Source organism: Sciurus vulgaris (genome assembly GCF_902686455.1).
Source record: "Sciurus vulgaris genome assembly, chromosome: 6".
In the NCBI taxonomy this organism is placed as follows: Eukaryota; Metazoa; Chordata; class Mammalia; order Rodentia; family Sciuridae; genus Sciurus; species Sciurus vulgaris.
The window spans coordinates 53,628,500-53,772,678 of record NC_136466.1 but is presented as its reverse complement, the minus strand read 5'-3'; the positions used below and the strand labels follow the sequence as shown (position 1 = coordinate 53,772,678).

The window sequence follows — 144,179 nt, the reverse complement described above, 5'->3', positions numbered from 1 at the left end:
GATTTATGAGCATTGATCTTGTAACCTGCTACTTTACTGAATTCACTTATGAGTTCTAAGAGTTTTCTGGTGGAATGTCCAGGTTCCTCTAAATATATAATCATGTCATCAGCGAACAGGGATAGTTTGAGTTCTTCTTTTCCAATTCGTATCCCTTTAATTTCTTTGGTTTGTCTAATTGCTCTAGCCAGAGTCTCAAGAACGATGTTGAATAGAAGTGGTGAAAGAGGGCATCCCTGCCTTGTTCCAGTTTTTAGGGGGAATGCTTTCAGTTTTTCACCATTTAGAATGATATTAGCCATGGGCTTAGCATAAATGGCCTTTACAATGTTAAGGAATGTTCCCACTATCCCTATTTTTTCTAGTGTTTTGAGCATGAAAAGGTGCTGTATTTTATCAAATGCTTTTTCTGCATCTATTGAAATAATCATGTGATTCTTAACTTTTAGTCTGTTGATATGGTGAATTACGTTTATTGATTTCCTGATGTTGAACCAACCTTGCATCCCTGGGATGAAACCCACTTGATCATGGTGCACTATCTTTTTAATATGTTTTTGTATGCGATTTGCTAAAATTTTGTTGAGAATTTTTGCGTCGATGTTCATTAAGGATATTGGTCTGAAATTTTCTTTCCTTGATGAGTCTCTGTCTGGTTTAGGTATCAGTGTGATATTGGCTTCATAGAATGAGTTTGGGAGGGTTCCCTCCTCTTCTATTTTATGGAATACTTTGAGAAGTATTGGAATGAGCTCTTCTTTAAAGGTTTTGTAGAACTCGGCTGAGAACCCATCTGGTCCCGGACTTTTCTTTGTTGGTAGGTTTTTGATGACTTCTTCTGTTTCAGTACTTGAAATTGGTCTATTTAAATTGTTTATGTCCTCCTCGTTCAGTTTAGGCAATTCATATGTCTCTAGAAACCTGTTGATGTCTTCAAAATTTTCTATTTTGTTGGAGTATAGATTTTCAAAACAGTTTCTAATTATATTTTGTATTTCAATCCTGTCTGTTGTGATATTTCCTTGTTCATTCCGAATTTTGGTGATTTGGGTTTTCTCTCGTCTTCTCTTTGTTAGTGTGGCTAAAGGTTTATCAATTTTGTTTATTTTTTCGAAGAACCAGCTATTTATTTTGTCAATTTTTTGTATTGTTTCTTTTGTTTCAATTTCATTGATTTCAGCTCTGAGTTTAACTATTTCCTGTTTTCTACTACTTTTGGTGCTGTTCTGTTCTTCTTTTTCTAGGGCTTTGAGCTGTAGTGTTAGGTCATTTATTTGTTGAGTTTTACTTCTTTTATTAAATGCGCTCCATGAAATAAATTTCCCTCTAAGTACTGCTTTCATAGTATCCCAGAGATTTTGATATGATGTTTCTTTGTTCTCATTTACCTCTAAGAATTTTTTAATTTCCTTCCTAATATCTTCTGTTATCCATTCATCATATAATAGCATATTGTTTAATCTCCAGATGTTGGAATAGTTTCTGTGTTTTACTCTTTCATTTATTTCTATCTTCAATCCATTATGATCTGATAGAATACATGGTAGTGTCTCTATCTTCTTGTATTTGCTAACATTAGCTTTGTGGCATAATATATGGTCTATTTTAGAGAAGGATCCATGTGCTGCTGAGAAGAAAGTGTATTCGCTCTTGGTTGGATGGTATATTCTATAAATGTCCGTTAAGTCTAAATTATTGATTTTGTATTGAGATCTATTGTTTCTTTGTTCAATTTTTGTCTGGAAGATCTGTCCAGTGGTGAGAGAGGCGTGTTAAAATCTCCTAGTATTATTGTGTTATGGTCTATTTGGTTTCTGAAATTGAGAAGGATTTGTTTGACATACATGGATGAGCCACTGTTTGGGGCATAGATGTTTATGATTGTTATATCTTGCTGATTTATGCTTCCCTTAAGCAGTATGAAATGACCTTCTTTATCCCTTCTGACTAACTTTGGCTTGAAGTCCACATTATCGGAAATGAGGATGGATACTCCAGCTTTTTTGCTGAGTCCATGTGCATGGTATGTTTTTCCCCATCCTTTCACCTTTAGTCTATGGGTATCTTTTTCTATGAGGTGAGTCTCTTGCAGGCAACATATTGTTGGATCTTTCTTTTTAATCCAATCTGCCAGTCTATGTCTTTTGATTGATGAATTCAGGCCATTAACATTCAGGGTTATTATAGAGATGTGATTTGGTTTCCCGTCATTTGGTTCATTTTTTAAATTTTATTTATTTATTTGTTTGACACACCTTGTTTCCTCCTTTATTTGACAATTCCTTTAGGATAATTCCTCCCTTTGCTGATTTGCTTCTTTGTTTTTCATCTCTTCCTCATGGAATATTTTGCTGAGAATGTTCTGTAATGCTGGCTTTCTTTTTGTAAATTCTTTTAGCTTTTGTTTATCATGGAAGGATTTTATTTCATCGTCAAATTTGAAGGTAAGTTTTGCTGGGTATAAGATTCTTGGTTGGCATCCATTTTCTTTCAGGGCTTGAAAAATGTTGTTCCAGGCCCTTCTAGCTTTTAGGGTCTGGATTGAAAAATCTGCTGATATGCGTATTGGTTTCCCCCTGAATGTAATTTGTTTCCTTCATGTCAAGGATTTCTGTTTGGTTTTTTTTCAATATCTCTAACTCTTTATTGAAATGATCTTTTGCTTCCTGTATTTGCTCTTTTCACTGTCGATTGGTGCGATCAATCAATGCTTGCATTTGCTCTTTCATCTCATCGTTTGCTTCTCTGATCATTTTAATTATGTACATTCTGAACTCCTTTTCTGTCATTTCTTCTGCCATGCTGTCACTGGGTTTTATTGATGTAACATCTAGATTTGTTTGCAGCATTTTCTTTCCTTGTTTTCTCATATTGTTCAGGTATCAGAGGACCGCTGAGATATTGCAGATTTCCTCTATTGACTTACAATGTCCCTGAAGATTTCTCTATATATCCCCCCTTAGCCTTCAGTAGGCTGAAGTCTTGGAGGAAGTTGATAATGCGGTGCTCCACAAGGAAGCTGCCTCTCTAGGATTGGTGGCCTTCAGGTGGGGTATAATCCCTGCTAGTGGGCAGAGGTGCCTCCACTTGTTGACCAATGGTCATCCAAAGGGGACCTAGGCTGCGGGCTGAGGCAAGGCCTGTTTGGGCCTGAGTGTCTGGTTTTACCGTCCTTGTGGGGAAACCTCACCCAGCAGGGAAGACTCACCCGGTGGGGAGGTCTCGCTGGTCAGTTCCCTCCTAGAGGTTCCCCTCAATTTACAGCTACCGCCTGGGCTGGGCTGCCTTCCTCTGCAAAGTTCCCAGGGGCCCGGCCCTACCTCCTGGGCCTGGGAGCCTCACCCTTCGCAGATGAATCTCCTTAGGCTGCCCCTCCTCAGAGAATCTGCCCACAGGCCTGGAACCTTCACTCCGCCCTAAGCCTGTCTCTGTGTGGCTCTTCCACCAAGAAGCCTCCTAGATCCTGGGACCCTGCTCTGCACCTAATCGCCTGGCTATGTGGCCCCCCCTCTGAGCAGCCACCTGGGGCCCCGTACAATCGCTCTGAGTCCCAGAGACCCGCCACACGCCTCTTCCTCCAGACAGCCGCCCAGTATTCCAGTGCGGTCACTAGGAGTCCAAGAAACTCACTGCGTTCCTCCTCCTCCCACCAACCACCCGTAGCCCTGGGCAATCAATCACTCCGAGTCGAAGTCACCCTCCCCGTTCCTCCTCCTTCTCCAGATAACCCACCGGGTGTTCAGGAGCGGTCGCTCTGAGTGGCTCTGAATCCATGTGACCCGCTGCACGGGTCCTCTGGGCAACCGCCCGGAGCTCTGGTGCGGCCACTCAAGACCAAGTGACCCACCACGCTTCTCCTCCAGGCAGCCCCCCTGTGTTCAGGAGCTGTCACTTTAAGTCCAAACAACTCACCACTCGCCTTCTCCTCTGAGCAGCCGCCTGGAGCGCTAATGCAGTCACTGCGAGTCCAACGACCCGCCGCACTCCTCCTCCTCCTCCTCGTACTCCTCCAGGCAGGCGCCGGTGTTCAGAAGTGGTCTGAGTCCAAACAGCTCGCCACGCAGCCCCTCCTCTGGCAATCGCCTGTAGCTCTGGTGTAGTCACTCTGAATCCAAGCGGCCGCGCTCCTCTTCCTCCTCCTCAGGGCATGCCCTGGTGTTCTGAGTCCACACAGCTCTCCTTGCCGCTCCTCCCCTGGGCAGCCACCAGAGCCCCAGTGGTTGCTCCGAGTCCCAGCGCTGTGCTGAGCGGCCTCCTCTCCGACGCTCCCAGTTGTCCGAGTTCACTGCTCCAGGGGGAGGGGCGTCTCACCAGCAGCTCTACTTCACAAAGTTTCCTGCGTTCCGGGACCACCGTCCCATCCGGGACACCTTCCCAATGGGTGAGAGTCACCCGGCTGCTTTGAGTTGGCCCCAAGTGTCTCAATATCTCCTCTTTTGAATCCTGAGTCCTGGAGCAACATGAAATGCAGCCACCCTCTAGGCCGCCATCTTGAATCCCTCCTTTATTTGGTTTATTGTCTCCTTCATTTCAAGGATTTCCATTTGATTTTTTTGAGAATCTCTATCTCTTTGTTGAAATGATCTTTTGCTTCCTGCAGGTGCTCTTTCAGCTTATTGGTATTATCATTCATTGCCTGCATTTGCTCTCTTATCTCATCCTTTGCTTCGTGAATCATCTTAATCATGTATAATCTGAAGTCCTTTTCTGACATTTCTTCTAACATACTGTCATTGGATTCTATTACTATAGAATCTAGATTTGTTTGGATCATTTTCTTCCCTTGTTTTTTCATGTTGTTCATGTATCTTCCCCTCTAGCGCTGCAGATCTGGGGTATTGCAGATGTCCCCCTATAGGCTTATAGTGGCCCTATAGGTTTCCAAAACCCTTTCTTTCAGGGGAGATCAATATTAGCAGTACCCAAATCAGACATTATGCAATCCTAGACCAAATAGCCCCTATGGGGACAATAACATCATGTAAATAAGGGAGAAAGCGACTCTGAGGGAACAGGTAAACAGAAGGAAAAGAAAGCAAGAAACATAAAGAAATAAAAACTTAAATATTTTTTTAAAAAAGGAGAAAAAAGAAAATCTACTGTATAATAGTCATATACTAATGAAACCTCCCAGTGTTCAGTAGGCTGATGTATGAGAGGTACCTGAGAATGAGCTTCAAGCCTCCAGCAGGCATCTCAGGATGGGATTTGCCCCACCTAAAGATTGGAGCTACGGCTTCCAGGATTATCCAAGTTGGCTGCTCTGGCTTCCAAATGTGTTGGCAAATGGGGAGCTGCAGCTCAGGGGTGTACGTGGTCAGCTGGAGGTCCTGGAGACAGGATGCAGTTGGTCCGGCAGTGGTCCTGGAGGTCGGGTGTGTTTGGTGTGGTTGTGGGATCCAGGAGGCCGGGTGCAATCAGTTGGTCTGGGTCCCCAGTGATAGGGCACAGTCAGTTGGTCTGGGGGTCCTGGCGGCAGGGAGCAGTCAGTCGATGTGAGGGCCCCAGAGGCAGGGAGTGATCAGTTGGGCTGAGGGATCCTGGAGACGGGACTCAGTCAGTCCAGACAGGGGTCCTACGGGGCCTGGCTGTTGTCTCAAAATGGCGGCAGACATGTGTAATCATACCTGCAGGTACCGTAACAGTGAACTTCCAGGCAGCAACAGGCAGCTGGTTCTCCACTGGCGGTCTGCGGTCAATCTGTTGGCAGCTGTCGGACGATGGGGAGGTGAACCTTGAGCGTTGGGTGATGGATAGGGTTAAGGCAGGCGATGGACAGGCGAGAGGCAGGCAAATGGCGGATGATAAACGCCTGACAGTGAGCAATCTGCTCTCAAAAAAGGCGTCGATATGCTGGCAGATTGCAGGTGATCACAGCAGACAAATGGGGTAAAGAGCAGGGGATCGATAAGCAGCAACAACTGTCTCACCGAGAAACGGATATCCTCTGCTTGAATCTGGCCTAGTGGAGCGACAAGGAACGCAGCCTCCCTCTAGTTTAGTAGACTCTTAAGAGCTGTGTATTTGCATTACTTAATAGCACCTATAATTTTACTTTTACTATTAATATTATTTCATAATGTTCAGCTTTTTAAAATGACTGATGCTCAGAATTCCCCTTTATCATTATTATTTAATTAGTTTTCATCATTTATTTCAGTGATTCTTCTAAGCAAAAGGCACTTCCACTGGTACATTATATACTGAGGTCTCAAGAGTTCTAAACTAACCTGAGTCCATCATGGAAAGATTTCAATTCCTAAAAGAATGATCTGACATGGACCAAGGGCCACTCTAAAGAAAATGTGTTCTTAGTCTCAACTCTGGAAGAGGCTGCATTCGTTGGATTTTATTGAGGTATCTATTCAGCTTTGAAGGGCAACTTTAATGTGCTGTATCTTATTTTGTTTTGGGTAGAGAGGTGCATTAACACTTTCAAGTCTCCAGAGAACCTTTGAGCACAGTATCACATTAAGAAGGAAAAAAAACCCTGTAGTGTCCTGAGAATGAAATGGCTTTTTATTTACCCATTATAGCTCCAAAATTTCAGTTTATTTTCCTTTTTATTGTACACAGAATATGGACACAATATCTTTATTTTATTTATATTTATTTATTTTTGTGTGATGCTGAGGATCAAACCCAGTGCCTAACATGTGCAAAGCACTCTCCCACTGAGCCACACCCCAGCCCTTATTTTCCTTTTTCTTATAGCTAGCTCATTATACATGCAGATATAAGGGAACATTGGCACATGTTATCCTGAGTTATTTAGGTTTGGATTTTTAAGCTTAATAATAACTTTTTTCCTTAAAAATGTGAAAAATAAAACATGACCACAAAATTAGAAAATACAAAGAAAATAATAATACGCAAAACTAAGAGTTTATATTTAACACTTGATTTCATTGTCTTGAAATTTCTTTTATCTCTGCATCTCTTTTTAGACTTTTATGATGTGTCAGTAGGTTTTTTTTTTTTTATAAATGAAATCATTTATACATACATATCATTTGGTAACTTTTGCCTAAATCGTTAACGTCTTTCTATGTTGATACACATAAATCGATATCTTTGTTTTTTATTTTTTAAAAATCTCCATGGAATTTTCTTGTGTGGATATACCATATTTTATTTATTTCTCAAATAACAGACATGAAGGATTTTTTCCAAATGTTTTACTATAATAAGTAACTCTGCCATGAACAGCTTCATATCTATGTTTTTATAATCCATTCTTTGTGATACATTTCTAGAGATGGAATTCACCCCAAGAAAATAATTTTGATACTTTTTGCTAGGCTGCACAAAGGTTTTCTGATTCACTCTCTGATTATGTGTACTGATTTCCCCATACCTTCTTTAGTACTAGGCATTATTACTCTCTTTTCTTTCTGTTGATAGACAGAAATGGATAGTAATTCTGGAATTACTTTCAAATGTGCATACATTTGATATTCTGGGAAACTTTAAGGAAAAAAAGTCCCACAAACTGGAGGCAGTGTGATAGTATCTGGGCATTGGTCAGTTTCTCCATTTCACCTGTTGCCCTGTATCTTCTGATCTTTGTTTTCTGCTTCATTGAGGCAGAAAAATATCATCTCTGACACTGAACTACAACACTAGTCCTTTTATTTCCAAATTTTGTAGTGATAATGCACATGATTTGTCATGGAGTTTTCCCTGGTTCTAATGGTCTCTATTGACTTAATCACAAAATAAAAGACTTCTCTTGAAATGTCTCTTGCAACTAGACTTCCATCAATATAGTTGAGGAAATCTTTATTCTACATGTTTCAAGGCTTAGTTTACATATTACATCCTCCTAGTCCACCACTCAGTCTCTCCCTCAAATTAAAACATACAATTTATTATTATATGTGCCAATCTTGTGACACAGTTCCCTTTGGCATAGGGAGGAATCTCTTTCAAATATAGGTATACCTAACCAAATTATAAAATTCCCGACAAAAGTTCTATTTCTTCCTTTTCTCTGCATCTTTGCAAATACATTTTTCTTTACTTACTCTCTCTCTACAGTATTAATACACAGGTATGTCCCCAATAAAATCAAACCCCCAAGGACCTCCCATATTCTTGAAGTAACCATCTTTTTCTTCTTCTTCATAGCCAGATTAGAAAGATTAATATGCTTATGATAATCCATTTCCTCTTCTCACATTTGCTCCTCAGTATAATCCAATCGGGCTTCTGCTCCACCTACTTCAACATCACCCCTCCAAATTTTGAACATTTTTTTAAATGACAGAATTCATTTTTGTTTACTTCAGTTTTGCATTTCTTTTTAAAAACAAAACAAATCAAACTACGTACTCTGTTGCTGAAAATGTTTGTTATTAGAAAAGTGGTCCAAATTCTTAGCATGATAAACAAAGATGGATCTACCCTTAACCACCTCTTATACTTGTTTTTCTGTTCTCTTAATTCATCAACCATTTCTCATTTCCATTGACATGCTAATATCCATGCTCTTGGCTCAGCCTGCCTCTCTCTCTCTCTCTCTCTCTCTCTATATATATATATATATATATATATATATATATCTTTTCCTGAACAACTCATGTTTATCTTACTTACCTAAATTTTTGCTTTAAATGTAGGTCAAGTCCCTCTGTTATTTTGTTGTACCCTGCTTTCATCCTGGCACTAATCACAAAAATAATTGACTAATGAATAATTATTTAAAGATTTCATCTCTACCAAACTATAAACCTATAAACCCTATGAGGTAAGATACTATCTATCTTTCGCTTCTTTGCATCCCTGGCCCCTAGCACAGTGCATGGCACATAGTAGACACTCAATAAATGTTTGTTGAATGGATTGCAGAAAGATGAAAGAAAGAAAGATTTGGATGCATGTGTAAATGTGTTGGTCTTAAGGTGACAAGTTGAAGAAATTGCCTTGCGTAGTTATTCTCTTTTTAGTAAAGAAGGAAAAGAGAAAATCTGAGAATCATTAAAAATTTGAAATTAAAAGAAAGCATGATGGTTAATGTTGGTTGTTGACTTGACTAGATTGTAAGACACCTAAAACACTGGTAGAGCACACTTCTGGATGTGTCTGTGAGGGGGGATTCCAGAGAAGATTAGCATATGTGTTCCCTAAGTTGGGGAATCCCCACCATGAACATGGAAAACAGCACCCAACAGGCTGGGGGCCCAGGTGGAATGAAAAAGGTGAAGAAGGGAGAAACTCCCTTGTGTGCATGCGCAACCCTTCTTGAGCAGGTTGTTTTTATTGCTGCTATTACCTGTGGGTATCAGACTCCTGATTTTTTAGCCTTTAAACAGATGTGCACTTGCAACTTTCTAGGTATCTTTCAAGCCTTCAGTCTCAGAGTGAGGCTGCATCACTGGTCTCTCTTTGTCCAGATCCTTTCCAGACTCTTGGACTGAGAAGCTACTTGTTCCCTGACTCTCTAGCCTGCAGAGAATAGTTCACTATGGGACTATTCAACTTCTAATAAATACCCTCTTATAAATATACATATATGTGTGTGTGTGTGTGTGTGTGTGTGTGTGTTTCATTTTTATTGGTGCATTATAATTATACATAATAAAGGGATTTGTGTTACATATTTGTATGTGAACATAATATAACAGTAATTTGGTCAGTTTCATTCTCCAGTATTTCCATTTTGGTTCTGTTCCTCTAGCAAACCCTGACTAATACAGATTGAATCAGATCTTAAGGATAATGAGAAACATTTTGGAACAACCATGGTGAAGAACTGGAAAGTTGGCTAAGTAACAAACATCTTTGTGGATCGTGCAAGGGTTATCATCAAGAATATATGGTAAAGGCAGACAAATAGATTCCTTTAGGGTTAGTAACATTCCAGGAGGTAGACGGATAAACACTCGGGCAAAGGATTTAGAATATTAGGAAGAGAATTGAAGTACTGGATTATAGTAACCAAGCTGTATTAAAAAGGAAGTGAAGTCAAAGTGTTACCAGATGACAGATAGAAGGTCAATGGACTAGAGAGCTTAGAGGCTTGGAGAAATTTATGAGAGTCTAGTTAAAAAGAAACGAGAAAAAGAAGATTTGGTCCCAGCACAGAATACTTAACATATTTTGAAAGTGAAATGTTTTCTATTGAATCTAAATTCCAAGGAATGACCATGGGAGTAGGTAGCTGAGGTAGGATGATAGAGATCATGAAAAATGAATGGAGCAGATGTCATGTAGACCATCAGGCTATCACATTATCTGGGATGAGAGTCTAGCTTGGGATAGAGAGGAAAAGTAAGTTCAGTGACAAAAATTTCAGAGAATGGAAGGGGACATAACTAGGATGTTAGATAGTTTGGAGGGGTTCTGTAATAGAAAGTATAAAAGTGTGTGAGACTGCCTGAGGATAGTTCATAGTAGGAGGAAATGGAAGACCACCAATATTTACAGAACAAAGGAAGAAAATCTAACCCACTAATAAAACAAAAACAAAAACAAAATAACCCAATATGTAAGAGGAAAACCAATATAAAATACCAAAAGTGAAGAAGGCGATAGCAATTAGAATGTGTCTGGAACAGTGACTTCTATAGATTTTAATTTTTTAAAAAGTCAATAAAAAAAGGGTCAAAAAAAGATGCTGATCATATTCATTGATGAATGAGTTCTCACCAACTTTCTGAGAAATTTTAGAGTCAATACAGGCATTAAATTTAGTATTTTAGTTGTATCCTTCTTCCAGACATTCTTAAAAGTATGTGATTATTGGGCATGGGATAAGAGTATATTTCTTTTTTTTTTTTTTTTTTTTGCACAATAAAACATCAGTTCCTATTATAAATTTGCATTGGTTTTAAATTTTCTTGTGAGACTTCCTCTCCTCTGGATAGGCTAGCAATTTGTTCTGTCCTAGTTCCCTACCTCCTTTTAAAACAAAGATTAGGTCATTCTCATGGGAGCATTGCAATTCAAGTGCTTTCGTAGTGAAAACTGTCACAAATTAAAAAGATGTGGTACCCTACAATAAATTTGGAAAAGTCACTAAACATTATCAATATTTAGATAAATGTTTTCTGCTAGATATACACATTTGGCTCTATTGATTTTTACTATGTGAGTGTGATCTGGCTTGGAACATGTACAATGTTGTGAAGTGTTTACTTGAAGATTTATTATTTTCCAAAGTAGAAATGGAGTAAGATATCAGTCATTGTATCACCAGAAATAATATGCTAAAATATGCATGAAAAGATTTTTATTTGAAATGCATGCTACATATACAATATAGTATGATTTGGGGAAGCAAAAATATATGTAAAATGTCATATATGTTACATATGTTTCTATGCATATAGAAGTGCATAGAAAGCAGCCATCTATCCATGACCAATATTTGCTGACTGGCTGTTATGGGCCAGACACTATACTAGGCACTTTGGGTACAGCAATGCATAAAGCAGGGGTAGTCCTGCTTACCAAAGATCATAGTCAGTAGGAAAAGAAAACATTAAACTAATATTTCAAGCATGATAACTATTACTACAAAGGTAGAAATGTCTAGTGCTATGAGGATATAAAACAGGTGATTGGAAAGAAACAATTCAAAATATTAATAGAGGCTTTTTCTGAAAATCAAGGAGGATTACAGGTGATTTTATACGTTTCCCTTATTTTTTATGTTCTAGACTTTCTGTTTAGAGCAAAAATTTTGTATTAATTAGGGTTCTTCAGAGAAATTGAATTAATAGGATGTATGGATGTATGGATGAATATATGGATAGATAGATAATAGATGGGTGATATAAATATATATATATATAATATATATATGGAGAGAGAGAGAGAGAGAGAGAGAGAGAGAGAATGAAAATTAGTTCATGTAAGTACAGAGGCAGAAAAAGTCCCATGATCTGCCACCTGCAAACTGAAGAGCCAGGAAAGCTACTAAGTAATTCAGACTAAGAACAATATTCTGAATATCAGAGGACCAATGGTGTAATCCTCAGTCAGAGGTTGAAGGCCTAAGGACCTGGGTTGAGGAGTATGGGGGTTAGTGGTTTAAGTCCCCCAGTCCAAAACCTGAGAACCTGGAGAACTTATTCTAAGGCCAGAAGATGGATGTATCATGTATCAGCTCCAGAAGAATAAGCAAATACGTACTTCCTCTACATTTTTTTTGCTCTATGTGGGCCCTCAACAACCATACGCAACCATATTGGTGAGGGTAGATCTTCTGCATTCAGTCTGATTCAAATGCCAAATTCTTCCAGATGCACCCAGAAATAATATTTTATAAACCGTCTGGATATCCTTCACCTAGCAAAATTGACACATACAACTAACCAACTAAATTTCACCACATTTCTGTTACCAGAAAAGACATAAGAGTCATTGATTCAAAAAAGTCAAGCAAAGCATTTTGGCTTTGCTTCACCTCTTGTAATTCTAATCAATGATTTTGAAATTATTAAGTTTATTTTGAAACAATAAAATCTAAATTAAAGACCATGTTTCAGGGCTGGGAGTAGAGCTCAGTGGTAGAGCAAGTGCTTAGCATGCATGAGAGAACATGGTTCAATTCTCAACACCCAAAATTTTTTAAAAAGTTGCATGTTCTTTTCTTGGATTAGTCAAGTCTTAATTCAATCATCCTGGACCTATGATAGCATTTAGATTAAAGAATAGATTTATATAGCATAAAAATAAATAATAGACTAATGGAAGAGAGTAATGAGGCCAGAAATAAGTCCATGCATATACAGATGCTCCTCATTTATGATGATGTTTGTTCCTGATAAACTCACAATACATTGAAAATATCCTAAGTAAAAGACCTAACCTAGTAAACATCATAGCTTAGCAACAGAGTACACTGAAGAGTATTGATTGTTTCTTCCTGTGATGGTGTGGCCAAATGGGAGTTGCAGCATGCTGCTGCTACCCACCACCTCAAGAAAGTATTGTACCACATAATACTAGCCCAGGAAAAGATCAAATATCAAAATTCAGTGTATGGTTTCTATTGAATGAACATGACTTTTCACCATTGTAACATCAAGAAGCCATAAATTTGAAACTTTGTAAGTCAGGAACAATGGTATAATCTTTGACAAAGGTGCCAAGAAAACACAATGGGAGAGCTGGAGTTGTAGCCCAGTGGTAGAGTGTTTGCCTAGCATGTGTGAGGCACTGGGTTGGAACCTCAGCACCACATAAAAATAAATAAGTAAAATTTATTAATTTAATTAAATCAAGGTGTTGTGTCCAGCTACAACTTAACTTAAAAAATGTGTTAAAAAAAAGAGTACAAAATGGGAAAAGAAAAGTTTCTTTAATAAGTGATGTTGGGAAAACTATAGATCCACCAGCAAAAGAATGAAATTGAACCCTGGTGTTACACTATAAACAAAAATTAACTCGAAATGGGTTGAAGGCTTAAACTGAAAGTTGGCAACCATAAAACTCTTACAAGAAAACATAGGGTTTTGGAAAGTTCATTGACAAGGGTCTTACAAGTGATTTTTTGGATATGACCCCAAAAGCACAGGAAATGGAAGCAGATATAAACAAGTGGGATCACATTAAACGAAAAAACTTTTGAACATCTAAGGGCCTTGTCAACAAAGTGAAAAGGCAACATATGGACTGCAAGAAAATATTTTCAAATCATATGTCTGATAAAGGGTTACCATCCAAAATATATAAGAAACTCACACAACTCAATAGCAAAAATACAAATAACCCAATTGAAAATGGTTAAAGACTCCACATAAATATTTCTCAAAAAAAGATATGCAAATAGCAAACAGGTATACAAAAAAAATGCTCAATGTCACTAATGACCAGGGATATCATCTCAACCTAGTTAGTATGACTATTATGAAACATATAAGAGATAGCAAGTGCTGGTGAGGGGGTGTAGAAAAAGGAAATTTTGTATATTGCTGGGAATAAAAATTGATATAACCATTATGGAAAAAGGAATGGAGGTTCCTCCAAATATTAAAAATAGTAATACCATATTCAAGGAAAATTAAATCAGTATCCTGAAGAGATATTTGCAAATCCATGATCATTTCAGCATTATTCATAATAGCCAAGATAGAGAAACACCCTAAATGTCTATCAACAGATGCATGGGTAAAGAAATTATGTTGCATATATACAATGGAATATTATTCAGTCCTAAACAAAGGAAATCCTGTTATTCACAACAACATGGATGAAGCTCAAGGGTATTACGCTAAGTGAAATAAGATAAACATAGACAAACACTGTATGATCTCACTAAATCTAAAATACCTAAAAAGGTTGACTGCATAGAAGCTGAAAATAGAATGGCGTTTGACAGGGGCTAAGGAGAGAGTACATGGGGGAAATGGAAAGACACAGGTGCAAGGATCCAAATTTTCAGTTATAAGATGAACAAGTTCTGGGAACCTAATGTGATAGCTGTGTTAATAATAAAATAGAATGATAAAAAGAATATATTTACAGAAGGTCTACTAAAATAAGTATTAATTAAGAAAACAAAAGCTTGAAGGCCAAATCCTATGATTGCTTATGCACCATCATGAACAATTTGAACCTCAGTTCCTCCAAAGGAAAAGAGCAGACTGTGATTGACCATGAGCATCTATAAGTGGGATAGAAATCTTGCTTAAAGTTAAAACAAGCAACACTCACTTTTATTGTTCCTAAACTACAGGGATAGTAAAATTTCAGGTGTAAAACTAAGTATCAGACTCTCCTAGTGATGATTGAAAAGAAATGGTTTTTCTATCTATGCATAATATTTTTTTCCTTGATTCTGAAATGACTCACTCATTCCCACGCAGAAAAAATACCTAAATGACAAAGAGCCAGGTGCCTAGAGTATGCAGCAACAACTTTGTGCACCACAGGATCGTCTGTAAAGAAAAAGAGATTAGTGACAATTGATTTATTTAAAAATAAATACTCCCCTAGTACACCAATACAACACATGCATTACATCTCAAAAGGGCTTAACAACTACATGCATTCCATACAAAACTGCATGGATTATAGTGTAATATTCAGAATTCTATAGCTTCTTCAAGTTTGTCATTCTCAACATCATTTACTGTGAATATCTGGAATTGTCAGAGAACAAAATGCTGGGTAGACAAGATTTTTTGATACATATACTAAAAATGTAAGGTCCAAGCTACAAATTAGGGTGACTCCTCCTTTTTTTTCAAGTGAGAATGAATTATCACTTCAGTTTAGCAATTGGCATGTTGTGTAAACTAGTTGATTTTTTAAAAACTTTAAATAGAATAAAGGTACATGCATGACAATACATATTTGACTTCCTTGAAGTCAAACTTCAGACTTTAAATGTGCTGAATCAAAGCACTCCTATAAATAGAGACTAGTAGACAGCATTGTATTTTGTTTGGTTTTTAAAAAGAGATCAGTGATGAATGAAGGTCGGGCAAAACAGCAAGTGTTTAAATGGAAAACTGTGTGACAGGGATTATGGCAGGGTGATGGCATTGGCAATTAGCTAATGTCAATGATACACTTAAGAAATACTGTGCAAGACAGCTAATAAATCACAGCTGGCTATCATTAATAATCCATGACAGAAGGGGAAAGAGAAAGAGAGAGGAGAGAGCACTCAGTAACAAGAGACACAGTAAAGCATGACGTGTCCTATAATTAGAATTATTTCTAGTGCCAGAGGACCTGGAAAGGCTTTGTAGTGATCAGTTCAATAAATAACTATGAGGTTGACAAGCAGGTTACAAGTTTTTCACTTATTCCATTTTATCTTAATTGTGTGTGCCTGGGTATGTGTGTGTGTGTGTGTGTGTGTGTGTGTGTGTGTGTGTGTGTACCTTTTAAAGGCATATTAGGCAGATGTACTGAGGTTAAATTTTGAGTTCCTACATGTTCCTAAGGATATTATCATTCACAATAGAAAAGGCAGCTAATATATTACCATTCTAGTCTCTGGTGGAATTCTTAACTAGACAATTTCCCTGTGACAACATATTATAAGAACAACCATTACTTTCAGATTACTCATATACAAAGAACTGAACACCCTTTCAATATCCATTTGGCTTTTCCAGCCAACATTATAATCCTTATCTTATCAGCGCTGCCAAAGTTCACAGTGAAAAGTACAGTATGCTAATTTTTAAGCACTGCTTAGGCTATTAAACTGGCAGTTACAATGTGGTGTGATAAGTTGAACGCTAGGGAAGAAGATAGTATTGTCAAGCGATGACTTTGGAGGTCAAAGAAATCTTCCTGCAGGAAGTGACATATAATATGAAACCTGAAGGATTTCAGTAGTAGTTATAGCAGCATTAAATCCTGGTGACAGATAGTGGTTGAAGGGGATGAAAAGAGGTTGGACATAGAATTGACAACAGTGTTTATATTATTGAATTACAAGTTCCTAGAGGAATTCTTGATTATTTTATACCCACATTGTGTGGCACAAAGTAAAAATTCAATAAATATTTGTCTAATGAATAATAAAATGAAACAAATTCAACCAAATTTGCTTTCCTATGAAACCTAACAAGGGAGGACTTCTCATCTTCCTTTTACCATATTGAATTTTTAACATTGATGCTGCAAGCACATGTTTTCTTCGAGCTGCCCTAACATAGAAAAGAGAAATTATATTTCCCAAACTTTTATTTTGGAAATTCTCAAAACTATGAAAAAGTTGAAAAATGGTATAATGAGTAACTAGAAGCCTACCACCTTGTTATTAATTTGCAATGTCTGTGTGTGTGTGTGTGTGTGTGTGTGTGTGTGTGTATTATTTGAAAGGTATAGAGATCATGCTTTACCACTAACTATTCAGTGGCAGTTCCTAAGAATAAGAATATTTGCATGTAAAATTATATACTATACTTTTATTTTATATATTATAATTACATATTATAAATCATTAATATATAACACTAATTCATACATATAGTAGTAATTCACCTAATATAATTATTTGTAGCTTCTCTAATTATTCCAAAATGTCTTTCATAAACTTTTTTCCAAATAAGGAACAAATCACAGTTTACAAATATGCTTGATTGTTAAGTCTCTGAAAATGAGAGTTTTCTGAGCAAAGTACAAAAGTGATAGAATTATTTAAGCCTGGACAAAAGTGTTGATGATAATTTAATATTTAGTAGACAGAACTGAGCAAGCAGGTCTATTTTCCAATAAACTAGCTATTTTCCACTAGCTGACTAGTTCAGTTGGCAAGAGCAGTGCATTTATGAGTCTTAAGTCAATAGTTCCCTCTCCATATGGGTCTTCTCTCACTCAATAGCGAATAATCTCTGTCCATACAATAATACATGTGCTCCACGCCCTGGGTAATCACTTGATAGAAGATTGGCCTTTGTCACTGGAAGGAATTGAATGAGTGTGTATAAATGGTTAGATAAAAAAAATACGTTATGCTCTTTGAGGGAGAAAAATCCTCAATAAATAAATTATTCATTCAGTGGGATTTATTCATATACAAAGTGACCCATTGGCTCAAGCACATGCTTATACCACGGAATATTTTGCAAGATGCTTTCACTTGAATCTGTGGCTGAGGACAAAGGATAGTCTAAGATAAATACCAATGAAGTTGGACATCAGTCTCTTCCATTGCACCTGTCAAGTCATCAAATCATAGAAAATATTGAGTGCAAATATCTGAGCTTACTTTAAGGGATAAAATTTTGTCCCTTCACCTCCTTTTTCCTCTTCCTCTCCTCCCTATTTAAGAGAAATGCCAGTAGAAATATGACATTGATGGACACCCTGTTTGTACCATAATGAAGTTTGCAGGTCTGCGAAGTATCTCAGTTTCTAACTGCACAAGATTTTTAAAAGATTATAATTTACCTCCTTTCTATATATTCAAATTCAGTTTGGTGTTCTAGGGTGCTAACTTTTCTAAAATTGTGAAACTTCAAGCTGTTTATTAGTTCTGTCATTTTCAGGAGATAGTAAATATTGGCTTATGCACTCTAGATCCTAGCAATGAAAAACTACTCAAAACTTCTTATAGTCACTATGACTTAAAAGAGATGACCAAAATGGAAACAGCTGTATTCTCTGAATAACTGGTATATTTGTTTTGCTTTGTTTTGTTTGTTCATTTGTTTGTTTGCTACTATGACATAATAACTGAGGTTGGTTAATTATAAGGAAAAAAGATTTTTTAGTTTTTGAGGTTGAAAGTCAAAACAGCAATATCATCAACTCTGGAAAGGGTACCCTCAGCCATATCACCTTATGGTAGATGGAACCACAATGGCAGGAGCTCATGGGAGAAGAGAGATCACATGATATGACAGGAAGCCACCGCAAGGGGGAGAGGTCAGTCTTGTGACCTCCTACTAAGCCCTACATCATAAAGGTCCTAGCACCTCTCACTTAGTCATACTGGAGACCAAGTTTTCAACTGGTAAATCCTTGGGGGTCAAAACATCCAAACCACAGCAACTGTAGCATTTCTTTATAAACCTCCTTCCTCCTCCTCCTCCTCCTCTTCCTTCTCCTCCTCCTCCTCCTCCTCCTCTTCTTCTTCTTTTAAATTAAGTATCTTTTTTAATTGAAAGTCTATCAGACTGTCTAGTTATATTTCTGCCCCCCAAAATCCACAAACTGGGTAATATCTGAGTCTCTAGGCAACATATTCAAAACTGAGATTTAAAAAACAAAAAACAAACAAACAAAAAACCCAAGTCCTTTGGTCCATTTAAATGAGCCCTGGTACATACAGGCTAATCAATCCCAGTGGTACTGATAGACTCCAGGAGACTGGAAGATATCCTAACACTCCCAACTGAAAACATTTACTTCAAGTATCCTTTTTCCAGTTTCCAACTCATGAATAAAGATAATATTTTGTTCATTCTATTTCAGAAAGATTTTTTTCAAGTTTTTTTATTTTCAATGCCAACTTTTAAAAGCTCACTAAAGTTAACTGGACAATAAACTAGGCAGAAATTGCTTTACAAAAGGAGGGAAAGCCCAAAATGCTACATTCTGCAGAGAACCCACAGTTCAGTCTTACTCAGAGTAAAGAAAAAAGAAACTTTCTTTCATACTAGTAGAAATTCAGTCATAGGTTTGGAGTCTGTACTCAAACTACACAAGCAATAAGGACAATATTATGCTAGTACAATTGATTTGCTGCTGCATTTGTCTACTGTTTGCCTAATATTAAGAATTATAAACAGAGCAGTGCAACTAGTATCTGGAACAATCCTCATAGTGTTACAGTGTCAGGTACAACATTTCACTTCTCTTCACACACAGGTTCTCTTTTACCTGGACTTCCTCCTCTTCAGTAAAGTCATTTTTGATATTGCAGGTTTGTGACCCTCCTTAGGAGTTTTCCCCTTGATCATATTGGCAACAGTCTTGCATGTAATATCAAGCAAACTTTTGATGTCTAAGTAGTTTGCAATCACAATAAGTTTAAAAAATGTTCCTTGGCCAACTTTCAGGAATTTTTGGTCCCAAACAGGGATATCATCTGTTCGCTTTTCTTTGTTCTTATCATCATCAAGAGGAGGAGGGCTGTCCTTGTGGTGAGTGCACCACTGAATGACCTTTTTTTAATATTGCTGCATTAATATTTGGTACAGGAACTGGGGTCATCATCTTCTTCATCATCCATTCCCAAATCTTCCAACATGGTCCTGATTGTCACAGAAGGTTTGGCAATTTCTACATCAACTTCAAATATCTCCCTATCAGAACTCTGCAACTTAATTCAAGGCGTGGTGTTTGGTCTCAGGAAGATGTTGGGCCGGAAGCTGATGGGAGTGAGGTGGTGTCTACACAAGGTTTCTTCTTCCTTTTAAAACTTATAAATAATATCTCTTTTCCTATATCATGCATTCTGGTTTTATGTAAAAAAAAAAAAAAAAAAAAAAAAAAAAAAAAAGACCCTGGGTTTTCTATGCAGATTACTTTTTAAATATAAACGTTTGCAGGGGGATAGTCATGAGTGCTGATAGCATGGGAGTAGTGGTTTTGAGGTTTGTAAATGAACAGTGGTCCTCTCCACCTGTGTAGATCACTTTTTGGTTTCACACTGCTTTGGCTGTCTATAGAGTCTGACCTTGGTGGTTAGCAGGTGTCTCCATTTTTTTTTTTTAACCTTTATTTTATTTTTTTTTTAATGTGGTGCTGACGATCAAACCCACGGCCTCACGCATGCTAGGCAATCGCTCTGCCACTGAGCCACAACCCAGCCCAGTTGTCTCCACTCTTAAGGTCTTTTCTTAGCCTTTGTTTCAGGCAAGCTCCCTTGTTTCCAACTGTTCCACACCAGGTTAATCCATCCCCCTTTCCTGCCATATACTTGAATGACACATTGTTAGACGTTGCTGTAATACAAATATACAAAAATTCCTATGTAAATTAAACATTCTGACAACATTCCCAGTTCATTGAAGTTAAATAAAACTGTATATTATTCAAAACAGAGATAAATAGGGTTCCAGAACCAAATTATTGCTAATACTTTGATTCCTAATCACCAGTATCTGATAGATCAATGGGAGATGAACAGAACGTTTTGCAGCTAGCCTTCAGATTTTTATGTACAACCTGTAGCTAATTGTACTTCTGCTAAGCCTATATAAACAGCAGATACACAAATTTGTGTATACAAACATTATTCATCAGAAATTCCCTGCATAAAAACAGTTTGCATTACTATTTGAAAGCCTTCAGGGGCTGGGGCTGTAGCTCAGTGGTAGAGTGCTTGCCTAACATGCATGATGCACTGGGTTTGATTCTCAGCACCGCATATTTTAAAAACAACAACAACAACAACAAAAAAACACTTCATTTTCCCCATCCCAGAGCTTAATGCACATTAATTTCTGTTTGTCATTCTCAATCTCAAAAAAAAAACCTTCTAAGTATTATAAAGTCAGTTGATTTTCTCAACTAATAAAGCATTGAATTAATAATTTTTAAATAGTTGATATGATAGAAAAATTTAACATTTTTGATGGAAAGCTTAGGAAGTCTACATACTTAGGATTGTTTTAACAGCATCACATACATCTCAGGCTTTTCCTGAAATGCTGCTAAAAATCACAAAAGCATATGGAAAGTTTTCCTTAGTTTGGAAAAAAAAATATAAATATATACATATACACTGAAAATAGCACAGGATACACAATAATCCAGAAGGGAACACTCTGAGGAACTTTTCTCCACAGATTGCTCAAAGAGGGTGGCAGAATTTTCTTAGCATTATTCTGCAGTCACATAGAGGGAATCAGCCCTGGACTGAGCCTGAGGTGAGAGTTAAGGCCATCCAAGCACTTCTGAGGAACCTCTGGGCAGGACTTCCATGAATCCCTTTGCAGGAGGATTTCTTATTGAAGAATAGGGAGATGGTAAGAGAATACAAAGGGTTTCTGCCTCAAATATCATTGTTCATAAGCCAGAGCCTCAGGTATGAAGCTTAAAGAGATAGAGTCAGTAGACATAAGGCATAAAAGTGAATTTCCTAAGGTATGAAAGTGGTAGAAGTTGCATCCAGAGGCAGGAGTGGAAGTACTCCCCTCCCTCTGGGTGGAAAAGACCTTGGCTTTGGTGCAGTGAGACTCTTGGGAATCCAGTGTTGGAAATGTCTAGAGATGCCACCCTTGTCACAGGACCAGAAGCAAGGGAGTCAAAAGGTGCCTGGAAGTAGCCTAGGTCAAAGTGAAAGAAGAGGAGTTTTTGTGATCTTGTGAGAACCATAACTGGGAAATCCCAGAAAAAAATTGGCAAGACTTGAAATGAAGCTCAATTCCTACAAAATCAGGTAGGGGAATTAACCAGTGAATATTAGCACATGGTGCAATAATAACTATAAATAACATTTCTTCTGAACATCTCACATGTCCTAAATAATCAGCCTTATGAGATAAATATTATTATTATATTTTCTTCCAGTGGGAAAACTAATGCTCAGACAAGTTAAATGACTTGCCTCCAATCACACAGTAAATAAATGTAAATCCCCAAATCATATTCGCCCAGGTAGTTTGACTCCAGATCTTACTCTTCACCCCTTTACTGCACTGGCTTGAAATCTTAAGCCAATCAATTGGTGTGTGTGTGTGTGTGTGTGTGTGTGTGTGTGATTTCTCTTTTATTTTAGGAATATTATCTAGCCCTTCTGAATCTGAGTAAAAGTCTGCTCATTTTATTATAAATTAATTAGTCTTAAAATTTAATTTCTAATGTAGTTTGATTTACAAGACAGATCACTGGGTAACTTAGAGTGGTCAATTGTATTTGTTTGCTATAATTTTCCATTAATGGCCATGATTATCTTAATATACTATGATTCTACATTTGTTATAAAAGTAGGAATTTTACAATAAAAAGATCTTACCATGCTTTGTATTCTATATTCCTACTCAAGTCAAATGACTTTCTTTATGTATATGTTTTATTCTTTTTTAGATTTTGAGCAATTTGAGGAAATATTTGATTTGTCTTTATTCTTAAGCTCCTGTCTCTCCATATAAGTATGTGACACAGATGAATGAATATGCAATCAGCTAGTGACTCATTAACAGTCACTGAGGTGATACTGTGAATAAAGCAGGACAACATTTTTTAAATATATTTTTTAGTTGTAGATGAACACAATACCTTTATTTATTTATGTGTATGTGGTGCTGAGGAGCGAACCCGTGCCTCATGTGTGCTAGGTGAGCATTCTACCACTGAGCCACAACCCCAGCACCCATGACAAAATTTTTATCAAGTAAAAAATGTAGATTCCTTAATAATTCTTGAGGAAACAAAGAATTTGGGATAATTTGTTTAAGCACTGTATCAAATGGACTCAGTTCTGATTTAATGTACTCAGAGATATATAAATTCTTTTAGGTGACCAGGGTCCCTTTTAGGTAAAACAAGCTCTATTTTACTATATAGTACCCTTGTGAACTTTAAGAATTAATGAAAAGTGCCTATTTTTTGCTTGAGGCTAACTCACTTATCAAATGAAGTCCCACCCAGAATAGACATAAATAGAACCAGTAGTTTGATCACTCCAGGGACAAGTAAGCATCTGCTCAATGTCTCGGGAGGCAAGATATTGAAAAACACGTGTGAGAGAGAAAGGTGGGCCCTAATCCTGACTGCCACCAACTAGCTGTGTCACCTCAGCTAATCTAGGCTGAACTACTGCTGGTTGTCAACCACTCACTACTAGTTTAACCACAAACACAGGTGTGATGCAGATGGCATGCCAGGGTCTTCTGAACACACTCAAAGATATTAGCATAATGGAAGAAAGCACAAAACTTCTCAAAGAAAACTTTGTATTTGAGGGATTATTGTTGCTGTAATCTGTTGTTTTTCCTGTGGATTTATACCACATAGGGGTTCAATAACCAATGGAACCAGATGATCCCTAATGTGTCTTCCACACTGAGGTTCTGAGTGTAGTAAATCGCTGAATGCTTGGAAGGAAGGAGACAAAGCTGGCCATGTGCCAGAATCTGTTCTACTTTTCAAGCCAAATCCTGTCCCTGAAAATAATGAGCTTCTGAAGAGGCTAAAACTGTTTTTATTCATACAGTGAGCCAGCCTGCTTATAATAAAAGGATAGCAGACTTCAAGTTAAGAGTGTTCCATTCTCTACAAATTTAATATCCACATCAAATGAATCTGCCATAGACAATTACAGCTGCAAAAATTAGAAATGATTTTTATAATTTTCTTATAGAGTTTAACCAGATGTGACAGGGAATTTTATCAAGGTTACCTGTTATATCTTAAATAGATAACCATTCCTTGCTCTGTGTAAAATGCTAAATCCTTTTTCAAAAATTAAACAAGATGAAATTATTTCTGCATCTCATTAGAAAACAAGACAATATGTTCCAATTAGCATAAACAGACAAAAGAGATTTTCTTTTCCAAGGCAGTCTCAGATCTCTGATAGGAGACATTATGTCTGGCACAAGTTATCAAGTAAGGATCAAAAGTATTTGTAGTATTACATAAACAAAGGCACAGAATGCAGAAGGGAAAAGAAAACTCTAACCACCATAATAATAATGAAACAACCTAACATTTTACTAACCTTTCAAAATTTCCAAGATTCAAGAATGATTCTAGATTAGTAGGTTATTTTGCAGAGATAAATCAGAATCAGAATATTTCTAACAATTCTGAGGGAGGGAAGAATAGCAACCAAATGACAATTGTGAAAACTTGTAATGATGACAAAAGCAGACATATTAAAAGAAAAAAGAAACAGTATTTGAAAGAGAGTATTTGTGTATTTCTCATGAGATATGACTTAACCACAAAGTACCCTAGATGGGGTAATAGGTTTTATCTAATTTGAATTTATATGAATAGGATCATAGAAAGATGAAATTTCTAGAAGAAAACCATTAATCAGTTAATGTTTTCAGGACTAATAACTGTTGCAATACACAGTATGCTTTTTGGGAAACAGTTCTACATGTACCTTTCACATTTCTGCACATATTGCAACTGCTCTTTGTTCTGGATAATCTCAAGGATGTTTGCTTAGTAAAGCAATGTGGGAAAACAGAGAAAGTGTTGTCCTTCAGAGGAAAGGGGCAGGTTTACTTCCAGTCCAAGAAGACACGGTATCAGTCTCTGGAGCAGTGGGCAGGCATGCTTAATATCTAGGATGACAAAGACAGTACCTTTCCCCAGAGCCATGGGCAGGCCCATCATCAAATATTCTAGCTCTCCAAGTTCAGGGTCTTTTCCTGTAATGCAACCAAGAGTGTGTTACAGCTGCCATCCAGCCCCATGTGTGTGGTCCTGTGAGAGGTGGTGCTCAGGGAGCCAGAACAAAATTTCTGACACTCTGGCTCCTGCTATTGCTGTCCTTCATCTCTGATCCAGGAGTCTTATCTTTCCTTCCAGTATCCACAAAAGTGTGGTCTAATTCTTGAGCTACCACAAATCTCAGAATCCTCACAGCCCTTGATAATACTGGCATTGGTAATTACCATGCAACATTATGGTGTCTTTTCTGAAGTTTTGGAAAATAATTTTAACAATCCGTATGTTTAAAGTGGATTATTTTTCAATATGTCTGAACAGTGGTTTCCTTGTTGTGTGCATAGGAGATAGAGGTATACGTCCAGGATCTGGTGATAACCACAATAAGCCCTTAGAAGTACCAGTACTTGCAGGTCCAGAAATGCTATATTATTTGGGTCTTTAGAGTTGACCCAACTCTAAAACAGGATGAACAAATCTTATATGATATTCATATGTATATAGTCTATAATGCTATTTTTGTTCATATATATTAAAATGTACAATCTCCAAGTAGATCATAAGTTTGCCAGAAAACACAGATAGGTGCCATTCCTATATGCAAATCGAGTATAACAAAGACATAATTATTTGTTCTCAATGGTGAGTGTCATGTTCATTACCTCTTCTGGTTATAGTCCAGGTTGACTATTCATATCAATTACTAAGAGATCTCTCTCTGGATAATGCTGAATAACCACAAATTTTACTTTGGAATATTTCCTTTTCCAGAATCTATACAAACCTGTTCCCTCTCTGAGTATTGTTTTTCTTCAGACAGAGTGAAATTCAACAGATTAGGTTTTGAATTTCCTTATTACAACTGCTCTCCAGTAATTTCATTTCATTGAAGATACAACCTTTTTACCTTGGACATACTTGGTTGTTCTTAAGACTTTTCTGTCACACATTTAGAGATAATAAAATGACCACTTTTACCAGTTTTGTTTCTATTCTCAAATTAGTTCTGAGTTGCATCACCTTATATTCTAACTATATGAAATTTGTCAGTCATATATGGTTTTCATTCTTTGTTTCTCAATGTGTGGTCCCAAGGCAACTATCATTGGCATCCCCTGGATACTTGTTAGAAATGCAACTTCTAGGCCTCCAACTCTAAGGTACTGAATCTGAGATTCTAGGGTAGGAATGCAATAATCTTTAACATGCACTCCAACTGATTCTGATACATGCCAAAAAGCCAAAATTTCATTAACCAAATGGAGTGAATTCAGAGCACTGTTAAAATTATTGGAAAGTATCTGGTTTTTCTTAATTAAAAATAAGTTAGCCATTGACTAGAGCTTGAAACATTTGTTGTATAAAAAGTCTATGTTCTTGGACTGTGGTTGTGGGTCAGTGATAGAGTGCTTGCATAGCATGTATAAGGCACTGGGTTTGATTCTCAGCATCACAAATAAATAAACAAATAAAATCAAGGTTCATCAACATCTAAAAAAATGTTTTAAAAAGTCTATGTTCTTTGTTACCATTGAGGGGAAGCTGAATCAAATATGCATGGGGTAACTCTGTACTATTTTTATAACTTGCTGTGAATCTATAATTATTTCAAAATTAAAAGTTTTAAAAAATGTTTAAAAAGTACGACTTTTGTGATTAAGGGAATTTACTTTTATATGGATGGGATAAGATGTTCCTGTGGCACATAAATGAGAAAACAAACATTGAAATCTCTCTCATACTTCTGTTCCTCCTATCAATGAGAAGAAGAGAAACACCTAACTTCCAAAGATTCAGTGTCTATTTTGGAATTGTATGACAAACCATGACCAGCCAAGTTGATATTCCCCAAACAAAAAATCATGCAAAGCATGTGATTTCATATTCACAGAAAGAATTATGCAATTCATAGATATCAGGATTAAATTTACAAAAGTAAAGGTATAAGCTTTATAGATTTTCACTGACAGGATTATACTTCCAGGATAAAAATGACTACATGTTGGAGGGTTTTTGTGTTAGTTCAGGTCCTCTAAGAAGTAGATGCCAAAAGGCGTTAGATGTGCAAGAAATATATTATGGGAAGTGGGTAAAGGGCAAAGGGGAGGAAGTACCAGTAGGCAGAGCCACCAGACCACAATGTGGGTCCAACCCTCATGGAAGGTGAGGGAAAAGGAATGAACATTGGTTAGAAGTCTCAGGTTACAGCATAGGTCTGAATAAGTTTTGGCGAGACCACAGCACAGCATTAAGCCAAAGTTGTCTCTTAGATGAGCCCTGCATCCTGCAGCAGTAGGCCCTACATCAGAAAACCCTCTGTGCTTAGTCATAGGCCTAGAGTGTCTCCAATGATGTACATCTGTCATTAACACAGTACCTCTGAAGAACCAATATTGATACATTATTATTAGCTAAAGTCCATAGGTTAAAATTGGGTTCACCTCTTTGTGTTGCACACTTCAGGGATTTTGACAAATGCATAATGACACGTATCCAACATTAAGGTTCATGTGCAATTGTTATATCATCCTGAAAAACAGTGTGTTCCACCTATTCATCCATTCCTTTCTTACCCACTCCATCCTAAGTGCCTGGAAACCATTGACCTTTTTACCATCTCCATACTTTTACCTTTTCCAACATGTCAGGCAGTTAAAATCATAATGGTATATAGCTTTCTCAGGCTCATTTAAGATCTGCATTCAAGGTTCCTCTATCTTTTCAAAACTTAATAGTTTTTTTTTTTAATCTTATATAGATGTACCACAGTTAGTTTATGCATTCATCTAGTCCATAGTGAGTAAAGCTTCTATAACCATTTATATAGAGGTTGGAGGAGTTTTTGTTTGTTTTGGTACTGGGGATTGAAACCAAGGGCACCCTACCTCTGTGCTATATCCCCAACCCTTTTAAATATTTTTAAATTTTGAGGCAGGACCTTGCTAAATTACTGAGGATCGCCTCCAACTTATGATGCTCCTACCTCAGCCTTCTGAGTTGCTGGTGTGCACCACCATGCCAGGCTCTCTGTGGCCCTTTTTAAGAGCAAATAAAGGGCTGGGGATGTAGCCAGTGGTGAGCACTTTCTGGTGTGTGCGTAGGCTGTGGGTTCAATCCCCAGCACTACAAAAATAAAACTTCCAGATACAGAGCAAATATAACACTTTTGTGAAATCTTACCAACTTCCCTGTTAGACATTCAAATATAATTCTCTCTTCATACAAAAGAGAATGGTAAAACAGAACAGGAAGTGGTTTCCTCTACTTCAGACTCAAGAGAGTCCCAAACCTTTCTTGCACAAAACAAAGCTTTAATCAAAGCAGGAATTTCTGAAAAGAACTTAATGTTTATAGCTGTTTCCACCTTAACCTCAGCTACTAATTAACATCCTTTTGGCAAGTACACATTGAAACTTTTACCTGAGTCAAAGCATGTATTTCCAAAACTTTGTGAATAGTTGTTGGTAGTTTCTAAATACGTCCACTGAAAACAGCAGAAGGTAATGCTGGATTGTAGGGAAGGTATTAATTCTCTTTTTCTAGCTTTTCAGTCAATGAGGAAATATTTTTAAATCCTTTTTCATCCCCTTAAAAATTTTTATTCTACAAAGAACAGATGGTCTATCCCGCCTAGCACACCTGTTTAACTGGTTAATCTTAGTCAGACAAAGCTTCAAATACAAAAGACTCACACTGACTTACTAAAAATACTGACTACTCATAACACATATGTTCCTCTGCAGAGTGTGAAGGAACTGAGGTGTTTTCCAATTTTTAAAAAAGAGTCCCCATTGTCATCTTAAAAAGGAGATGTTACTTCAAAAATGAAGACAGATCAATTATCTTTTGTTCTAACTGTAAAAGTAAAATGTGCTCATTATAATATTTTTAAGCAATACAGAAACATATTCACAATATTATTTTAAAAGAATGACGCAAATTTCACCACAGAAACCATCACTGCAAATATTTTGGGTAACATACTTTTAGGCATATTTCAACATATAGGTTCATAGAATTAGGATAATACTACATATGTTTTATTATAATTTGTTTTGTAACATCTGTGTTGTATTCTGTACATCTTTCCATGTCAAATACTAAACTCAATAATCATTGTGATGGCTGCATAGTATTCCACTGCATGGTTATACCATAAATAATATATGAATCCTATTCTGAGCAAAAATTAGGTTACTCTAATTTCTTGGTTTGATATGCAAATTTTATATACCTATAAAATATTCTTGAGTATTTCTGTAATCTCCTTGAGATAAATTACTGGTACTAGTGTAATTAAGTTAAAGCTTATGTATTTTTCTAAGGTTGCTATATTTTGCCAAGTTGCCCCCCAAAAGTTTTACCAATCTATACTCCTACCAACATTATGAAAGAGTGTTCATTTACCACTGGATATGTAGCTCAGAGACAGAGCATATGTCTAGTGTGTACGAGACCCTGGGTTTAATTCTTAGCATTGAAAAACAATTTTTTTTCTTTAATGAAGAGTCTGCATTCCCTAACCAACTCATCCAAACCTATATATTAAATAGATACACACAACAACAACAAAAATACTTATAGGAGAAAAATTGTACCTCAGTTTTGTATATTTTTACATTTCTTTAAATCTTAAGCATGGTAGTACAAGCTTGTAATCCCAGCAACTTGGGCTGAGGCAGGAGGATCACAAGTTCGAGGTTAGCCTCAGAAATTTAGTGAGATTCAGTCTCAAAATAAAAAATAAAGAAATAAAGGACTGGGGATGTAGCTTAGTGGTAAAGCATGGGTTCAATCCCTGGGTGGGGTGCATATATATATATGTAATATATATAGGTATATGTAAAATATATTGATACTCTAGCCTAAGTCAAAGCATGTATTTCCCAAAATTTTGCAAAGTTTATATTTATATATAAAATAGTTTATATACATATAAATCTTTAGCATATTTTCATTTGCCTGTTGGTCATTTGTATTAACTTTATCACTTGCCCATATTTATATTACATCGTGTTTTTTTCACTGACTTGAAAATCCTACTATATTATTTCTATAAATTGAAAGTACCAATTTTAAATCCTATCCCTGAATGTACTGGCAAATTACTAGAATTCTACTGAGAAAAAAAAAATATTGCTAAGACAGAACAATTCAAAACACTTTTCTTTTTATTCTCAAAAGAGATTTCAGATAAGAATTATAAAAAGGCACTTATTTTTAATAGTCATTATCTGGTAGAATTGGTTATTTGTTGTCAGTGAAAATCAAGGCAAACCAAAGAATACAAAATTAATTTCTATATGCATGTGTAGTGTTTTCAGTTTGTAGTCCCTGTGAATTCTTGCTGCTCTCTAAAATGGCAGTATATAATGTCTACTGTCTGTATCACTTACAGAAAAGAAAGGAAGTTCAAGAAGTAAATTAGCACAACAGCATGCTCCTTTGTGAAAGTGTGGAGCCACCTGTGTCCCCAGTTATATGCTCATTAAGTACTCCAAATCACTCTGGGGAGAGCAAGCCACCCTAAATTAGTGCTTTTCCATTATTTCCTGGAGAACATCATGAATTCAGACACCTACTCAACCAAATCTCCAGGTTTTGCCTTACTCCAGGGGGTTTTAAAAAATGTAATGTTCAGACAAAGAAAAGCTCTCCTAACTCTCTCAGAACCTAGAAAATAAGTCGGTTCCTCCCTCCCTTCTTTTCCAGAGTAAAAATATAGAGAGATCAACTATAACATATGTAGGTTTACTGCCATTGTATATATATTTTATTAATTTTTGTGTTGGTTTATTTCCAATACATACAATTTTTAAAAACCTTTTAATTCATTGAGGATTCAGATGTCTTATACATATAAATGGTGAATAAATATTTAGGCTCCAATTCCAGGTCATCAATAAACAGATCTACAACAGAATTTCTTAAACTTTATGATCTATAAAAAGAGCATATCTCAAGAAGAGAGGAACCATATTATATAATCTGGCTTTCTTCTCCTCCCTCAAGTAGAAGGAATGATCTCTTTACTGATTGTGAAATGTCTGTGACAACAAAGTATACACAGCTCTTAGAGGACACAGAATCCAGGTCAAGACACAGGTAATGCAAAATAAAAAAGTGTGACTTTTTCTTCCTCTTCAGATAAGATGGAGGGTGTCAAACCTTTGTATAAAATCAGAATAAAATGTGTCCTCTTTATACATTTACTCCTTGTTTCATGAGGCTATTTTTAATTGGATTGTAAACTCCTTCTGGCAGGGACTTTATCTCATATTCTGTATTCTATCACAGCATATACAATGAATATTTGTTTCTACTGCTTTGGAAGGCTTCAGGAAAAGGAGTTACAAATATCTACAAGTGTGTGACACAATTTATTCATAATAAAATGGTACCTTGAAGAAATATTATAAACTCTATTCAGGTATTCTGAGATGACTTATTTGAAAACAAAAATATGGTTGGTAGTTCTCATGAAGTGTAGTGAGTCTCCACTCAAAATAAGTGATTATATGTTTACATGTACAGTACCTGTGTCCATGTGTGGGTGTGCATTTCCTATCATGGCTGAACATAATTTTTTTTGTCCCAAATATGATAAATAATAAGAGTAGAAAGATGATACTTTGTAACAGTTTGATTCCTAGATAAAATCATGCTTTATAAAAATCATTATTTTTTCTGTAAAAATATCAATCAAAATGGGAACTTGGCTGTCATTACATGTATCTCTGGAGCTCCACTGGCACTTCAAGTTTTTTAAGGCTTCCTTTTCAATTACAACTCTTTACAATGATTCCAAAGCATCATTTGCTCCCAGGTGATTAAAAGATTTGCAGTAAGCATTTTTCCTTACAAAAGCACTTCATTAAATGCTTATATAAATCAGTAATAATTTGAAACTTTCCTTCATATTGTCATATATAACCTTTGATAATAAAGACATGGAATGCTCTGGTAAATGCACAGTGGTCTTTTCTCCTCCTCCTCCTCCTTCTCCTTCTTCTTCTTCTCCTCCTTCCTCTTCCTCTTCCTCCTCCTCATCCTTCTTATTCGTGCTGGAGATTGAGCCCAGAGGCACCCAACACTGAGCTATGTATTTTTTAGTTTGAGGCAGGGTCTCACTAAGTTGTCCAGGTTGCCCTTGAGCTTGTGATCCTCCTACCTCAGCCTCCCAAGTTTCAGGGATTTCTACTTCCAGCAAATAGTCTTCATTTGCTAATATAGTTTTAATCCTATAATAGAGAGAGAGAGTGTGTGTGTGTGTGTGTGTGTGTGTGTGTGTGTGTGTGTTGCTGGGGATCAAACCCAGAGCCTTGTGCATGTTAAGCACTCTTTCCACCACTGAGTTGCATCCTCAGCCCAAAAAGAGAACATTGTTAATAAATGTTTGGATTGGTCTACATAAAGAACTGTGAATAGATTATGCATAAAATAGGTTGACAGTATTTGAGTATTAAAATTCTAAAATTAAAAAATAGGCTGTGGATTTTATAACTACTGCAGCCTAATATCATGTGTATTTCCAGCTATGTGTTTTGGGGTCAAATTTTTTTAAAAAATGGGAATCTATATAGCATTCAGTGAAAAACATAGAAAAAGTAGTGACTTACATGATCTCCTTTTACCCAAACAGTCCATTCACTGTCAATTAAAGAATCATTCAGTTTTTCTGTTATCCTAGAGCAAATTAATATAATGATATTAATATTTAGTAGCCACTTTATGGCAGATGCTGTGCTAGTTCTTTGAATCCTTAAAGAATGCTATGAAGTTGTTATTACTAAAAACATTTTACAGTTGAGGAAACTGAGGCCTAGTAAAGTAAAGTTACTTGCCTAAGGTCACAGAGCTGGTGAGTGGTATGGCAGGGATTCAAATGTAGTTGTTCTAGTTTCAAAGCTTATGCCTTTCTCTCCTATTCATTGCTTCAAAAACGTTTTATTAATCTTATACTGTTTCATGAACCTTGCTAGATGCTGAGTAAAATGTAATCAACAATATAATTCCTGGTCTCAGTAGGACTTAGTAAGAAAGACAAACAACAAACAATTAAAAAGAAAAATGACTATCATAATTACAGATCTGTGTGAAGGGCTCTAGCCCCGACATGAACCGAGTGGATGCTTCTCCCTGTACCACTGTACCACTAGGTCATGCAGCAGCCTCTCCAAGGTTCTGTTCTGCACTATCTCAGCTCTCAAGACATTTCAAGTAACAGAGTGTAGGTAAGTCTTCGTATTACTGACAGATGTAGCAACTGGACTGTCCCTCCAACTCAAAGGAAGCTAGAGGGATATATTCGTGGAGAAATCAGATGCCATGTCAGAAGCTTGCAACTGCCTCAGGAGTCGAGCTACTCCTCAAGGTACCTGGACTGGGTCTCACTTTTCAGTTTGTACACTGGGACAGATGTCTTTCAGATGGAGACAACCCAATTAACATGTCATTTAGTGGTTAATTTTATGATTTTAACTTTATGATTTTATGGGGGCATCATTTTTTTTAATTTGTTCTAATTAGTTGTGCATGACAGTAGAATGCATTTATATATTTTGGTAGACCATACATCAATGGAGTGTAATCTTTCATTTTTCTGATTATACCTATTTTAGGATCACATTGGTCATGCAGTCATATATATATACATGAGGTAATAATGTCTGTTTCACTCCACTATCACTTCTACCCAAAGGCATCATTTTTTAATGAACATTCTGTGGCAAGGGCTGTACCTCTGAGGACATTGTCGGTAAGATTCGAGGTTTCATTTTTAACCCAGGGTTACTTCCATTATTGAAGTTCTTACATTTGTGTGTGTGTGTGTGTGTGTGTGTGTGTGTGTGTGTGTTGCTGGGGATTCAACCTGGGACCTTGTGCATGCAAGGCAAGCACTCTACCAACTGAGCTATATTCCCAGCCCTGAAGTTCCTACATTTTGATGCCAACAGAATTGCCTTTAATCACTGGTCTTGAGCAACTGCCTTCTGTATGTATTCATAGGGTGTCCCTTCACACACAATTTCCCATTAAGGGCCTTAGAAATACTCATTACTACCAAGACACCAAATCCAAACAATTTCTACAGAGGTTCTAGACTTTAGAGCCTCCATAATGTTTCAGGAACCAGGCCAAAGCAATCATACAAAACCAGTCTCTTCTGAATTTTGTTCCATGCACATGTATTAGCTAGGGCTGTCATTATAAAGTACCACAGACTGAGTGGTTTAAACAATAGAAATTAATGTTTTTACAATTCTGGAAGTTAGAGGTCCATGATCAAGGTGCCAGAGGATTGTTTTCTTCTAAGACTTCTCTTCTTGTTGACAAGAATCTACACAAACCTTCACAAACTCTTCCTTCTGTGTCTTAATCTCTTTTAAGAGCACCACACATACTGGATTAGGACTCATCCTAATGACCTCATTACCTTTTTTCAATATCTTCAAATAGTCCCAGTCTGAAGTATGGGACATTGGAATTTATTATTTTTTAAAAAAAATTTTTAGTTGTAGATGGACACAATACTTTCCTTTCTTTCTTCCTTCCTTTCTTTGTTGCTTTCTTGCTTTATTTGTTTTCTGTGGTGCTGGGGATTGAACCCTGTACTTCACACATGCTAGGCAAGTGCTCTACCACTGAGCTACAACCCCAACTCCTGGGCATTAGGATTTTGACACGAGAATTTTGAGGACACACAATCCATCCCATAACAAGAGAATTCACCAGATGTGTGAGCACAGCCCGACCAATAAAATATATCATTCAGTTATAGAATGAGGTACTCCTCAATTCCTGACTAGCTCTCCCTTTCCCTTTACATAGGGCAGCCTTTTCCAGCACAAGGTTGGCTGGTGAGGGGTGTTCACCACTGGACAGGAAGTTAGGTGATATAAATAACATTGAATCACATAGTGAAAGTGATTTAATTTCCTTGCAATTCTGAGGAAGTCCTTAGACAGACAGTCTGGGTTTGTCAGTAATGCTTTTAATACTTGCTAATTCCCCCCTCCTCCTTATCCCCCACCTTCTTTCCTTTTCTTAAACAAACAAATCAGGCTGAAGGCTTGAGTCTTTGGAAAGCAACAGTGTCTAGCCTTAACTAATTTGTTCTTATTGTTGTTCTTTATTTTTGAATTTCTGAAGTTACCTTGCATTTCCGTTTGTGATAAATGATATTGTTTTCCAATTAAAATCGTAAAGAGTATTATTTTATTTAACATGAAATATTTATGTTAAAAATGATTCAATTCAAAGAAAAATATTAATGATAGCACAAGTAGGAGACAGGTATTGCAAAATCATGAAGGTGCTTTACAAGGGATATGAAATCTAAGAAATGCTTTTCTACTGTACAAGATAAGCAGAAATACAGGTCTTGAATTGTGCACTAAGGGGCACTCTTTGGACAATGTCACTTCTTGTTCCTTCCTGAGCCACCACTCTCAGTACTGTGGTCAAGGCTTATTTCCTAGAGCCATGGTTTGCTTCCCCAGGTGACATGCCTTCTCCATTGGGAGCCCAGAGGAGGCAGAGTGGGGAAGAACTGCCTTCCTCAATTCTGAAAACTGCCACATGGAGCATCACAGCAAATATCAAACCCCAGGGCAGGACTTTACTCTCTGTATCCTTTTCCTTTGACCTCAGTTCCAACCCTAACATTAGTAAGGTCCTTATCTTAACAAAGGAGTCAACACATATAGACAAAGCAACATTTTTGCCTTGGATCTAAAAATCCAGGAAATCCTATAACTGATTCATAATTCTTCCTTATGCTGATTTCTTTGTCACATTTTTGTTTTATAATTTGGAATTTCATTCCTTTCTTCTCTGCTGGATTTCTCTTGGGCTTGGATGTCTCAGGAGATAGCCTCAGTTAGGAGGCTAGGTTCTATTTGTGTTGGATGTTCTGGTATTATACAATATTTTACCTCAAAGAGTAAAATATCTCTCAAGAGATATTGGTCAGACATCCTAGTTAGATTAACTGTGTGATGGTGTTAGAAGAACTAACAACACAAGGGGGAAATGCTAATAGTAATTTCAATGAAGAGAGTAAGTTGCAAAATAGCGTTTCTGGTAAAAACACTAATTTTTATTTTATTATTTATTTATTTATCTATTTTTGGTACTGGGGACTGAACCCAAGGGCACTTTACCACTGAGCTACATCTCCAGATCTTTTTATATTTTCTAAAAAGGTCACATAGGGCCTACTTAGGGCTTCACTAAGTTGCCGAGGCTGGCTTTGAAATTGTGAACCTCCTGCCTCAGCCTCCCAAGCCACTGGGATTACAGGTATGCGCCACTGTGCCCAGCAAAGCACTAATATTGAAAAGCATTATATAAATATACAATTGATTCATAATTGGAAGACAATGCTATCATATTATCAATGACAATGCTATCATATTAGCTAGAGGATAAAGGTTTTTAAATTTTATTCTTTATAGTTTTCTACATGTTCTTAATTTTTTACATGGGATTTATATTTTTAAAATTTGAAAAATTATTTATTTTTATGCCTTTATTTTGTTTACTTTTTTTTTTTTTAATGTGGTACTGAGGTTTGAACCCAGTGCCTCACAAAGGTGAGGCAAGTGCTCTACCACTGAGCCATGACCCCAGCCCTGAAAAATAATTTAAATGTAAAATATTTAAAATGTAAAATGTAAAATATTTCACGGTGGGGAAAAAAAAATCTATTCAAATATTTTGAGGTTGAAATCCTTACCACCTCAAAAGCAGCCAACTATAAGCCATGGCTTTTTGAGGAATTTCTTTTGCTTTCCTCTAAGGAAAAGGCAGCAGTGCTCTTGTTAGCACTGAGCTGTTCCCTACCAAAAGAAACCATCTGAGGTGTGGTTCAGGGTCAACAAAGCACAACAGGTCTGGTTGATTTCCTTAGTACCAGGTTAACTAATTTTTCTTTCTTGAAGTGATTTAAAAAACAATAGCTTTCATAATAGAACATGTGAAAAGAAGCTGAAACCAGGATGAAATATCAATCTCCAGATACAATATTTTTTTTTCCTTTAGAGTCATTTGTCTTGGTCCTTTGCATTACAAGGCATTTTCTATGGCAATAGTTCTCAATCTTTTTAACCTTGTCATTCCTGAAGGATCCAAGAACGTTTCTAACACTATTTTTCAATGGGAGAAGGGAATGAGCCTCATAGTTACAATCTAAATGAGGAGGGGAATTTCACTTGAATAAAAATACAGCTGTTTCTGATAGCCTCTACTTTGATAATTACTGTTCTGCAATATTTTGCTGCTTTTTATTGAATATTTAGATCAAAATCACAGGCTTCTGATTTAAAAAAAAAAAAAAAAAAAGAACTTTACTAAATTCTGCTAAACATTGTTAATGTTCCATGCCACTCATCATTGTACTCCAACTTTCTTCCTGTCTCCACAAGCCATGTATCTCAGGGTAGGGTGACTTAATATCCAGCTTTAGAGCTGGGTCTGGTTGATTTAAGGGTAATCTCAACCCCCTGCCCAATGACTGGTTTAGGAATTGGGGTTATGCAAGTCCGCTCTGGCATTCCCCTGGCCACAAGATTAGTTGAGAAATGAGCATGAGGGCCAGTGTGAGCCACTGAGATTCCAACTGCTTGGAAAGAAATTCCCTCACCATGAGATGAATGACCCAGAAGAGACACGAGGGCTTTCATTGCGTGCTTCTGTGAACTCAGGCCTCCTTCAGCCTCTGCCCAGTGAGGAAATTGACCCCAGAATGAAACAACTCAGAGAGGAGTGCACAAATGAGGGATGTGCAGGGACAGCAGCAAACATACAACCTTCTTCCTGCTTAAGTATCAGGAGCAAACATTTCCTTACTGTAAGCCGGGTGGGGTAAAAATTTTCCTTTTCTTAAAAAATTTTTTTAGTTGTATATGGACCTTTATTTTATTTATTTATACACAGTGCTGAGAATTGAAACCAGTGCCTCACACATGCTAGGCAAGTGCTTTACCACTGAGCCACAACTCCAGCCCAATTTTTCCTTTCTTTCAGTCACCAGCATACTAATACTGATATATCTGATATTGAACTATTCTTCAAAATATAGGTTTATCATATCACACCATGATTTTTGTGTGAACTAAATTTTTCTTCTTAGATAGGATTAAATAAGGAAAGAGAAGTTGCCTTAGACTGTATAACTATGATTTAAGTTAATTGCTTTAAATAGCATCTTAAATATTAATTCTAAAAGTTTCCATTAAATACAGCATACTAATATGGTTAGGTTGTAAGATATGAAGGCTTTCAGCGATCTCAAAATGCCAAAAGATCTTAAAGCAAATCTCAATAGTAGGATTTGTGCTTAAACTATATTTTACCTGTAATGTCCTTGGGATCTAATCTTAAAATATCAGTGCTTGATAAGCAGTAATTAAAATACATTTCTTTGTGAATAATTTATGTATCACATCATTGTGAAGAAATGCATTGAAGAAAGATTTCAATAACTCTTTAATAACTAGAGAATGATACTCGTGCTTTTAAAAGTGGTACCTTTCTGGATCATTCATTCCAAAACTTTAAAGTTTTTTGAAATACTTAAAGATGATAATATTAATTTTATAAAAATAGAAGCATGGAATCAAACTATGAAAATAAAGATGAGTTCCTTATTTTATTTATTTTTGTAGTATTAGGGATAGATCCCATGGCCTCATGCATGCTAGGTAAGTGTTTTAACACTGAACCACAACCTGAACCCTGAGTTCCTTTTTAAAAGGTGTAAAATTGCTGGGCAAAGTGGCACTTACCTCTAATTCCAGAGCTTGAGAGGCTGAAGCAGAAGGAACCCAAGTTCAAAGCCAGCCTCAGCAATTTAGTAGGCCCTAAGCAGCTTAGGGAGACTCTATCTCAAAATAAAAATAAAATGGACTGGGGATGTGACTCAATGGTTAAGCTCCCCTGGGTTCAATCCCTGGTACTAAAAACAAAACAAACAAAAAGGTGTGGAAAAACATGTGCAAGGTAATCATAATGTTTTCTGGGAGAAATGTAACTGCACTGAAACTGTGTGTTTTAAGATTACTTAGGTGCCAAGATAATTGTAGAATAACTGTGTTACACTTTGATAGCAAATCTTCTGCCCTTCAAACATGCTTATTTTGGAGATTCCACTTTCCTTTAAACTCGGCAGTATTTATTTTGCAGACTGTAGATCCATTGACATTTTCCCAACCATCTTCCATTATTTACTTATATTTAATTTCCTAGATTCATACATTCTTACATATTATAATAGCATGTGACTACAGAGGGAATAAAATATTCAAGCTAGCTGAATATTGATCATCTAGATTTAAATTGGTTTCAATTTTGATGGTGCAAGAGAACAGGAAAAAGATATAGCTACACCAAAAGAGAAAGCTCTTAAATTAAAGGAAAATGCACTAAGTCGACACTTTTCTTTTTGTGTGTAGAGGTTCGTGTTGAAGATTTTAGAATGAAAAGTAGTATCTGATAAGGTCTAAACAAATAATATGAGCCAATTTGTGGTTTCTACTTTCAGAAATCTAAAACTAAAAAAGTCTAAATCTAAAATTTTAATCTAATGAGACTTTTGTTTTGGTGGGAAGATTTTGCAGACAAGTTATCTCAATGAGTGAAATTTTAATGGAAATAAACGTATCTGGATATACTATTGTCTTTGAAAATAAATATGGTTGATTTGTTTAGGGGATTGATAGGGAGATGAAAATTGTATTTGAATAATTTTGTTTCTCTACTGGATATCAGATTAAAGTATGCTTGACTTAGATATATTTGAAGCTAATGAAGACAATAAATTGCTATGAAGTCCCACCTTTTCGTATCAAAATGATTACATTAGGGACCCAGACTCATGAGAACCAGGTTGGGGAGGGAGAGAACTAATTGAACGTGGCAGAAACACTTTGAGGGAAAGGACAAGAAAAGAAACCCAACTACCTGGCTAAGAGTGTAGGATGAATGCTCCCTAAGCGATAGTCTTAGAAGTGTGTTCAGTTGACAATTTGGATGGGATGATAATTGGGTCCATTGAGATGCATTTGTTACACCATTTAATACTCTTTAAATGGAAGCAAATTCAAGTCCTGAAAAGTCTGCTCAGTTTTCCTAAAACTTGGAAGTTTAATTAAAAAAAAAAAACACCAGTGAACACTACTGAAAATGGTTCTATGATAAATTTATTCCATACCCTTTAATTCAAAGGTAAATTTTTTTCAGGATGGATAGCTATGTGAATTTCGGTATTTGAAATTTGAAGAAACTCTTGGGAATCCTGCCACATGGTTCTGTTGGTCCAGTTAAAGAACAAGTCCTTAAAAACTTCTAGTTTCTGGGGGCTGGGGATATAGCTCAGTTGGTAGAGTGCTTGCCTTGCAAGCATAAGGCCCTGGGTTCAATGCCCAGCACCACAAAAAAAAAAAAAAAAAAAAAAAACTTCTAATTTCTGCATTCAAAAAATTGAAGCCTAAAAGTTATAAAAGTAGAAAGATATTATCCAAAAACTACAAAGTAATATTGTAACATTTTGAAGAAGTGAATATTCCTAGAAATTACTTACTATTTTGATAATTTTTTAAAAGAGGAGATTACTCAAATATATTAAATTAGGTTTCTTGTCCTTTTAAGGTTAAAATCTATTATTATTTTTCCATTCATTCAATAAGTATATTGAATGCCTATTGTGTGCCAACACTATCATAGGCCCTGGAGCTAGAGAGTAAAACAAACAAGCCCCCCCCCCATGGAATTTAATTGATTATTTCTTTGGCACTTGTGCTAGCAGCATGACATGTTAATTTCAATAAAGATTTGAGATGTACTGTATCTAAACAGTGTTAAAATTTTCCAATGGGAAAAAATAACAAATAACAAAGTATCTTTTTAACTTGGCTTTACTGCTTAGACATAATTTTGGTGTGTCAATATTCCTTGATAGAGATAACAGAAACCAATTTGTTCATAAACACTGTCTGGATGGTAGACATGTATAATACCCCATATCTTTATATAATGCTGATTTGTATAAAGATGAATTATTAGAATTAGCTGACAAATACTTAACTTTAAGAGATCTATTTATAAAATATTTCTCATTGTATCCATGGGTATTGGTTTAAAATTTGTAGAAGTCTATATCTTTATATTTCCCTTTCTTGCTTGCTTTCTTTCCTGCCAGTTCCCCTCTTGCTCCCTAATGCAGTGATCCTCTTAGATTGTCAGGCTTCTTGCGGGATTGCCAAGGAGGAACACTAGCGAAACATAGAGGTTTAATATTATCTCTCTCTCCCTTTCCTTTTTTCCTTGTTCCCTCTTAACATTTGTAGAACAGACATACAATACTTTACAAAGTTAACCTCCTTACCCTCATTCCTGACATCCCTGCAAGATTGTCTGTTAAAACTTTCAAGCCTTTTCCCAAAGCACTACTGTCAACTTTATTCTCTTTTAGTTTGATAAACAATTTCTTCTTCTGTTATTAATAAAAAGTTCTGAAATTAAATTGATTACAGTGTTTTCATCAACATATCAGAGAATGGCTGGTGGTTTTCTCGCACATAGTGGGAATAATTCTATCTCACAGCAACTTTTTTTGATCTGCATCTAATTATTACTCTACACATAATATCTGTATTAACGATCCATTGCCAGTGCAGATATATTTCCAACATTGTGAATTTAACTTTTTAATTTATTAGATAATAATTTATTGAGTCTTTACTACAAATTTATTCAAGACACTTAAAGGCACTAGGTATATGGAAATGAACAAAACGCACATTTTTAACTTCCTAGAATTTACATTTATCAATTTTTGGAATAGTATATGTTTCTAGTTAATGTTATAATAAGTCAGTCAATGTTGATGTTGAAGATTCTAGCCAAAAACTTTAAAAAAATTACCACTTTTGCCTTGGGTTCAGTTTTTACCTGGAACATCTCTAACAATTCATAGAGTATAAACATTTTGTTACCACCCTCAGCAATTAAAGGGGATCTTATAGTGATCACTGACATCCAAGAGTACATCTGAAATAACTATAATGTCCAAGCAAACTTTCTTAAGAATTTCATTTACTATATTGATAAAACAATGATTTCAACATGTAATTAGGATAACTTTAATCTTCTCCAACCCCATGGATTATCAAGTGGACATAAGACATTACTTCCTCTTAGACATAGTATTATCTCCTTGACTATTTTAAACAACTTTTAATATGAATCTGTCTTAAGAATGTAGGTGATGAGCTTCTCAAAGGCCCACCAAGCGACCCCTTCAGAAGAGGGCAGAGCTGATATGGACAGGGTTTGGTAGGGTGAAGATTTAAGATGTAGTCAAACAAATTCCCTTAAAGTATTATATTTTATCCCAAAATCATGCAAATGTTTACTGTATTCATATAATGGTTTCATATTTGTTTTAAATAAAAGCAAAGTTTTAATGGTTGCCACTGATTAACCTTGTCGCTCCACGACAGTGCTGTGCTCCATTTCTACTCCAGTTTCCTGGCCTAGCTACATGTTCTCAAATCCAGGCTCCAGTCAACAGAAAATTTAATCTTGATCATCATTGGGGTTTCCCCTCCACACACAAAAGGTTCTGAAGTTCTTACGTAGAACAAATATTGGAGGAGGGCTTGCCAGTTTTTGCTTTGCTGGTCACTGATAAGCTGTCCAAGATCCAAGCCAAGCTGATTCCTTGAAGTCTACTGAGTGTGTTGATTCCGTGTCAAATGAGGGCATGTGAATCTGTGCCAAGGATGATAAATTGGGCCCTAAGCTCTCACTTTCATAGATAGCCCATGGGTCTATCCCATGGGCTATCTGGCAATGTTCTTTCCCAATGGTTCTGGCAGGGTGTGGAATATAAGTCCCTACCACACTCTCATTCTTCCTTTTTTCTTCTTCGTTTTAGGCCATCTCTTCTCTTTTCCTAACTGCTCTTTTCTCCACCCTTCAGAAACACATACTATAACCACCTTAGTGAACTTGGGCTGAGGATAACTAACCTGTATGCAGTATTGTTTTTAAAACTGAAGTGCATTTACCAGCATTTAAAAGCTGGTGAGTTCAAATGGAAATCTGCAATTCTAGCTTCATATAAAAAGTTAGAAACTTTCACTGCCTGGCAGCTGCAGCAGAAAAGAGTTGCCCCTTAGACAGCCATGGTCCTCCATTTCTGCACGGGTCCTGCCCAGCCCATGTCACTTATTTTCAGCACCTGTCTGATCTGCAGGGTGTGTTTGACTTTGGGATAATCTACTGTGGTCTTTCATTAAAAAAGAGGGGCTGTTTAGGGTATATAACCTCTAGGGCATAAGTACAAGCCAAGGTGAGGGATACAAAGAATCTGACTACCTTGGCAGAAATCTAAAAGGGAGCAAATCTCTAACTAAAACCAAAACAAATGGTCCCTCCCCAGTAACAAAAAAACAGCTACCACATTCAGAGATTTCATCATGATGTAGGACCCTCACAGAAACAATGCCATTTAATCTTCACAAAAAACCATGAGTTAAGGACTATTAAACTATTTTACAGATTACAAAAAAAAAAAAAAAAAAAAAAAAAAAAAAAAAAAAATCAAGGATCGGAGAGAAGTTACTTGGCCAAGTCACAAAACTAAAAAGTCATGGAACTGGGAATCCAGGTTTATGTATGACTTTCTAATATGGGGGTATATATTGTCTCTCTTACAATAGATATCCATGGACCTTCCTCAAGAGTTAAAAGGCACTAAATTAATTGTCAAGTTTAATTATATTAGATCCTGGATCAAAAGGGCGAAGTCATTTTGGTACTAAGCAGTAAGTACTACTTACAACTTTCACTTTCATTCTTCCTTTTAAACGAAAGTTATTTTCTAAGCACTTCTTAAAGGTCAGGGTCTGGTACAATGATTTACAAACAGCAGTTATTCAATAAATATGCTAATTTTATTTGTCATGAGGGCTCACTTTAAATTTTACTAAATGTGTGTGAGTCTGTGTCTATACAGGGAAAGGACTGAAGACGCATAGTCCAAAGCATGGTCTCTCCTGTTGTCTTTTCTCTTTTCTTTTCTTCCTTTCTTTTCTTTTCTCATTCTTCCTTTTTCTTTTCCCTTTCATCCTTCCTTCCTGTCTTTTTTCTTTTTTTTTTTTCATACCAGGGATTGAAACCAGGGGCACTTAACCACTGAGCCACATCCCGAGTCTTTTTTTATTTTTTGAGACAGGGCCTCAATAAATTGCTGAGGCTGGCTTGAAAGTTGTGATCCTCCTGCCTCAGCCTCCCGAGCTGCTGGGATTGCAGGCATGTGCCATTACACCTGGCCAGAAGTTGTTGATAAGAGAAAAAATATATAGCAGCAATACAAAGTAAATTGTCTTTCCAAGATGTGAAATAGCTACAGATAGAGAAGGGTTTAAAATGAACCAAATGCTTTGCTTCGTTCTTATAGAAGTTTATAGAAATAGAAAATGTTCTAATATGATTAGCTATTATGTTGACTGAATGAATTTAGTACCTGTCAGTTTGAATTTGCATGGTTATAGGTTTATAGCGCAATGAATCTCACATTTCTAATAGATAAAAATTACATATGTTATTAGTTTTGCTTATGTATTTTGAAACAATAATTGGTACTTTATAAACTCATAATAAAATTTCCCCTCATGAATTTAAGCTAAAATGTGAAGATTTATGCTAGAACTGAATTTACTGCCTCCTAATACAGCATATGAAAAGAAATTAGATTATAGAAGAACAGATATAGATGGTGATAGAATTATAATTCCATTTCTAGATGAGAAATCTAAAATAATTAATTTTGTACAGTCTATACTGTTAAAAAAAAAAAAAAACTACCATGCAAACTAAGTTGATGACTTTTCAGTAGTCCTGAAGAGATAATCTTAGAAATAAAGTTTTTTGGGAGGGAAATCTAGATAGGGAAATCTGGATAAAGGGAGCCATGTCAAAATTTTACTATGTGAAAAAGCTTCTTTTCTTTTATCTCCGATCTCTGTTATCAATGGGTCAGTGTTATGAATCAAGGGACCAATGAAGATAAAATTAATACAATTCAAAGGTAATTATTCTACCTGGACATTCTCCAAAATACTTCTAAAATGCATTTTATAAGTATTTTATATTTAATAGCACATTTATATTTATTTATTAGAATAAAACATAAGTATAAATAATGACAAATATTCAAGTCATATCTGCATGGACCTGTTTAAAAACAGGTTTTACTCCTTTGGTCATTGCTATCACTTTCTCACTCATCTTTTTATTGAAAAAGTTTCTTAATTCAGGCTTTTTTGTTTATGTTTTTCAGTGGTGTTGGAGATTGAACCCATGGCCTCACATATTTCATGCAAGCACCATACCATCTTAGTTTTAATGATTCTTCAGATTTTTATGATTATTCTCTGCTGTGCAGCAGTGGTTTGTAATCTAGGTTTTAGATTGGATATCCTAAAGTAAAACAGCAAGATGTATTGATGAGCACTCTTGGTTCTTTTGTAGTTACGACTTAAGTCCTGAGATTATTCATATAAAGAGATAACTCAACAGCATTTAGTACATTTAAGCCCTGAATTAAGAAGTTACACATACTCTCTTACTTCATAGCTTCAAAGCCCAAAGAGATAAAGTGATTTGCCTAAGGTCTCCCAGCTTGTATATGGCAAACCACCAACCCTGATCTCCTGGGGTATTCTCTTTCCATTAGAAATATTTGGTCTCCTTGCTTGGGGCCTCCCTTTGTCTACAGTTCTAATGCAAAGCACTGTTTTGTACCACTCTTTGTACTTTGCTTGTTGTTGTTGATTTATTTTTTTTAGTCTTCTCTAAATGTTATCAATATGGACATATTGATTAGCTATCTCAACAGAGGTTATGTTAAATAACATTGCGTATTGTATCAACAAAATTTAGTCTGTGGTAAACTCTAAGGATATCATTTCTTCAATAAAGAACTACAAGGGGAAAAAAATACCTGTAGGTTAAAAGAGACAAGAGAGATGCCAAGCAAATGCATTGTGTTTCAAAGCTTGTTTTGAACAAACCAACCAAAAATAATTATTAAACGATTAAAGAAGTTTGAACAGTCTATTATATTAAGGAATTACTATTAATTTTAGGTGTTATAGTGGAATTTTAGTTAGATATTTATTATTTTAAGATATTTAAAAAATCTTTATCTTCTAGAGGTACATATCCAAGATATGAGTTACTGTGATGATGTTATGGATTTCCTTCAAAATAATGCAGGTGATGATGGTGACTCGTGTTGAGCTGATAATTATCGAAGCTGGGTTCTGGGTACTTGGAGGTTGATTATACTATTCTGCTATTTAAGTATATTTGATATCTTTCACAAAAGAATACATCATTCAGTGATGAACCCAAAGTAGATCATTACATTGATTTTATATTGAATAATGCCTTATTTGGGGAAAACTTCCAAGGGACCTTGAAAGGGCCTTCGAAATAATATAGCCAGTCTCTTTTTGGGGGTCACAGAGAGGAGAAAAAAGGAGGAGAAGAAAATAACAAGCCCCAGAAATATTTGCCTTAAAACAACAACATCCAGGTTTCCAGAACAAGGAGTTCACTGTCTCAGTACCTGCAGGTTTGATTACACCTGGCTGCCGCCAATTTGAGACAACAGCCAGGCCCCGAAGGACCCCTGGCCAGACTGACTGGGCCCGGTCGCCAGGATCCCTCAGCCCTATCGATCACTCCCTGCCTCTGGGGCCCTCACATCCACTGACTGCTCCCTGCCGCCAGGACCCCCAGACCAACTGACTGCGCCCTATCACCGGGACCCCAGACCGACTGATTGCAATCGGCCTCCAGGATCCCACAACCACACCAAACACACCTGACCTCCAGAACAAGAAAGTAGTAGTAGGGAACAGATGTAAGGGCACCATCTTTTGCTTCCTTAACTCAGCTACTTTGTAGATTTTCTCTGTCATCTATTGTGAAAACGATTATTAGACAATCAGAGAAGTAATTGGTATTAAGGATATTGTTAATTTTAGATGTAAGAATGAAGTTGTGGTTAAGTATTTAATGTTTTAAGATATTTTAAGTCTTTATCTTTTAAAGGTACATACTGAAGCAGAATAATTGTAAAATTTAATGTTAAAAATAAGCCACAATAGCTACAGCTAACATGATTTTTAGGTTTTTAAGCCAGATAACCTTAAAAAAGATTTCTAATCTTACATGCCAGGCAAGCAAGTACTCTACAACTGAGTCACATCTCCAGGCAGCCCATATATGATTTTTTTTTTATTAAGAGTTTTATAGTTATAAAACTATAACTATAGTTATATAGTTAACTGGACAAACTCATATATGAATGAAATTCAGTTTCAGTCAAAGATCCCCACTTTACCTCCCCTTTTCCCTCTTTTCTTCTTCCCCTCTCCCTTCTCTACTCCACTAGATTTCCTTTAGGTTTGTCTATTAATTTATATTTGATTGGTTCTATATGTTATCTCTTCCCTTTCCTTTATTTTACTCTAGCTTCCACATCTGTTGAGAAAAACTTTGATCTTTGAGTGTCTGAGTTGGGCTTATTTCACTTAGAGTGATATTCTCCATTTCCATCCATTTGCCAGCAAATACCATAATTTCATTCTTTTTCCATTGTATACACACACACACACACACACACACACACACACACACACCATACACAATTTCTTAATCCATTCATCTATTGACAGGCATCTGGGTTGATTCTATAATTTAGTTATTATGAATTGTGTTGCTATAAACATTGAGGTGCCTGTAACATTGTAGTATGCCAATTTTACATCTTGGGAGAAAATATCAAGGAGTGGGATAGCTGGGTCCTATGGGTTTTTGAGGAATCTCCATACTGCTTTCCCATCAACAATGTACAAGTGTACCTTTCCCTCTCACAACCTCTCCAGCATTTATTGTTATTAGTATTCTTGATCATTGCCATTCTGACTGAAGGGAGATGAAATCTTAAAGTAGTTTTGATTTGTATTTCCCTGACTGGTGGAGAAACATTTTTTCACATATTTATTGGCCATTTGTATTTCTTCTTCTGAGAAGTTTGTTTACTGTTTTTGCCCATTTGTCCATCGTGTTAGTTTTTTTTTTTTTTTTTGTATTAAGTTTTTTGAGTTCTTTGTGTATTCTAGCTATTAATCGCCTATCGGAGGATTAGCTGGCCAAGAATTTCTCCCATTCTGTAGGCTCTCTCTTCAAGGTCTTAATGGTTTCTTTGCTGAGCAGAAGCTTTTTAGTTTGATGGCATCCCACTTACTAATTCTTGGTTTCATTTTTTGTTCTTTGGAGGTCTTGTTAAGGGAGCGACTGCCAACACCTATATGACGGAGTGTTGACTCTTTTTCTTCTAGCGGTTGTGAAGTTTCTAGTCTAATTCCTTCGTCTTTGAGTCGTTTCAATTGTGCAAGGTGATAGGCAGGGATCTAGTTTCATTTTTCTACACATAGCTATCCAGTTTTCCCTGTACTATTTGTTAAGAAGGCTGGAGCATACAGTATATCCACGCCTTAATATTTTGTTTTGATTTTGCTAGTTGCCTTGTGGTCAAGGGGTGGAAGCTATGCCTTTAAATTTTCTTGCCCACGTGACAATGTTTTTGTTTTTAGGGGGATTTCTAAGGTACAGGAAATTCTCGGAGAGTTTACGTCAGCGCCAAAGGTTACAGTAGCTACCGTATTAACGCTACTTATTTTCTCAATGGGCAGAAGCTTGAGGAGGTCCGAGAGGGCTATTTAAAGATTTTAAGAGTTCAGACTTAAGTCATTTTTCTCTAATTTAGCTTTTTAAGTAGCGTTGACATCAGGTGCCTGAAAAACAGCTAGTGTTCGAATTTTAATTCCTACGGATATATTCCTCCCGTTATGGCTGCGGCATAAAGCGAGCATACGCTACCCTCACACTCCTTAAAGAGCACTACGTAACATCAGGAAGCTTTTACAGCAGTAGTGCGCCTGCGCAACCCGTCCTGCTCAAATTGCCCGCCTCTCCCTGTCCGGCTAGCAGGGGGCGCTGTGAGATAGTGAACGAGTCTTTCCCCTAGGGTTCTGCAACGGAACGTTAAAGGGCGGGAGGTGAAGCGGGACGAGGGGCGTTCTATCCCTCGACTGCCCTGATCTCTATCGCCCTTTGTCCTCCAGCTTCCCCAGGCACTGGGCCTGCGGGCCCGGTTGCTAGGCGGAAGAGGGGCGCGGTGGCGTCCGCTGCGGCTGCCCGGGCGTTTGAAAAGCGGCTAAGCAGGCGGCAAAAGGTCCCCGGGCGGCGGGCTCGCCTTTACCCGCAGATTGGGCCGGGCGGGGCTGCAGAGTGCAGTTTCCTTTGAGTCAGGGCAGGATTAGGTCCTGGGCTGGCGGCCTGGGGCAGGGGATCCCGGCGCACTGCAGGCGGCGGCTCGTCTGGGCCGCGGAGCTGGGTCCTGGCACCAGGGGCGCGGGCGGGCAGTGGGGGCCCTTCCCGGGGTCGCCGACTACCCGTAACTCACCAAGACCCTCTTGCCCCTAGCAGACCCCGCCTCCGGCCGCCAACCACGACCATGGTCTCCAAGTCCGACCAACTGCTCATCGTCGTGTCCATCCTAGAAGGTGAGCGGCCTCGCATCTTGCTTTTGCAACTGCTGCTTCTTGAATTTTAAAAGAGTAGTGTGGAACGAGGATTTGTTAACCTTAAGAGCCCTTTCATCTTTGCTTTTGTGGTCCCCAAAGACTTGTTCAAAGTTGTACGTAGCGATGTCTGGTAGGCAATTGATTTAAAAGTCACTCAAGGGAGTATGAGAGCTATTAGGAATAAGTGATATTTAGCGAGACTAGTCGTAGCCCCAGAGAATGTAGAAAAAACCGATTTCCATCAGAAGCAGCATGTCGATGGCTTTTATATATGAGGGGAAAGCGTGCCTGGAACGCACGTTCTGTTCAGCAGTCTCCAGGTAATGCCATTTGTAAGAACTTTGCCATTGACGTGAATATAGGCTTCCTACCTTTTCAGAGTTATTGCAGAGACTGTCTTTGATGGAGGACTTGAGGGATTATCGTTGTTAAGACGGCATATTATATATTTAAGTTTTGTTTGAATGAATGACAGTTGTTTATTGGAGACTCACTGAATGCTAGATACTGTGCTGGCAATGCATAAATAAGACTGTCCTGGGCTTAAAAGCTCAGAGTGTATGGTGGAAATTGTGTAACATAATTCATTGGGATGTGGAAATGGGAATGTCCACCTCTGGGAAGCTGCGGAAGGTTTACCTGAGGAGGTGGCATATTATGGTTTCAGTCTAATCTGTAAGAGATGTTTAGGATTTTGTCAGCTGAGAAATGTAAGGATGGGCATTCTGAGTCAAGAAAAGAGTAAAAAGCACTTAAATTATGGAAAAGCAAGGTATGTTTTCCCTTCCTTAAATTCATTTAATAAATGTTGCTTAAATTCACTGTGGTTGGAAAGCAGATTGCAATTGGAGGGCCTTGGAGTTTATAGATAAATTGGGACAGGTTATGAATATCATGATAAGAAAAGTCTTTTGGGCGGTGGGAGTCTGGGGATTGAACAGGCAGGCTTTTCCACTGAGCTACATTCCCACCCTTTTTATTTTGAGGCAAATTCTCACCAAGTTGCTTAGGGTTTTGTTAATTTGCTGAGGCTGGCCTTGAACTTGCAATCATCCTTTAAACTCCTTGAGAGCTGAACTAGAGGTGTGCCTGGATATTTTTTTTTCCTTCATAAGAGGATATTTTGTAGCAGTCTGATACTCTTTTAGGGGTGAGAGGCAAGGAAATGGTGCAAACTTAATTTTTGAGTTTGGAACAGGAGACTGACCAAAATCTCTAAAGAGTTGGCACAATATTAACTGTTAGATTACTGTTTAAAAACATGGGACTGAAATCACCTTGCCATTTATTTAACTAAAGCTTTTAGACTTAGAACTGTGTCCTATGCTATTAGGAAACAAAAGTAATGTAATTTCCCTTGAGGAGGTAAGGATCTATCTACTAGGGGAGATCAAATTAATGCACAGAATACCATATGTTGAACCTAATGTTATATTAAGAACATGTGATATGGGGAAAAGGAGAACTAGGGGATGATTATTAAAGGATACACAGGTTTTCTTGAGGGATAGAAATATTCTAAAATTGTGGTAGTGTTTGCACATATCTGAATATCCTAATATCCATTGAATTGTACATTTAAATGTGTAAACTATAGGGTGAGTGAATTATCTGAGTAAAACTGCTGTTAAAAAAAATGCATTATGGACTGTAAATATAGGTTTCGAGGTAGAAGTAGTGGATGAAGTGCCTTGAGTAATAAGTAAGCTTTAGGTGGGTGAAGGTGGAAGATAGTCATTCCAGGAGACTGGACAACCAAGCCAACATGAGAATGAAAACATAGGAGGATCGATTAAGAAGGCAGCAAAACCAGGGATAAGTAAGGTGAATATTTGTGCATATCATGGTAAGAAATAGACTTGTATAGCCAGAAGGATCTTGAAAACCAAGAAATTTACAATTAAAATTCTAAGAAATAGATTGCCAGCATATAGTTATAAATAGGAGATTGCTTTAAGTTCAGTTTAGTAGCACTGTGCAGAGAAGATAACTCGGATAACTCGGAGTCAGGGGTGTGAGGTTGTTGCCACAAACACACCTAAAACAGTTATGTGATTCTCCTTACAACAACAAAATGGTTGTTATTTTGTGTTTATATTTTCATTCATCCTAGCCACAATATAGCCTCAAATCTTATAATCGTCCTTGATTCCTTTCCCATCCCTCACTTCCAAATGATCACCGATTGTTAATTGATTTTTATTTTCCAAATATTAATAGATGCTGTTATAAACTTTTGAATGAATGATTTCCACTATGGGTACCTAGATTAAGGACTTGTTTCCTTCTTTTCCAGAAACATCTATAGTGTCTTGGTTCTTGACAATTATCTTTCCAATATGCAAATCTGTCTTAAAATCCTTCAATGTACTAAAGGATAATATCTATACTTCTTAGTATAGCAAACATGGTGCTGTGTGGTAGAACATTTGCCTACCTTTTCAATTTTATATGTTCTCTGCCCTTAGTTATATTGAACTGCTTGTAGTTTCTTGGCTACAGTTTTAGAAATGCCCTTTATTCAAAACAAAATAATTGAATTTCTACCATGAGAAACATTTAAGCTGAGTTCTAGATCCATGGATCAAAGGTAAGGTTTCTGTTCTCAGTGTATCTGTTTTCCTTGGGATGAGGCAGGTGCCTTCTTGTTCCACTGCATATCCTTTGTTCTCAAGCTTATTGGAGGTTATGAGTATGATAATCTGAAAATATAAGTTCTTTATATGGGGAACATAATGATCTTTTAGAGTAGCAGAAAATGAGGTCCAGAGAGAGGCCTTTGAGTGCTAATCATAAGAACCAGGCCACATGTATTAAGATTCCTAATAAGTTAGTCTCAAAAGAGCCTCCTGCTGAAACGCACAGGTTTACAGTCCAGGCCCTTCTAACCAACTTAATTCCTAACCAGGCAGCTCAAGTCAGGATGAGTAGCAGTAAGGATTTATTTACAGTGGTTAAACTTCCCCTAACCTTGATCCTCTTCACCAGAACTATAAACAGGAGGACTAGTTGACTCAGTATAAGATTCTTAAGGATTCTTCATTGGATTCTTCAGCTGCTTCTTTTCAGTGTTTCAAGTTTGTTTAAACCCTCAGTTAAGTGCCTGATTTCCCAGTTGGGGGAAGGAAAGATAGTAGAATGAGACAGACGGAATTACCCTATGTATATGTATGGTTGCATGAATGGTGTGAATGGTGTACATTGTGTACAGCCATGGAAATGAAAAGTACCCCATTTGTGTACAATGAATCAAAATGCAGTCTGTAAAAACAACAGCAAAAATTTAAATTAAAAAAAAAAAGACCCTCATTTCCTTGAGCAGGTACTCTGTTTTACTCTTTTTGCAGCCTATTATCTAATATCTGGCTCTGAATATGCCTTCAATGAACATTGAAGAAATGGTGTAAGGCTATGCAAATGAAATTGATAAAGTAGATAAAATATTTAAATATTTCCTGATAATAATATAGTCTTTGAGAATAGAATGAATACATGTGCTTATTTTGCTTTAGCTAATGTGGTGATTATTCTTGAATGAATTGACAGGAAAATTAAGATACAGGTAAATTTGTTTTTGCTAATTTATTTCCCAACTCTTCAGATGACTTTATATAGTAATGTTTATAGTAATGTTATAATCATATTTTTAACTCTTAAATTTCAGATGTTATTGAGATCATTACTAATCAAAATGTGAACCAAGGATAGCAACATCAAGATCACCTGAGATCTTGTTAGAATCGCAGGGTTTCAGGCCCCAACTAGACCAACTCAACCAGTGTCTGTAAGAGTGGTCCACTTTATGCTTTGAATATAACCCTTGCTGTTCTGCCACTGCAACTTATTTTTAAAAGGAACATGTTTCTTTCCCTTCCTTTCTGCCTGTTCCTCCCTAATCTCTCCCCCTCCTTAATCTCAGGTGAAACAGGATTACCTTTCTTCCCATTCTAGGCAGAGTTATCTGTCTTTGAGTATAGACATACCATAGGAATGAAGTAATCCAGACTTTGGGGATGGTACCAGAAGATCTCAGAAATAACTCTCCCAAATCAACAAGTGAATTAACTCCAGACAGAGAACATGTGCAATGTAGCCTTTTAGTTACCTCTTTAAAAGCCCCGTTCCTGCTGTTGAGCAGAATCACAACCTTTGGAACAGGAGTCCCTTGTGTTCTTGCTAGCAAACCAATAAACCTTTTTCCTTTTTCTCAAAACTGTCCTTGTTATTGGATTTTTATCAGGGATGAGGATTGAGCTATCTGCTACAAGTCTGCATTTTAACATGATCCCCACGTGATTTATATGCACATTCATATTTAAGAAACACTAATTTATAGCTTTCAATTTGATTCATGTTTCTTATGAATTATGAAAGAGTATATGTCTTATTGAGATAGTTTATGCAATGTGTAAGTCAACCACCCTTAACATATATCAATTTTAAAAACACATACTAAGTGGTCTTATTTGATTTTTGTACACTTCCAATTAACCTGTCTAGTCTTGTCTCTTCAGGTCGCCATTTCCCTAAACGTCCAAAGCATATGCTTGTAGTAGAAGCAAAGTTTGATGGAGAACAGTTGGCTACTGATCCTGTGGACCATACTGACCAGCCAGAATTTGCCACTGAGTTAGCATGGGAAATTGATAGGAAAGTTCTTCATCAACACAGGTGAATGTTATTTTCAATTTGTTAGTATCTTTGTAGGTCTCTTTCAGATTGTTATGAAATTTGTATTTCATTAGGTTATAGTAATAATCATATTTATTGTTTTGTAACGTTCCAGAAAAGGTTTATCATACTTTACAATAACTCATTTACACATTAGAAGAACTCTGTGAAGTTGACATTATTATTTCTCCAGATGAGGAACCTGAGGCCTGAAAGGTTAAATAATTTGCCCTGAGTCTGTCAATTGGGTTATGGTAGAGCCCAGCCAGGCAATCTTCAGAGCCTTGGCATTTAACTACTACTTTAAACTTAGCTGTTTTTTTTTTTTTTTTTTTCCTTCTAATGTATGAAGAATTACATATTTTGGAAGTACCTTAATAATACCTTTCAAATATTAGTTGAAATTCATCATAACTTGTTAGTTCATTATGTCTTTACCTGGCTTGCCAAGAATATATATTGTGATCCAATGAAAAGTTATGAAAGAAATGATATAAGGGGTTCTTTCTAATTAATTTTATATTTGATTGTAGATACTTTGTTAGTATACAAAATGGACTTAAGGTTATAGCATCTTATTTTTTAATGAACTCTGACCAGAAACAGTTAAGAACAGCAATACTTTATTAAAGAATTGAAAATATATTTCCTTCTGGGAAGTACAATCACTTCAATACTTGCTCTTTCTCAGTACTAAATCGTATCAAAATAGAAAAGAAAGAAAAAGGAAAGCAAGGAGAAATTTATTATTTATTTACTTCTGTTACTATATCAGTCCATGAATTTATTTAAAGGGATATTAAATTCTTAGAAAATATCAAAATGTTGTATGTCCTTTCATGGCATCTAGGATATCTGCTTAGAGTTCTATGAGATGCCAGGGCCCACATTTGTAGTTGTGTTAGTGCCAGTTGTTACCACTTTAATTGTTATAGGCTGACAAAGTACCAGAGATGTTTGTTTATTTATTTATTGGTACTGGAATTGAACCCAGGGGCCCTTAAGCACTGAGCCTCATCCCAGCCCTTTATATTTTTTATTTTGAGACAGAGTCTCACTAAGTTGCTATGGGCCTCATTAAATTGCTGAGTCTGACCGAACTTTCAGTCTTCCTGCCTCAGCCTCTTGAGTCCCTGGGATTATGGGTATGTACCACCAACTCCTGCTGACCAGAGATAAATTGAATTTATAAGTGCAGTCATAAAGAGTATTTCTACCAGACAAAAGTGATGACAAAATCTATTCACTTCAATGCATGAGCAAGTATAGGGGTTCCAGACTAAAACAAAACTCATGCTATAGAAATCAATATAATGTGTACAGACTATTGTCATATGTTAACTTTTTAATTGATTTAAAATTTAGTAGATTGATTTTATAGTATTTACTATTTTTTTTTTAGCTGTAAAAAAGCTGTAAGCGCGTATGTGTGTTATTTTGTATTTGACAGTGGGGTATAAGAAAGATAATTTAAAATCAATCAGTTCTGAAGAGTCATGATAATTTTTGACTTTGAGAAGGTTTTATACATTACAGAAGCTTAGGAAACATTGACCTAGAATGATAGCCTCTTGGAAAAGAGACTAAAATTTTGATGTTTTGTATATTAGTTGATATTTATAAGTAGATATACTTAATAGTTCTTTACAGTTGAAAAATTTTTAAAAATAAAGAATAGAGCAAGGCATGGTGGTGCAGACCTGTAATCCCAGTGAATCAGGAGACTGAAGCAGGAGGATCACAAATTCAAGGCTAGCTTTTGAGATCCCATCTAAAAATAAAAGGACTGAGGATGTAACTCAGTGGTAGACACTCTGGGTTCAATCCACAGTACCACCATCACACACATAAAAAGTGTATGTTTATATGTATGTGTATATATATATATATTTACACACACACACACAGATAAATAAATAAATTAGATGTACCTGACCCAACAAACTTGTAATTATCTGGATAATAATAGGTAATATTTAAAAAAAAAATAGGTAATCTTTTCAAGGCTAATAGAAAGTCAGTTCAATATTAAGAAGAAAAATAAATTATTATTGCATAAATTGTTATGTTACAGGCTACAGCGTACGCCTATCAAACTCCAGTGTTTTGCCCTGGATCCTTTATCTTCAGCCAAGGAAACTATAGGTTATATTGTTCTGGACTTAAGAACTGCTCAAGAAACAAAGCAGGTATTGCCCTTTTGATGTTTGTTAGACAATTGATTACTTTGAATAGATACAAATTAATTAAAAAGAACATGGTATACTGGGCAATATAACCATATGACCTTGAACTAGTGTAACAGTTCTTATATTTTAGCTTATAAGTTTGATTTAGAAAATCCCAACCTTTTAATCATCCCTTTGAACTCTCTTTCTCAAAGTAACTTGTCTGTAAGCTCAAATCTATATGCAAATAGCTCTTACCTCATGCTTAACATTTTTACCTCTTGAGCATTCTTTTCAAAGGTGGTCTTGTTCCAGGGTTCCTTGCTTGGGTGACTCATCACCACTGTCCTTCGGGATATATTAGAAATACAGAGATCTTCCTTCACACTTCTTTTTTCCCTCCTTCATAGGCACTCGTTCCAGTTTTTTTTTTTCCCTCTTGATCTACTCTTTTGCATTTTTACTACTGCCACTCCAACATAAACCACCATAATTTCTCATTTTGACTTTCCCAATAACTTCCTAAGTAGTTTCCCTGCTTCCTGTTCCTTGCAAATTCTTACCAGGGGCAGGGGTATTGGTTACATAACATTAAGTGTGTTTCAATTAAGTTATTTTCAATTTAAATTATCATTTTTATTGGTCTTTTTCAGTCTGCTATCAATAATCCTTATGTCCCTCATTATCTAAGAGTAACAGAATTATTGTTGTTATTTTTTAAAGTGCAAGAACATTTTCATAGTACTTTGAATGGTCACATCAGAACAACCCTATTACATTGGTATTATTTCCCCCATATTATAAATGAGGAAACTGAGTACGGGTTAAGTAACTTGTCATAAGTGAGAGTAAGTGAACTTTATTGAAATAAACAACCAATACCTCCTCTCCCTGAGGTACTGTTTTTTAAAAAGTTAGTGCTTTTATTATTGAACATGTTTCTTATGTCTTTTTACATGTTCTCCAATCTTTTTGTATGAGATTGATTTTAGAAATTTTCATTTTTTTTGATGTTTTTGTTAGTCACAATTTAAGAAAAATAAACATTTAAAAATTTTTTCTCTTTACTTTAAACTCCTCCCTTCTTTTTTTCCCTCCATTCTTGATTAAGATAGCATTCTGTGAAGACATTATTTATGTTATTAACATTTTTGCTGCTGATAGCCGTGATATTTGCAAATGAACCAGTGGGCCCAGCCCAAATTTGGAATCATTCATAAAATGCTTTAAAAGAGCTTGAAGTGAAGATAAACCCTCTTAGGACGAGACAGCTAAGGAAAGAGATCGTGCCTTTAAGTGCTCTTGTTTTTCCTCATCCCTTTATGTAGTTTTCTTTAGGACAGTTTGTCCACATATTTGTGATCAAAGTTAAGGGGAAATGGATGAAAATTGAAATGTTTTATGGAAACCAAATTCTTGCTTATCCTTTTCTGTTTGTCAGCAGAAATATTTGAATTTGGCTAGCAGAATATTTGAAGTTCAAAATAAATTGATTCTCTGAAAATAAAAATAAACATAGAAAAATTAAGATTTGTTGTTCTGAGTTGTATATTAGAAAAATATAAATTTTTCAAGTGATTAAAAAATCTATTTTTTAGGGCTGGATTTGTGACACAGTGGTGAAGCACTTGCCTAGCATGTGTGAGGCATTGGGTTTGATTCTCAGCACTGCGTAAAAATAAATATAGTCCATCGACAACTTAAAAAATTTTTTTAAAAACCTATTGTTTAGGTTTATGTTTAAAATTAGAAAATATCTGTAATATGAAATATGGCAATAGATTATATTATGCATTTTTATCTTTAAGAAACTAGGTTGTATGTTTAAAACAATTTATGGCCTAGTTAATCCTATTTTTTTAATCAAACATAACTTGGATATAAAATAGCCATTTTTGGTTTTGATTGGAGTAAGCACCAGTTATTACGCCTTTTTTTAAAAAAAAATATTTTTTAGTTGTTGATAGACCTTTATTTTATTTATATGTGTTACCCAGTGACTCACACATGCTAGTCTAGTGCTCTTCCATTGAGCCACAACCCCAGCCCCGTTATTATGCCTTTTTATAACAATGTTCAGAGTGAGAATGTTATTTTCTAGTGCTGAAATTTTGTCCCTGCTGACTAGTGGTTCCTGCAATAATTGAAAAGCATTGTCAAAGCAGCAATGTGTCAGGGAGAAAAGATATAATAAAAAGTGTGAAACAGGAAGAGTTAGGTAACAGAAAATTGAGTCTTTTGTTATGTAAAGGACTAAGTGAGATTGGAAATACAAGGCTAAAGATATAAAGAAATAATGTTATGTTTTCTTCCTTTAATACTTTATCGGGTTGAAGCATAGGAATTCAAGCAAGGAAGGCAATCTAAACTTTTAAGTATTTTTTTTCAAAGGGAAGTTCAGTTGATGACTTCCTAAGTAGGAATGATTTCTTTCTGAAGAAAATGTGAAAAAAACTTTTTTTTCCAAAGAGAAGAATGCTAAAAAAAAACCCCAAAAAACAAAAAATAGGAAATTTACCTTTCCATTTATTATTATTATTAATAGTATTTTTTAAAAATTTATTTATATTTGAGACAGGGTATTGCTGTGTTGCCCAGACTGGCCTTGAATGCACCATCCTCCTGTCTCATCATCCCAAATAGCTGAGATTACAGGCTTATGCTACTGTGCCCAGCTCTTATTTAAAACCTTAAGGAAAATTTCTAATACACATTTTTCCCTGTTAGCTATTAAAGATGTTTTCTGCTTTGTTATTATTCACTAGGCACCGAAATGGTACCAGTTACTGAGTAATAAATACACCAAGTTCAAGTCTGAGATACAGATAAGCATTGCTTTGGAAACCGATACAAAGGCACCAGTGGATAGTTTTAAAGCAAAGGGAGCCCCACCTCGATATGGAAAAGGTTTGTGCATCATCTCAAAAGGCATTCTGTGAGAAGTTAAACTATGGACTAGAACTTTTGATGGTGGGGTGGAGGGGAAAGAGGCAAGGAGGGCTGTCATAGGGTGGTATATGTAGGTGTGTAAGCTGGTTTTACTCTAGTGCATCAAATATTGTGACATTGTCACACATGTGGCATTTGTTGCCCTTAGCTCTTTTATTTATTTTATTTTATTTTATTTTTATGGTCTGCATTTTGATTATTGTACACAAATGGGGTACAACTTTTCATTTCTCTGGTTGTACACAATGTAGTCACACCATTCTTGTAATCATACATGTACATAGGGTAATAATGTTTATCTCATTCCACTCTTTCCTTCCCCTGCCCTCTCCTCTCCCCTCATTTTCCTCTACACAATCCAAAGTTCCTCCATTCTTGCCCTTAGCTCTTGTTTATAAATCTTAGAAACACAAAACCTTTTCTTTTCCTTATTTGATATATAGTAGAAAAAGGAAGGATTTTGTATTGTTAAAAATATGCAATTTAGGAAAATTTTCTTCCTAGGATGAATACAGGAAAGCCTCCAAATGCCTATGTATTCTGTTTACTAATTCAACTGTAGTTTAACAAAACCTTCATATATTTTTCTTTTTAATTTATATATGTGCATATTTATATGTATATGTGTGTGCATATTTATATATATATATATTTTTTTTTTTTTTTAAGAGAAGTTTTAGTTTCATGGCAAAATTAGAGAATAGAGAGTGTTCCATGTATCCCCTGCCCTTTACAGGTCAACTTCTCACTGTCAACTCAGTACCAGAGTGTTGTTTTTACAATTGATGAGCCTACATTGTTTATCACCAAAACTGCATAGTTTACATTCGAATTCACTCTTGGTATTGTATAGTCTATAGGTTTTGATAAATGTGTTAAAGGTCATGTATCTACCATAATATCATACAGAACAGTTTTACTGCCCTGTGCCCTGTGCTCTCTTTTCAACTCTTCCTCCCACAAAGCCCCTGGTAGTGGTTTGGTGGTATCCCCCAAAATTCATGTGTTGGAATCTTTGGGAGGTGATTATATCATGAGGGTCTTGCCATTATGAATGGTATAATTCTGTTCATGGATAAATGGGTTGTCAAGGGAGTAGGTTAGTTATCATGAAGAATAGATCTGTTATTAAAGTCAGTTTGACTGTTATGAGCTCCCTTACCACCCTGCATCACCTTGGAACTCTAGAGTTCTAATCAATACGGTCTTTATTTAGTAAGACCCATCATGCTTTGATTTCCTAGCCATTAGAACAATAAAAAATAAATTTCTTTATATATTATTTCTCAAGTGTTCAGTTAAAGCAAGGGAAAATGGACTAAGTTAGCCACTGATCTTTTTTTTACTTTTTTTTTACTATCTCCAAAAAACTTGCCTCTTTCAGGATATGTAGTTGGAATCACACAGTTTGTAGTTTTTTCAGAGTTCCTCCTTTCATTTAGTAATTTAATAACCTAAGCTCATTTAAGGTTCCTCCATGTCTTTGCATGGCTTGATAACTCATTCCTTTTTAGGGCTGAATATCATTTCATTGTCTATATCAACCACAGTTTGTATATCCTTTCCACTACTTAAGGAAATTCTGGTTGTTTCTAACTTTCGGCAGTTTTGAATAAAGATGCTATGAATATTTGTATACATTTTTTTGTGTGTGAGTATATTTTCACTGGAATACTTACCAAGGAGTGTGATTGCTGGATTATGTGGTAAGACTGTTTAGTTTAAGAAATCTCTAAACTGTCTTCCAAAGTAGCTGTATCATTTTGCATTTCCACCAGCAATGAATGAGAGTTGCTGTTGCTCCATCTAACCAGCAGTCACCACATGTATGCTAAATGAGGAATATTTGTCTATAGTTTCTCTTTTTTTGTAGTATAAGTTAGCAATAGTTCTCAGTTTCTGTCTTCTGAAAGAAATTGTAGAGAATTGGTATCATTTCTTCCTTAAATTTTTGGTAGAATTCACCAGTACAACCCATCTGGACCTGTTTAATATTTTAGAAAGCTATTAATTATTGGTTCAGTTTGTTTCTTCTTTTGTGACTTTTGGCATGTTGTTTCTTTCAGGGAATTGGTCCCTTCCTTCTGGATTATCACATCTGTGGACATGGACTTATTCATAGCATTCTGTATTTCCCTTTTAGCATTCATAGGATTTGTACTGATGTCCCTGCTTTAATTTCTGATACTAGTAATTTGTGTCCTTTCACTTTTTTTCTGTTTTATTTAGCCTGGCTGGAGTCTATTAATTTTAATCTTTTCAGACAACCAACTTTTGTTGTGGTGATTTTTCTGTTGATTTCCTGTCTTTCATTGATCTGTTGTGATTTTATTATTTTCTACTATATTCTTTGGTCTTAATTTGCCATTCTTTTTCTAGCTTTTTAAGGTAGAAGCTTAGATGATTGATTTAGATCTTTTCTACTATATGCATTAAATACCATGAATTTACCTCTAAGTATTACTTCTATTGCATCCTACAACTCTTGATAAGTTGTGTTTTCATTTTCTTTTTTTTTTTTATTTTTCACTATCTGTGATAGTTTTTAATTGTCATAAATCTTATGGTAACATACTTGACAAATTCATACTGATAGTATATCTCCTTTACCTTAATTCTTCCAACTAATAAGTTGGCAAAAAGCACCACTACAAACACATAGATTTTCCATAGTATTGTGTGTTTCAAAGACAATCCTGAATTCTGACTTAAAAGCATCTGAATTTATAGGTCAACTATAAAATGTCAGAATTGTGAGGTGTTAAATATTCTTTATTTAATATTATAAAATGTTAATATTAATATTAAGTCACAATAAAATGCCTTTCCATAAGGAAAAGACAGCATTTGAGATACAGGGAATTATAATTAAATTGGCATGGTCAACAAAAATACAGACACTGCTTCCTTAACTTCAACCATTGCCTTTAATAGGCTAACAAACACAAATTGAAACACATGTGAATCGTGCTTGGTTCTGAGAGTGAAGGGATTTCCCCCATATTTAAACACATTCACATAATTAGTTATATAAACCTAAATAAAAACCAGTTTTGAGATGTCATTCACCATTTTTGTGAAATACTGAATATTACTAATTAAGTCCAACCATAACTTTTAAAAGGGGAAAGCGATAGAATTCACTGAAGTGGGAGTATAACCAAAATATTAATTTAACTACCAGTCAATTTTACTTATATCAGGACTGTCCAACAAAAATAATTTTGTCAGTCATTCATGATCTGAATTCTGATGTATCACATCACTTAAATTATGGTGCACATAAAAAAGCCATGAGACATTTGTTTGGTAATAAATAAGGCAGAGGCTGTTACTCATTAGTAGCTTTTTTGAGGTAAGCTATTAAGTCTGCCCTTTCTCCCTTCTTCTTAATGCCAGCGAAGATCATTTTTGTTCCAGGGATGTACTTTTTGGGATTCTCCAAATACTCCCTCAGTGTATCCTCTCCCCAGGTGATGCCTTTGTTCTTGTTGGCATCTGTGTAAGAGAATTCAGCAGCCTGACCTGTCTTCTGCTCAAACAGTCCATGGCGATTTGGCCCAGTCTTGTGTTTGCCTCCCTTTTCCACAGTGTGGCACTGGGCACACTTCTGAACAAAGATCTTCTTGCCTTTCTCAACATCACCCATTTTTAATTCATTTTTTTGTCGCTAGTGCAAAGAAGTTTCCCGCTCAGAAGCCAGACGTCCCACTCTTGTGTTTTCATTTTCATTTCAAGATATTTTTAAATTTCTCTTGATTTCTTTTTTGACGTGTGTGTTATTTAGAATTGTGTTGTTTAATCCAATTATTTGGGGATTTTTTCAACTATCTTTTTTTGTTAATGATTTCTGATTTAATTCCATGTAGTCTTAAGAGCAGACATTGTATGACATAATATGTATTATGGCCCAGAATATTGTCTGTCTTGGTATTTCTTGTGAGCTTTAGAAGAATGTGTATTCTGCTATTGATGGATGAAGTCATCTGTAGATACTCATTATGTCCAGTAGATTTTTGGTATTGTTGAGTTCAGCTATGTTCTTACTGATTTTGCTTTTTTTGAATCTGTCCATTTATGAGAGTGCAGTGTTTAACACTCCAGCTATGTTAGTGAGTTCAGCTGCTTCTCTTTGCATTTTTATCAGTTTTTGTCACATATATTTTGATGCTCTATTATTAGGTGCATACATTTCAGGATTGTTATGTTTTGGAGAAGGCATCCTTTATCATCATGTAGTGTTCCTATTTGTCCCTGAAAACTTTCCTTGGTTTGAAGTCTGCTTTATGTGAAATTTATATAACTACTCCCACTTTATTTTTATTAGCATGGTATATCTTTCTCTGTTTTTTTTTATTAGCATGGTATATCTTTCTCTGTTACTTTACTACTAATCTGTCTTTATATTTAAAGTGAATTTCTTATAGACAACATATAATTGGGTATTATTTTGTAATCTACTCTGACAATCTATTTTTAATTGGTGCATTTAGACCATTGACACTCAAAGAGATTAATGATACAGTTGGATTAATATTGACCACTTTTGTTGTGTGTTTAATTAAGTGCTCTTATTTCTGTTTTGTTTCCACTCTTATTCTGCTTTTTCTGGTTTTAATTTTATACAATTTAATTTTCTCTCCTTTCTTAGCATATTAGTTATACTTCTGGGTTTTTTTAAATTAATTTTTTATAAATTTTTTTTAACTTGTTGCCAGTGGATTTATGGCTAGTTCAAATCCACTTTCAAATTACACTATGCTACTTCACGGGTAGTTCAAGTAACTTATAGCCACAAAACAAAACTAATCCTTCTCTCTTGTCTGTTTATCTTTGGTATAATTCCACATCTATGTAAGTATATACACAAACATGTAACTATACATAATTGAGTAAATTGTTGCTAGGATTATATTGTTATTTTGAACAAACTATTTAATAAATTAAGAATAAAAAAACTATTTTATCATCACTTATTTTCTAATGCTTATCATTTCTTTCTGTTGGTCAAAGTTTCTGACCCTTATCATTTTCCTTGTCTCGGAAGAACAACTTTTTTTTTCTTAATTTGGTACCAGGGATTGGTAACTTGATTTATTTTTATGTTGTGCTGAGGGTCGAACCCAGTGCCTCACAGGTGCTGGGTGAGTGCTCTATCACTGAACCATGAACTTGTTAACATTTCTTGCACTGCATATCTATGGGCAATAAAGTCCCTCAATTTTTGTTTGTCTGAGAAAGTCTTTATTTTCTTTTCACTTTAGAAGGATAATTTTACCAGGTATGGAATTCTAAGTTGTTGAAATTTTCTCTCATCGCCTTAACTGTTTGATTCCACTTTCTTCTTGCTTGCATGGTTTCTAAAAGTGGATGGAATTCTTATCTCTTCTCTAAAACTAAGGTTTTCTTGTAAGGTTAGCTTATAACAAGATTTTTTCTGATATTCGAGTAGGATATGCCTAGTTGTAGGGGTTCAGGTGGGTTTTTCTTTGTTTGTTTTTATTTTGTTTTACTTACTTACTTATTTTTTTAATCCTCCTTGGTATTCTATGAGTTTCCTAAATCTAGGACTTGGTGTTTGGCATTAATTTGGGGAAATTCTCAGTTGCTTTAATATTGCTTGTTTCTGTTTATTTTTTTCTGGTATCCCTGTTATATGTGTGTTATGTGTGACTACTTTTAAAGTAGTCATACAATTCTTGGATGTTCTTCTTTTTTTTTTTTTTTTTCTCTCAGTATTTATCTCTTTGATTTCCAGTTTGGGAAGTTGCTCTTGTCATATCCTCAAGTTATGAGATTCTTTGCTGAGTCATGTCTAGCCTACTAATGAACACATCAAAGGCATTCTTCATTTCTATTGTTTTTGATCTCTTGCATTTCTTTTTGATTCTTGCACATTTCATCTCTGCCTACTTTATCTGTTCCTGTATTTTGTCAACCTTTTCCAATAAAGCCTTGACATATTAATCATGTTTTAAAAAAAAATTCCTGGTCTGATAATTTCAATATTTCAGTCATATCTGACTTTAGTTCTGATGCTTTTTCTTTCTTTTTTTTTTTTTTTTTTTTTTGCCTTTTAGTATGTCTTGCAGTTTTATTGAAAGCCAGACATGTTCATTAGAACATGCATACATTTTTCCTACATAATGATATGTCCATCAAAGTTGGGAAATTAACTTTGATACATTAACATCATGTAACCTTATTACATTAATGAAACATTGTTACTATCATATAATTCCACTTATGTTTTACCACTTGTCTCAGTAATGTCCTTTATAGGATAAGGATATAGTTTAGAATCAGGTATTTTATTTAATTGTCATGGCTGTGTGTTTTGCTTTAATCAGAAATAGATCTTTCATTTTTCCATGACCTTGAAATTTTGAAGATATGGGCTAGTTAATTTCCAGAATGTCCCTTGACTTGAATTTGTCTGATTTGAGATTTAGGTTATATGTGTTTGGCAAGAATGTCACAGAAGTGATATCATGTTCTTCTCATTGCGTCCTATTAGGTAGCACACAATTTGACTGGTCCTGTTACTGATGGTACTCACTTTGATTATGTGGTTAATGTGTGTGTACTAGTGTTCTCAACTATAAACTTATCCTTTTTTCCTTTGCAGTTAATAAATCTTTTGTAGGCAAAATTGTGAAGTTATGAAAATACCCTATTTTTCATTAGAACTTCACTTATTTCATTTATTGATAACAGTATGGATTTATAGTTTTCTTTTTTATTTAGCACTTTATAATCTTTAACCATTCTGATGTTTGTCCCAGATTTGAGCAGCCCTTTCAGGCTGCTTGTTTCCTTTTGACTGTTTTCATTATTCTTTGAGCTTTTTTATATTTTCTGACAAAGGAGGATATTCTAGGCTCATTTTGTATGTTCCCTGTTTTAGTACTGAATTCAGCTATTTCTCTATGGAGCCCTCTTTTCTTTTAGTAAACAATGTTTAGAAGTCAAGATCCAGGTGCTAGGTATGCCAGTAGCTGTTGAGGTATCACAGCCCTCAGACCCTTTCATTCCATTTAGGGAATGTGTGAATCTATATATATATCTACAAATAAATACATTCATACATTTATATTTACTCCTTTTTGTGTTGCTATATTAGAATTCCACAAATTGGATAATTTATAAAGAACAGAAATTTATTTCTTGGAGTTCTGGAAGCTGGAAAATCCCAGAATCAAAGCATTGGCATCTGATGAGGGCCTTATTAATGTATGTTCACATTGCAGAAGGCAAGAGAGGAATTCCTTCTATCAAGCCTTTTTATAAAGTTTTTAATCCCATTCATGGGGAGGAGCCATCCTGACCTAATCACTTCTTAAAGGCCCTACCTCTTAAGCTATCACATTGGCCATTAAGTTTCAACTCCCAAATCATGCAGGTGACATACTCAAACATAGTTCATGGAAACCTTTTCATTTATATTTATCTATAGATATCAAACGGTAGGAGTTCACACTGACACTTTAAACGTTATTCCTGCACCACAAAATATATTGCTCATTTTCTCTCTTTCCATATTTGTAACCTTTTCCTGACAGTGAGAAAGCTCTCATAGATATTATTTTAACTTCTAAGCTCTGTTGTTCTTTTTGTGTAATAGCTACCTTTATTACATGTGTCAGATATTATGCCATTTGGCTTTCACATATAAATTTTGCAGAAATAAAAATAGAGACGAAAAGAGATCATATTGTTTTTCAGTACAACTAGTAAATGACAATAGATTTGGAACTTTGGTTTGTGTGATATAAGTATCTTGATTCTTAACACACTATTTTCAGTCAAGGCTACAGTAAACACACATTCTTAGGATTAATTCTAGACGAGGGATTGCTTGTTTATGGAATATGAATTCATATAATTTTGATAATCACTGACACATTACCCTTCCAATAGGTGGTACTAGTACATGCCTGTTGAGGGTGCCCAATTTCCTGCATTTCTCCCCAGCACTGGATAGTGTTTGTTTTTTAGTTGTTTATCTTTTTCTTTAAATCAATTTGAAAAACTCTTGTCTCTGTGTAGTCTTTTCATACTGAAGCCTATTTGATTATATTAGTCTCTTCTCAAAATTATTTTGTGGTTTTCCTTTATTTTTACACAACTATCTACGTTTTGATGTAGCATTCAGGAAGACCCTTCATAGTGTAGCCTCTGCTTATCTCTCCAGCCACTCCTCTTTCTGTACATCAGTGCTCACTTTCATGATCCAGCACACCACACCTCTTGTGATTCCTTAACTACATGCTTTCTCTTACTTTTGTGTCTTTTGCATATTGTTCCTCCATCTAGAACATTTTTCACTCTCCTGTTCTTTTTCTCAGTCACCCTTCTCAGCCAACTCTAGCTTATTCTTTTCATTTCAGTTTAGGTTCAATAGGAAACTTTGGTTAGATGCCTTTATGTGTGGTTTATTAAATTGAAGTTCTTTAAAATGTTATTTCAGAATATGGTTTTTATGTGCAGAAAGAATAAGATTAAGCAACGTTTCTTTCAAGGAGGAAACACTGCCAAATTTGTTCTATGAAGCTAATACCACTCTGATCCCAAAGCCAGATAAAGATAACGTCAAGGAAAGAGAATGTCAGGCTGATATCCCTGATGAACATAGATGCAAAAATTCTTAATAAAATATTGCCAAAGCATACAAAAACCCACTAAAAAGATAGTACATCACAATCAAGTGGGTATAATTCCAGGGATGCAAGTTTGATTCAACATACAGAAATCAATAAATGTAATGCACCACATTATAGACTTAAGGACAAGAATCACATGATTATCTCCATGGATGCAGAAAAAGCATTCTACAAAGTACAGCACCCACTTATGTGTAGAACACTAGAGAAGCTAGGAATAGAAGCTTACCTCAACATTGTAAAGGCTATATATGACAAACCAAGGTCAACATAACATCAGACTAAACAGAGAAAAACTGAAAGCATTTCCTCTAAAAACAGGGCAAGGATGCCCTCTCTCACCACTCCTATTCAACATTATCCTTGAAACTTTAGCTAGAGCAATTAGGCAAGAGAAGGAAATTAAAGGAGTACAAATAGAAAAAGAAGAGGTCAAGTTATATGTTTGTGGATGACATGATCCTATCTTTATAGGACTCACAAGACTCCACCAAAAGACTTCTACAGCTGGTAAACAAATTTAGTAAAGCAGCAGCATACAAGATCAACATACATAAATCAGTTACTTTCCTTTATTCCATTAATCTGCTGAACAAGAAAAGCAATACCTGGGAATTATTCTAACAAAGAATATGAGGGACCTCTGTAATGAAAACTATAGAAAACTGAAGAAAGATATTGAAGATGAACTTTAAAGATGAAAAGACCTTCCATGTTGTGGTTGGATAGCAGAATTAATATTGTCAAAATGGCTGTACTACCAAAAGCATTATACAATTCAGTGCATTTACCATCGAAATACCAATGACATTCTTCACAGAACTAGAAAAAACAGTACTAAAATTCATTTGGGAAAAGAAAAGATCCAGAAGAGTCAAGGCAATCCTGAGCAAAAAGAGCAATGCTGGAGACATCACAATACTGAACCCCAAATTATACTCTAGGGCCATAGTAACAAAAACATGGTACTGGCACCAGAACAGACAGTGGAATAGAATAGAAGGAAATACAGTTATCTGATACTAAAGGTGCCAAAACATATGCTGGGGAAAAAAATAGTCATTTTACCTAGTGGTGCTGGGAAAACTGAATATCCATATGCAGAAGAATGAAGCTGGACCCCTATCTCTCACCCTGCACAAAAGTCAACTCAAAGTGAATTAAAGACCTAGGACTTAGACCAGAATTTCTGCAACTACTAGAAGAGAATGTAGTCCTAACACAGCATTTGGCACTGGAACTAACTTTCTTAACAAGACCTCTAAAACACAAGAAATAAAACTAAAAGTCACTAAGTGGGATACCATCACACTAAAAAGCTTCTGCACAGCAAAGGAAGCAATGGAGAGTATGAAGAGAGAGCCTTTAGAATGGGAGAAGATCTTTGCCACCTGCTCCTCAGATAAGGCATTAATATCCAGAATATATAAAGAACTCAAAAAAACTTAACACCAAAAAAAGCAAATAACTTAACAAATGGGCAAAAGAACTAAATAGGCACTTCTGAAAAGAAGAAACATAAATGGCCAATAAATACATGAAAAAAATCATCTCTGTCAATTAGGGAAATTCAAATCAGAACCACATGGAAACTAATAAAGTTTTCTCAAAAACAAACAAAACAAAAAAAAAAAACCAGAAACCTCATGGAGACCAAGGCAGGAGGATCACATATTCAAAGTCAGCCTCAACAACTTAGTGAGGCCCTAAGCAACTTAGTGAGACCCTGTCTCAAAAAATAAAAAAGGGCTGGGGAATGTGGCTCAGAGGTTAAGCACCCCTGGGTTCAATTGCTGGTCCACTCCTCCCGTCCCCCCCCCCACCCCCCCAAAAAAAAAACCCACATTGAGATTTTATCTCATTCCAGTCAGAATGGCAGTTACCAAGAATACAAATAATAATAAATGTTAGTGAGGATGTGGGGGAAAAGTACACTCATACATTGTTAGTGGAACTGGAAATTAGGGTAACCACTCTGGAAGGCAGAATGGAAGATCCTCAGAAAACTAGGAATGGAACCACCACGTGACCCAGCTATCCCACTCCTTGGTATATTTCTAAAAGCTCTAAAATCAGCATAGTATAAGGTCACAGCCACATCAGTGTTTATAGCAGCACAATTCACAGTAGCCAAACTGGAACCAACCTAGGTGCTTTTCAGTGGATGAATGGATAAAGAAAATGTGATATATGTACACAATGAAGTATTACTGAACCATTAAAAAGATTGAAATTATGTCATTTGCTGGTAAATGGATGGAATTGGAGACTATAATGCTATATGAAATAAGTCAGACCCAGAAAGTCAAAGGTTGAATGTTTTCTCTGATCTGTGGAAGGTATTCTAAAATGAGGGGAGGTAGGCAGGAATTCTGTCAAAAGAAAGATCAAGGGTATAGAAGAAGGGAATTGTGGGGGAAGGAGGAGGGACAGGATAGGGTAAAAATGGTGGAATGAACCCGAACTAATTTTCCAGTGTACATATATGAATATACTACAGTGAAACTCATCATTATGTATATCCACAAAACCCTAATTTTTTAAAAAAATTAAATAAATAGATCAGAATAGAGGAAAGGGAATGGTAGTGGGGAGGGAAAGGTAATACTGGGGACTGAACTGGAGCAAATTATATTCCATGCATTTATAATTATATCAAAATGCATCCTAATGTTATGTATATAACTTATGAACCAATAAAAATAATGAAAAAATAAGGTTTCTTTGGAGAGTTTATAAGAATTAAAGGAAACCATTTGAGATATTAATTGTATCAATGAAAATTGCCAAGTAAATTTAAAAATATAATCATCTTTTGAAATCTTATAATGGTTTATGGCAAAGCATAAGCTAGTTTAATTGTGTTTTTCTTTGTAAAGTACCTCCCAGCCTGTCTGGACTTGACCCGAAGGATATTGTAGCTGTGCTGAATGAAGAGGGAGGGTACCATCAGATTGGACCAGCAGAGTATTGTACTGACTCCTTCATTATGTCAGTGACCATAGCATTTGCCACCCAGTTGGAGCAGGTGAGATGTTCCCTCAGATTGGTGATTTGTGAAGATTTGAAAACCATTTTATTTTTAAAATCCTGCCTTTAGGTATTAAAAATATTTGCAAGTAGACTTTTAAAAAATAAGTTCAAGAAATGTTTTCTTTCATTTCATAAAACATTTTTTTTTTTGCTTTTGGAAAAGAATAGATTTCAATATCTTGTTAGAATATATTCGGTTTAGGAGAATGACCATCAGTAAACATTGTTTGCCATTGTACTGTGTGACCTTATAAGTACTGACTAAAGGATTTCTTAAATTTGCTTTTCTTTTTTTTAATTTAAAAATTAAATTTATTCTTTTTAGTTATTCATGATAGCAGAATCCATTTAAATTTACTTTTTTAATAATGCGGTTTTTGGAGACATGCAGTGTCATGCACTTTGTCTCATTAATATTTAATGCCTGTCAGGTCTGGGATTATTTTTCACCTTGCTTATAAGCTAACAATTAGCCTGTGACTGTCATGATGCTGGCAAAAGATAGGAGGTTTTGAGTTAAAAATCAGAGGACTTTATTACTTTCAACAAAGCAAGCAACCTGAATATAGCTATATTTTCTGCAGTTCTCTTTACCCCAAGTCCCATGGGAGCTATGTGGAGGCACACATTGATTTTGTCACTGCTGAGGAAGATAATTTTGGGGAATGCAATCCTGTTCTTAGTCCAGGAAGACAATGTTACTTTTTTTCCCAGGGTTACCAGCTATATCCATGGGACATGGCTTGGGCAAGACTGGTCAGGACCTTGCAATCTTGACACACCCAGCAAGAATGTGCCAGGATGCTTTTGGTAGATTGGCTTGACACAAAATTAACTATTATTCTTTTGCCCTTCTCAACAGCAAGTCTACTTTTCTTGACATTGTGCTGGTTTATAGCACCTGAAATACTTTAGTATCTTTAAAATTGGGAATTTGGCTAAATTTTTTATTTACTTTCTTTTTTTAAAAATAATTTTTTGATGCTGATAGACCTTTATTTTATTTATTCATTCATTCATTTATTTATTTTTAATTTTTTAATTTGTTCTAATTATTCATTTATTTTTATGTGGTACTGAGAATCGAACCCAGTGCCTGACATATGCTAGGCAAGCTCTCTACCACTGAGCCACAACCCCACTCCTTATTAATTTACTTTCTTAAAGCTATAAAATGCCCACATAATGTACATTCCCCGATGAAATACGCAATTAGTGATTGCATTTTTATTTGACTTTCGAGATCACTTACAGTTTTTCTCAGGAAACATGTTTACTTTGTCACACTAAATTCATGGCCACTACTAAAAGAATTTTTAATACACGTGGTTTTTGGATGTTTACTCTTTCTCCTTTAATTTGGTATTATCATTTCCTTGTTGACACATATACTTTTGTTTTCCCCATCAGTTTCTTTATTTTTCTTCTCATAAAGCTCTATTGGTGGATTGCTTTAGCTTAATGTACCACCTTGATTGTGAGGAAGGTGCATTGCCTCTTTTTTTTTTTTTTTAATTAACTGCATCAGGCCACTCTTGTCCACATGTCAGATAATTAGGAGTCTGCCTTATGTGAATATCTAGAATAGGCAAAAATTCCTAGTGACCAAAAGCAGATTAGTGGTTTCCTGAGGCAGAGAGCAAGGGAAAAATTGGGAATGTGGCTGCTTAATGGTTACATTGTTGTTATTTGGGATAAAACTAGCCACTTAGTTTTTTTCTTAACTGAGACAAAGGTGATTTGAGAAAGCATGTAGAGATAAACATACCTTTTCAGATGCAAATCAGTTATTGAGAACAGGTTACTTAAAAAGTTGTATGTATAAACTTGGATGGTGATAGCCTTACCTCTTTCTTAAGTATTGTAAAGTAAGGGTAAAAAAAACATAGTCTCTAAATTGCGGGGTAATAAATTTTTGAAAGAATCTTTTCCATAGTGGGAATTAAAGTTAACTGTACCATGAAACATATAAAGTCTACCTTTGTTTTCTTAACACTTGCTTTCTGATTATGAAAGACAAGTCTCTAGTCATTGTTATGGGCTATGTATTTTTCTCCAGATATTTTCCCATTTTCATACAAAAACTACTAGGTGATTGGTGCATAGAACATATATTATCTCTTAATCCTTCCAACAACAAAAAATGGGAGCACAGAGGAATTAAGTAAAGTTTTGCAACAAGTTATTGATGGTACCAGACAGAATTGGGGTTCGGGGTCTGACGCCAGAATTTGTGTTTATAGGTTTATAGGTGTATAGGTGTTGCATGTGCTGTATATGTTATACACACACACACACACACACACATATTTTTCTACTATAATTGGTTATTTTCACAAACTGTATGAACTATTAACTTTTAAAACCAAATAATGTCTTAGGTAATTTTTGTCAGTATATCATTTAGCAGCTATACTGTATGACACCTATGATGACCTAAGTCATCTCCTATTGATGGACACATTTAATATTTATAGTTTATTGCTTTACAGTGTTCTCCTGAAGATTTAGTCTGTCAGGAGATATTTTATATTTTATAGGACAGGAATAACATCTTTTAGTTACCTGTGGCCATGAAACTAACAACTCTCAGAAATAACACTTCTAGTACAAAAGACATTTTTTTTGAGCTGTTAATTTATAGGTCTGTAAGCTTTTTTTTTTTTTTTTTTTTAGTTCAAAGAACCTTGTGTAAGGTGTTATATTTTAAATAACCTGCATTTTTTTAAAAAACTTTTTTTCTTTTTTATAAAGTGGAGCCACTATTGGTGGAATAGGATAAGATGAAAAAGAGTAATTGAGAGTAATTGAAAATAAGGAAAGTTTAGTTTAAAATATTTGACCTTTCTTCTAGAAAGAACTTTTAACACATTCATTCATGGATCACTTGAATAAAATGAAAACTTTAAAACAACCTAAATTTACTAAATCATTTAATTTGTGCTTTTGTAAGATGATCCTTTAAAAATTAGTAGAAATTAGTAATTTGGCAGATATTTAGAATTTTTGAGTGGTTAATTTTAAGACTGTATTTAAAAAGTCAATATTATAGTAAATAGTTTAGGAGTATCAAACACAAGTTGAATGGTTTAAAACTAATACTCTTTTTTTTCCCCCCTCTTAAATGTGCAGTTAATTCCATGTACCATGAAACTTCCAGAAAGACAGCCTGAGTTTTTCTTTTACTATTCTTTACTGGGAAATGATGTTACAAATGAACCCTTCAACGATTTGATCAACCCAAACTTTGAGCCAGAGAGAGCATCTGTTCGAATACGTAGCAGTATAGAAATACTTCGTGTTTATCTGGCTCTTCAGTCTAAATTACAGGTAAGCACTACAACCAATTGGTTTTTCACTGGAGATGGCTTTTAAAGCATTTTCCTACCCTATTTAGTAGTGCAGGTCTTCTTTCTGCCATATATTTTAATTTTTTAGGTATTATCTAAGTCATGATGTCATTGAAATTGCAGTTACTCCAGAATTTTAGGAGATACCAATTAATCACTTATTGAGGAAAGAGTATATACATTTTCAGTATATTAAAAAGCTGTATCTAGACCCTAGAGCTGTGGCCACAGGCAAGATTTCTTTTATTGTGAGGGAGATGGTAGGTGTGGGCTGCAGTGTGATCACTTTATCTAGATTTCAGAATTTACTTTAATGCTATTCAAATCAGAGATAATAATACTCCAAACCTGCCCATGCATAATTTTGGTACCTCTTTTTTTTTTTTTTTTTTTGCGGTACTGGGGATCGAACTCAGGGCCTTGTGCTTGCAAGGCAAGCACTCTACCAGCTGAGCTATCTCCCCAGCCCTTGGTACCTCTTTTTAAATTGCATTCTATTAAAAATAAAACTTACCTAGTGAAAGTTACTTTTTTATCTTTTACAATTGTTGCTTTTGATCTGACTAAAGTGGGGTAATGAAATGTGTTTAGGGTAAGATAGTCATTTGTTTAAAGTAATTTCAGTCATTAGACTTTGCTTGCATTTTGGGCAGGAGGTGAGAAGAGGAATTAAGAAATTTTAGTAGTACTAAATTAAAAAACAATTTTTGGGGGTCGTATTGGAGATTAAACTCTGGATTGTTTTACTACTGAGCTCCCCAGCCCTTTTATTTAATTTTTTTTATTTTGAGGCAGTGCCTTTCTAAGTTGCTGAGGCCTGTCTCAAACTTGGAACTTTTGATCCTCTTGCCTCAGCCTCCTGAGCTGCTGGGATTACAGGCATGCACCACTGTGCCTGGCAGTAATACTAAATTTTAAAGATGATTTTGCTAAACTCAAGATTTCTAGAACACTGAAGTCTATATAAAACAATGAGATTCAAGAAAAAGCAGTTGAAATCTTATTCTGTATCTAATATATCAATCCTTATCAAATGTATTGATTTATAATTTGCTTCTAATGGAGGACATTTAAGTTATAAAAATAGTGCACCTTTTAACATTAAGAATAATTCATAGGTGTCTTGACTTTATCATGGCTGATATTAGAGCTAAAAATATTTTTATGTAGTGATTGCTTATTGCTCTCTAGAATACTGTTTTCTGAGGCCTTAATTTAGTAAGGGAAAAGAATAGTTATATAACATATACCAGGGACAGTCTGTTTATTTTGTAGTTTTCAAAAGGTGGTAATATTAGTTGAACTTTTGTTTAGCTTTCATTGATTAGCAGTACCTTCTCTCCCCCAGATATTCTTTTACCTTTAACTGTCTAGTCATCCATTTTATAAAAAGTCCAAAAAGCAAGAAAAATGAAAAAGAAACACTTATTTTAGGATTGAATAACAAAATTATTTGAGATTTTAAAATTCCAAATCAAGCTGATCTGATGCCTTATTTTTTAGAACTCTATCTTAAAGTAGAAATAGAAAAGTGAAGTAATTTTTTGTTTAAATTTACATACACATTTTTTATTATATAATTTCCATGTATAAAAATCCTTAGTCAAGTGCTAAAGTAACCATAGCTCACCAAAGAGACAGGAAAAAAAGAGTGATAAGCATACGATTAAAAAAAGAAATTAAAAAAAAGAAAATAACTGTTACTGAGTTACTAGTAAACTTTGTGTTTTATCACATTTAAAAATTTTTCTTATTCTTTATAGTTATACATGACAGTAGAATCCATTTTGATATGATTATACAAGTATGGAATATATCTTATTCTAATTAGGACCCCATTCTTGCGGTTGTACATGATGGTGAGATTCACTATGGTGTATTCATATTATCACCAGTTTTCACAATCTTGTGAGAATTCATTACTTCATTCAGAGTTAGCCTGCATTAACTTTTTGTTAAGTTTATGGCATTTAGGTGAAAGAAGAAAGTTAAAGCCCTATTTTGTTTTTCCTGTTCATATTAGATCCATCTCTGCTGTGGAGACCAGTCACTTGGAAGTACAGAAATACCTTTAAATGGACTACTGAAAAAAGGCAGTACAGAAATCAACCAGCACCCAGTTACAATTGAGGGTGCTTTTACCCTTGACCCACCAAACAGAGCCAAACAAAAACTGGCACCTATTCCTCTGGAGCTAGCCCCAACTGTGGGAGTATCTGTGGCTCTGCAAAGAGAAGGCATCGATTCCCAGGCAAGTAGTGACCTTCCTTCCATTCCCCCAGCTTCTCTAATGTCACTCATGATGATAAAAGTTAAACCTGAAAAGAGTTAACTAGCATTAAGAATATTTTCGTTGTGAATTAGTGGCCTCATTATATACCTGCTTTTTAATAAACCTTTCAGAAAAGTGCAGTGGTTTCTACTTTACAAGTAACTTTCTCAGAGCCTTCCTGGCCTTTGGTTCCTAGTGGGAACCATTTTCCCCAACCCTAGCATAGCCATTTACTGTAATAGAAAGGAAAATCTGATAAAAGAGAACATATTAAAACTTGGTTTCTGTGAATTTTGCATTAGAGGTATCTTTTTGGTTGATACCCAATTCTTCAGTGCCTTGTAGTCCTGATACTGTAGGCAGTTTCTACAACAGAGGTGGGCATTTATTTGAATGTATTTTTTTTTAATTGTGTCTGTTCATATAATCACCTGTAATGTCAAAAGTCTTTCAAAGAATCAATCTATTTGTAGGTTGTAAATTAAAGATAGAAAAACTGAAATGAGTTAAATATATATATATATATATATACTTTTTTTTTTTTTACGAATATACACACACACATATATATCAGAGCTAAAAATATTTTTATGTAGTGATTGCTTATTGTTCTTCAGAATACTGTTTTCCAAGCATTTTATATAGTAAGGGAAAATAATATATTTGTATGCACATTTTCAGAGGGGAATGGAGCAAAGGAAAGAAAACCATACTAGGCATTTGTTTTTTCTCCTTACGGCTATAGCCCTCCATTATACTTCCTTCGTAGGACTCATCATTCCCAAGGTCACTCAGGCCTGAATTTTATTCTCAAATATCCCTTATCCATTAGGATGCATTTATTACTCAGCGCTGGCTATTATATTTCCTTCCTGTTCATCCTCCCTTTTTCTAGTCCTAGATACTATAAGGAAATTTACAAATTGTGAAGAAAAATAGACTAGGAATATCCAAATTGGGAATGGAAGCTCATTTATATATCTTATATATAAACATATAAAATATATATATATATATTAAACAAGGCCAGGTTTTTTGCTTAATTATAAGGGAAAATATTTTGCAAATTATACTTTGTTTAAAAATTTTTTCTAGTCTTTAATTGAATTAAAGACCCAGAATGGACATGAATCAGAGCATTCAAAGAAGAGAGCTTTAACCCCTATAAAGGAGATCACAGTTACTGGGCCAAAATCACCACGTGGATCCCCCGTTCCACCTCACAACCAGACCCCTCCAACCAAAGATGATGCAACAGAAAGTGAAGTGGAAAGCTTACAATATGATAAAGATACAAAACCACATCTGAAGAGTAAGATATTCTTTTCACTTATCTTTTAGGAGTTGTATGTTACAGTCATTAATATATTGCTATGAGAACTTTCATGGGTTTCCAGTGAAAAGTGTGGAGGTTTTTTTATTGTTGTTGCTTGTTTGTTTTTGTTATTGTGCTGGGGTTTGAACCTCTGGCCTTGCATATGCTAGGCAAACACACTACCACTAAGCCACATTCCCAGCCCAGAATTGTGGAGTATTTAAAGAATCAATAATAAGTGGCAATATCAAAAATTTCATTTAAAGTAATTGCAATTTCAAAATACACTCTACTGTCATGTATATCTAAAAGAACAAAGAAAAATTAAAATACTTGCAATCTATTTAACTTTGTAATAGTTGGCTAATTTGAGAATTTTTCATTTTATCTTTACATTGAAAATTACCTATTCAAAAGAAAATAAAGAATATAGTTGTTTCAAATAGATTTTATACTGTTAAACTCTTATTCACTGGAATTTTTAGAAAAAAGAGCTTTTAACCACCTCTTACAGTAAACTGTTTTTGACCATAAAAACAGGGCCTGAGAATGCATGTATCTAATTTTATAAAAATTTTCCATTCATTGCATAAGGGTCTACAGTTACAATTAGTAATATAAGCAGTGATGGATTAGAAGTTAGAAGTTAGGATTAGTTGTGTTACCAAGTAGCGATATGACTTGACTAAACATCTCTGTCTATAGTAGGATTAGATTAGATATTTCTATCATTTTAAGTTTTAGCTTTTTAAAATTTTAAATATTAAAAATTTAAAAAAAAATCTAAATATAGTGCTGAGAATCAAACCCAGTGCCTCACACATGCTAAGCAAGTGCTCTAGCTACAACCCCAGCACAAGTCTGAAATAAGCACAACTGCTTTGTAAAAAGCAATGTAATTTTATATTTACAGTAAATCTCAAGTACCACCCTTCAGATAGATGCTCAGTTCTGTGTAGTTGCCTGTTAGAAATAAGTGCCTTCCAGGTGTCAGTCAGACATTATTGCTTCAGTCCTGTGTGTTTTAATGTTTTGCAACATTTGTTGAGAGTAAGCTCTCTCTTTGTACAGTTCTAGAATGGGAAATAAAAGCCTAGGTAATTTTGAAATAACCACTTTTTAGATACTTATGCCTTAGTTCATACGTTCATAAAATAAAATAGTCAAATTCTTTGCTTGAAGGTAAATGATATGATAGCTTTAAATTATCTGAACTTTTTAAAATTAATTTTATGTTCATTTTAGGCATTAGTTCTTCTGTACCTGCTCCACTGACACAGCCAGTGTCTGTATCCAATACTTCAGAAACAGCTTCGGGACAGAAGATTGCTGTTCCAGCAACATCACATCATTTTTGCTTTTCAATAGACTTAAGAAGTATCCATGGCTTGGAAACTGGTTTCCCAATCAACTGCATATTAAGGTGTGATTTGATTTTGTTTGAGGAGAGATATATTTCCTCTATTTGGGAAGTCGTAGAGAAAGAAAAATGTTATAAAAGAAATTATAACTCTTGTTAAATCAGGGAAGGGAATAAGTCTATATTCTAATAACTTTAAACTTTAACCAGAGTGACTTTGTGGTATGAGAGGTAACAGTCTTACCTATTCTGGTGTGATAAGTAGGTGCTGATGATAATTCACTGATGATGCCATTTAAAATAGAAGGCTCTTGAACTTTAAAGTTTTGTTTTTGTTTGTTTCTTTGAAAAAATAATGGTCGTATAGTATCTGGTTTTCTATAACGTTGTGTTATAGTGAGAGATTTTATTCCTAAAACCTACATTTCATAGATCTGAATCTAAAAACCATGCTTAGTGAGCTAGAAGTGAAACTTGCTCACTGCTCAATAGAAAGAATTGCTATATATGTAATTATTTAACTAAATAAATGCCTTTCCTGTGTATCTGTATGTATGTGTGTGTTTGATACTGAGGATCAAACCCAGGGCCTTTTATATCCTAGGCAAGTGCTCTACCACATCCCAGGCCTGCAGTATTTTTTTTCTAATAATGTTATGTTTTCTAAGGTTTTTGTGACTGAAATATAAATTAAATGTAATATAAGAATGTATTTGGAGTAGTTTTTCCTTCTCAAAAATTTCTTTGGAGCAAACATTAGCATTTGAAATCCAATTATTGGTCTTTCTGTAATTGAAGTGAGATCTGTCAGTTATCTTGAACTGCCATACCTACAAATCTCAGCAACTGTCCATTGCTTCCTGCTGTTATTTGAGGCATACATGGTTTTCAAGAGCATAAATCAACCCATACCTGTATCATATTTTTCAATTATTTGATTCCTTCTCAATTTGTTTCCAAATTCTCCATGATTTGGCATGAATAATAGATGGAAACAAAGGTCATAGCTCTGAGGTGAAAAGAACTAATAGAATGAAAGCCTTTCCATCTCAGTTTAAGTTCTGCAGTTTACCTGGTAAGTGCTAACCATCATTACTAAAGTGTTTTTATTTGGAATTGAAGACTGAAAAAAGATTTTCTCTTAAAGAGATAGCTTTTGTTGAAGGGTTTGTTTTCTCTATTTTAGAAATAGGATTATTAATTCATTAATTCATTAATTTTTTGATACTGGGCTTGAACCCAGGGATGCTTTACAACTAAGCTACATCTTCAGTCTTTTTTATTTTTTATTTTGAGTCAGGGTCTTGCTAAGTTGCTTAGAACCTTGCTAAATTGCCCAGGCTGACCTTGAACTTAAGATCCTCTTGATTCATCCTCCTGAGTTGCTGGAATTACAGGAAGGCACCACTGGGCCTGGCCTTGTTACTTATTCTCTACTTTGTCTTTTTTTCTCTTCAATCCTTTGACTGAGTCCTTTCTTTTGCTGCTACTAAAGAATTTGATCTAAATCTGCCTATAAAGAAATGTGGCCAGGAGTGTAGAAATAGGCACAAAATTAGATGACTATCAGAGTGAGCATTGTACAAATCCACTGTGAAAGCACTGATGTTAGTATTTGCTTTTACTTCTTGTCATCAGGACCATTTGTTTAACCATGAAGTGCCTACATTATGCCAACAATTAGAGGTATTAGAGGTACCTGGTATTAGGGGTACAGGAGCCACATAAACAGCAATTTAGTAAGGAAGACAGATTCAGAGATAAGTCAAAATATGAGGGAGAGTAGTCATTCACTTGGCAAAGAAGAAATAATATTCTAAACAGGAAGTAAATAACTACAACCCATTTTATACTCTACATAAATTTACTGGATGCTTGTTCAGCCTTTGATTCATTTTAATGCACTTTTTAAAATGCCACTTAATTTTTTGTTTGATACATTTTATGTTATCATGCTCTGCATCACTATGAAATTGTAGTTTGCAGCTATGTAATAGCATTTATGAAGTAAGACAAACCAGTCCTACTGGTCAAAAAGTTTAACCTGCAGGATTTCCTTCAATCTGGATTTTTTTTTCCCCCATTAATCACTAGATCCTATGGTGGGGTGTAGGGTTTGAAATCTAGGATGTGAACTCTCTGAGGTGAATTGACTTCAGTGAATATAATTTTATAGGTATTGGATCAATGCATAGGATCTTTTTGTAGGAAAAGTGATTTTTTTTCTAATAGGGTTTAAATTTTAGTTTCATGTATGAGTAATGACATACAGGATAAAATTTAAGTGAACATTATAATATCATTATGTTTGGCTTTAAATTCAGTGTATGTTCAGCACAAGTCAGGCATTCTTCCATTTAACCTAGTGTGGTTTTATTTATCTAGCTATTCATTCATTCTTACTGTACTCGGGAGTGAACCCAGGAGTGTTCTGCCTCTGAGCTACATCCCAGTTCTTTATTTTGTGACAGGGTCTTGCTGAGTCACTGAAGCTGGCATCAAACTTGAGATTCTCTGTCTCAGCTTCTTGAGTAGCTAGAATAAAAGGCTTGCACTACTACCTCTGGCTTACCCTAGTATGATTTTGTGACAAGAGCAAGAATGTCACTTGTTGATTTATCCATACTTTGAGTTATTTTTATCCTGATTCTCTGTTCAAAGATAAATTACTATGAATGCATCCCTTTTGGAGTTGACTAAGGCCTTTTTAGCCCATAAAAGATCAGGACATTATATAAAGGAAAGTAGGTTTAGAAATTAAAATTTGCAAGCATTTCTTAAGTGTTTATTAAATGAAAGAAACTGCTTATTTCTTTCTGGAAATGCAGATATGAAAAAGGATACACACCTTCAAGGAATTCTAAGGCAAATGGGAACTCAGTATTCCTACTATTTTGTAATTTAAAAAATTCTACTTTCTCTAAGTAGTCATATTGTATTTTTTAACCAAACTATTTTTAAGGCTTATCTGTAGACTATACAGTAAGACTTTCTTTGTATTTCTTAAACTATAGGTATTCATACCCTTTCTTTGGAAGTGCAGCTCCTATTATGACCAACCCTCCTATAGAAGTTCGGAAAAACATGGAAGTTTTTCTTCCCCAGTCTTACTGTGCGTTTGATTTTGCAACTATGCCTTACCAGTTGCAAGATACCTTCTTAAGGTAATGTATATACTGTGCGTATTTTCTTATTGAAAACTCTTGAAAATTTGTATATTATCAAAAGAAAGAATTTATAGAGGTTTAAATCTACATTGGTTGAGAATCAAGAAACACATTTTTAGATAATTTTTGTGACGTTTGTGCTTCTACATCACTTTTACATGGTTTGTTTATTTATTTATTTGATATTGAGGATTGAACCCACGTTGCTTTACCATTGAACTACATCCCCAGCCCTTTATTGGTTTTTTTTTTTTTTTTTTTGAGGTAGAGTCTCACTCAGTTGTTTAGGGTCTTGTTTTCAGATTTTTATATCTTATCTGTTTGAGTTCAGATATTTGAACTTTGTTAAATAACTAAGAACTTTGATAAGTAACTAAGAATATTTAGTTTTGGTTATTGAGTCACTGAATAACTATAGTGTATTATTTGCTCTTTTTGGAGGTCTGTAATCTAGTTAACTGAAATAATTTGTGGGAAAAAAAAAAGTGAGAACAGTGTGAAATGTCTTATTTTCTGAGTATCACAATCCAAATTTGTACAGGAAGAATGAAGGGTAGATACAAAGTATCTAACCATTTGTGGGACAGTGTATAAAGAGTTTATTGCCTAGAAAGAGGTGTAGAAAACATAATTGTACTTCATATTTGTTACCTGTGGAATTGAGTCTTTAACAGTTGTGTTAAATAACTTTTTAGGTAACAAAAACATATTTTACTACATCAAGGGCATTTATAATTTTAGTTCAGAAAAAACTTTAGAGTTGATAGGTATGAACTCATGTTTCTCTCTTCCTTAGGATTCCATTACTGGTTGAATTATGGCACAAGGATAAAATGAGTAAAGATTTACTCCTGGGAATCGCGAGAATCCAGCTTTCTAACATCTTGTCTTCAGAAAAAACTCGTTTTTTAGGTTCTAATGGTGAACAGTGTTGGCGTCAAACTTACAGTGAAACTGTGCCTATTATAGCAGCACAAGGGTAATGCATCTCACACAATTGATTTTCACTTTCCTTTTATTCATGTGATGTTAACATGCCACAGCTTTATGCTTTCATATCCTCTTTTTGCTGATATTTATTCTTTGACTTGTGGGGTTTGTATTCACTTTACTGATTAGCTTCCTGCTGCCCATTTTCCTTCACAAAATTAAAAAAATTTTCACTACTGCAGTATCCTAATTCTTATTGAGACTGCTAAGTATTTTCCCTCTCTTCTCTTTAAAGTTTTAAATTCAGACTCTTTTATTTTGTTATTTAAGGTTAAGTTTATAATGTATTTGTACATAATTTTGCATTAAAAATGGCAGGTACTGTTTTCCACTTAAGAGTATTTCAATTTTTGCCTCCAATCTAAAGTCTGAGAACATTATATATGTCAGCAGTCAGAGGTAGTTTTTTTTTTTCAAATTTATTCATTTTTATTAGTTTATTATGATTATACATGAGTGGGAATTCATTTTGACATTTTTACATGTGCATAATGTAATTTGATTAATTTCAATCCCCAGTACCTCCCTTTTCCCTCCCTTTCTCCTGACCCCCTTTCTCAACTCCTCTGGTCTCCTTTCAGTATTCATGAGGCTTCTTTCCTTTTTTTTTAACTTTTTTTCTCTAGCTTCCACATGTGAGAGAAAATATATAACCCTTTACTTTTTGATTCTAACTTATTTTACTCAACATGATGCTCTTTAGTACCATCCATTTTCTAGCAAATGACGTAATTTTGTCCTTCTTTATGGCTAAATAAAACTGTGTTGTATACATATCCCATATTTTCTTTATCCATTTATCTGCTGATGGACACCTAGGCTGGTTCCATAACTTGACTATTGTGAATTGCACTGCTATAAACATAGGCATGCATGCATTACTGTAGTATGCTGACTTCCCTTTGGAAAATACCAGCAAGTGATATATCTGGGTCATGGCAGTTCCATTCTTAGTTCTTTGAGGAACTTCCATACAGATTTCCATAGTTGTACGTTTTATAGTCCATCAGCAGTGTATAAATGTTCATTTTCCCCACTTGCTTGGCAGCATTTATTACTTGTGTTGTTGATGATTGCCATTCTTTACTACAGTGAGATGAAATCTCAGTGTAGTTTTGATTTGCATTTCTCTAATTACTTAAGATCTTGAACATTTTTTCATATATTTTTTGGCCATTTTAATTTTTTGAGGAATGTCTAGTCCATTTGCTGATTTATTGCTTGGGTTATTTGGGGTTTTTTTTTTAGATCTTTATATATTCTGCATAGTAATCCTCTATCAGAAGAGTCTCTGGCAAAGGTTTTTCTCTTATTTTGTTGATTTTCTCTTCACACTCGTTTCCTTTGCAGTGTAGAAGCTTTTAAATTGGATATCATCCCATTTATTTAATTCTTGATATTATTTCGTGAGCTTTAAGAGTCCTATTAAGGAAGTCATTGCCTGAGCTTCTATGTTGGAGCATTGCTCCTATATTTTCTTCTAGCATTTGCAGAGTTTTGGGGTCTTATTCCTAAGTCTCTGATCCATTTTGGATTGTCTTTTTTCTAGGATAAAAAATAGGAATCTAGTTTCATTCTCCACATGAGGATATCTAGTTTTCCAAGCATTTGTTTAAAAGATGTTGGTGAAAACAAATGTTGTCAAGGATCAGATAATCGTATCTGTATAGGTTTGTGTCTGAGTCTTCTGTTCTTTTCCATTCGTGTAGAACCATACAGTGTTTGTTTTTTTTTTTTTTTTTATTTATTTATTTTTTATTGTAAACAAATGGGATACATGTTGTTTCTCTGTTTGTACATGGCGTAAAGGCATACCATTTGTGTAATCATAAATTTACATAGAGCAATGTTGTTTGATTCATTCTGTTATTTTTTCCCTTCCCCCCACCCCTCCCACCCCTCTTTACCCTCTATACAGTAGTTCCTTCCTCCATACTTGCCCCCCTCCCTAACCCTAACTCTAACCCTTCCCTCCCCCCCATTATGTGTCATCCTCCACTTATCAGCGATATCATTCGTCCTTTGGCTTTTTGAGATCGGCCTATCTCACTTAGCATGATATTCTCCAATTTCATCCATTTGCCTGCAAATGTCATAATTTTATCATTCTTTATGGCTGAGTAATATTCCATTGTATATATATACCACAGTTTCTTTATCCACTCATCAATTGAAGGGCATCTAGGTTGGTTCCACAGTCTGGCTATTGTGAATTGAGCAGCTATGAACATTGATGTGGCTGTATTTCTGTAGTATGCAGATTTTAAGTCCTTTGGGTATAGGCCAAGGAGTGAGATAGCTGGGTCAAATGGTGGTTCCATTCCAAGTTTTCTAAGGAATCTCCACACTGCTTTCCATAGTGGCTGCACTAATTTGCAGCCCCACCAGCAGTGTATGAGTGTACCTTTCTCCCCACATCCTCGCCAACACCTGTTGTTGCTCGTATTCTTGATAATCGCCATTCTAATTGGGGTGAGATGGAATCTTAGGGTGGTTTTGATTTGCATTTCTCTTATTACTAGAGATGTTGAACATTTTTCCATATGTTTGTTGATTGCTTGTAGATCTTCTTCTGTGAAGTGTCTATTCATTTCCTTAGCCCATTTGTTGACTGGACTATTTGAATTCTTGGAGTAGAGTTTTTTGAGTTCTTTATAGATTCTGGAGATTAGTGCTCTATCTGAAGTATGATTGGCAAAGATATTCTCCCACTCTGTAGGCTCTTTCTTCGCATTGCTGATAGTTTCCTTTGCTGAGAGAAAGCTTTTTAGTTTGAATCTATCCCAGTGGTTGATTCTAGCTTTTATTTCTTGTGCTATGGGAGTCCTGTTAAGGAAGTCTGGTCCTAGACCAACAAGGTGAAGATTTGGACCTACTTTTTCTTCTATAATCTGCAGGGTCTCTGGTCTGATTCCAAGGTCCTTAATCCATTTTGAGTTTAGTTTCGTGCGTGGTGAGAGATATGGGTTTAGTTTCATTCTGTTGCATATGGATTTCCAATTCTCCCAGCACCATTTGTTGAAGAGGCTATCTTTTCTCCATTGCATATTTTTGGCCCCTTTGTCTAGTATGAGAAAATTGTATTTATTTGGGTTTGTGTCCGTGTCCTCTATTCTGTACCATTGATCTACCTTTCTATTTTGGTACCAATACCATGCCGTTTTTGTTACTATTGCTTTGTAGTAGAGTTGAAGATCTGGTATTGCAATACCCCCTGTTTCACTCTTCCTGCTAAGGATTCATACAGTGTTTGTTACTATAGCTCTGTAGTGTAATTTAAAATTGGTATTATGATATCTGCATCATTATTCTTTATGTTCAGAATTGCTTTAGCTATTTTAGGTCTTTAATTCTTCTCTATGAATTTTAGGACTTTTTTTTTTCTAGTTCTGTGAAAAATATCATTGGCATTTTGATGGGACTGCTTTGAAGCTGTAGATTGTTTTTGATAATATGGCATTTATATATATATATATACATATATATATATATATATATATATATATATATATATATATATGTATGTACTGATGATTGAACCCAGGATCACTTACCCACTGAGCTACATCCCTAACCTATTTTTTTAAATTTTAAGACAGGGTCACCCCAACCTGGTTTTTGTTTGTTTTTCGTTTTGTTTTTTTTTTTTTGAGACAGGGTTACACTAAGTTGTTTAGGGCCTTGCTGAGTTGCTGAGACTGGCCTCGAATTTGCAATCCTTCTGCCTGAGCCTCCTGAGCTGTTGGGATTATAGGTGTGTACTAACAAACCCAGCAATATGACCATTTTAACAAATTTAATTCTGCTTCTCCATGAACATGGAAGGTCTTTCCATCTTCTGTGTCTTCTCCTATTTCTTTTTTCCGTGTTCTGTGATTTTCATGATTGCTGTCTTTTATCTTTTTGGTTAGATTTATTCCTAGGTTTTTTTTTTTTTTTTTTTTTTTTCCATTTATTTGTTTATTTGGGTTTTATTGTTGTTTGAGGCTATTGTGATTATAATTGTTTTCCTGATTTCTTTTTCCCAGATTCTTTATTGATGTACAGAAAAGCTATTGAATTTTCTGTTTTGGTTTGGTATCCTGCTATTTTGCAGGGTTTCTTTATCAGCTTTATAAGTCTTTTTTTTGGATCTTTTGAGTATAGGATCATATTATCTGCAAGCTGCTCATTTGATGACTTCTTTTACTGTTTGTATATCTTTTATTTCCTTCTTTTTCAGAGTCAGTTTTTTAAATAAATTACTGTAGGCTGGGGATATATAGCTCTGTAGCTAGCATGTGTGAAATCCTGAGTTCAATCCCCAAAATGACAGTCTTTTTTTTTTTTTTTTTTTTTTTGCCCTGAACTTCATTGCCACATTGAAAAACTCAGATTATTTCATATATTTTAATCAACATATTTGTTGAATTATCTTTTTTAAATTAATAAAAATTAACATTTAATTTAACATTGTATACTATTTTCTTTGTTTTTAAAGCATAATGAGAATGAAGAAGTTAAGGCTCTGCAAAAATTTGAGATCTTGAAATTTCTTTTTTTGTATTTCTTTCCATCCATGGCCACTTCCAGAGACAGAAAGATTTAGCAAAACCTTTATTCACTTGGAAGGTGTAGGAACAGGTGTCTTAGAGAATCAAATATTTGGTTAACTGCGTTCTTTTTCTTCTGAGTCCTCTTTCTGAAAAATATCTTTTAAAAATTAGTGTTCTTTTAATCATTATAGCTATTATTTTAATGTTATCTGCCTGTTTTGAATATTGCTTTTATTGTCTTGCTTTGTAGACAGAAGTTTTTGCAAATTTACTAAGTGAGAACTTCAGATATGCTCAAGAGTTTCTCTCATATGTAGTAGTGCTTCATTTTACTTTATTCATTTCTTCTGAGATTTGTGAGAAGAAAAGTTTAAAGTTGGTTAATTAAGAATTCTAATGGTATGAGATTCATTTATTAAAGTTTTCTTTGACTGGTATATGTTTGATTTAGAGAAAAGCCATATGTTTTGATCGTTAGTTTTATTTTTCAGCCTCCTATTTCACCTTGGGAAGCTGAGGTAGGAGGATCTCAACAAGTTCAAAGCCAGCCTCAGCAAATTAATGAGGCCCTCAGGAACTTAGTGAGGCCCTGTCTCAAAATAAAAAATAAAAAGGACTGGGGATGTGGCTCAGTGGTTAAGTGCCCCTGGGTTCAATCCCTAGTACCAAAAAGCAACAACAATAACAATAACAAAGCTTTCATTTCTCTCTAATATTTTGTCTTATTTTTTATTATTTAATGATAATATTACCTGCAGTTCTTTGATACAGAGAGATACTCATTATGGCCCAAATAACTTATACTTCTGGAAATTAACCTGGGATAAATAATGCATATATTCTGTAAAAGACATATACATGCCTGGTGTGGTGGTGCATGCCTGTGATCCCAGCTACTTGGGAGATTGAGACAGAGGATCACAAGTTTGAGGCCAGCCTCTGTAAGAGCAAGACCCTGTCTCAAAATAAAAAAATATAAAAAGGAGTAGGAATGTCATTCACTGGTAGAATGCCACTGGGTTCAATCCCCAGTAGCACCAAAAACAAAAAAGATTTATATGAGTGCATACATCCCAGAAAAAGTAGACAAAAGATTTCAGAATAAATTATGCAATAAAGAGTAGGAGAACTGTTAAGCATGTTGTACTGCGTAAAACCCACATTTAAAACCCTCCAGCATCTTGTCCTTGAGAGATCCAGACAAAGCCACATGAAACCTTAGAATATAAAAGTTTTACCTAGGGATATAGCTCAATTGTAGAATATGCATGGTCCTAGGATCAATCCTAAAATAAAAATCAAAACCACACATTTTTGAATTAATGTTTATGACATGAGAAAATGTTCCTGTTAAAAATAGGAAGAAAGGACAGACTGTCAGTGTGCATGTTTATATGTGTATCTACATATACATAAATCAAAGAAGGAAATAAATATTAATAATTACCTGTGGACAGTAAGATTTTAAATTTTGCCTTTTATAATTTTTCAAAAACAATGTGCATGTGTTTAAGTCATTTCATAGTAAATATAGGGTATGTACTTAGTAGGATGTTTGTGATGATCAAGTAAAATCACAAATATAGAAGATCTTGAAGCTCCTAGAGGCTGCTGTTTTTTAAGCAGGAAGAGTTGGGTTTAAGAAACGTTGCTTATTCCTCAACACTACAGCTCTGGGGTAATAAAAAGAAAAGTAATACAAAGGTATTCACAAATTTAAAAATATTTCTTATTTCATTTGTAGATCAAATAATAGAATAGTAGATCTATCTTACACAGTGACTCTAGAAGATTATGGACTAGTAAAAATGCGTGAAATTTTTGTCTCTGATTCATCTCAGGTAAATATAATGAAGTGTTGTCATATTATTCCTTAAAAGAGATCTAATATTTATACTTTTGTTTGTTGAAATGTGCTTTTTCATTCATACCTTAGGGATTACCTGCTGTACAACAGAAGCCATCTTCTCTTCCTCCAGCACCTTGTAATTCAGAGATTCAGACAGAACCACGTGAAACCTTAGAATACAAAGCAGCACTTGAGCTAGAAATGTGGAAGGAGATGCAGGAAGACATTTTTGAAAATCAGGTTGCTTTGTAAATTTTACTTAAAAATGTATTTTTGTGTCCCTCTTACATTTTTCCCTCTTTAAGGCAGGATTTTCTCTCCATGTTCCTTCTAGTTTATTTGAATGTCAACAATATAGTCCAGTTGACAATGTAAACATAGTTGAAATGTAACAGTTTGGCAGATGCCACTCAGAAGGATTTCTCTCAATTTTGTCTGTCATTGTTAGGCAAAGTTAAGAATGAAAGTTATTCCTTTAATCTCCAATTCTCATTTAGTATATCCAGAGTGTGGCATCTTCAGTCTCCAAACAAGAGTTAGAAAAGAGAACTTACTGTTAGCTTTATGCTTTCCTGACTTATATAGATATTACATGCCTCAAGCAACCTCTATTATTTTTTTAATAATAGTTTAAGATGCCTGTGGTAAAAGTAAATGAATAAATTATTGATCAGTATTAGTTAAGACAACTGATTCATTTATTTTAAATATTTGGAGGTTATTGAGGTGACTTTCCTTTTCTTATTTTTGTAGCTGAAGCAGAAAGAACTGGCTCATATGCAGGCTCTTGCAGAAGAATGGAAAATAAGGGACCGAGAAAGAGAATCACTAGTAAAAAAAAAGGTAAAAACTTGTATAACAATTGAGGGGGAGAAGTAAGAATATTAATGATAATACCTTGCATCTACATTAAAGAAAATCTTTGAAAGAAATAAACTAATTATCCTTGGTGTGTGTTGATGTGGAAGAAATTAATGGATGGATTAGGGCAGGAGGTGTTTTGTACTTTTTGGATTTTGAAATTTGCATAGTATTACTGATTCAAAAAATACATATTATATTTAAATGAATGAATGCTCCAGAGAAAAAGCATGCCTCTTTATGAAAAAGAAAATAGTGCATTTAAAATATATGTTAAAATTATAAAACTGTAAGTTAATAAAAAGACCTCTGAAATTTTCAAGCTATTTTTAAGAAATAAATCATGAAATAAATCACATCTTTTAAATAAGATATTGTCAGACTCTCTAATCTTATGCCAGAAAGCAGAAGTTCAATACTGTCCATTTACACTTAAGTTATTTAATAAAACAACCCTGACAGTGAGACTTGTTTTCAAATATTCTAATTTTAAGACTTCAAAAATACTCTCATAAGTGGTTAATCAATCTACTACCTCAAGTTTCAGGGGATGACTGCAGGTCTCCACTGCTTACTCTCTGCATCTTCTTCCTTTCCTCACAAATTCCAGTTACCTCTGCCTCTCCATTCTCTAGTCTTTCCTCGACTCAGCAAGATGGCAAGACTCTGTTTGGGTTGCCTATTCTTGAGCTTCAGTCCAGAAACTGCCTCCAGACAATAAGCTATAGTTATTAATAAGCTTGCCTCACTGTCTCTTGGGGATCATAGTCCTGTGCTGCTCATTGTTCAATTTGGGTTATAGAGGAGAACTCTGGGTAAACAGAGTCCAGTGGGCCTTTGGACTCTAAAATTACCATTTCAGCTTTTTCTAACTTAATTCTCAGTCATTAAAAATGTGAATAACCAGTAATCTTTGAAAAAAGCTAAAAGAAAAAGATAAGACTACTGCAAAATCTCCATGTTTAGAGAATTAAAAGCCCTCACACATATTTTAAATACTATACTAATTTTATATTACTTTAATATATGAGTTTCATATTAAGTAATAGGTCCAGATCTCATGTTGTACTAATTAAATCAAAGGGAACTATACAATATTTTAATGTTTGAAATTTTTTACATATCCTTTAAAGACTAGGTAGGTTAATTCTTGAACCACTTTTTTTCTATGTTGTTAAGTTTTTTTCCACTATTGAGGTTTGTAAAATTCAAATGATAAGCCAATTTGAAGTTAATAAAATTGCTAAAATTCTGACAAAAGCCAAATTGAACTTTTGTTGCAATATAAAAAGGTTTTAATGTAATGAGGTTTAAAAAGCAGGTTATTTTTGGTTCATTGTCATTTTGGTAATAACAATCTTTTTAGTCAAAAGTTTTATTTGGTTTTCTTGTATATAACTATTTTGACCATTTCAGCTTGAATTCCTGAGCTCCTGGCTAATTAGTAAATTGTCAGAAAATAGATGCTTGCCTAATAAGTAGTGACTAAAAGGTAGATTTGAATGTGCCATGTTCTTTCAACCTAAGTGAATTTTGAGACTAAATACTTCATTGAATATTTTATCTTAAAGTGCTTATATTTTTGAAAGAATATTGTGAACTAGGATATGTTAACATATGATATGGACTTTAAAATTCAAGTCAATAGGGAGAAACAAGTTTTTTTCTTCAGTGTGATGAAATCTTTAAAAAGCCAAATTCTCTGAGTCTCTCACTATAGCGTTTGTTGATGTCCTCATGGTTGACCCCTTTCTATTCATTTTTATTTTGTTCAACTAAAGTTTTTTGAGACAGTGTATGACTTCATTAATGTTTTGAAAATTCACCTGAAAGAGTTATTTATGTACACACCTGGTTCCTGTTCTGCCTTCTGGAACCTCTGAGATAGTGTTTAACTCTGTCTTACATATGACCACCCATCAGATAGCTGAAGATAGCTAGCATGTACTCACAAAGGAGGAAGACATCAGTCATACATAACGGAGCATGACTAAGTGTTTCATAGATATGTTTTCACTTTGGTGAAATTTAGTAGCTATCACTAAGTAGACCCAAAGGGCATTCCAAATACAGACATTCCCTTGAACAAAGGCAGAAAAGTTTGAAATAGGGTCTGCATTAAGAAAATAGTGTGTAGTTGAATGTGAGGAGAGGGGAGGACAAATTGAAGGGTCAGAGTCTGAATGATATTATTTTCTACTTAAAAGAGTTTAAACTAGATCCTGTGTAGGCTTTTCCAGCCAGGGTTTTTGAGAGAATGAAGCCCTCATATCCTAAGGCATCTGTTGTTGGTAATGAATTAACTTTCTCTTGTGCATCTAGGCTGGTATACTGTTTTAGAAGACAGACAAAATAATTTACTTCACTTTTCATGTTCAGTGGTTCAGATGATGAACCCTGCTTGATAAAAGTAGAGATTTGGGAAACTTTCCTTTTTTAATGAAGATTTTTATATAAAGAAATGAGGTGATCACATTTTTATTTTGAACAGTCATTCTGATGGAAGAATGGTGGATTGAACAAAGGAATGTGAAACTAAACTCTGGGAAACTGGGAGAACTATTCATAAATGAAAATGAAGTCTGTAAGGTTATAGCTATAGGATTATGGAGAAGAGGGAATGGATGGAGAAGAGATGATAATGGTTTACACCCTCCAGCCTTAACTAAGGAGTCTTTGGTGCTCCCCTACAATCCTCCTTTCTGTAGTCAGTTCATTCTCTTAATCAGCTCACACAATTTTTCTCTTATCAAACAAGCCACCCTCATCCAGTTTCATCTCTTCCATTCTAAAACACTTCCTCTACTTGTCTTTCTTGATTGTACTCTTCTGGTATTCTGCAGACTTTAGTGATCTCCCCTTCCCAATTTTCATGTTACTTTATGTTAGATCCAACCTCTAAATATTGTTTTGCTCCAGAGAAAAGTCCTTGAATCCCTTCTTTTTTTCTCTCTATACTCTTTTGATGATCTCATCCACTCTATCAGCATTTCATTCTTCAAATTATATGCATTATACACACCCACCCCTTCTTACCTGCTTCCATGTCCGATTTCTTTCTTGGACTGCTGTGCACCTCATTACTTGACAACCTTCACTATATTGCCAGTTTGCTGTCTCATGTGCATCTCATATTAATATATCTAAAATCAAAGTTTTTATCTACATCCTCTATAAATTTGCTCCTATTAATTCACCATCTTAATAAATGACATTACCTTTTAGATAACTGTGTAGGCTACAAACTAAGTCATCTTTGACTCTGTCATTGCACATTTAGTTTGTTAGCAAACCTTGTTAGCGTCACATTCAGAATGTATTGTGAAAACTAACCCTTTCCAATCACCTCCATCACTGTCCCTAGTTCAAGCCTTCATGGCCTTGCTCCTAAGATTACTAGTTACTTTTTAACATTGGTATCTCTCATTTGTTCTTGGCCCCTATACCTTATTTTATCTATCCTGGCCCAAGAGCTTTTAAAATCTAAGACAGAATTATGTACTCCACTGTTCAAAACTCATCCTACTGACAGTCACACAATAAATCTTAGAGTTCTTATCAGGACCTCCCAGGCCTTATATAATCTGTACCCTAGCTTCCTGTCCCACCTCATCTTTGGTTAGTCCTGTTACTGGCCTCCTTACAGTTCTTCAAACACATTAAACCACCTCTTTCCTCAGGATCTATGGATTCTCTTCCTTTAGAGATAATTTTTTATTTCTACTTAAAATAATCTCAGGCCTTCTCTGACTACCCTATTCAAAGTAGTGCCTCTCTCCTATCCCTGGGCACTAACTGTCCCCTCAACTCTGCTTTATATTTTTAATAGCATACTATTAAAATTATATTAAATATTCACATGCTTATATATAGTCCTTCCCTGAGAATATCATTTCCACGCAATTTTGTTACGCCCTATATATGCTAGATATACAATAAATATTAGTTAAAAAGATTATGATTTCAGGTTTTTATATATTTTTGAGTTTGAGATATATGAAGAGTGTTGATATATTCAACAGGTAATTTAGGTCTATAACCTGAAATACCAGGGTGGTAGGGCTGTGGTTTTTTTTTTTTTTTTTTTTTTTTTTGCAGTGCTGAGGATTGAACCCAGGGCCTCGTGTTTGCAAGGCAAGCACTCTACCAACTGAGCTAAACCCCAGCCTGGGGCTGTGGTTTGAGTTTGTAATATAATTTGGAAGTTCTTGGTATATGTGATGATGGTAGGAGAATGAGATCACCCAGGAGGTTATGTTGCACAAGAAGAGACAATTAACTCTGAAATACACATATTTAGGTGTTTGTATTAATGATTTGTTTAAGGATGGAAGACATGCTTAACATATTTTTAGGTAGAGTTCATAGAATTAATATAGACATAATCCTGATGGGTTGGTTTTTTAGGCCTAAATAATCAAATGAAGGTGTCACATTCCGCAGTTAGTTTAAGAGACTCCTTTGGACAAAGAGCATGCTTATGCCAGATTTTCAAACAAGCAGAACTCCTAGGAACTTTAAAAAACATTAACAATGTAACTAGGATCTTCAGTTAGCAAAGGCAGTTTTAGGTAAGACAATAGACTTGGGTTGCCTAGTCTTCTTTTTTTTTTGTACAATGGAACAAACCCAGGGGCACTTCACTACTGAGCTACATACCCAGTCCTTTTTATTTTTTATTTTGAAACATGGTCTCACTGAGTTGCATAGGGCTTTGCTAATTTCCTGAAGCTGGCCTTGAATTTGGAATCCTCTTGCCTCAGCCCCCACCCACCACGCCCCACTTGAGGGTCATTCTAGTCTTTGGCGATACATGGTCTTTGGTCTCTGAACTGGTGATGTCACATCTGGCTATCACATTTAGGACTTTGTCAAGAACCTCAACCCTACATTAAATTCAAGATAATAGATAATGTAGAAGTCATAACATATTAATAATGGTTGAAACTTGTGTTTATCTTGAAGAAGAAGAAAAAAACTAGGAAGAGATGTGTGATGGCTGTCCCCAGGCTCAAATATGTGAAGAAACATTTTCTTTTCTCTTTCCAAGGATAGAAAAATAGGATTAAAGGGTAGGCTTCTAAGGAGTGTCAAATCAGGGATTTATTGTCAACTGGAAAGAGAAAATCGGGATGGGGCCTAGGACCTGGAGATTAGTTGGTAACAAAAGCAGAAAATTTGTTTTAGAAAGTTCTAGTAAAAAGTGATCAGCCTAAATTGAAGGAAAGCCAAAAGAGTCCTACATCCTGTATAGGCCAAGAAGGTAGGCCTCTTATCCTGAACAAGACTTTCCTTAAAGGCAGTCTTTAACTTCGAAGAAATTGGTACTAGTTTAGGGGTCTAATCAGGAACTCAGACTAGAATATAGTAAAAAGTCAGATTTGAATGAATAGAACTGACTTGTAACTGACTGGCTGATCTAGCAAGTGGATTAGTTCCAGGACAAGAGAGTATAAGTGACTGAGAGGGCTTCAAAGGAATACTAGAAAATTTTAAGAAGCTAGGTTTTGACTAAGCACAAGATTTTACTTACAGTCTAGTTTTGCCCAGTAGAAGAGTGGGCTTCCTTGTGAAATTGAATACCACTAGAGATAGGCAAATAAACATGATGATCTCCCCTTCTTAGGGTAGAAGAAATTTCTGCTTTGGATTGGTTCATGTAATTTGACTATTTCCTATTTTCAGATTTTATTTCAGTAAAATAATATATATTTTTGAATTTGTGTGTGCTTTGAATATGAAAAGTGAGTTAAGGTAACTTTTCTTTAACTATATTTTAGGTGGCTGAATATAGTATTTTAGAAGGAAAACTTCAAAAAACCCTGATTGACTTAGAAAAGCGAGAACAACAGCTTGCCAGTGCAGAATCAGAGGTACTTCATTCATCTGTCTTGTGTTCTTATTTCATAGTCTATAAAGTTCATACCATTTACTTCTTTTTGCTCTGGATATTGTTCTTCAGACATTGTAGGGAAAATTTCAACTAGGTAAAGTATGTTTGAAATGTTAGAATGTTAGGAACTGTTAGAAAAGTGTTACTTAAACTAGTTAACTATTCAACTTCGGCTGACTTCTACAATAGTAGAGGTTTTTGGTTAAAATTATAGAAAGAATTCCATAGTTGCAGACTAGAAAAATAAAATATAGCATAAACTTGGAGGCATATAATCCTGATTTTATTTCCAGAGAAAAGGGAATTTCCTTCTTTCTTGTCATTAAAGATTATAGATTCCAAGGAGGCATGAGAGGTTATATTAGTATTATGATACATTAACATTTATTAGGTCTGAACTAAGTTTTACCCTTAAAAAATTCCATAAAGTTTGCTTTAAAATAATTAGAATTTTCTCACATTAAATTTGTGTGTTCCTTCTCTAACTATAATGTTTCTTAAAATAGCAAATTAATCTTGCCATTATATAGTTTCTAAAATTTCCTAATGATTAGTTGTTTAATTTTAAATATATCTCCTAAGTGATTAGGCATAGAATCAGAAGTTTCTAATAAAATAAACTTGAGCACATTTGCTTATATAATAAAATAGGACTTTATTCCAGTGGGAATTGTAAGTGATTAGGGCTTTTTCAACTGAATTTATATGAGTTGTATATGGATTTTTTATATACTTTCTTATTAGTATTAAATGATGATTGAAAATTATAAAATCAGTATAAACATTGATAACTAAAAGGGTTGTGAAAATAAATTTGTAAATATTCTGAACATTTGACTAAATATGTGGATAATAGACTATTCAACAGTGTAATGCAGCTTTCAACAGATCAGCCTCTTAAAGATGCTTTTGTTTTTAGCTTCAAAGAGAGAAAAAGGAACTGCAATCAGATCGTGAACGGAACCTGCAAGAACTTCAGGACTGTGTCCGTAGGGCCAAAGAAGACTGCATTCACCAAGTAGAGCTGGAAAGGTTAAAAGTCAAGCAGCTAGAAGAGGATAAGCGCCGACTTCAGCAACAGGTTGTCATCATCTTATACGTAGAGTTTATTTGCATGCTAGAAATAGCTCACTAATGATACAATTTACTGTGATTTGGACTAGTTATCATATTTATTATACTGTGATTCAAATTTATTTTAAGTTGGATCTTGTTTTTTTCTCCCCCTCCCCCTCCTCCTCCTCCTCCCCTTCCCCTCTTCTCTCCTCCCTCTCCTCTTCCTCTTCCTCCTCCTCTTCCTCCCTTTTTCTTTTTTTTCTTTTTTCTTTTTTTTTAAATAGTGCTGGGTTTGAACTCCTGGTCATCACATGTGCCAGCAAGTGCTCTACCACTGAGCCACATCCCCAGCCCTGGATCTAGATTTTCTGAGTTAAAGCTAAGGCTATAATAATTTTCCTGCCTTTATCACTTTGTGGAAAGCTACTGTATTTCAGGGTGATTTCTAAAGTAAAATGATTCTCTGCTAAATCTTCTCTTAGCAAATGTAGATATTAATGTAGCACTGGACAAACTTCAGTTAAGAACCAAATTGGGGTTGTAGCTCAGTGGCAGAGCACTTTCTTAGCATGTGTAAGGCACTGGGTTCAAACTTAGCACCAAGTAAAACTAAACATAATAAAGGTATTTTGTCCATCCACAACTACAAAAAAAAAAAAAAAAATCATGAATTATCTATATCCTCTCTATTTCCTCATCTCACAGTCACCTTTTAACCATCCCACTCGACTTTCTGTTCCCATTGCTCCAGCCATCCATTTGTCATAGAAGCCACCAGTGACTGAGTCACTAAGTTTAGTGGGCACTTTTTCATTTCTCATCTTGTTAAAACATGATCTACACTATTGTCCTTGTTTTTATATGTTCTCTTCCCAACTTCTGTACCACCACTGTTTTCCTCCACTTTTCTGGTGACCCTTCAAACTGTATTACAGGCTAATCTTCCTTTATCTAGTTAATAAATGTTGAACTTTGTCCAAGCTCAGGACTTACTTTCTACTAAATATCTGACTTCAGAGACACAATACACTGGGTTGTTCATATTTATATTCTAGCATGAAGAGTAGTTTCCATAGCAGCTCAGGACCAGTTGTAGACATGTTATTTACACAGTGGTAAATATAAATTTGATTGTTACTTCTGAGTTCTAATTTAAAAGGTGAAAAAGTTGTAAAAATGTGCAACTGTTACGGGAGTCACCAGTAATGCTTTTCTTCTATTTATGAGGAAGGTTTAGCTGTCTAGAATAAAAGCTCTTACTATGTATTAGAATCATCAGGAAAGTCCTTGAAGAGTACATTTCTACCCTGTTCAAGATTGGTATAATTAGTTTTATATTTTTGTAAGAGGATCCTTTGTAGAAAGAACTGATTTTTTTTGAAAAATTACCCAGGGCACATCTCTCTTCTTCAATCAGTGTTCTAACTGGGGGAAACAAGAAATTTCCAGGACGTCCAAATTGCCAAGTCCAGGACTATGTACATTTCACATCTTATGTATAAGGAAAACTTTTTAGGATATTACTTTCACCAGGTAACATGTATGCAGTTCTAAATAGATAGAAGAGTCAGTTAAACACACTATCAGTGAGAGCTGTTAAAGTATCTGTATTTAAGTGGAAATAAGCTGGTACCAGAACCCAAAATCATTGTAATTGATGAACCACTTAACAAAGGAAAAAGAACCCAACATGCCTTAATAGCTTGCTGCTTTACAACCTGATTGTAACAATAGCTGTTTATGATAATACCCCTGAATGGTGAAGAAACTACCAAATGCAGTATTTATTATATTTTTTTGTTTGAAACAGAAAAGTGAGACACTTTACAATGTTTCTCTTCAACTTTGGATGTTAAAAGTGGTAAACTTCAGTTATATGGAAACTATTCATGGAACTCATTACCTAAACATACTAGATATTCCTGATGACAACTTTTCATCAGTGATGATTTAAGTTCCATTTTTGCCACAAATGTTCTCATTTCAATGTCAGTTGTGTCTTAAATTTGAAGAAATAATAGGTCATATCCAATGATGGAGTCATTTTAGTTTGTTATGGAAGATGTCTTTAATAATCCTTATTTACATTTAATTTAAAAACCTTAGATTTTAAAAGAACATCTTTATATGCTCAATTTTTTTTGTAGTTGTAGATGGATAGCATACCTTTATTTTATTTGCTTATTTTTGTAAGCAGTGCTAAGGATCAAACCCAGTGCCTCACATGCTAGGCAAGCACTCCGCCACTGAACCTCAGCCCCAGCCCTATACCCTCAGTTTTTAAAAAATATTTTGTGAAACTGTTCAAAGGGAAATTATAGTGATAAGGCAACCCCCACCTCTCTATTAATTTAAAAGTATTAATGGCTTTTTTTAGAAACTTATTCTAGGGAATGAAAAGATCTGAATTCTTCTTTTGCCTCCACTGTTGATTAGTTCACTAGCTCCTTGGCATTGTTTTAGTTATTTAGCTCTGATTCTCAATTTTTTTTTACCTATAAAAAGTTTTTGATCAGTTGATATACTGTATTTTTGATTACTGAAGATGTTCATTGCCCTTCTTATGATTTATGTATTTTCTACTTATTGATATGCTTGAGAATAAGAAGAAAAAGACACTATTGAATTGGATTCTATAATATTAAACTTTGCTTATGATTGTCTTTAAGTGGCTACAAATATCTTTTTTTTTTTTAAATATAGCTTAATGATGCTGAAAATAAGTATAAGGTTTTGGAGAAAGAGTTTCAACAGTTCAAGGATCAGCAAAGCAACAAACCAGAAATTCATCTACAGTCTGAAATAAATCTTCTTACTTTGGAAAAGGTACCCATGTCTATGTTTGACAGCTTAACTAATCCAAGTAATCAGTTTATAAAATTGATGAGTAATATGTGTGTATGCAATGTAGTGTTCCACTGTATTGTTCTAATATGAAATAATACATCAGTGAATTCGAGGCATATGACATTGTTAATAATTGAATTTTTTTGTTTATATCAGTTATAGCTTATGCTAATTAGAATATTTAGTTGCAAACAGAACTAACTTTAGGAATAAAGAAATTCACAAACTGTCAAGTGAATGAAGAAGTTTCAAAATATGGGCCAGAACTAAGAGAAGCCAAGCCATAAACAGTATCCTGCCTCAAATATTCTGCTTAGGATTGTCCTGTTAGTGAGTGCTGTCACTGCCTTGTCACAGAATCCTGAATCTTCTCATTCTAATGTTGTTACCAAAAGCTCAGTACTTGTCCCTAATGCCAGTCCAATATTGAGGACACGCTTTTGAGAAAAAGGAAAAAGAAGTTTTATGCTTTTCTCACAAAAGAGAAGCACAGGGGACTCCTATCCCAGAGACTGTGATCTCCCATTTAGGGGAACAGGGGGCTTTTAGAGAGATGATTCAAAGTCTACATTCCACATGTTCTCTGTTGAGAATTTTAATTAACTTGTTAATTTGGGAGATAGTCATTTCTGAGATCTTCTGATGCCATCCCCCAAGTCTGAATTAGTTCATTCCTGTCGTGGGTGTGTGCTTAAGGACATATAACTCTGCCTAGGATGGGGAAGAAGGGTAATCCTCTTTCTCAAGAGATTAGGGAGGAGCAGGGATAGAAGAAGAGAAAATAAGTTTTAAAAATAAGTCTTAGTGATAGAGCAGCAAGGACTATATTCAGAGCATAAAGCGGATCACTATTATAAGTTCATACTGCTGAAAACTATTTTGTGGTTGCCATTGTGAGTATATCGCTGCTCTCTAGATTCTGTGTCCTAGACAGGAGTATTCATTTAAATCACACACCTGCACTCTAGTTCTCAGTTTGATTGAAAGGATCCTATTTTGTTTTCTGTGGTTAGAAGCCAGACTCTACCTCTAATTTCTATTGGATTTCCCCACAAATGGGGTATACAGGGGCTAGGCATAATGTGTAATGTTCAACCTATGTCAAAACCTAAGTTTTGACAGGGTATTTATTTTGATCTGTGAGAAGAGGAGTCAGTGATGTAAAGAGGTATGGAAAGCGTGTCCAGTGAACACCTTCAAAGATGCCGAGGTGAGACTTAGCCTGGATTGAGTGAGGAAAAAGTCCAGCCTAAAGTATGAGAATGGTGGGGACAGAGTACAAGGTGAGATTTAAAATACACATTGTAAAGACATGCCAAGTTTAAGTTTCATTCTTAATTCAGTTAGAGATGTGCATCATTCTAGTTCTGCCACCTTGGTAACTTTGTCACTTTGGGCAAGTTCTTTTATTTCTCTGTACTTATTTCCATGTTTTTAAAATGGTGCTTATAAGGTTGACAAAAGAATTAAATGAGGAGAGTTGCAAAATAGCACAGAACCTAGAACATTGTTTACTTAAAATTCATCTTTTACTTACAAACATAAAATTTAAATAATGAGATACGACTGAAGAGTTTTAAGTAGGAGAGGAACTTGATCTTTATATTTAAAAAGAAAATTCAACTAGTATGTAGAAAATATGTATACGAAGAAAAGACCAGTCTCTAAATTGCCTACTCAGAATCTTTTCATGAATGCCTTAGGACAGTAGTAATCAAACTTTTTGCACTTAGAGCCCTTTATACATCTTTAAAAAAAAATGTATCTACCAATGAATAACTTATAATTTAAAAATATTGAGGATTCCAAAGCAAATTTGTATCCGTTGGTAACTACTATATTAAAAATTAAAATTTAGAATAGTTTTGAAATATTTATTCATCTAAAAACACCCAGTTTATGGTAGCATAGATCATTTTCATTTAAAATAATTATTTTCCAAAACAGTTATGAGAAGAGTGACATTGTTTTACCTTTTTGCTAATCTCTTTAGTGTCTGGATAATAGAAGACAGCTGAATTCTTTTTTTTTTTTTTTTTTTTTTTTTAGCTGAATTCTTATATCTGCTCTTGTATTCAATCTATTGTTATATCATACAATATATAGCCTCTGGAAAGCTCCACTGTATACTCATAAAAAGAATGTAAGTGGAAAAGACAGCTAATGTCCTAGCAGTGTTATGAAAATAGTTTTGACCTACTGAATTCTTTGAGGTCAAAACTCTGTAAGATAACCCAGAATGTCCAACACTAAAGTTGGTCAGCTCCCCTGCTGTTTTCCACTAATGTTTCTAAACTTAAAGTTTCTGCAGCCTATCAACTGCCAGGCTATCTTTAAGTCTTTTTATTCCCACATTCATTTAATTGCAAAGCTGTTAGATTCTATTTCTTACATATTTTGGACAATCACTTCATTTATTTTTCACCTACTCTGTTTCTCTACCAGTGAACTTGAGTCTAGCTTAACATTTCCCACTCCTCTTTTGATAAAATCAAGTATTAAAGTATTTCTTTATGAAGGTGTTTTTTCTGTAGTATCCATCAGAAATATTCGAAGTAATCATTGGATTCTGTCTCATCAGTTTTCACAAGATGTGAAAATGGAAACATTTTTTGATACCTACTTTATCTTGAGGAAGTTCAGAGAACAGATGGTCATCTCTGAACATGAATTGTGTGACTAGGTAATATCCACGATAGAAATAAATTTTAAAGAATTCTTAAATTTTTTTTTTCTAACTATACTATTTTACTAACAGGATTAAAATAAATTAAACATATTAAAAATATTACCAGTACCATGAACTTGTTGAGAGAGAAATGCATAATTGAATGACTTCTGCATTAGACCCCATGAATTAACTCATCAAGTATGTTTAATAATGCCTATAAAACAAGACTTTTCCTCTCTTCTGAAATTTTTTTGTAAATCTTTTTGGAGCCAGAAGAGGGCAGAATCTTATTTCTTAAGTAGTAACAGAGATGAAAGCACAAAAAGGAAGACCTAAGTGAAAAAGTATCTGAGTTATTCTGTACTTCTAGTTATGTCTGAGTGAGAGATTTTTTTCTTTTTCTGATTGCCTCTTCTTTTTAATATAATACAAATATTCCTATTTTCAGTGAAAAGGCCTAAAATAAATTAATATTAATATACAATTTTACTAAATGAAGTTAGTTTTAAAAATATTTTAGTTGTAGATGATATAATACCTTTATTTTATTTTCATGTGATGCTGAGTATTGAACCCTGTGCCTCACACATGCTAGGCAAGCACTATACCACTGAGCTATTACCCCAGCCCCTAAATGCAAATCTTGATTTCTTTGATGATATAAGAAGTGAATTACTAAGTTTGATTTTTCTTTTACCTAGGAAATTTCTTTACGTAATTTGAAAATAATGGGACTTTAAAAAATATGGAAAGCATATAACTTAATAGGGCATTCTGAGGTTGAAAAGAGAAAACATACTGAAAGGATGTTTAAAGGTTAAAATTTATGTAGTTATTCAAGAATATTTGGTATCTACTGTATGCCCACTCTTCAGCCAAACAGGAAAGATAAAAGAGAGTGAAAGTGTATTATCCTTTTGGAACTTCACTTTTAAATATTGGAGAGATAACTAAGGGCAGTAAATGACCATGAATGATCAGATTACAAAGGAATGTGATAGAAACTCTGCAATTCAGAAAATGAACTATTTGATGTTCTGTATCTAGTAGTTTTACGACAACCTCATGTAGAGGTAGAAATTTGCGCTGAGCCTACAGTGAATCAAAATGCAGTCTGTAAAAGTAAAAAAAAAATAATTAAAAAAATATTAGGATAACCATATTGGTTAAATATTTATTGAGTAATATTGTACAAAATCATTATAACTCATTGCAAAGATTAAAACGTTGAATTTGTTCAATAAAAAAATTATTTAAAGGGATGATAAGTGAGAATACATCTCATTGTTTGAGCACTGTTGATGACATTTAAATGTCTTGCCACCTGAATGAGAGAAAATTCTGGCACCTATCAAAAACAGGGATGTTTGTGATATGTACGTAGGTTTCAGTGAACAAAAGCATGATCTCTCTTAATAGTTTTATAATGTTCCAGATCTTTCCTTAAATACAAATAAAGAAAAGGGACTGAGGGGGAAAAAAGAATTAGGCAAGAAGAGAAGGAAAGGAAATTGTTAGGCTCAAGAAGAAATTTGGAGGAAGAGAGTACAGGACTTAAGGAACACAAACCTGGTTGGAGTAGAGGGTTTGAAGGAATACTAAGAAAGAAGGTTGAGCAGTTAGTATGGAAATTATATTTTGATATACCTTGAATCCTAGGCAGAAGAGTATGTTTAATACCATAGACAGATAGTGACTATAGTAGATTTTTTAAGTAGTGAATTGGTCTTATAGTGACTTTCGTACTTGTAGATAGATTTGAACTTGGGAAATAAGAACTCTTTTCTCATTTAGTCAAGATGAGTTGAGACAAGTGTAGGCTAAGGAAGTGGCAGTAGGAATATCTAGGAATAAAAATTAAAATATTTCAAGGAAGAAATCTGTAGTTCTTTGTGACAGATTAGACCTGGGAATAGGAGATTAGAGACAAAGACAGTGCCATACCTCTAATAGAGAGCTGGAATTGTGGAAATATCAAGGGTGGAAACAGGGAAGTTAGAACCAATGAATACTGCTCTGTGCATCTGGTTTTCAGTAGTTTCTGAATTGACTCTAGTTGCTGAGCCAGATTTTCCTTTTAGGAGAACATTACTTCAGCTATGAACCAAGGAAACCTTAAGTAAAAATATAAAAGCAAAGCCTTCTGGAAGTCTCAAATCTGCTTATAATAAGGATTCTTAATTCAAGATCTTTGAATGCTCTGCAATTATATCAAAATTTTGCTTATGGGCATTTTTCTGGAATTGGGACCATATATTTAGAATCATGGAGGCATCTGTATCTTTAAAGAAAAGCAAAAGTTAGGCATCACTGATTTGTTGAAATTAATTAGATTTGTACTTCAGATTTGCTAGCTACAGGTTTTTTATTCAAGAAAAAAAAAGTTATACATACAACTATACATGTGTTTTAAGTTAGTATAAATAACTATGCAACTGTGAATTTGTTAAGTATTTATGGTAAAACTTGTAGAACCTACTCAGACATATTTTTCTGATTGAACTGGTCCATTGGACTTCATCCTTGGGCCCATCCAATACTTATGGACCTGATCTTTTATTATTGAATACTACTCTTATCCCATAGTTATAAAAATATTTTTTCTATTCTGAGATATAGCCTGTTGTTAAATTACCAAGTAATATATATAAATCTTTGGGGCATAAGTGGAAGAGATTATCTACAATAATCTCAGCAATATTATTCAACTTAAGATGCTTGAGTCTAGTTGTGAAATGTCAACACATCTAAATCCAAGCACTAGGGATTTGTAAAGCAGAAAAGACCTTGACTTCATGTAGTCATATATTACTGCAGAGAATGTTCTGGTCTTTTTGTGAAGGGAATTTGGCAGTCTGCTTTTTCTTTCATTTTATTTTCATATGAGTTTTCTGAAGTTGGAATTTTTATAGTATCTCTGTTTTTGTTTCCTTGTGAAACATTAGGAGTTGTATGTATGGGAAAAACTAGACTTGATATAAAAAAAATTTGACCAGTTCAGATTAACAGTGTTTTACTGTAATTCAAGCAGATTATTACATTATCACTTAATAGTAAAACTGTCTGTTGGCTACATGAATTTGGTACTTGGTCTGAAACACTAAGTGAGTACATTCCAAAACATAGCCAAGTTGGCTTCAGTTCATGCACAACAGATTGCCTGCTGCAAGTATAAATAACCATATTTTTAAATTGAATCACTGTCGTGTTTTTCTTTATACATTTGAGGAAAAATAGAAAATAAAAGTTATATGTGTGTTACTAAGGAACATTTTTCTTACTCTTGAGTTTAACATTCTTAAAATATTTTTTACTTTGTATTCTTAGTAAATTGCTTTGTAATAAAATATTTCACTGTTTCCAGTGTCCAGTGTTCACAGTTTTGCCAAAATATAAAAGTATCTCTACTAAGCTCTCAAGTATAAGACCAAATTCCACATAATGATAGGCCTCCAAAAGGAATATTTGGTTTCTAAGATTTAGAATTGTATCTAAATTGGAATGTCAACCGTTAGAACTGCTTTTTATTAAAAAAAAAAAAAAAAATCTAAGTTTTACTCAATGTAATATACATGTTTAAATACATTTATAGTAACTGGAGGTTAAGACTAATTCAGTTCTTTTTAGTATAGGCTGTAAGGCAATAAAAGTAAGACTATATTTTAAACAAGAAAATGTTCATGTGCCATAATATTTATAGTAAATTATGTAACAGTTTTAGATGATGTCGTATGTTACACTATATAAACTCTTTTCTTAAGCCAGACCCTTTGTATATATTATCTTTCAGTGATTGTACACAGTGGTATAGTGTTTCACTTGATACGATTTTAATCACTGTTAGGTTGAACTTGAAAGAAAGTTGGAATCTGCAACCAAGTCTAAACTGCATTACAAGCAGCAGTGGGGACGAGCTTTGAAAGAACTTGCCAGACTTAAACAGGTATGAGGTTCATAGCTTACTCTTTTTATGTCTTTTTCTCTCTTGTTTCTTTATAAGTTTGCATGTTTGGCAACATCTTTTATGTTCGGGTGTCTGCATTTAAATATTCAGTACTATTGTTTGAGATTATGAACTTTTTATTTAAAGTATTCAATAATTAAAAACTGAAACTTCTCTCTCCCCTCAGTAGACATAGAGATTTATTTAGGGAAGCAGAGGCACTTTTCAAGGGAGAATGTGGGCTCTTTGAAGAGGGAGAAGCTTTTAGGGTAAAGCAAGAAATACACATTCAGGGGAGAATGTGGGTTATCTCCAGAGGAAGAAAAGGTCTATAAACAAACTTTTAAAACTATTTATTTATTTATTATATTTATTTTTTGTGGTACTGAGGATCGAACTCAGGGCCTTGTGCTTGTGAGGCAGGCACTCTACCAGCTGAGCTATCTCCCCAGCCCTAAATCTATTTATTTTTAATTGCCAACTATCCTTTTCTCAAGAAGAAATTGGAAATAATTTCTTTTAGTTTGACTTCTTCCTCCTTAGTACTAATCTTTTCCCTGGAAATACTCTTGGGAAGGGGATAACTTAAGGATAACTTACATTTAATATTTTCACAAATCTTACAAAATATTTAAAATATCATTCCTAGGAAGATACAGTATTTTGGTTAAGAACCAGGATCATAGGAAAATTTTGCTAATTTTAGGGGTTTAAAACCTTGATAGTTTCCTCAATTATTCTTACTTACTTTTTATTCCTGCTACTAGACAACAAATACTGTGAGCTTCATGAGAAAGTAATCTTATTTTGGGAAATAGTTTCTTCAAATGAGTAAGATGAGAGAAAATATGGGTAATATTTTTATTTTGAAGAAGTTTACTTACCCTAAAACTTTTAAGGATCAGTAATGATTAATTTACTCTAAATGTGCTCTTCTTTAATATGTCAGTTTTATTCTGAATGAAATTTGGTATATAATGTTTTTCAGGTTGGTATTTTTCTTAATATGGCTCTGTAGCCATCAAATACTATTAAATATTCTTGTGGTATTATGCTAATGTTTGCCAGCTTCACAGAGTACTGTCAGGCTGCCTTATCTCAGTTCTGAAAAAAATTTCAGTTTGGAACATTCTGAAGTTTGTTTTTTCAGATTTAGGAGTGCTTAACATGTATTATTTTAATGCTGGCAAGACTAAAAATGGGCATTATATGTATAGTACAGAGGATCTTTTGTATTCAAGGTACTATCCTAGGCATAAAGATATAAGTAAGACATAGGCCATTCCCTCAGGGAACTTGGAATTTAATATTAAGGAAGAAACAATTATAAATGTAACCTTACTGCCCTATAGTAAGATGCAGGAGAAAAACCTTAGAGTACTCAGGAAGAGAAAGTATGTTTATTTAATAGGACTTAGGAAAGGTTTTGTAGATAAGGAGATATTTAAGATGGACCTGTAGAGATGAGTGGATGGGATTTAAATAGAGAAATTGGGTGTGACTTAGGAAAGTAACAGGGGAAATATAAATATAATGAATAGAATGATCTTAGCAAAGAAGCCTGAAGGGGGAAGCAAAGCCTGTTCTTATAAAACAGGAGGGCCCATTTTAGAAATTATTTCAGGTAATAAGGCTTTGAACTTAAGTGATAGCAATAGGAATGCAACTTTAAGAAGATTCTTGCCAAAGACTATGCCAAGGGTGCAAGCTGTAGTGTCTGGAAAGAGTTTCCAGTTTTGGAAAAAAATGTTAAGATGCTACTTGAAGTGTGGGAAGGAGATAAGATTTGCAAATGTGGACATTTTAATTTTTACAGAAAAATTCTGTAAGCAGTAAGAAATATGCATCAGTTGTTAGGAGTATGATTGGACTTAAGAGATGGAATTCTTTGCAGAGGTGATATTTGAAGCTGTGCTGATAGACCCTAGAATTCTTATGTTTAAGGAGAAAGATGGAAGACTAATGAAGAATATAGCAACTAGAGACAGTAAAGACAATTATAATGATGCTGATAGAGCATTTAGTATGCCCTGTGCTAAACTTAATCATAACAAAGTTACCTTCTATATAGCAGGTAATATTATTTGATTTTATAGATGAAGAAACTGAGGCCTGAAATTGCATTATGTGCATAGTACAGAGGATCTTTTGTATTCACAAGTACTAAGTGATAGAGCTAGGATTGAAGTCACTGACTAGAATCCGGACCCTTTCTCTTTCATAGTATCATGATTGTGGTCCATAGGAGCCATGGAAGACAGATTTCCGAAAAGAATATTGAAGCAGAAGTAGTCATGAGTTGGCATGTCCAATCAAGGAAAATGGCTGTTAGCTCCAATAGTGAGAACCAAAGTGATTTTAAGGGAGAAGCTGGTACAATGTCCTGATGCCAAGATATTTAGGTTACATCTAGTACAATCAGGAGGAGTCCTTTTGGATTTAGGAGCAAGGAAATGTATGATGAGAATAGCTGTGAAAGTAATAGGATACAAAATCTGTCAGAAGCAGCATTTGTAGTAGTTTAAAAACATTGCCCTAGGGTCAAGAGCTAGGGTGAATGCTGTCTTTATCTCTTACTACCTTTGTGACTTTGGTTATTTAATGAATCTGATTAGTCTCCTCATTCATACAATGAGAAAATTTTTCTCACAGGTTGCTCACAGAATTAAATTAGCATCTATAAAACAGTAAATACAGTGTTTGATAACAGTATGTGTTCAATAAATAAATGGTAACTGTTGTTAAAGAGGAGTCATAAAGCTGTTATGTAGTGGTTTTGGTTTCAGTCCATGGACCTAAGTGAAGGTAACTTTTGGATATTGATAAACAGAACAAATATTAGAGGATTTTGTCACTGAGTTCAAAGAAATAGTAGCATTAACAATACTTTGAAAAATTTTTATATATGGAGAACGGTGAGTGTTGCCTTACAGTGTGGTAAGAAAGTGGGGTAGGATATAGTTCAAGTAATAACAGTAGTTTGAATGGTAGTTTTGATAGACATTCTATAGAAAACTTATGAGCGCAAAACCATGTTAGGGTCTAAATAATGTCATTAGGTGAACTTCCTGATGTTTGGATATAGAGGAATGAGACTACATTGAGTCTGAAGAACGTATAGAGGTAATTCCTTTGTTCATTTCCTTCCTTCTTTCCTTTTCTTCCTTCATTCATTCAACGTGTGCTTATTGAGGGCCTTATATGAACCTTGCACAGTGCTTGATGCTATGGATACAGCTGTTGTTTCTCATGTGGAACTTAAAGCTCTTCTGGAAGGATTGATATTTAACAAGAATACAACAGGATGATGGAAAATGCAAATGATGTTAGCATGTGTGATTAAAAACAATGGAACAAGTGAATTACCCCTGCATTTGCCCCTCAAACCTAAAGGAGAAGCATCTTAAGAAGAAAGATGTTTGAAGTAACACAACATAGGAAATAATTTCAAGTTTTAAAATAGAGTGAATAGGGAAGATGCAGAAGATAGTGTCTGCCATTGAAGAAGTTGAGTAGTGAATAAGGGAGTAATACAGTGGTAACTAATTATAAGGCATTACTAAAATAGTTGAACAGCATTAAGTGTTAAGGTATTTCCTTTGGAGAAATGACTAACCATTAATAAGTACTGAAACAATTTCACTTATAATTGAACACTTCTTATTAAGAAATATCCATACAAGAATTTTTTTACTTTAATTGATTTTTAAGTCTTGTTCACATGTGCATATTAGAGATTACACTGTTTTTCACCACTGAGGTAGTTTTGAAAATTTAACTAATGTTTGAGTAGAATCACTGAAAATCATGCCTCTTTGTTTACTTTACACTGAGATACTGAGGTAATCTTTCTTAAAAGGAAATTTAGTATGAAAGGCTCCCAGTCAGGAACTCCTTTCTGATGTATGCATCCTCATACATTTTGTTATCTTCTGGATCTTTCCCTTTCATTCAATTTTTATTTATTCTTCCTATTTATTTTCTACCCTGTATCTCAAAAGTCATTGGCAAAGTAATTTTAGCTATTTTTTATTAATAAGAGATGGTGTCACAAAAATTCAGATGTCCTCTTTCTCTTCAGTTACTATAAATATATTAAGAAAACTGTGTTAAATTAGTGGTTCTCCAAAACTTAAACCCGTATTCCATGGAAGAAAATAAAAGTAACAGTTTCAATCTTTGAGTGCAATGTTCATAAATGTTTTCTAATTATTTTCTCATTGTAGATCAGTGAGATTTTATTCCTTATCCCATAGAATTTCTGCTTTAGAAACAACATTGTAAACAAATTTTTAGGTCACTAGTAATCATTAATTTAAGAAGAAAAGTAATAGATATTGGGATCTCCATAGTGAATTGTGTACTGCCTCTGTTTTTGGAAAATTAAAATTAATAACTTCATCAAATTGGCACATTTCATATGTGTGAAAATTACTTCAAAAATTTTCCCTATTTTTTTATTAAAAACACATTTATTGTGTTTGAATATAAAATTGGAATTGTCTATTTGCTTTTGTTCATAGAATTGTTTGTGCAACTTTTTGTTTAAATTGGATTAGTCCCATATTAATTCTACATTACCTCTGGTGAACAGCCACGAGGCTATAATCTCTGCCAGTAATTTGTCACATCAAAACCCTCTGGAGGACCATACAAAACATTTGTGTAGTACAGATTAAATGGTGAAAGCCATATCTTAGATTGTTAATAAATGTTAATGACAAAACCCAGCTGGTAAAGCTTGGAAATAAGATCTAATTCTTGGTGCCCATTGCCAAAAGAATGTTTAAACAGAGATTTCCATTACTCAAAGGTGACCTAGTATAGTCAATTTGTGAATTAAAAAATCATAACCTTCTAATTATTTAGAAAAAACTTTTCTTTTGATACATAACCATAAAAGTCTGTGTTTCCAAGTTGTAAGCTTTGCAAAGCTTTTCTTTTGTAACTGGTACAGCAGCAGCTGTAAAATATAAATAAATATAACATAAAATAAGGAAATGATATTCTTACATTCTGGGTGTGGTATCTTGGGACAAAGTTAAAAGTTCTACTTGTTAGACATTTAGAGGGCAATTTAGTTTTCTTTCTTTGTAAAAATGGACTTAGAAATATTTTAAAATCAAACAAATGCTTAAATTGATCTACAGGTACCTGAGTTGATTGCTTTAGTCCATATGTTCTAAATAATTATATATTAACCTAAAAACATTTCTGAATACATTAGTATATAGTTTTGTAAGCAGAATAAAAACCACTGCTTTTTTAGATAAATGAATCATTGTTATAAAATATGAATTTGTTGTTGCAGAAAATTTAATATTTTTATTATGTCAGATATATCAAAACTAGGTATGTTTGTTTCCAGGACAGGAAACAGAACTCAGATTTTGGGTAGGACGTGGGTCTCTTACCATATTTGTGCACAGTAGATCTGTTTAAAACTAAGCTGATTATATTTAGTTAAAACAACACAGACTTCATCGACTGACATCAGCACTATCTTGTCCAGCCTCCTGCTTATCCACTCAGAGTAATTAATTTGATTAATTTATAAGTAATTTAGCCAAGGATAGGATGTAAATCTTTGTTTAAGAAAACAGTTGGAGGTCCAAGTCTTGGTTAAAAACTGTGTCTTGAAACCATCCAGGCCCTCCTACTGACTTGTCAGCTCTGGGTTATTTTCAGAAAACTTTACTTGAGTTCCTTAGTTTAGTTGTAAGTTTTTTCCCACAGACTTACATGGTATGTGTGAGTGGGAGAGCAAGTAGTGACCACTTTTTAGCCGCTGTTTAGTCTAGTGTATGTATGTTTACATCTCCTCTCTGGATTTATAGGCAGCCAAGGCAAAATAAAGATTATACTCACTTGATTGAGGAGCCTTTAACCCAGAGCACCTGGAAAGGGTTTCTTTCACTAACCTCTAATTTTCACATGTGTATGATTATTAGTACTGTATACCCGATTAAAAATCGAGGCATTTTAAAGATTTTTTTAATGTGTTTTAGAATAAAAATGTTTCAGGTTTTGTAAAAATAAAAAAATGAACTACATTAAATAATTGACTTTTATTCCTTCTGCTGCCTGTAGTCATTCTTTTTGCTCATTTTTTAAAGTGCAAATTTTGCAGCACCTCAATAAGTCACCAATACTCTTTCTCCTCTTCAACCAGAAATAATAATTTCTTGTATATTGTCCAGATATTTTTCCTTTCTTTTTAAATAGTTAACTTCTTAAGTGAAATACATTACAAAGACAGGATTCTTATGCCCTCCCCCACCAGCCTTCTAGTTAAACCAAGAGAGCATTATGAATGCTTTGGAAGCCCTCTCTGTTGCTTTTCTCATCTGTATCTTCTTTCTTTGTAGAAGTGACCACTATACTATTAATCTGCCTTTAATTTTGTAACACAAGATATATTAAAAATATACCTGAAGCTGGGTGTGGTGGCACACACCTGTAACCCCAGTGAGAACCTGTCTCAAAATACAAAAATTTGGGGGATGTAGCTCAGTGGTTGAGTGCCCCTGGGTTCAATCCCCGATACAAATAGATAGATAGATAGATAGATAGATAGATAGATAGATAGATAGATAGATAGATAGATATCTGTAACTGCTGCTTTATTTTGCATGCTTTCAATCTTTGTATGTGGAATCATTCTGTTTAATTACATGTTTCATACAGTCTTCTTTTAGTGCACATTTTTTTTCTAGGCTTTCTTATATTAAGACAACACTGAATATTTCTTGAATAAGTAAGAGTTAAAGTGTTTATATTTAAAAGAATTGCTGGAAATAGCATATGTTCATTTTTAAAATTTCACTTAATATTGGCTGATTGAAAATTGACTCAACCACTTTGGAAAACAATTTCCAAAAGTAGTATATATTCTTAAGTGGTAAAAGCATTTGCAGAATGTACAAGGCTCTCAGCTCAGGGAAGGAACAACTGGAATATACAAGTATCTCAGTTCAGTCCCTAGTACCTCAGAAAAGGAAAGAAAAAACAAAATAGACAGCCAAGTAGGGAAGAGTGCCAAACATTTGAATAAAAACTTTATAAACAAAGATATCCAAATGCCATTAAAATTACTAAAATGTTCAATCTCATTGGTCTTTGAAAAAATGTAAAATAAAATCTCAGCTACCACAACATAACCTGTCAATGGTTAAAATGAAAAGAAAAATTGACATTACCAAGTGTTGGCAAAAGTAGGGAGCACTGGAACACTCAGAGAATATTAATTAGCATGACTACTTTGGAGCAATTTGGCAATATATACTAATGCTGAAATTTTCAAACCTTCTGTCTCAGAAGTTTGAATCCTAGGTATGTACTCAATCTGAAGTGTGTATAAAATGTGTACCAAAGGACATGTGTAATCTTCACATCAGTATTATTTGTAATTCAAAACTGGAAACTTCACAAATATCCTTCAGCAGTGCAGTGAACAAATTGTATATTTAGTCAGTGGAATGCTACATAATACTGTGAATGATTATATTACACAGAACAGTAGAAATGAATCTTAAAAACAATGTTAAGTGAAAGAAGCCCAACACAAAGTAATATATCTTGCATAATTTAATACAAAACTCAAAGCAGTCAAAACTTAAACTTGTGATGTTAGCATTAGGGTAACAATTATCTTTGGGAAGGTGAGAGTAATATTAGCGACAGGGAGGAAACAGAGCGACTTCTGAAGTTCTTTTCATTTGGATGATGATTTTGTGAGTGACTCATTTTGTGAAAAATCAGCAAAACATACACTGTGTTCTGGTATTCTTTGTTGTAATTCAGTAAATAAATTATTTAAAAAATATATGACCCATATCTATTGACTCATCCTCCTCCCTGAGGTTCTAAAGAGGGAAAAGCACTTGTCTCTAAAGAAATATGTAGAAAGATTCATGAACTAACTATGTTAGATGATAGGGTATTTTAGTGTATCATTGTTTGTAGTACTGAAAGTTTCTGTTATTGAGAGACTGGTGGAATAAGTCATAGAATATCCATTCTGTGGAATGTTACATGTTTATTTTTAAAAGATTTTATCTATTCATCTGGAGGAATTGTTCATTTTTAAAAAAATATGGAAGATGAGGATATTGTTTCATTCCATTTTTGTTTAAAAAAAGAAAAAGTATATGTGTATAGATTTCTGTGTGAGCCTGGAGAAAAGGGTAGAAAGTCATATTAACTGAGATGGAATTGGAATTAATGATCAGGGACACTTATTAGGTTTTTGTAGGTACATCCTCGTATAACCATTTCTTAGATACTGATCTTACCACTGGTCCCTGTGGTAATTCATTGTGCTGATATCAGCCACTTTCTTGCTTTCACCTTCTGTTTATCCTATGATATTCAGCTAACCTCATTCACCAATTGGTGAATGATTATGGTAGCAAAAGAAATAGTATTTAGAGAAAACTTGAGCATTTCTAGATCGTATATGACCAGAGTTGGCAGTGCATGACTGCATCATGGTTATTCTCAAATTGGTTTATAATCACAAAGTCAGAGTCACATGAAATATATATATTCCTGATATTAGGTGTCTGGCTTCTTTCTTTATTTGTTTCAAGAGAGAACAAGAAAGTCAAATGGCTCGTCTTAAAAAACAGCAAGAAGAATTGGAACAGATGAGACTGCGGTACCTGGCTGCTGAGGAAAAAGATACAGTAAAAACTGAACGACAAGAATTGTTGGATATAAGAAATGAATTGAACAGGTATAATTAAAAGATTCTTTTTCTCTTCCAAATACAAAAGTTTTAATAGAATAACCTTTTAATTGGGTTATTTGATCCAGGGAGGGAATAACTTTAGATTCCTTAAGAATAAAGCAGATCCTATATAAAGTATAATAAGACATTGGTTAAGATAAAATTTTGTATGCTCTTCAAATCTGATAGGCAAAAATGGTATATTTAAGCACCAAAACAGTGTGTAGCATGTAGCATTTCTTTGGTTTCAATGCTGTATATGACAGCAAAATTTTAGAAGGCAAGATCATGTTAAAATTCACAAATGTTTAACATCTTCTAAGTCTGTAGCATTATAGACATCAAATAAATATTTGTTGAATAAAAGAGAACAATAGTTCAAATTGAGCCCTATAAGCTTGGCACTTAGAAGTTTACCCTTTGAAACTGATGTTTATTCATTTATTTTCTGAATAAAGCCCTGAACCCACTTATATGGTAATTGCATTTCTTTATACATAAAGATATTATGGAATACTTTTGTTGAATATATGTATGTATAATCATGTCCCCCAAAATTCATATGTTGAAGCCCTAACGTCCTATGTTATGTAATTTGGAGATGGGGCTCTCATAATGGGATTAATGCTTTGATAAGAAGAGACACCAGAGGGCTTGCTTGATCTCTTCCCTCCTTCCCTGCTACTATGTGAGGACAAAGCAAGAAAGTGGTCTCCTAGAAACTAACCATGTTGATTCCTTGATCTTGGACTTCTAAACTCTAGAAGTGTGAGAAAATAAATGTTTTTTCAGCTACTCAGTCTATGGTATTTTGCTTTGGCAGTCCAAGCCAACAAGGTGTGCTATGCTGTAACATAAATGCACTAGATAGATTAAGCCAAAAAGCACCCACCCCTCCAAATTACCCTCCAAAAATACTATACAACTATACAGGGGGGAAGAAAGCTATGTAGTAGTGCACCCTTATCCAAGTGGTATACATTCCAGGACATCCAAGAGATGCCCAAAAGAGAAGATAGTACCAAACCCTACGAATACTGTTTTTTCCTATACATATTTATAATAAGGTTTATAAATTAGGGATAATAAAGAGATTAACAATAACTAATAAAACAATTATAACAGTATACTATAATAAAAGTTATGTGATTGTGGTCTCACTCGCAAAGTATCTTATTGTACTATACTCATCCTTCCTGTGATGATGTGAGGTGACACAATACCTACGTGATGAGATGAAGTGAGGGAGATGGCATGAGAACTGTGGTAGGGCTAGGCTTATGTGAAAGTTACTGAACACAGACACTGGGATACCATGACAGTTGACATGCTGGGAAGGATAGTATCAGGCAGGTAGTAAATAAAATTTACTTGTCATGTCCTGGACAAGTTGAACTGGACAGCCTGAGATTTCATGCTATTTAGAATAGTATGCAGTTTAAAACTTATGAATTACTTATTTCTAGGCTCTTATTTTTGGACCATTGTTGACCATGAGTAGCTGAAACTATGGATAAGAGGTAGCTACTGTAATTTGTTTTTGTACTATTGTCACATAACTTTCTTTAAACATGAAACACTGTTAAAGTTGTGATTAAGATGAAAATGATACTACAGAGAATCACAATATAGCACAGTAGTTAAAAATACTGTCTCTGGAATAAGATTTGAACTCTGGTTCTAAGATTTACTAGCTGCATGACCTTGAAAAGGTTATTTGTCTTTCTATTTTTTTCATCTTTAATGGGGATTAAAATTTCTTCAAAGTATTGTCTTAAAGATATAAAAAGTGAGATAGGCATACATAAGGCATTTAAAACAGCTCCTGACAAACAGTAAGTGCTCATTAAATAAGTCATTATATCACTGCTGTTCATAATTAAATTTGAAATTTCTTATACTTTAGAACTCCTCTTAGTCAATATTAGGAATAATCTTGAAATAGTTACCCCAAAATAATTTTGAAGTGTTAGTGCTATGAATGGCAATACAAGAGCTAAATAGACTTGTTATAGCTATGTTCATGGGGAAAATAGTGTAATGGTCTTTGGCATAGATTTGTCAACAAATATTTATTTAGTATTGTAGACTTGGAAGATGCTGTACATTAATGAATTATAACATAATCCTTGCTTTCCAAAGTTTTGCTGTCATACATAATATGGAAACCAAAAAAACTGCTGTGTGCTAAGCACTGTTTTAGTGACTTAAGTGAAGATAGCATTTTTGCCTGTCAAGTTTTGAAAAATCACAACTAACATCTTCATATATTAGGATTCAGGGAGATTAACAAAATTTAATATATTAGAGACTCAAGTCTTTGTGCACATGAAAAGAAAAATCACTTCCTTGATAGGCAAGATGGTAAAGCAGTTCATATGAGGAAGCCCAGGGGGATTTAAGTGGCCGTTACTAACAGTGTGGCTTAGCTGCCAAAGGTCAGTGTAGTTATGGACAGTAACAGAAATAATGTTCAGTATTCAGCACTGCAAAAATCCTCTCTAAGGTGTTCTTTCCAATGTAACATGCACTCTAAGGGAAATCAGCTACCTAGAAATCTTACAGTGGATGTGGTCAGGGTAGCATGCAGCTTTATGTAATGTCATCCAGTTGGTTAGGAGAGTGGGGGGTACTGAATGTGGAGAAGAGAACTCTTGGGCAAATATCTGGAAGGCTACAGTATTAAAAAGAAGTAAGTAGGATTTTCCTCTTGGACAGAAAAAAAGTATAAAGAAGAATGCTGAGTTCAATACAAGAAGGAACTTTCTAACACAGCAGTTCTACAAAGCAGAAGGTTCCTAGTGGCAGGAAGTATGTGAGTGGAATCCAGACATAGCACATTTGTCAAAATCGTCATCCAAGTTTCCTTTGATAATTTTCATTGTTTCTTCAGTTATGCGGTTCTAAAATTCTGTTGTAATCATGACTGATGATTTGTGCTTTTTTCATTTTAGTAAATATTTGATAGGGATAATCTTATCAGTTTTGTAAAAATTGCATGTCCTTTATGCAGAAACAGAAGTGGGAAGTGGTTAAACTTTGTGGTACATAGTGCAACATTGTGTGTCATTAATTTGCCTAAAGGACTCCTTCCTCCAAGGTGGCTATAGGAATTCAGATAGAGGAAACAACTATTCAGATTTCTACCCTTACCTGTCCATGTGCATTGCTCAAAATCGGTGGAAAAAATTAGTGCCAGTACCTCATTAGCCACTTATTTCCCACCTGGGTCTCAGACAGTGCCCCTCCATATTTAGACTTTTTCTAAGAACAGATGAAGATATTAGTGTCCTTGGACTGTATACTTCAGTTTCCTTTCCTTTCCTTTTCTGAGGAACTGTAGCATTTGCATGTTTCAGAGTTGTTGCCCATTGTCATGTACTCTCTAGGGTCCAGTCCTCCTGCTCTTTTAGAGCAGGACTCACTCCTCACTGATTCTTCCTCCCCGCCCCACCCCTTTGCAACTTCAGAAGGGGGTTTGCTTCTTAAATGCTTATTTATTCTGAAGACCATGTCAAAGCGGGGACTTAGACTCAACTGCTCTATCTTAGAAAGACAGAATTTAGGAATAGTTGCAATTAAAACACGTTTCAAGGACTATAAAGTGAATCCTAATTACACATTCTAAATTAAAATATATTCCATATCCAAAATTGGTATATTATTCCCTCCCCATTTTCACCAGTATTCTATTGAAAATACCCAAATTCTAGAACCTGCTTCATCTCCAAATGAAGTCATTAAAAACATAACTTGAAGACATCCATACAGAACCTTCACGTGTATATGCCCTTTGAACCATTTACAGAATTTTGCTTTCTGAGTAATTAAAAATAAGCTCATTGATAGTATGGACTTTTCTTCTTGATTCAGGGCAGTATCCACCAAAAGTTTTTGGCATAAGTAACTTTGTAGATTGAATTTAGAGAAAAATTTAATGTTCAAATAACGCTTTAATTCCAAATCTAAAGATAATAAAGGATGATTAAAGGTTCATATAGATCATGGTACATTTTCAAGCCATTTCGAAGAAAACTTAATGATGTAGGAAAACATTCACTCTAAAAAATAAGGAGAAAATAGTATAAAGCACTGCATATATTTCATTAACTTTTTTAGAAAACATTTTAAAAGTACATATGTACATTTTTAAAAGTGAAAATACAGAAAAATGTTACTCATTTTTATGATCTCTGGATTAAGATTGTTGCAGATTTTTTTTATATAGCTCTAAAATTTCTAGAGTTTTCATGCATTTTACAATTCAAAAAACTGGTGTTTTTTTAAACTGCCTTTTGACTCCAACTAGCCAAATGATACATTGGTTTTTGCTTTCTTCCTGAAAGTATTACCAAAACTTACTTTATTGCTGAATCATTTTGTTTTTAAATATGCTGTTAAGAAAATCGAAACAGTATTTTTTGCCTTCTAGAGTGGCATTTGTTCTTGACTTCTCAGGTTAAGGCAACAAGAACAAAAACAGCAGGATTCCAGAGAGATTGCAAGTGGAAAAATGGACGGTTCACATGGCCCTGCGCTGGAAGAAGGTTTGGATGATTATTTGACTCGACTAATAGAAGAAAGGGATACTTTGATGAGAACGGGTGTGTATAATCATGAAGATCGAATAATCAGTGAACTCGACCGACAGATCAGAGAGGTTCTGGCTAAAAACAATGGCAGTAATTAATAACATTTGGAAAATCTTTATAGAGACTCTGGGTCTAAATTTTAATTTCATTGTAAAGCCCTCAAAAGTGGGGAAAATGGGTATTTTAAAATGCTATTTTCAATTTTTATAAGCATAATTTTGTATGTTACTGTATAGTATTTATTTGGTTGAACTTACTTTATGCTACCTCTCCCATACCAGTTTTATTTATAATTGCATTTTATATAGTCATTTTAAATGACTTTTCAGTGTTTCTCAGTTTATAATCTGATGACTAACTTTCAAAACAGCTTTTCACTAAGTTTGTTCTTGGAGAAATGACTGCAGTAATTTCCAGTTATATAATTTTTCATGATGCGCCAAAAGAGTATACATTGCACTTTAAAAATGCTGTGTCCTGTTCCATTTCAATGTAGATATCTTAAAAGTGGAGGCAATTGTAAATGTAGCTGGGTTTATTTAACTCATTTTAGATGACCATTTTCTCTTAACTTGTAATATTTGCAAATGACAAATTTGAAAACAAGCAGTATCAATGCAGAGAAGCCATGTAACTTACTGGGTGACCTTATTCATTTGTTTAAATACAGTTAATACAGATTAAACTTGCTTGATGAACTATAGAATTTTCAACTTTCAGTGTATTCAACATTTAAGAACATGAATAGCTTAAAATGATCTTCTCTGTCAGTCTTTTACTTAAGAATGCACTATTTTCTTTTGTTAGAGATTTCTTTTTATTTTCCAGTGATAGAAATATGAGCTTTTAAACCTTCTGTAGTAGAATATGGAAACAGACACAAAAGAATTTAGCTTTAAAACCGTGAAACTAAACTATTTTTTACTCCCTCTAATTTTAATCAGTTTTTCAAAAGCACATGAAATTAGGTCATTGGATTTATGTAGTGTCATGTCTGTATAAATTTTTAAGAGTTCCTTTGCATCATATTCTTCAGAGCCAACATTTATTCTCAAAGGAACACCGTCCACTTCTTTTTACACAGTACTGAAGAAAATTTGCTAGCAAATTCACAGATTAGGTTGGGTCTTACAATAAGTCGTTTAAATATTCTAATTACCAAATAATAAATATATACTTTAGGAAGTACATGACATTTACCAATATTCAATAGAAGCAGAATCAGCAATTTGATACCATTAAACTAATTTTCTGTCGTTTTCAACAAACTACATTTCTTGTTTGGGAAATTAGAGTCCCTGTGCATATTAGATTTTTTTTCCCTTTATAAGCAGTGTATCAATATTCTAAAAACAATCCAGCAATAAATAACAGAAAAAAGTTACTGAATGAGAGGAGAATGAATCAATTAATCATAGCGGGAATTTGAAATTTAATTATGGTTAGATATTTTCTCTCATTGATTTTTGGGCCACATGAGTGGAACAAAAAAGTATTTTTTGTTTTGAAAGGTCTCAGTAAAATCCTGTTGACTATTTACCCTTCACTTATATTGTGTGATGCTTGTAACTTTTCAAACACTAGAGGGGGCCTTAGATTTAAAGAAACAAAAAGGACTTTTCTAAAGTGTAAGTGTGGTTTATTTTGCCTTCTGTAAAGCCATCTTTTGGCTATTGTAATTTAACAAATAAAATCATAATTGTATGCATCTTTTGAGGTCTTGAATAGTCTCTTATTTTTGTTTCTAAACACACTGGGGAAAGTGCTTGACTTTTCCTGTTTCAAGTCACTATATTTTTGTTTCTTCTCAAGTAATTACATTACAGATACTTAGGACTGTCTGAAATTTTAAAAACCTTTTGTACTTTTCCAGTGATAGCCATCCCATTTGTAAGTGACATTTTATATATTTACACCAAATTGTTGTTGGTGCCTGAGTTAACAAGTATGATGAATACTGAGTGGGTAAACGAATTTCCTAATTGTTACATATAACAGGAGACCTTTCATCATATATTTTGAGGTGAATAAAATTCACCCTTAAAATTTTTATGATTATTTTTCGTGGAGAAAATCTGTAAGTTACCACATCTAAGACTGGCATGTACTGCATGGGAGGGGGTGTATTGTGTATCATGCCTGTAAAGTGTAAATAATACTATGTCCACATTAAACTAAGAGTTCCTTTACAGATATCCATAATTTCTGTCTGGATCTGAGTTCCCGTTGCTGTAAGCAGATGTGGGTGTTTGTGTATGATTTAAGGATATATAGGGGCTCTGCATAAACTGAGGAGGCAATCTAGCCTGATGAGACAAGTTTTCTCCCCTTCATACTGCCTCATACGATACTTGCCAGCCTGAATCTGAATTCACGGACTGTTCTAGTACATACTAGTTGTCTACAACCAATTCAGAATGGACTCATCTGGTTCTTACAGTCTATAGGAAGGGCCATCTGGTAGCTATATATGGACTTTAAAAACATGGTTTCACTGGCATTGTGTCTAGTTGGCTGACTACCTAATATGGTTTTTAAAAAGATATATTTATATATATATAATTTTTTTTAGTTGTAGGTGGGCATAATACCTTTATTTTATTTTTATGTGATTCTGAGGATTGAACCTAGGGCCTCATGTGTGCTAGGCAAGTATGCTGCCACTGAACTACCACCCCAGCCTCCTAATATGATTTTTTAAAAATTGTTATAATTTATATACAAGTTAAAAAATGACCATTTTAAGTATTTTTTGTATGTTTACATTTTTTTGTATGTTCACAAGGTTGTTCATCATCATCACTATTGCCACTAAAACATTTCCATCACCCCCAAATAAATCTGTATTCATTAGCAGTCACTCCCCATCTTTCCCTACTCCAACCCTAGTAACCACTAAGCTACTTTCTCTCTCTATGGATTTGCCTATTCTAGATATTTCATATGAAAGGAATCCAAAATCTTATATTTAAAATTGAAAACATTAGAAAAGTATAATTTTTCTATTACTAGTTTCTATACTATATAACATTTTATATAACTTTTACATATTTTTAAATTTATATTCTTTTCAGATGTTGAATTAAAGAATAGAGCCACAAGACCAACATAGATTGCTTATGCTCACTGATTTTGTTATATAACCTCTGTTTGGCATCAAATTAGAATCTACTATTGTTAGGAATGTAATTGTGGAAGGGCTGCTATATACTTAAGTCTCATTTTATTTGCTTCTCTGGGGGTTGTCTTAGTGTTTTCATTAGAAATGTTTTTACAGATGTAGGCCCTTCAGATATGAAGTTGCTGAAGTGGAGACTCAGAAGTTTAGCTTTCAAATTGAAAAGGGTGCAAATCTGTTTAGAAAGATTAATTTATAGATAATTTACTGACTCTGATTCATTAATGTACAGTAATCCCTAGAGGCTTTTAAAGATTTTAAAGACTTTTAAGATTATATTCTTAAGGTTCTAAGAATGTTAAACCTGTCATTCATAATAGAAGAGACCTAAAATAGGAGCCATTTATAATTTCTTTTTGGAAACATTTCACCCACAGATTCATAGACAAATATTTTTTCTTTGCCAAAAAGCTTATCTAATAGTTGGACAACACAGCCCTTTCTTAACATGTTAACTAGTCAAAAGCTTGCAGACGTATTGGATGAGTGCTCACTTTTCCCCAATAGTTTAGATTAAAAGTTGGCTAAGGCAAACAAAATATTACTGCAAAAATCCTACTTTGACATCATTGCACATTTTAGTGAATGTTGATCCAATAGTGAGGGAGAGTAATAGCCTACGTCTAGTAGGTTGCAATATATTATTCAATTCTTCAGCAAATTCTCACATTAGCAAATAGATTGAACATAATTAAAAGCATTATTAAAGCACTAGCTTCATTTCTGCTTCTGTAATCTGCAAAGATGAAAATGATTTGATTACTAAAATATACATTTTCTTGAGAACTTCTAAATCTCAGGAGATAATATATTTATTACTTGAATTCAGACTGTGTACAAAATGTGATGCCCTGAAGATGATATGTCAAATCAAGAATTTGAGGTATTAATATTCAGCACATAATTTAGTCATCCTGCTTAGATTGGAGAAGGTGGTTTAGCAGATTGCTTAATGTATTTACCCGACTGTTGCTTTAAGGAGGAAAATTTCAATTTCTGATGTTGCTTCCTAGTTGGCAGATAAGATTAATGGTCTTGTCTTGGTTTCTGGCAGAAGTTTGTTTAGGTAATTAACTAAAATTTGTAAAATTTGCACAAAGAAAATAAAGGTACCAAATAGGAAATCGTTGTGTAAATAGTTTCTCAGAAGTAATTTAACCCACAGACTTCTTTTTGCCAGTAAAAATTTGCATTTGTATTCCTAAGTATTTATCAGGAACATGATAACCAGAACTTGTCTCTCCCCTCCCCTCGCCCCCCAGAACTTGTCTTTAAAAGATTCTTTAGAAAACACTTAGAAATTCATTGGAGAAAAAAAAAAAAAAAACAGTGGGAGAGGGAGGAAGAGCTTGCAGCCCATTTTCTCTTTCTCTCCTTTTCTCTCTGAGGTCTGTAAAGTAGTGAGATGGTTCCACTGGTTCTACTACTATTTTGCCCCATATTGTCATGTGAACTTCAGTGTCATTATTTATATCTTTTGAACATGTGCATGAACTCAGCAATATGTATAGAAGCAGTTGTCAACTGAGTATGTTTTGACATACTGTGGAATTGGAAATCTGCTCTATATGTGCAATAGGCATTTTAATGTTACTTTCAGTGTATATGCATATTTAGCATAATTCCCAAAGGTGTGCCCTTCCCCAAGTAAAAGAATAATTTCCTTATTTTACTGAGGCCAAATAAATTGAGGAACTCATCCATTCAACCCATATATATTATTTACAACCATGAGGAAGTGATTTAGTAAAATTTTGTAGTTATGTATAAAGTGTTAATATTGTTCTTCTATTATGATAGCTTAGAGATTTATATTTTTCATTATTATGAGGTAACAGGGGGCCTCCACTGCTTTTCTGTAATCATCAGAGAAGAATGAATGAAAGGACATGTCTGCATTTTCCTTCTCATGTCATCCACACTCATTGTTCTACCTGATAATTTCAGTTGTTGTGATGCAGCGTAGACAAAACAGTTTCCACTTTCAATATTACTAAAAGCTATTATTATGCATGTTATCTATTTTATGTCAAAAGAGATGTTCATAAATTCAATAAATTTAGATACTAAATTTGAGATAAAAGTTGTCAAACTTCTTTGAACCAAAGAAACAATTTTTGTGTCTTTAATAAACTTCAGCAGATTAGTTGCTAACCACACTGACTGAAACTGCAGAGTTAAAGTGTGACAGAATTGAAAAAAAAAAAAAAAAAAAAAAAACTATTTATTGACCTATGCTTCTAAAATAGCTAGCAAAAGACTGGTAGAGAAGGGGGTGGGTATAGGCAAACCCATCTGGATTCTAAAGTGGCTTAAAAGCCATAGGAGCCAGCCCAGTGCAGTGGAGCCCTCCTGTAATCCCAGTCACTTGGAAGGCTAAGTCAGGAGTATAGCAAGTGTAAGGCCAGTCTCAGCAATTTAGTGAGACCATGTCTCAAAATGGAAAATAATAATAATAATAATCCACAGGTGCCAATGTATTCCATAAAGGTGGCAATAGTCATTTTGGGTGGAAGCGATCCTATGGAATGAAAGGGTCTCCCAACTTATATTAAAATCTAGTCACCAATGTGATAGCATTGGGAGATGGGGCCTTTGGGAGGGGCTTAGATCATGAAGGTGGATCCTTGGCAGTAGAACTGGTGACATTCTTTTATTAAAGATCACCCAGACAGCTTCCTTCTCTTCCATGTAAGGACTCAGCTAGAAGCTTCCATCTATGCACAGAGAGTAGGCCTTCACCAGAAATCAAGTCTTGCTCATCTCCAGAACTCTAAAAAATAAACATCTCTTGTTTATAAGCTATTCAGCCTCTGGTTTTGTTTTGTTTTGTTCTTCCCGTACTAGAGATCGAGCCCAAGGGCACTCTACCACTGAACTATATTCCCAACACTTTTTTTTTTTTTTTTGGTTTGGAGACAGGGTATCAGTAAGTTGCCAAGGCCAAGTTTAAACTTGTGATCCTCCTACCTCACCCTCCTTGGTAACTGAAGATGTGGCTCAGGGGTAGTGCTTGTCTATCATGCATGAGGTCTTGGGATCAATCTCCAGCACCATGAAAGAGAAAGAGAAATGTGCCTCTGGCATTTAATTGTAACAATCCAAATAGAAAAGGACAAATGTTATTAGTGGTCAGGTGAGAAAAAATATTTGACAAAATCCAGCAGTCATCTTATATAAAAATGGTCCAGCAATCTAAGAATAGAAGGATCATCTTCATCCTGATAAGTTATATCTATGAAAAAAAAAAAAAAAAACAAAAAAAAACCGTACAGATAATGTCATTTAATCATGCAGGAGTTGTCTGTCTCCACTGTATTCAATATTTCATTGGAAGTTAATAAACATTGAAATAAGGCAGAAAAAGGCATCCAGATTGTAAAGGTAGGAGTGAAACTTTATTCAGAGGATATGCTTGACTGTTTAAAAACAATCCTGTGGAATCTACAAAAAGTTACTAGAACTAATAAGTGAATTTAACATGGTTGCAGAATATAAATTTAGTATGAAAGATACAAAAAAATCAGCTATTTCTATAACTACCCACAATCAATAGCATTAAAAATATGCAACATTTAGAAATAAACATGACAAATTAAAGACCTAGTCATTTAGACCTATGAAACATTGCTGAGAAAAATTAATGAAAACCTAAATAACTAGTAAAGCATACCATATTCATATGCCAAGAGAGTCAGTGTTGTTCAGGTGTCACTTCTTCCCAAATTGACCCTATAGATTCAGTGTTATCCCTGTCAAAATCCCAGCATGTCTTTTTGTAGAAATTGAAAGCCAATTCTAAACTTTACATTGAGATACAAAGCTTCTTTAAAAACAAACAACAAAGCTGGAAGACTAACACTGCCTGATTTCAAGATTTATGAAACTACAGTAATCAAGACTACATACGGACAGTGTTTGGGGAGTTTTTGTTTGGGTTTTCTTTATAAAGATTTAAAAGCAATTTGATAGAGAAAGGATTGTCTTTGACAAACCATTCTGGAAAATTTGATATCCATAAGTCAAAGACTGAATTTTGACTCACACTTCACTCTATAATACAAAAGTTAGCTAAATATAGTTCATAGGTCTAAATGTAAAAATCTAGAACTATAAAACTTCTAGAAAAAACAGGAAAAAAACCTTTGTGACTTTGGCATTTGGTATTATCTTACATGATACCAAAGTACAATCCATAGAGGGACGAGGAAGCTGGTGGAATAGAGACATCGATTCCCTGGTGACTCCGTGGTATGAAACCGAGAAAAGCAGAGGGGCACATTTTCAGCAAGGTGGGTGAATGAACAAGAATTAGGGGGGAAATTACCGGAACTTAATAGGACACTCAAATCAGGGACTTGGGAGATCAAATATAATTAAATAAAGAAAAAATCCCCAGCCCCACAGCTGCAGCAGTGGTTGAAGACACAATCCACAATGGCTCCTCTGTGAACGCAGTAAAGCAATATGGGAATTAAGGGAACCCCCATTCTTGGGAGGACTGAAACATGGCAGGGTACAGAGAGTTTAGAGAGTAGAGTCACTGCCTGAATAAACAAGCTGGGCTGCACAATATCCTTGTATGGAAAATAAACTGCCATCTTTTCCAGCAATGTGCAGAAGACAATGGAAAGAACCATTTTACAGCTGTGGTATGAGGGACAGCAGCAATGACAGCAATTTCTGGCAGATTTGTTTGGCATGAAAAACAAGTCAGGCACCACCTACATTGTGTGACAGAGTGTGCCTAAGTGATCGGGAAAAAAAATCAGTCATGGAGAGAGGTTTACACAGGGGAATACTGGGTGTGGGAACCCACCTGGTTTCCCGCTTCCCTTCCAATCTGGCTGCTTGCAGGACCAGCTTGCTATGAGAGAAACGCCTGACCAAGAATTTGAAAGAGGAGGGATGAGAGATTGAGTTTGGAGACTGAATCAGAGACCAGGAATCATGGGGTCCACCGGTGATGTAGTGGGCTAAGAACAGGGTCCTGTACCACACAAGTGGAACCCAAAAATTCCTGGGGTGCAGTCTTCCAGCATGGACTGGCAATTTCTGGGCCCTGGAGGTGTGCTGACTTCAAATCTCCAGACCAATTAGCATTCAGTGAAGAGACTGGAGCATACCTAAGCCTACACCATGCCTCCAGGAGTTCCACCTCCAGGACTAACACTCTCGTCCTAGCATCATATTCTAGATAACTCTTCCTAACTGCTAAGAAGGGAAGCTGAGAAACTTTTGAGCTCCAACACACACAATTGTTCAATTTTTCATCCAGATCCTTTTTATTCTTTTTCTTTTTTCTCTCACATCTCTACCATTTTTGAGACCAATTATTTTTCATGCATCAGTCTATTCAGGACTGGGATGTCTGAATAGTATATTTCAATTTTGTTTTGTATTATTTTTACTTTATTCTATTTTTAATTTTTAAAAATTTTACTTTATATGTAGTTTTCCTCTCACTTGTGTTTCCCTTGATTCTCTTTCTCTCTTTTCTCCTGCTAACAATCAAACCTCCATTATTCTTTTACTCCTATAATTTTTTTACTTCTTTCTTCTCTCCTCCTTCCTCATAAACATCACATTCTACACCACATCTGTTCTCTTTGTTCACCATTTGAAATTGTACACCCTTTTCCACACTTACTGTTTTTATTGTAGGCAATAACTGAACACATCATTTCTTTTATTGCAATAAAACTGTAATTATCTTAGTGCAAGCTATTTGGTTTAAGGCTATATATTGTTTGCATTGGTTGCTGTTATTATTTGTCTCCCCCTTAAAAGCAAGGTACTGAAAACCTTCAGGGACACTAGAAGTCTATACAGGGTAGAAACTGTACTGCCTCAGACTCACACTGCTAGATGGGTAGACACACAAACAACATGAAAAAACAAGGAAGCACATCTCCACAAACAAACCAAGATGCTCCAATAGGATCCACTGACACCTCAGTGGAAGTAATGTCAGAGAAGAAGTTTAGAATGTACATAGCTAATCTGATCTGTGAGGTAAAGGATGATGTAAGAAATTAAATCAGAGATAAAATCCAGGAGGTGAAAGATCACTTCAATAAAGAGATAGACATTCTGAAAAGAAATCAAGCAGAAATTCTTGAAGGAATCAACAAACCAAATTAAAAATTCAATGGAAAGCATCACTAACAGACTACACCATTTGAAATACAGAGTTTCAGGCATGAAGACAAAATAAATACTCTTGAAAATAAAGTTGACCATGGAAAGAAGATGTTAAGAGACCATGAACAGAACTCCCAAAATATGGGATAACATGAAAAGTTTATGTTTAAGGGGAAAACAATTCAGATTTCAGGTGATTTCTCAATCTGCACCCTCAAAGCTAGGCAGTATTGGAATAATATAAACCAATTTCTGAAAGAAAATGGATAACACCCAAGAATACATATTCGCCAAAATTAAGCTTCAGATCTAAAGATGAAATAGAAACCTTCCATGATAGACAAAAGTTAAAATAATTTGCAACTAGAAGGCCTCACTGCAAAACAGTCTCAGCAAAATATTCCATAAAAATACAAAAAAAAAAAGGGGCTGGGGAGATAGCTCAGTCGGTAGAGTGCTTGCCTTCATAAGCACAAGGCCCTGGGTTCGATCCCCAGTACCCAAAAAAAAAAAAAAAAAAAAAAAAAATACAAAAAAAAATTAGACACTACCCTAATGGAATGAAATTATAAATCAATGATAAAATTAAAAATATGCTATTGAATGACCAATCAATAGCAGAAAAAAATCAGGAATAAAATAAAAAATACTTAGAAGTAAATAAGAATGGTGACAAAATATATCAAAACATCTGGGACACTAGGAAGGCAGTTATAAGAGGAAAGAGCTCATTTATTAAAAGAACAGAAAATAATCAAATAATTAATATTATATACCAAACCAAAAGCAGTAGAAAACAGGAAGTAATTAAAATCAGAGCTTAAATAAATGAAATTGAAAGAAAAGAAACAATTCAAAATATTGACAAAATGTTGGTTCTTTGAAAAAATAAATAAAATGTGTAAACCCTTAGCCACACTAATGAAGAGAGAGAGAAAACTCAAATTACAAAATTCATGATGAAAAAGGAATTATCACAATGGACACTTCTGAAATACTGATGATAATGAGAAACTATTTTGAAAACTTATACTCCAATAAAATAGAAAATCTTGAAGACTTCAATAAACTTCTAGAGACATATGACCTACACAAACTGAATCAGGAGGACATATACAATTTAAGCAGATTATTTTCAATCAGTGAAATAGAAGACACCATCAAAAGCCTGCCAACTAAGAAAAGTCCAGTACTAGATGGATTCTCAGCCAAGTTCTACAAGACCTTCAAAGAAGAATTAACACCAATCCTTCTCAAATTATTCCACGAACTAGAAAAAGAGGGAACCCTTCCAAACCCATTCTATGAGGCTAGTATCACCCTGATACCAAAAGTAGACAAAGACACTTCAAGGAAAGAAAACTTCAGACCAATATCTCTGATGAACATAGATGCAAAAATTCTTAAGAAAATTCTGGCAAAACACATATAAAAACATATTAAAAAGATGGTGCACCATGATCAAGTAGGGTTCATTCCAGGAATACAAGGTTGGTTCAACATCTGGAAATCAATAAATGTAATTCATCACATCAACAGACTTAAAGTTAATCATATGATCATTTCAATGGATGCATAAAAGATTTTGATAAAATACAGCAACCCTTCATGCTCAAAACATTAGAAATACTGGAGATAGTAGGAATATATCTCATCATTGTAAAAGCTATCTATGCTAAACCCAAGGCCAACATGATTCTAAATGGAGAAAAATTGAAAGCATTCCCTCTAAAAACTGGAAAATGACAAGGATGCCCTTTTCACCACTTCTATTCAACATCATCCTTGAAACGCTAGCCAGAACAATTAGACCAAAGAAATTAAAGGGATACGAATAGGAAAAGAACTCAGATTATTCCTATTTGCTGCCAACAAGGATTATATATTTAGAAGACCCAAAAAAATCTACAGGAAACTTCTAGAACTAATTAATTCAGCAAAGTAGCAGGATATAAAATTAACACCCATAAATTAACTACATTCTTATACATCAGTGATGAATCTACTGAAAGAGAAATTAGGAAACTAGCCCATTCCAAATGGAGTAAAAAAAAAAAAAACAAAACATATTTGGAAATCAATCTAACAAAAGAGGGGAAAGATCTCTACAATGAAAACTACAGAACGCTAAAGAAAGAAATTGAAGACCTTAGAAGATGAAAAGATCTCCCATGCTCTTGGATAGGCAGAATTAACATTGTGGAAATGGCCATACTACCAATATCATTATACAAATTTAATGCAATTCCTATTAAAATCTCAATGACATTCTTCATGTAAATAGAAAAAACAGTCGTGAAATTCATTTGGAAAAATAAGAGACCCAGAAGAACCAAAGTAATCCTCAGCAAGAAAAGCGAAGCAGGAAGCATCACACTACCAGACCTTAAACTATACTACAGAGTTATAGTAACAAAAATGGCATAGTATTGGCACCAAAAAAGACACGTAGACTGATGGTACAGAATAGAAGACACAGAGACAAACCCATATAAATATAGTTATCTCATACTAGAGAAAGACTTTTCTCCAACATACATTGGAGAAAAGATAGCCTCTTCAACAAATAGGTGCTGGGAAAACTGGAAATCCATAAGTAGCAAAATGAAATTAAACCCCTATTTCTCACCCTGCACAAAACTCAATTTAAAGTGGATCAAGGATTTAGGCATTAGGTCAGAGACCCTGTGCCTAATAGAAGAAAAAGTAGGCCCCAATCAACATCATGTTGGCTTAGGAACTGACTTCCTTAAAAGACTCCTAAAACACAAGAAGTAAAATCAAGAATCAATAAGTGGGATGGTATCAAACAAAAACCTTCTTCATAGCAAAGGAAACAATGAAGAACATGATCAGAGAGCCTACAGAATGGGAGAAAATCTGTCATCTGCACCTCAGATAGAGCATTAATATTCAAGATATATATATATATATCCTGAGATATATATGTATATATATATCTCAACACCCAAAAGATAACCCAATCAATAAATGGGCAAAGGAACTGAACAGACACACAAGAAATATGATTGGTCAAAAAATATACGAAAATACGTTCACCATCTCTAGCAATTAGAGAAATACAAATTAAAACTACACTAAGATTTCATCTCACTACAATTAGAATGGCAGTTATCAAGAATACAAGAAATAATAAGTGTTGGCAAGGACGTGGGGGAAAAGGTACACTCACACATTGCTGGTGGGATTGCAAATTGGTGCAACCACTATGGAAAGCAGTATGGACATTCCTCAGAAAACTTGGAATAACAACAACCATTTGACCCAGCTATCTCACTCCTCAGTTTATACCCAAAGGACTTAAAATCAACATACTACAGTGACACAGCCACATCAATGTTTATAGCAGCTCAATTCATAATAGCTAAGCTAAGGAACCAACCTAGGTTCCCTTCAACAGGTGAATGGACAAAGAAAATGTGGTATATATACACAATGGAATATGACTCAACCACAAAGAAGAATGAAATTATGGCATTTGTTGGTAAATGGATGGAACCAAAGAATATCATGCTATGTGAAATAAGCCAATCCCCAAAAAATCCAAAAGCTGAATTTTTTCTTTGATATGCAGATGCTAATTCACAATAAGGGGGAGGGTAGGGAAGAGTAGAAGTTAATTGGATTAACAAAGGGGAATAGAGAATAGGAAATATAGTAGAATGAATCATGTATGCACTATCCTATGTGCATATATGATTATGTAGCCAATATAATTCTGAATCATGTATAAGCAGAATGAGAAGTTATACTCATATATGTATAATATATCAAAACACATTCTATAGCTAATAAGAAAAAAATTCTAAGAAATAAAATTTCACAAATCTGAAAAAAGTACAATCCACAAAATCACAAACTGATACATAGAACTTTATAAATATAAAAACTCTGTTTTTCAAAAAACAAAAAAATAATTAGAGAATGAAAAGGCAAGTCACAACTTGGTAGAAAATTTTTACAACTCATATATCTGATGCACGATGTGTGTGTGTGTGTGTGTGTGTGTGTGTGTGTGTGTGTTAGTTACTGAAGATTGAACTCAGGAACTCCTGCAAAGCTAGGCAAGCACTCTACTATCACTGAGTTACATTCCCAGCCCTATACCCAGTGTTTTACAAAGAATTCTTGAAAGTAAAGAAGCTACTCAGTTTTCTGAAAGGAAAACATTTGACAAAATGCTTTATTACAAAACATACATGAATATCCAGTCATTACGGGAAAGGATGCTCAATATTATTAGTCATTAGGAAAATGCATTGTGTTAGTCAGTTTCCCATTGCTGTTAAACATACCCAAGGGGCAAAAAAAAAAAAAAAAAAAAAGGAAAAAAGACTTACTTTAACCCACCATTTCAGAGAATTTAGACTATGGCCACTTGGTTCCATTGTTTCTGGACATGTGGTAAGGCAGAACATCTTGGCAGGGAGGGTGTGGCTGAGCAAAGCTACTCACCTCATGACTGACAGAAGCAAAAAGCAAGCTCAAGGAAGGGGCCCAAGGCAAGATATATCCTTGCAGGACACACCCAGTGACTTACTTTCTCCAACTAGCCCCAACCCAAAGTTTCAACCATGTACCAGTAGTGCCACCAACAGAGGACCAAGCTTTCAACACATGAACTTTGGGAGGCATTTCAAATCCAATCAATATGCAAATTAATACAACTATAAAAATTGTAAAAAATTAAATAAAATTAAATAAACTAAATAGACTGACCATTCTATTCCTAGGAGTTTACTCAAGAGATAAAGCATATACTCATAAAAAGACTTGTAGATGAATATTGGTGGGAAGTTTTGTAGTCCACACTGAGAATCATCCAAATGCTCATTAACATATGAATGGGTAAAACTATTGGTATAGTGATATAACAGTATGTTACCCACCAATAAAAGGGAATGTGCTACTGATAAATGCAACCCCAAAGATGAATTGCAAGATAACTATGTAGAATGAAAGAAGCTCCCCCCCATTATGGTTTAGTTATGAGTTATCCCCCAAGAGCTAATGTGTGAGTCAATGCAAAAGGGTTTAGAGGTGAAATGATTGGGTTATGAGAACCATAACATAATCAGTGATTAACTGATGGTAACTATGGGCAGATAAAGTGTGGCTGGAGGAGGTAGGTCATGGGGGGGGTCATGTGTCTTGGGGTTTATATTTTGTCCTTATTGAGCAAAGCTCTCTCTTCTTTCTAGGTGCCATGTTCCTAGCTGCTTCCCTCTGCCACACTCTTCTGACATGATGTTCTCCCTTACCTTGCACCCCGAGGAATGGAGCCAGCTGTCATGGACTGAGACTTCTTAAACTGTGAGCCCCCAAATAAAGTTTTCCTCCTCTAAATTTATTCTTGTCAGGTCTTGATCACAGTGGTGAAAAAGGTGATTAAAACACCCCCTAAAAATATTCCATTTGTAGAAAGTGAAAATTTAATCTATAGTGACAAAGTAAATCAGTAGTTGATTAGTTTTGGGGTGGTAGGTAAGGCAAGGAACAGGATGGGGGATTTATAAAAAGGCACAAGGAAAGTCAGGGGCAAAGAGTATGTTAATTGTCTTGATTGAGGTGATGTTTTTATGGGTTTATATATACATATCAAAACTTTTCAGCCAAATAAAGCTGTTACTTTTTCAAACATGGATCAAATGAAATTTCTATCAAAATACCAATGACATTCTTACAGAAAGAGAAAAAACAATGATAAAATTTATATGGAACCACAAAAGACCCAATCGCCAAAGCAATTCTGAGCAAAAGAACAAAGCTAGAGGTATCGCAATATTTGAGTTTGAAATACACCAGAGAGCTATTGTAACCAAAACAGTGTGTACTGGCATTAAGAACCAACACATAGACCAATGGAATAGGATGAAGAATCAAGAAATTAATCCATAAACATAGGCACTGTTATGGTTAAGATATAAGGTGTCCTCCCAAAGCACCTGTTAATATTAAGAAGTAAAATGATTATATTATGAGAGTTGTAGCCTAATTAGTCTATTCTGATTTAAACAACTGGGTGGTAACTGTAGGCAGATGGGATGTGGCTGGAGGAGGTGGGTCACTGGGGAGTGTCCTGGAAGGACACATCTTCACTAAGGCCCCTTCTCCATACTCCCCACCTGCTTCCTGACCCTGCCGTGAGCTGAGCAGTCCCCTCCCGCTTCACACTTCCCCCATGATATTCTGCCTCGCCTTTGGCCCAGGGCAATGGAGTCAGCCATCTATGGACTGGGATCTCTAAATAGTGGGCCCTAAATAAACTTTTCCTTATACAAGTTGTTCTTATTGGCTCTTCATCACAGTGACGCAGAAGCTAACTAAACCAGGCACCAAGCTCTGTTTCTTGACTGTCCTGTCTAAAGATGCTTTTGTCTTCCTGTTCCACACTCTCCTTTTGGGTCCAGAGCCATGGAACTGGCCATCTATGGACTGAGACCACTGAAACTCTGAGTACCAAATACACTTTTCCTCCTCCAAAAAAATTAATAAAAAATAAAACAGGCCCCAAGAATATACAATGAAGAAAGAACAATCTCTTCAATAAGTAATACTGGGAAAACTGGGTACATATGTGCAAGAGAATAAAACTAGATTCCTACCTCTTCCCATATACAAAAATCAATTCAAAATAGATCAAAGAGCTATATGTAAGACCTGGAACTTTGAAGCTACTAGAAGAAAACAGGGCAAACTGTCCAAAACATTGGTACAGGCAATGAATACCAAATAGAATACCAAAAGCACAGGCAAACTACCAAAAGCAAAAGCAAAAATAGAAAAACTAAGAAGTTTCTGTACAGCAAGGAAAAAAAACAGCAAAGAGAAAACAAGCAGAATGGGAGAAATTGTCTTCAAACTATTCATCTGACTAAGGATTAATATCTAGAATATATACAAAACTCAACATGTCTTTTAAAAACCCTGATTTTTAAATGGGCAAGTGATCTGAATAAACATTTCCCAAAAAGAATTATACAAATGACCTGTAATTATATAAATAAATGTTCAATATCACTAATCATCCGGAAAATGCAAATCAAAACCATGAGTATAATCTCACCCCAGTTTGGATGGCTACTACAAAAAATAAAAAGGAAGGCAAATGCTGGTATGGATGAAGAGAAAGGGGAACCCTCATACAGTGTTGGTGGGATTGTAAATTAGTACAGCCACTATGGAAAATAATATTGAGGTTCCTCAAAAAACTAAAAATAGAATTACTATATGATTCAGCAATCCCACTATTGAATATATATTAAAGGACAAGAAAATCATTATATCCAAGAGATGCCTACCCTTGCATGTTTATTGTAGCACTATTCACAATAGCCAATATAGTGAATCAACTGAGGAATGGATAAAAATGCAACACATATATGCAATGAAATATTATTTAATTGTTAAACAACTGATATCCTGTCACTTGAAGCAATGAGGGTGGAACTGGAGGACATTGAGTTAAGTAAATTGAGACAAGCCACAGAAAGATAAATGCCTCCTGTTCTCACTCTAGCCAAAAACATTGACCTTGTAGGTGAAGACAGTAGAATAGTGATCACTAGAGAAAAAGAAGGGTGGCAGGGTGGGAGGGAGGCAGTATAACTGAGGTTAGATAACAGGTACCAAAACACAGTTAAATAGGAATTCGTTCTAGTACTCTATAGGACAGTAGGATAATTTGTCTACAAGAATGTAAGTTACATTTCAAAATAAATGGAAAAGGAGGGTATGAAGTTTTGACACATAGAGATGATAAGCATTTGAGAAGATGAAAATATTAATTCCTCTGATTTGATCATTACACATTGTATTGAATCCCACGAATATATACAGACACTGTGTCAATTTAAAAAACACCACCATTGAAATAACAGCTGTCAAGCCCTCTTGGTTGTCTTTTCAGTTGTATTAACTTTGTAACATACTATTCACTGTATTGAAAACATAGCTGTGTGGCCATATTAGTGCATACACATTTTGCATAAGTGAAGATCCTAAATAACTGAGGTTTACCATTTACTATACCTGAAATATTTTGACTATTTTGAAAGCAAATCATTTTCTTTTTCCTTTTTTTCTTTTTGGCATCTCTATGGTATTTATTAAAATCTAGCATAAAGAACAAATAGGGAAAATACGTTTGGAAGGTATTTCACTAGGTAAACCAATCTTTGAACATTATTAGGTTGATGTTTTTAGTTGTTTCTGATTTGCCTATTTTTTACTTGTTCTTATTAGATATACATGACAGCAGAGCGTATTTTGACATATTGTACATACCTGGAATATGACGTATTCTACATGATGTGGAGTTTCACAGGTTGTGTATTCACACATGAACATATGAAGGTGATGTCCCATTCAGTCTACTGTCTTTCCCAGTCCCACTCCCCCATCCTTGTCTTCACTCCCCTTGGTCTAATCCATGAACTTCTGCTCTTCCCTCCCCTCCCCACTTATTGTGTGTTAGCATCCTCATATCAGAGAGAACATTTTGGCCTTTGGTGTTTTGGGATTGGCTTATTTCACTTAGCATGATATTGTCCATTTCCATCCACTTACCAACAAATGCCATAATTTCATTCTTCTTTATGGTTGAGTCATATTCCACTGTGTATATATACCACATTTTCTTTGTCCATTCACCTGTTGAAGGGAACCTAGGTTGGTTCCACATCTTAGCTATGGTGAATTCAGTTGCTATAAACATTGATGTGGCTGTGTCACCATAGTATGCTGATTTTTTAAAGTTTATTTATTTTGATTCATTGTAAACAAATGGGGTAAAACTTAATTCTCTGGTTGTACATGAAGTAGAGTGATACCATTTGTGTTATCATACATGTACATAGGGTGATATTTGTCTCAATCTGTTATTTTTTTCCCTTCCCCCTGACCCCTCCCACTCCTCATTCCTCTATACAATCCATCCTTCCTCCATTCTTGCCTCCCTCCCACCCCCCATTATGTATCATCATCCTATTATCAAAGAGATCATTCGGCCTTTGGTTTTTGGGGATTGGCTTATCTCACTTAGCTTAATATTCTCCAGCTTCATCCATTTGCCTGCAAATGCTATAAATTTATTCTTCTTTATGTCTGAGTAATATTCCATTGTGTGTGTATATATACACATACATACATACATACATATATATATATATATATATATATATATATATAAAACAGTTTCTTTATCCATTCATCTAGTAAAGGGCATCTAGGTTGGTTCCACAATCTAGCTATTTTGAATTGAGCAGCTATGAACATTGATGTGACTGCATGTCTGTAGTATGCTGATTTTAAGTTCTTTCTGTGTAGGCCAAGGAGTGGGATAGCTGGGTCAAATGGTGGTTCCATTTCAAGTTTTCTAAGGAATCTCCACACTGCTTTCCAGAGTGGCTGCACTAATTTGCATCCCCACCAGCAATGTATTAGTGTACCTTTTTCCCCACATCCTCACCAACACATATTGTTGCTTGCATTCTTGATAATCACCATTCTAATTAGGGTGAAATGAAATCTTAGGGTAGTTTTGATTTGCATTTCTCTTATTACTAGAGATGTTGAATTTTTTCATTTATCTGTTGATTGCTTGTATATCTTCTTCTGTGAAGTGTCTGTTCATATCCTTTGCTCATTTGTTGATTGGGTTATTTGTATTCTTGGTGTAAAGTTTTTTGAGTTCTTTATGGATTCTGGAAATTAGTGCTCTATCTGAAGTATGTATGGTAAAGATTTTTTTCCCACTCTGTGGGCTCTCTCTTCACATTGCTGATAGTTTCCTTTGCTGAGAAAAAGCTTTTTAGTTTGAATTTATCCCAATTATTGATTCCTGCTTTTATTTCTTGTTCTTTGGGAGTCATGTTAAGGAAGTCTGATCCTAAGCCAACATGATGAAGCTTTGGACCTACTTTTTCTTCTATAAGGGGTAGGGTCTCTGGTCTGATTCCAAGGTCCTTGATTCATTTTGAGTTGAGTTTTGTGCAGGGTGAGAGATAGGGGTTTAGTTTCATTCTGCTGCATATGGATTTCCAATTTTGCCAGCACCAATTGCTGAACAGGCTATCTTTTCTCCATTATGTGTTTTTGGCACTTCTGTCTAGTATGAGAAAATTCTATTTATTTGGGTTTGTGTCTGTGTCCTCTATTCTGTACCATTGATCTACCTGTCTATTTTGGTGCCAATACCATGCCGTTTTTGTTACTATTGCTCTGTAGTATAGTTGGAGTTCTGGTTTTTGATACTCCCTGCTTCATTCTTCCTGCTAAGAATTGCTTCAGTTATTCTGGGTCTCTTATTTTTCCAAATGAATTTCATGATTGCTTGCTCTATTTCTCTGAGGTATGTTATTTGGATTTTAATTGGAATTGCATTGAAGCTGTATAGCACTTTTGGTAGTATGCCCATTTTGACAATATTAATTCTGCCTATCCAAGAACATGGGAAATCTTTCCATCTTCTAAGTTTTTCTTTAATTTCTTTCTTTAGTGTTCTGTAGTTCTCAATGTAGAGGTCTTTCACCTCTTTTGTCAGATTAATTCCCAAGTATTTTATTGTGAATGGGGTAGTTTTCCTAAATTGTCTTTCAGAGGATTCATTACTTATGAATAAAAAATGCATTAGATTTATGACCATTGATTTTATATTCTGCTACTTTACTAAATTCATTTATGAGTTCTAGAAGTTTTCTGGGGGAATTTTTCAGCTCCTCTAAATATAGAATCATGTCATTGGCAAATAGGGATCATTTGAGTTCTTTTCCTATTTGTATCCTTTTAATTCCTTTGGTCTGTCTAATTACTTTGGCTAGAATTTCAAGGACGATGTTGAGTAGAAGTGGTGAAAAAGGACATCCCTGCCTCGTTCCACTTTTTAGGGGGAATGCTTTCAGTTTTTCTCCATTTAGAATGATATTGGCCACGGGCTTAGCAATAGATAGCCTTTACAATGTTGAGGAATGTTCCTACTACCCTATTTTTTTTAGACTTTTGAGCATGAAAGGGTGCATGGAAAGTATTTTATCAAATGCTTTTTCTGCATCTATTGAAATAATCATGTGATTCTTAACTTTAAGTCTGTTGATATGGTGATGGTTCCAGATGTTGAACCAACCTTGCCTCCCTGGGATAAAACCCACTTGATCGTGGTGCACTATCTTTTTAATATATTTTTGTATGCGATTTGCCAAAATTTTGTTAAGAATTTTTGCATCTATGTTCATTAGGGATATTGGTCTGAAATTTTCTCTCCTCGATGTGTCTCTGTCTGGTTTTGGTATTAGGGTAATATTAGCTTCATAGAATGAGTTTGGAAGGGTTCCCTCCTCTTCTATTTCATGGAATACTTTGAGGAGTATTGGAATGAGCTCTTCTTTGAAGGTTTTGTAGAACTCAGCTGAGAATCCATCTGGTCTCGGACTTTTCTTTGTTGGTAGGCTTTTGATCACTTCTTCTATTTCATTGCTTGAAATTGATGTATTTAAATTGTGTATGTCCTCCCGATTCAGTTTGAGTGGATCATATGTCTCTAGAAACCTGTTGATGTTTTCAAGATTTTCTATTTTGTTGGAGTATAGATTTTCAAATAGCTTCTAATTATGTTTTGTATTTCAATAGTGTCTGCCATGATATTTCCTTTTTCATTCTGAATTTTAGTAACTTGAGTTTTCTCCTTCTCTTTGTTAGTGTGGCTAACGGTTTATCAACTTTGTTTATTTTTTTCAGAGAACCAACTTTTTATTTTGTCTATTTTTTCAATTGTTTCTTTTGTTTCAATTTCATTGATTTCAGCTGTGATTTTAACTATTTCCTGTCTTCTACTACTTTTGGTGTTGTTCTGTTCTTTTTCTAGGGCTTTGAGCTGTAGTGTTAGGTCATTTATTTGTTGACTTTTTCTTCATTTATTGAATGTGCTCCATGAAATGAATTTTCCTCTTAGTACTGCTTTCATAGTGTCCCAAAGATTTTGATACATTGTATCTTTGTTCTCATTTACCTCTACGAATTTTTTTATTTCCCCGCTGATGTCTTCTGTTATCCATGTATCATTCAATAGCATATTATTTAATCCTCAGGTGTTGGAGTAGTTTGTTTTTTATTTTGTCATTGATTTCTAATTTCATTCCATTATGATCTGATAGAATACAAGGTAGTATTTCTGTCTTTTGGCATTTCCTAAGAGTAGCTTTGTGGCATAACATATAGTCTATTTTAGAGAAGGATCCATGTGCTGCTGAGAAGAAAGTGTATTCGCTCATTGATGGATTGAATATTCTATATATGTCTATGATGTCTAAGTTATCAATTGTATTATTGAGATCTATGGTTTCTCTGTTCTAGTATACTGATTTTAAGTCCTTTGGGTATAAACAAAGGAGTGGGATAGCTGGGTCAAATGGTGGTTCTATTTCAAGTTTTCTGAGGAATATCCATACTGCTTTCCAGAGTGGCTGTACCAATTTGCAACTCCACCAGCAATGTATGAGTGTACCTTTTTCCCCACATCCTTGCCAACACTTATTGTTGCTTGTATTCTTGATAATTGCCATTCTGATTAGAGTGAGATGAAATCTCAGTGCAGTTTTAATTTGCATTTCTCTAATTGCTAGAGATGGTGAACATTTTTCATGTATTTGTTGACCATATCTCTTCTGTGTCTGTTCAGTTCCTTTGCCCATTTATTGATTGGGTTGTCTTTTTGGTGTTAAGTTTTCTGATTTCTGTATATAGCCTAAAGATCAATGCTCTATCTCAGGTGCATGTGGCAAAGATTTTCTTCCATTCTGTAGGCCCTCTCTTCACATTCTTGATTATTTCCTTTGCTTAGTAGAAGCTCAGCAAAGCTTTAGTTTGATACCATCCCATTTATTGATCCTTGATTTGTTTGGTTATTATCTATTTAAACTTTGGGTTTTCATTTCCCAGAAGAAAAGAGTGGAAGAAAGAGAGATTTGATCCAATGGGAAGAGTCTCTGGAACTCACTCCTTCTATTCTGTCTTTTCCTTAAAGAGCCTTTAGAGATTCTCCACTGTGGATGAACAGATGTCAAACCTACCGCAGATTTGACAGCTGTCCAGGAAAAAATGTTCCAATTCTCCAACTCTGTCACATTTCTATCCTGTGGTGCCACCATCATTTGAAGAAGGAATGAAAGCTGAATGTTCTATAATCCCAGGATGAGACAGGAGGATCGCAAGTTCGATGCCAGCATCAGCAATTGAGGGACACCCTCTATAAAAGCCCCCTGTTCCTCTGATGGGCACAATCTCAGTCTTTGGCATAAAAGTTTCTCTTTTGTGAGGAAAGCAGTAAACCTTTTTTTTTCTTTTTTCTTTTTCTCAAAACAGTGTCCTTGTTATTGGATTGGCATCAGGGCCAAGGATCGAGAAATCAAGTTACCTTTTCTATACGTCACAAATTACCACTACAACAGCTATAGCAGAGGCTAAAAAGTAGTCTATCAGAAGTTCTTTGATATTTTTTACACATTTATACTTTGCCTCTCCTTGCAGATAATTTGAAGGAGTTTGCAAAATTATATTTAATTTGAAAGGAAAAGAAGAAAGAATTGAAGAAATAAAGATGAGAAAATATAGATTGGCAAACACTAAAAACAGGGAAAGCATGTTTTTATTGTTTATTCTATTTAGTTATACATGACAGCAGAATGTATTTTGATTCAGTGTACACAAATGGAGTACAATGTTTCATTTCTCTAGTTGTACATGATCTAGAATCATAATATTTGTGTAATCATACACGAACATAGGGTAATGATGTCTGTCTCATTCCACCATCTTTCCTACACTTGCCCCCTCCCCTCCACACATTTCCCTCTACATAATCCAACCTTCCTCCATTCTTCCTTCAACCCCTCCCCACACCCTGTTATGTATCAATTTTTCAAAGAAAACATTTGGCCTTTGGTTTTTAGGGATTGGTGTATTTCACTTGGCATGATATTCTCCAACTCCATCCATTTACCTGCTAATGCCATTATTTTATTCTTTTTTATGACTGAGTCATATTCCATTGTGTATGTATACCACATTTTCTTTATCCATTCATCTAGTAAAGGACATCTAGTTTGGTTCCACAATCTAGCTATTGTGAATTGAGCTTCTATAAACATTGACGTGGCTATGTCACTGCAGTATACTGATTTTATGTCCTTTAGGTATAGGCCAAGAAGTGGGACAGCCGGGTCAAATAGTTGGTTCATTCCAAGTTTTCTGAGGAACCTTCGTAATGCTTTCCAGAGTAGTTCATCAATTTACAATCCCACTAGCAATGTGTGAGTGTACCTTTTCCCCCACATCCTCGCCAACACCTATTGTTGCTTGTATTCTTGATAATTGCCATTCTAATTGGAGTGAGATGAAATCTTAAGGTAGTTTTTATTGGAATTTCCCTAATTACTAGAGATATTGAACATTTTTTCATTTATTTGTTGATTGTTTATCTTCTTC

At 34.8% G+C, this 144,179-nt stretch overlaps 2 protein-coding genes and 1 pseudogene across 4 annotated transcripts; 1 reads left to right on the top strand and 2 right to left on the bottom strand.

The window, feature by feature from the left end:
- Positions 1-19,267: 19,267 nt before the first annotated feature.
- LOC306664297 (S-phase kinase-associated protein 1-like) lies at positions 19,268-19,747 on the bottom strand (annotated as a pseudogene). The gene has a single exon. The product of its transcript is annotated as an S-phase kinase-associated protein 1-like (transcript).
- A 29,217-nt stretch (positions 19,748-48,964) lies between these two features.
- CEP120 (centrosomal protein 120) lies at positions 48,965-122,066 on the top strand. 2 transcript variants are annotated; one of them, XM_079145459.1, is made up of 21 exons: positions 48,965-49,090; positions 49,345-49,421; positions 53,957-54,113; positions 56,188-56,302; positions 59,047-59,188; positions 70,773-70,921; positions 74,059-74,256; positions 76,300-76,527; positions 77,644-77,860; positions 79,109-79,286; positions 82,238-82,387; positions 83,187-83,369; positions 89,660-89,756; positions 89,852-90,004; positions 90,518-90,607; positions 96,406-96,498; positions 97,438-97,599; positions 100,278-100,400; positions 106,937-107,035; positions 115,627-115,772; positions 120,225-122,066. In XM_079145459.1, exons 2-21 carry the CDS (start codon positions 49,373-49,375, stop codon positions 120,454-120,456), a joined length of 2,961 nt encoding a protein of 986 aa, XP_079001585.1. In that variant the 5' UTR covers positions 48,965-49,090; positions 49,345-49,372; the 3' UTR covers positions 120,457-122,066. The 2 variants fall into 2 exon arrangements, with proteins under 2 accessions (XP_079001585.1, XP_079001584.1); XM_079145458.1 differs by having other exon boundaries at positions 48,975-49,421.
- On the bottom strand, positions 59,882-63,594 carry LOC306664529 (cytochrome c, somatic-like). The gene has a single exon (XM_079145461.1). It carries the CDS (start codon positions 62,877-62,879, stop codon positions 62,562-62,564), a length of 318 nt encoding a protein of 105 aa, XP_079001587.1. The 5' UTR covers positions 62,880-63,594; the 3' UTR covers positions 59,882-62,561.
- Positions 122,067-144,179: the final 22,113 nt, after the last annotated feature.

Excerpts from the sequence above, each read along its gene's own strand:
- CEP120 (XM_079145459.1), top strand. The coding sequence starts at position 49,373 with ATGGTCTCCAAGTCCGACCAACTGCTCATCGTCGTGTCCATCCTAGAA. Across the intron at positions 49,422-53,956 it reads CGTCGTGTCCATCCTAGAAG|GTCGCCATTTCCCTAAACGT; the intron begins GTGAGCGGCCTC and ends TTGTCTCTTCAG. Across the intron at positions 90,608-96,405 it reads AATCACTAGTAAAAAAAAAG|GTGGCTGAATATAGTATTTT; the intron begins GTAAAAACTTGT and ends ACTATATTTTAG.
- LOC306664529 (XM_079145461.1), bottom strand. The coding sequence starts at position 62,879 with ATGGGTGATGTTGAGAAAGGCAAGAAGATCTTTGTTCAGAAGTGTGCC.